The sequence below is a fragment of the Chenopodium quinoa genome, unplaced genomic scaffold, assembly GCF_001683475.1.
Source record: "Chenopodium quinoa cultivar QQ74 unplaced genomic scaffold, ASM168347v1, whole genome shotgun sequence".
Lineage (NCBI taxonomy): Eukaryota > Viridiplantae > Streptophyta > Magnoliopsida > Caryophyllales > Amaranthaceae > Chenopodium > Chenopodium quinoa.
Window position 1 is genome coordinate 369,519 of NW_018744502.1, and position 144,179 is coordinate 513,697.

The following is a 144,179-nucleotide window of genomic DNA, read 5'->3' on the forward strand; positions in this document are numbered from 1 at the left end:
ATCCAAAATCAAGCCCACTATTTTTCCCACCGGTTTTTAAGAACCGGTGGCAAAAGGGGGGTGGCTTTTTCGATTTTTCTACTAATGAAATGATATGCTATTTTTATTTACTACTGAATTGTTCAGTTATATAACATTAAATGTACAATCTTTTTTTCAGTTTCATAGTCTCTTTATTTTATTCTTATATTATAAATGTTCATTTTTATATATTGCAATGTTCATTTACTAAATGAACATTTACTTACACGAAAGTGTAAAAAATAACATGTGCACTTTTTATTGCGTAAACGTTAAACATAATGTATACAAACAATGAAACATTCATATATGGGAATATGAACAAATTTGTACTTTTCATTGCATATACATTAAAAATCTACTAGTAGTAGGGATTTTAAAAAATAATGTTAGAATTATGAATATATATTGTTAAAATTGTGAATATAAATATTATAAGAATGAACATCTGATAGTATGAAAATGAACATTTAATTTTGTAAGAATAAATATCCTATAGCAAGAAAATGTTCATTTTTATTATATTAAATGTTCATTTTCAAAATGAGGGACCACCAAGAATTGGTTGGACTCGGGACCAGCTAAAAATTTACACCATCAACACCACCTTTTGACATCATTGTTGGACCTATACAACCCATTTGGTAAATATCCGCATTCCCATTTTTGGGGAAAAAGATCAAATGTATAGGCCCATATAAGTTAAAAAACAAAAGTCCATAAATTTGCACCCCCATATAATATTAGAACAAGAACAAACATTAAGTTATTGTAAGACATTTAAAGTTACCCTTTTATACTACAAACATTATCATTTTTATAACAAAATTTTTACACTTAAAAAATATTTATTATGTATTAGATTAATCATATATATTAGCTTTCAAAGCATGTATTTTATAGAAACTAGTTTTGTGCCTGGCGATGCTCGGATTGTTGATAAAATTTAGGATAAAACTTTTGAATTGAATGTTAAATACGGGCATATAATTCTTTTAATGATGCAGGATATTTAAACCTACGATATCATATCGCTTATTTATATAATTGTGTATTATTTGTGGTTTTGTATGTAAATAGATATTCATGTTTTTATTAACTTGAAATTATTTTTATTATTGGAGTTAAAATATTTTAACAGAACTGAAAGTATTTTTACCAAACTAAAATTATTTTTACAGTTAAAACTTATTTTTACTGATTATATTGTAAATGGATCTTATATTAAAGTTCTTAAAACGAATTTAATGATGGAAATAAAATCGAGTTATAGGATATTTATTAAAAGTTATAATTAATTTTGTATATATGAAATATAAGAAGTATATCGATAATAAAACTTTATACGATATTTTTATCTTACAATATCTATCCAAAATTCGCCTAGTTAGCATCATATGTGTCACAATAATATTTATTTATCGCCTACATGGCGCAACACTTGGCGAAAAATGGGAATGTCAAGTGTGTTATTTCGTGGCCAAACTTTGTTAGAATCATGTGTCACAATAATATCTATTTTTTGCCTACGTGGTGTGACACTTGGCAAAAAACTAGAATGCCAAGTGTCGCTGTCTCATAACCAGGCTGCGAGACCGGCTTTATATATTAGTGATATAATTACACATTAAAATACAATCAAACTATTAAGTAATTAGCTTTTGATGATTGTAAACTAATGATGATTATCTATCTAACGTGTTTTAAAGTTGTGCATAGAAAGAACAAGTTATGCTTAGAACAAGATACAAGGAACCCAAGCAATGACAAATATATATAAAAGGAACTTGAGTAATATATAATAAGCAAGAGAAGAACAAGAATAATGATGAGTTATGGTTCATAAGCATGATAATGGCTAAGAAACACATGAAGGTAACTATGTAAATAGTTGTTTGCATATGTTAGCTTCATGACGTAATACCCTATCCATAAATGAGTCATATATGTGTAGGAGTATTTACGTAGCTTTAAGTTTAATTAGTTCTCTCACTTGAAGTTTGTTTATGACAAACAAACTTCAATCTAATGTTTCTCTTAAGTGTTTATGTGAAGACATGAACTGACTTAGGTGAAGTCAATGGGTTGGAACATAGAAGACTTCAAGAGGAACAAGAGAGAATGAATGAACCTAAAGCAGGTTCTCCCACGAGAACAAAACGATGAAGGAACCTGAAGGTATTTTCCAACGAGATCCAGAAGGAACTTTCGGCAGGCTTTCCCACGAGGGTCGGAGCATGTTCCCTAGCAGGTACATGAGGTGTTCCCTAACAAGTACACACCAGGAGCTTCCTAACAAAAGCATGACAACAAGCTAAAGAGTGAAGCTTAGACTGCGAAGATGACAACAAGTTCTAGATGAACTTGGTCTGCGAGTTCCAACAAGGAATGAAGAAGAGTGACAACAAGTTCCAGTTAGGAACTTGGCTTGCGGTTCCAGAAGTCGAACGTTGCCCCGAGATCCAGAATACATCATTACTACAAGATTCTAGAACAAGAGTTTCAGAGAAACAACATGAAGCTAAGTCAGTCCTCCTGGTCAAAGTTCTAGTCAGGGTTTGGTTTTTGTTCATCTAGTCAGTTCCAGACAGATCTCGAGTGTCCACCATATTAGTTTTATATCTTTATTCATTTATATGTATTTATAGTTATTCTTTTAGATCTTGTAAAGGGAAAAAGGGTTTTAAGTATTTTGTGTATTGGGGTGTGAGAGTTCATGAGGATTCTCGTTATTATAATTAAGATATTACTAAGTGTGAGCTTCTAGGGTGAGGCCGAGTGAGTAGTGCTTCGGGAGTACTATTGGGGACTTGAATCTGGGATTCAAAAGTCGAGTGAAGAACATTCACATTCTTGGTGAGTTTCGGGTAGGAACTAGGTAACAAATTCTGTCAAGAACTTGTGAAAAAGGTCTTGTTGTAATAGGTTGTAACTAGGAGTGTTTGGCCTATTAAAGTGGATTGGTTTGGCCTGAAATCCCTTGAAGGGTTGAGGATTTACTTCCAGTTAGGCCCTGTATGGTTTCCTCGTAAAATCCACTTTGCATTATTGTCTAAGTTTCTAACAATAATTTGTTTTATATCCAGTGAAAATTAGGCACTAGGAACATATTATATGTTTGCTAACATATAGGTGTTATGCGCCTATAGTTATTCATAATCGAATTGATAGAGATTGCAAGAGAAGACGAAAGAGTCCAACTATAGTATTAAATATCTTGATTAGGAAGAATGCAACTCATAATTATGAAGACTGCATTTCATGATAACCCTCTTTTGATCCGAACATAACATTACAGTGACGGGATTGGGCTGGGCCGATGTGAGGTGGACAACCCCAAATAAGAAGCCCAAAATATAGTATGTTCATCCTTCGTGGTAATCAATCATCAATCAATTACTACGGAGTATATACTAAAAAATATATCAGCAATGATACATGTTATCTCCTTGTATACTTAGTTTTCTATTTTTTATTATTTTTTTTTAAAAAAATTCAATTTAAAAAACAATTCTTTTTACATATATAAGGTAATAATTACGTAAAAAGCAAAAAAATAATATTCTTAACATAATTATGACATACGGACTAATTTTTTTTTTTTAAGAAAGACATATATTATGTATACAACAAGATTATATTTTTAATTGTGTAATATAAGCTACAAACTTAAACAATGGAATGCATATATCAAATCAACAATTGATACTTTTGTTATTTGCTTGAATAATTTATGATTAGAATTTTAATCAATTAATACTCTATGGATACTTCAATAATACGGAGTACTTGCCAGGAACGACACATGTTGATTATTCTTAATGCTATTTTTTTCAACTATTATTGTTGTTGTTTTTCAGCATTCAATTGATATGAATATAGCAAACGAAAGTAAAAAAATTTGATATAGTGTTAATTTGAAAAATAGTTATTTAAAACTACTGTGCATAACATAGAACCTAACCTTCTACAAGTATAAAATACAACTTGATATGTTGTCACTTGTCAAACCTATATGTGAAGGATTCTGAGTTTGAGTCCCGCAAACCAACTTTTCAGCTTTCTATTTGGGCTAAATAAATGGGAAAGTTGGCAAATTCTCACCAAAAATAACACTACTAGAAAATAGGCCATTTTCGACGGAATTTTTCTGTCGAAAACTTTCGTCATAAAAGTATTCGTCGGAAAAGCGACCTTTTCCGACAAAATTAAGGCATCAGAAGAGATTTTTCGGCCCGGAAAAGTCCGTCGAAAAATGCTTAAAAAAAAGCCCCATACCACCCCTAATAGTCCCCCTTACCCATACCACCACCCCATCAGACGCCCAACACCACCCACAACCTAAATCCCTACCCACCACACTAACCAGGCTACCTCACCAAAACTTGTAAACACACTAACCTACCTCACCACCCACCAAAACTCGTAACCCACCTCACCAGTCACCAGAACCCTAACCCAAACCAGATTCCCACCCACCACGACCCCTATCCCAACCCACCAACACCCCCACCCAAACCAGATCCATTCGAAACAACTGGCCTTATCCCACCCTAACCGTTACCTTGAACATAAACCACCCACTACCACCGCAATTCAACCACACATCACCATAAAATTTTGTACAAAATCTCAAAAAACAAAATAAGAGAAAGAGAAAAGAGAACTTACCTTGAATTCCATCAAATCCCCGAAATTGGCTTGAATTTGGATTTTAAAGGTCAAATTCGACCATAAAAACTCTAGATCTAGAGTTTTTAGGGTCGAATTTAACATGAAAAACCTGTAGTTTGTTTTTTAAATCAAAACCATAGAATTCCATGGTTGAATTTCACAAACAATAACGAATTTTTTGAGAAAGAAAGAACAAAGAGAAAGAGAAAGAAGAGAGAAGAAAGGAGGAGAGGCGTGAGAATTGAAAGATGAAAGGAGAAAAAGAAGAGAAGAGGAGCGGTGGTAAGTATGGCGTTTGTGGTGGTTAGATTGAGAAGATGAAAGAAAAGAGAAAAACGAGAGAGATGGAAGAGGAGTGAGATGGAAGAGGAGAGAGAATAAGAGGCCGGATGAGAGAGAAGGGGAAAGAAAGAGAAAAGGAGAAGGGGCAAGACAAGGAGAAAGGGGCGGAATAAGGGGGATGTGTTTTAGGGTTTTATTTCAAAAGCTTTTTTTTTTCTTATATATATATATAAATAGATATATATATATATATATATATATATATATATATATATATATACATATATATATATATATGTATATGTATATATATATATGTATATGTATATGTATATATATATATATGTATATGTATATATATATATATATATATATGTATATGTATATATATATATGTATATGTATATATATATATATATGTATATGTATATGTATATATATATATATATGTATATATATATATATGTATATATATATATATGTATATAAATGTATATGTATATGTATATATATATGTATATAAATATATGTATATAAATATATATACACATATATATATATATATACATATATATATATATACATATATATATATATACATACATATATATATATATATATACATATATATATATATATACATATATATATATATATTCCGATGGAATTATCCGACTAAATAAAAATCCGTCGAAAATTTCGCTTTTTCTGACAGAATAACGTGTTCGTCAAAAACAGCCCGTCGAAAATAGGTAGTTCTCTTGTAGTGTAAATTCAATTATTGGGTTGTTGTCTAGGTTGCACAAGAATGGGTACTGACACGAATACGGGTACAAAACGGATACGGGAAAATGTCTATCTTAAAATAAGCTAAGGGACAAGGGTACATGATGTTAAAATTCATATAATATATTTTAAAAAAAGAATTTGACCATATATTTTGTCATTCTGTCATCTCATAAGATCATACTGTATCATATTAAAAATGAGCTATATATGAAGGCACTCATATTATTTAACAATTACCTTATTTATCTTACTTTACTTGAATTTTCTCATTAAAAAAAAATTAAACAGCCCATATCATAGTAGGATACAGTGCGAGACGTATCCTCATGTGTCCCACGAGTGTCAATGTCTGACACGATATTCGACACAAATATGACAGTTGGATGAGATGTCCATGCATCCTACCTTACTGTGTCCGGACTTGGGAAGTTTCACACAATACCTTAACCAACAAGATTACACATCTCTCCCTAAATAAAAGTCTCACATTTCATCAAACCTTGTGTCTAAATGACATATAAAGTACACTTCACCTTTATGAATTTCTATATTTACCTATAATTAATAAAATCTTACTACATTTATGGAAAATTTAACAAGAATAATCCAACCTTTGCTCCATTCTCTCAAAATAATCCTACCTTTGGATTATTTGGGAATAATCCAACCTTTATTACCCATTTTCTCCTAACAAGCCTTCGTGACCGGTTACCTAGAGATCAGGTAAAATTTTTTATCCTTTTTTTTCGTCTTGTTCTTTCTTCCTTCTACCTCCTTACTAACATCAATGGCTGGATGTAGCCCCAACCATCAACAATGGCTTCCCCTCTCTCTCCTCCTCTCTCTTCAATGCCTTTCCACCTTTAAACACAACAAACCCATCGTCTTCCTTCGATCCCACAATCACAACCAACCCCCTCTCCAACTTCTCCTCCGACCACCATACAATACTGCTACCCACCCCGTCACCGTCCAATTTGGCTGAAAACCACCTCAAAAGCCCAAAACCCCAACCAATTGCAATACTAGTAAAACTCAAACCCCTACAATTTTAAATTTCTTTTATATATACGAAAGTGAAAAAATCCTAAATTGAAATCTGGGTTTATTTTAGAACTATTTGTTGATTTTTTTTATTGATTGATTGAACAAAGTGGGTGATTGCTTCCTGGAGTAGTTTCATTATTGTTGGTGCTGGGAAGTTGATGTTAGTGAATTATGTTGGTTGGTGATGCAAGGAAAAGTGGTTGTGGATCGGTGGTGCAAGGAAGTGTTGTTGGTAGTGGTGGTGCGTGCTCTATGCTCATGGTAATGGTCGGTGCAGGATTTGGCGAAGTGGTGAGGGTGATGTGTTGGTGACTTGATTGTTGGGTGGGGGTTGGTCACAGTCACGGCCGTGGTTGTGGTTGTGGTTGTGGGTGGATTATGTTGGTTGATAATGGTGGGAGTAGTTTTTGTTTTTTCTTTATCTAGGTGGAGGAAATACGGTATGGTGGATGTTAATAGTGACCATGGAAGTGGCGGTGGTGGATGAGGTTAATGGTGGCCATGAAAGGTGATAGAAGATATGGGAACAGGAAGGAGAAAGAAGAAAGGAGTTTTTTTTAATTAACAGAATTAAAAGATTAAAATTAAAAATTTAACCAATACGGAGCTGACACGTGGATAGGCAACCGGTTGGATGGGTAAGGTGACCTGTTAGGGTTGCTAGGAGAAAATGGGTAATAAAGGTTGGATTATTCCCGAATAATCCAAAGGTAGGATTATTTTGAGAGAATGGAGTAAAAGTTGGATTATTCTTGTTAAATTTTCCTAACTTTATTGCCTACAAAATTTAATCATGACCAGTTGACACTAGTACGTACTCTATATCACCTTTAAACAATCTCTCCCTAAATAAAAATCACACATTTATTCAAACCTTGTGTCTAAATGACATATAAAGTACATTTCACCTTTATGAATTTCTATATTTACCTATAATTAACAAAATCTCAATACCTTAACTTTTTATTCCCTACAAAATTCATCATGACTAGTTTTTACTCTGTATTTTATATCACCTTTAAACATCCAAATATAGAGGTGTTAATTCGGATAATCGAATGAAGTTTGGGTAGGATTTTTATCAGTTCAAAATTATCCTTATAACCCGCTTCGGGTCGGATCAGATCACTATCGGGCCGGGTTAATTTCGGGTTAAGATCTATAAAGTCTTGATCAGGTTTGGGTCGGGTCAACTTCAGATCGGTTCATTTTCGGATTGGATCGGGTTCAAAACGGGTTTAATTAGGTTAATCTCGGGTCGGAAGACTTTGGAATGGGTTGGTTTCGATTCGATTGATTTTGGTTCTGCTAAGTTTGGTTTGATTAATAAAGTTGATTCCGTATTCGGTCAATTCTGATTCAGATACTTTTCGTGTTTGGCTGAATTTTTATTTAGTTGACCAAATTAAATATTCAAATAAGTACATTTTTAAAATTAGAGTAATTATTGAGTTTTTTTTTTTTTTTTAAATATATATCTTGTTATTGAGTTGATATCAAGTTATTCATGTGACATTTTCCATATAGTGTCATTAATTGAATCGGTTCTTTGTTGGGTCAATTTGGGTTCAAATTGAGTTCGGGTCATGTCAAGTCAGTTCAGGTTGAGTTCAAGTCGGGTCAAATAGATTTCGGGTTGAGTTCAATTCGGGTTACAAATCGGATTTGAGTGTTGAGTTTCTCGGATCAAATCAGATCGGTTACAGTTCAAAACGGATGGTTTTGTTCAGTTCGGTTTGGTTTTGAAACCTCTATCCAAACATTCCTAAAAAGATGTATGAAAGACAAATGAGAGTTTTATTTGGATACGAATAAAGTACAATTAGAGAAATTTTTCTTATACCATGTAGATACATCATTTGTTCTATAAACAAAGCCACAATTTTCAATTAAATTCAGCCTTGTTCTATTCACCTTAATAAGTTCAATTCAGTAAAAAAAAAAAGTTCGATTTGATAAATATAATATCAGTTTTGTAAAGATTAGTAACTTTAAAGAAGAAATATGATAGAGAATCAGTAAAAATAAGTCCAATGTATTAGAATTAATTCCCAATAATAAGTCATTCGTGTATCATATTTAGAATTCGACAAGACGAGAAATCAAGCAAACGACATGATTAAGCTAAGCCGTAGCTTTGCATTGGCCTAGCCATGAGAAGGCTAGGCTAGCATAGGGCACCAACCGCAATGCATGGTTATGCCTCAAGCCAAGCATGCATGTGCGTGCTAGGCTTGTTGGCCGAGCATGCTTGCGTGGCTAGTGCGCCTGGCTGCACGCAAGCTAGCACCAACACGCCCCAAGTCATCGCTCGGCTAGCAGGGGCCTGGCAGCAGCACCGTGCGTGCTAGCGTGCTAGGCCTCGTAGTCAGCAGCAAGCATAGCAGCAGCTAGGCGCTGCCTAGCATAAGCAACGCATCAGCAGCCCGCATAGCGTGCGTAGCTTGCTGGCTGTGCGTAGACGTATGCGGGTTGGCTGGCAGGCCCGGCCATGGCGAGGCTGCCTTGGCTTCCAAGGCGGGCTGCCAGCCAGCAGTTGTGTGTGGTTGGTTGAGCGTTGATATACACGTTTTATACATAGATTTATCCCGATATTACATCACATTCTTTAGGCTCTTTAGAGCCATTTCTCGCTAACAATCTCTTCTCTAGAGCGTTGATAGGAATACGGAGTTTCTTGGATGAATCGGACGTGTTTTGGATGATTATAGAAGAGGTTGGTGTGTGAAGAAGAAGGTTTCCCCTATGCCCTGTTGACCCTAGCTTGCCGATCCAACAGGGCAATGAAAGATGAGTTTAATACGGAGTAATTGCTGCAGCTCCTACGTGCCCGATCGGGCATGGTCTGCCCGGTGGGACCGGGCACAGAGGAGTAGAAGCCTAGCGTTGAAACAAGAAGGCAACAATCGATTTGGAGAAGCATAGTTGCGTGCCCTATCGGGCACCACCCGCCCGGTGGGACTGGGCGCAAGGGAGAAGAAACAAAACGCAAGTGGAGCAACCCGTATACCATCCGCCCGATCGGGCGGTGCTCGCCCGGTTCGGCCGCGCAAAGGCTTGCGGAATCCGATTTTAATATTTTCGCAATTTTATCTTGTTAAGGGTATAAATACCCCTTGTAATCATCATTAGAATATACCTTTTTAATTCCTTAAGCTCTATTTTTCTCTCTAGAACCCTAGTTTATTTCTTGCAAGTAATTTTAATTATTCATTAGATTTAATTATTGTTCATCAACATTTTGAGTTATTTCAATTGAAGCATCATTGGTATTCATCTCTATTCTTTTCTCTTTCCCCCCTTATTTTTGTTATTGCTTATTTCAATATGTGTGAGTAGTTTTTATATTCCAAGATCTAGGGTAGCCCAATTATGATTGATGCATGAATTGATTCTTTAAATTCTCTAATAACTATTGCAATTGTTTATGCTAAATTGATTGTGATTTTGCCAATACTAGATTAGAGATAATTAGTATTGTTATTATTCCATAGTTCTAATCACAACAAGAGTTGGGTTTTAATGGATTTGTGTAGATCAATTTAGGGTTTGAAATTCATCACGAGAGTAGTTGAATTGATAATTGGGAAGTGAAGTAAAGTGTTTAATGTCTCTAATTTGCATGATTCCATGAGAATAGGTTTGATTGTGGTTAGAGAAGCCATTGATACTCGAGAGAGGTCCTTGATATTGATTAGGGTTTACTTTTCCCCATGTTAATTGGATTTGTATGCTAGGGGTAGAAAGATAATTGCATCGATCGTAATTGTGGTGATACTTGATCTTGATGTTTTAGTTCATTGTTTTATCACATTCTTTAAATTTATTGAGTTCTTTATATATTAGTTAAATATTTCACCATTGATTTTATTCTTGCTTAGTGATTATTTGAGTCTAGATAATTTAGGTGAACCTTAGTCTCTTGGGATTCGATCCTTACTTGCCCGTCTACATAGTAGTGGTCTCATTAGGTTTATTTTTGTTAGGTACGCGACACGCCTATCAAGCGTGTGAGATCTTATGTGTGTGGGTTTTCTTGGGGAGTAAGGTGAGGGTGGTCTCCCCCTTGGGGTCCTCACCTAACCCCTTGCTCACCACTTGACACTTGTCGTTTGTTGATTCATTTGCTTTTAAATTTGAATTTTGAATTAAATTAAATTGAATAAAATGCATTTTCCAACTCTCCCACATTGATGGGAGATTGGAATTCAAGGGTTCCCTTCCCTATATATACCAATCATTTGGCATTGGGAAGGGACACTTGAGTTGTGAACTTTAACGGATCTCCAAGAAGAGAAAACCTTAGTTCAAATAAACTAAATTCTTTTGGTCTAGCCCCGACAAAGCTTCGGGGTAGCGGTCGTTCGGGTCGGGTAGGGTCTCAAGGGTGAGAGCCGTTAGAGGCTTGCGCATTTGTGGAGCTTTACGCTTTCAAGTTCGGGCTCTAAAAGGAGTTAAGCACGCATCAAAGGTATGATGTTCTTTCTCTCTCTCTTTGTTAATTAATTATGTGATTGTTGATTAATATGCATGTTTAGTTACTTTAATTTGTGTGAAGATTTTGGTTGGGTTTCTTTCCGCATAATGTAAGACACTACGAGACCCAACAGCGGTATCGGAGCCGCGCTCATTTAATTATTGTAACTAATAATTAATTAAGGTAATTTAAATGGATTTAAATTTCTGGTTTTGGTTTCTAATTAGATTAGAAGCTCGTTTCAATTAGTTTTAATCTCGTATTTAAGCTAATTTTGGCTCAAGAACCCAAATTTCGACCTAAAAGTAGTGAATTTTGGGTGGAATCGATGTTCTAAATCTGAGGGTTGTCCAGAAGTCAAAATCCACCCAAAAACATGTTTTTCGAGGGGTTTTTCGTTTTTGACGAAATTTTTTAAATCTTTAAATCTTGATTAATTATGGCGTGTTAATCTTAGATTATGTGAATGGTTACACCATTAATCTACCGCAATTATAAGCCTTTTTAAGCATGATTATAAAGTTATAGTAGGTGCTTAATTTGGTTGGCTCATTTTTCTCATAAACCTGCAATTTCACTTTTTTGCAAATTAATTGCTTCAAGTGTGAATGTTTATGGTGAGTTTGTAATTTTAAAGTCCCTAAAAATGTTAAAGATCCAATCTTTAATTGTTTATTTGGTTGGAACTTAACTTTCTAGATTCCATGTTGAACTAATTTTTGATTTAATCATTTTGAGTTGATTAAAGTCTTAAAAGTTCAAAAACTTGTGATTGAAATTTATTAATCTTCATATTGGAAGATGTAAATTTTCAAGTTTACACAAGTTAGTGTTGGAAATTTTCATTGGATGATTGTGGTTATTTTTCCAACCCCTTTAATTTTGTTAAATCTCATTATTAATTTAAGTTTGGTTAAATTAATTGTGAGAATAGCCCACAATTATTTATAGCAACAAGTTGAGCAAAAAATTATTTAAATAATGGTTCTTGAATTAATTTTAGTTTGTGCACTAAAATTGAATTTATTTAAGTTGGACATATTTTATTTTAATTGTTTTGCTCAATATTGGTTCTAAAATTAATTTAGAATTAATTATTTATGTCACACAAAAAATCGGGATAAAATCCCGAGCCACAAGATTGCAAAACGAGGCACAAAACCCCAAGCATCTCTCTCGGCTAGCAGGGTGCTCGCGCAGCCCACATATGGTTGCAGAGGATGCAGGGTGGTGCATCGTTGATGCGCTGCTAGTGCATGTGTGCGAGCAACCTTGGTGCGCTGTTTGGTGCGAGAGTAGTGCTGTTGCGTGGACTCCGGCTTGTGGCTGCTAGGCAGCACACATCTCGCACATGAGCCGGCCTTTGAGGCCCTCACTTATGTGCGCGCAAGCATGCTGGTGTGGCCAGCATAACGCACTTGGTGTGATGCTGTCAGCCACATGCACATGCTGGCGCATCAAGTGGATGTGCGAAGGGAAGTAGCCACGCAAGGCAGCCAGGCCTCGGGCCTAACTAACCGAGCCTTGTGGCTTGGTGCTACGCACTCAAGCATCGAAGGGCTATGCAATATTGCGATTTTTATTGTTTAATTAATTTATTTAATTATTTTTACAAGGTTAGGCCTCAGGTTTTCTAGCACATGCAAAATAATTTGGCAAAATTTTGGTAAACCGACTTAATTAAATTAATTGGATTAATTTTAGGTTGGATGCGGAATTTAGTGGGAGCTTCATTATTTACTTGAGCTAATTTCATTGTGTTTAATCACATAATCGGCTAAAAACTTTTACTAGTTTTAATTAGGCGCGTTAATTGGATTAACCACCTAAGTTAGTTACTAGTTTGGGCGTGTTATGAATTGTTACTTGTTTTACGTTGTAAAATGCATGGGCCATTCACATATAGTGAATGGATGAATGGAATGTATATTCTATCATGGGTTTTGTGAAAATGGCAACTAGTGGGGCTATATTAGGATAGTAAATACGGACTGCGTTTCGTTATGTATTTTTGTAAATCTAAATACGGTCTGCGTACCATTGCGTATTTTTGTACCTTATTATTTAGATTATTCCTAGTCTTATTTCTAGTAGTTGCATAATTGGTGGTGATGTCTCGAAGAGATGACGAGCCAAGAGGATGCAATGAAGACCCTTGAAGACTCAAGGGGTCATGCTAGTTGCCAAATGCATCTTGAATTATGCTTTGTATATATTTTGCTTATATAATTGCAATGTTAGATGCATGTTTAGGATTTCAAATGTTGTGATGATTAGTTTAGTTCACTTAAATCAACCAACATAGAAACCCTAAATCCCAAAGAAAATTGAGTTAAATTTGCCATTCCAAAATGACACTTACGAAACTACTGAGAATAGTAATGGGTTGTGCCAAAGTACATCATTACTACTTTCCTAGGGAAGTAAGGTATATTGGTGGGCTTGCCAAAGCAAGGCATCGCATACACGTTTGTTTTGGTTAGACTTAAAGATATCAGTAAGGAGTCCTTAGATGTTGTGGCAACAGAGATAAAACGTCAAGAAAGCATTAGATAGGATGTTTTATTGAACCAAGAGTAGCTTAGAGCTATTACCAAGAGTGTTAAGACAAGCCAAAGCGTGCTTAATCACTTTTTGATTTTTGGGGTCTTGGAATCGTTTTATTCTCGCCTAAACGGGACAATTTCAAATGTGTGGATAAAACGCTCAATAAGATTGAAAATTTGCATGCATGCTCTAAATTTCAAACTTATTGGTTCATGAATGGTTTTTCATTGCAAATTCTTTCAATTGTAGAATCATGTCTGCAACTAACAACAACAACAACAACTTAATGTGCTCGGAACTCCTCGATAAGTTGGCTTTTAGCCTAAACTTGGCGAACTTCAAGGAATGGGAAGGGGAACTCCGGAAAACTCTTCGGAATTGTTCCATGAAGTACATTCTTGACACTCCCATTCCAAGCTTCTTGTCTAAGGGAATCATGAGTGATGAAGCTCATGTTGCATGGTCTTTCGATTGCAAGAAAGTCTCACGACTAATGCCTAATGGAAGGAAAAGTTCTCCTCCTATTTTCCGGACATGTTCCTCAAAGCACTTGAGGATATATTCAATGTGAGAGTCACCAAATGTCTCAATGGTAACTATGATGGACTTGTGTTTGATGTGACTAGGTTACTCTCAAACATGAAGATAAAGCCACCGGAAGAGGGTTGCCTTGCTAAAGAAAGGTACCAGCTTTGGTCAAGGGTTTACAATACTGAGTCCCATTATGCCCCTCCAAGCTCATATGCTTAGAATGACTAGGCTCTTCAAGCACATGGAGCTTCTCGAAATCCCATTGGAGGATGAGATGGCGGATCATATCTTTCTTGCCTCACTCCACTCGGGCTATGATGCACTTAGGATGCATATAGCTGCGGGAAAAGAGTCACACTCTTTAAGAGATGTGGTGCAGCTACTTTGCCAAGCCAACTCCTATGGAGCAACCAGAAGGCCCTTAAGAGCAAAGAAGAAGGAGTTAAAGAACAAAGAGAAGATGTGATGCTTCTATTGTGGTGCGCAAAGCCACTATAAGAGGGAATACAAGATCTTCCAAAGGGATGAGGAGGAGAGGAATGTTTCATTTACCTCAGGTATCTTTATTTCGATAATGTTTTATATGGTAAGGCATATTTAGAAAATGGTCTTTATGTGCTTTCTCTAGACAAATAAGTTTATAATGTTAATGATACAACCAAAAGATCTATGACCATTGAGTCGAATCAAACCTACTTGTGGCATTATCGTCTTGGCCACATTAACATCAAACGCATCAAGAAACTTCTTCATGAAGGGATTCTCGATTCATTTGACTTAGAGTCGTTCAAAAACTGCGAAGGATGCTTACTAGGCAAGATGATAAAGCAGTCATTCTCCAAGTTGGGAGAAAGGGCTAGTGACTTATTGGGTCTTATACACACGGATGTATGTGGACCAATGAGCACAACCGCAAGAAATGGTTATCGCTATTTTATCACTTTCACGGACGACTTTAGTAGATATGGCTATGTCTACCTAATGTCGCACAAATCTGAATCTTTCGAGAAATTCAAAGAGTTTCAGAGTAAAGTGGAAAATCAGCTTGGCAAGAAAATCAAAGCACTTCGATCGGATTGAGCTGGCGAGTATTTGAGCCATGAATTCGATGATCATCTGAAAGAACACGGAATTCTCTTAGAGTTGACACCTCCCGGAACTCTACAATGAAACGGAGTGTCTGAAAGGAGGAATCGAACCTTGTTAGACATGATCCGATCAATGATGGGTCTTAGCAATCTTCCTATCTCTTTCTGGGGACATGCACTTTTAACTGTGACACTCACTTTGAACCGTGCTCCGTCAAAAGCCGTCGAAAAGACTCTATATGAATTATGGACAAAGAAACCTCCAAGGTTATCTTTTCTCAAGATTTGGGGTTGCGAAGCATATGTCAAAAGATTAATTTCCAACAAACTTCACCTAAAATATGATAAGTGTTTCTTTGTGGGCTATCCTATAGAAACCAAGGGGTATTACTTCTACAACCATCCTGAGAACAAGATATTTGTTGCTCGAGACAGTGTCATCCAACGACTAATGACAAGTGGGAAGAAAATCAAACTTGATGAAGTTTCAGAGGACGGATGAGCAACAAAGTTAATCTGACAAAACTAACAATCAAAGTGTTGTAGAAGCAGTTATTGACATTGGTTAGAGTCAAACCGACAATTTACAAAGTCAAAATGATAATGCAAATGCTCAGCCTATTACCCTGCGTAGGTCGCAAAGGCCAAGATCTCAACCATACAAATATCTCGGTGTTGTCTTAACCGAAGATTAAGACAACCTAGTTGTGGATGGAAATGAGCCTGCGACATACAAGCAAGCTATGACGAGCCCCGACTCTACAAAATCGTAAGAAGCCATGAAATTCGAGATGGACTTCGTGTTTGAAAATCAAGTTTGGGACTTGGTTGATTTGCCCAAAGGTTACACACCTATCGGTTGCAAATGGATTTTCAAATTGAAAACCGACAAAGATTGAAATTTATATGTATACAAAGCTAGATTGGTAGCAAAAGGTTACTGGCAAATTCACGGCGTTGATTGTGATGAAACCTTTTCACCAGTTTCCATGCTTAAGTCCGTCTGGATAATCCTAGCAATTGCCACATATTATGATTATGAGATACGGCAAATAGACGTCAAAATCGCCTTCCTTAATGGGATTTTGGAAGAAACTGTGTACATGACACAGCCGGAAGATTTTGTTGATCCAAACAATGCAGGGTAGGTATGGAAGCTTAAAAAATCCATTTATGGATTAAAGTAGGCAAGCAGAAGTTGGAATATGCGATTCGATGAAGCCATTAGTAAGTTTGGTTTTATCAAGAATCCAGATGAGTCTTGTGTTTACAAGAAAGTCAGTGGGAGTAACATCACATTCCTTGTCTTATATGTCAATGACATATTGCTCATTGAAAACAACATTTCAATCTCGGAGTCTGTAAAGACTTGGCTTGGAAAGTGTTTTTGATGAAAGACTTGGGAGAGGCACAATACATATTAGGAATCAAGATCTATTGAGATAGATCTATAAGGATGATTGGATTGAGCTAAAGTACTTATATTGATAAGGCACTGGCATGATTCAACATGGAGGAAGCCAAAAGAGGCCACCTGCCCATGTCACATGGCATAACTCTCAGCAAGAAACAGTGTCCGAAGACACCTTATGAGCGAGAGAGGATGAATCTGATTCCATATGCTTCGCTTATTGGATCATTCATGTATGCCATGATATAAACTAGGTCGGATGTATTGTATGCCTTAAGCGCTACGAGCCGATACTTATCAGACCTAGGAGAGGCGCATTAGACTGCGGCCAAGATATCTTGAAGTACCTGAAAAGGAACAAGGATAAATTCCTGGTTTATGGTGGGAGTAATGATATGGTTATTGAAGGTTATACCGACGGAAGCTTCCAGACTGACAGAGACGACTTCAAGTCACAATTAGGATATGTGTTATGTCTTAATGGAGGAGCGTTTAGTTACAAGAGTGCTAAGCAAATCACAACTGCAGACTCTACAAGTGAAGTCGAATACTTGGTAGCTTTGGAAGTAGTAAAGGAGGCAGTTTGGATTCGTAAGTTCGTTGGTGAACTTGGTGTCGTCCCCTCAATAAAGGGACCAATATTGAAGGTTATACCGACGCAAGCTTCCAGACTGACAGAGACGACTTTAAGTCACAATTAGGATATGTGTTATGTCTTAATGGAGGAGCGTTTAGTTACAAGAGTGCTAAGCAAATCACAACTGCAGAATCTACAAGTGAAGTCGAATACTTGGTAGCTTTGGAAGCAGTAAAGGAGGCAGTTTGGATTCGTAAGTTCGTTGGTGAACTTGGTGTCGTCCCCACTCCGCAATGCGCATGTGCGTGGCCTAGGCGCCAGCACAATGCTAGCCCACGCTCAGCAGCCCAGCAGCACTACGCACCAGCCAGCAAGGCTGTGCGTGTGTGTGTGCGATGGTCAGGCAGTAGCGCCCAGCAGCCAAGAATGCATATTCGTATGCGGGCGCCTGGGCAAATCCGTGTGCATGTGCGTTGGCTAGGCAGCAGCAGCACTAGGAGCGCCAAGAAGCTAGCAGCATGCATGGCTCGCTAGCAGCACGCATGCGCTCGCTGTGCTGGCTGGTGCGTGCTGGCCATGCTAGTTGCGCACAGCCTGGCAGTGCATGCTGGCCAGGTAGGGTGGCTGCCAGCCCAGCAATGCTTGGAGCCGGTTTGGGAGAGTGGGGACCAATCCTTTGGGCAAAGGCTTGGGGAGCAAGGCAATGGTCGCCCCCTTGCTTTTGGTCCTCACCTAACTCTCTCTCTCCCCTTGACACTTTTTACATAGTGATTGCCTTGATTAATTATTTAATTTAGAATTAAATTAATTATCAATTTTACCCATTCTCCCACATTGGTTGAGGAATGAAATCCAAGGGTTCATTTCCCTATAAATACCAAGTTTTGGCATTAGGGAAAGAACACACTTGAGTGGATTAGTAAAGGAAACTCCATTGTTTAATATATCTTGAAATTCATAAAACTTCAAGTTTATATTTTGTTCGGGCCTCGACTAACCTTCGAGGCTTAGGACAATCGGGTCGGGTTCGAGGGTATGAACCGTTGAAGGCCTTGCATTTGCGAGGTTGAAGTAAGAGCTCTATTAGTGAGCGAAGCACGCGTCTACGGTATAATTCTTTATCCCTTATTCTTTTAATTATGTATTAATTATGTCTTGCATGCTTTAATAACTTTGGTTATCAGGGCGCGTCTTGGGGGGTTTCTTTCCGCGTAGTGAGGGTCACTACGAAATGTAGGGTTTCGTAGTGACCCGACACTACGCGGAAGGAAACCCACCAAGACCCGCCCCTTAATTAAAGCAATTAACAAGCATAATAAACTTAATCAAATAAGATTAAGAACAAGAATTATACCTTTGTTGCGTGCTTCGCTCCCGAAGAGCTCTTACGTCAAAATCCCGAAACTACGAGATCTCCGACGGATCGTACCCTCGACCCGACCCGAGCGTCCTAAGTCTTGAAGGTTAGTCAAGACCCGGACAAAACAAAACTATAAGTTTTACGAATCAAAGGTTTACTCTAATTATAAGAGTTGCCTTTTTAATTCCACTCAAGGTTGTGTGTTTCCCAATACCATGCCTTTGGTATTAATAAGGAAATGCACCCTTGATTTCCAATCTCCCATCAATGTGGGAGAGTTGGTAAAATCAACATTTTATTTAATTCTAAATTAAATAAATAATCAACTTAATCACATCGCGACAAGTGGCATAATCACATGCTTAAGTGGTGGCCAAGGCTAGGAAGGGGGGACCATTTTCCTTGCTCCCCAAGACCTTGATTTGGTCCCCACATCCATGCAAAAAACCGGGTCAAGGAAGGCTAGCTGGCTTCCAGCTAGCGTGCCAGCTAGGGCTGCCAGCTAGCACTACCTTGCTGCCCAGGCTGGCTGGGGTGCTGGGCTGTGCTGGTGTTGTGTGCTGACGCTGGTGCGTGCTAGTGCCATGCGGTGGTGCGTGCTGGCGCTGGTGTTGTGCCTCGCATCTCTCGCTGCATCTCTCGCACCATTGCTAGCATGGCCAACATGCGTGCTGCTAGCGAGCCACGCATGCTGGCCCCTTGCCTTACCAGTCATACGCATCAGCCTCGCACCACTCGGATGCTGCTGCTGCTATGCCTTCCTCGCACACGCACACGCACACAAGGCCTACCATGGTGCTGTGCTTGTGCGAGGGGCCTACGATGGTGCCTAGCACCCAGGCATGCATGCTACGATACAGTGCCATGCGAAGGCACGCATGTGCGCAGGCATGCTTGCTGTGTTGATGCGATAGGATAAGGCACAAGCACACGCACACACGCACTGGCCTAGTCATGCGATGGTGTTGTGCTTGTGCTACGATGATGCGATGGGCTTCCTAGTGCTTGCGATGGTCAGCGACGGTTCCTAGGCATCATGCTAGGGTTGCGATAGCGCCTAGGCATGATGCTAGGGCTGCGATGGTGCACCTAGCACACCTAGTGTGCTTAGGCTTGCGCCTAGCCGTGCTAGGTGCATGCTAGCTTGAACTAGCCTAGCATCCACATGGTTAGACCATTGTGGTGCTATGGCTATACTCGTACTTGTCGCTTGTGATTTTGCGACGCTCGGCCTCGACGCCCTAGGCTTGATATCCGACGTCTGTATTCGTAAAACTCTGTCGACTCATTAAATCCTTTCGGATTAATTCGTCATCTCGGATCGGTGATTCGATTTGGTTCGACCCGAAGGGTTCAATTAAGATTAAGTTGTAATATCAATTGTACCTCGATATTACTGATCGGAAGCGGCCTCCACCTAGGCATTCCGATCCCTTGATCTTATTGAAGAATTAACTCTGTAATAATTCTGAACCCTCTATCGGAAGAATACACTTGTTGGAAGGACACCATTCCTTTCAATCTCCCACTTGTCCTTCCGGACTAGTGTGCATACAGTGTATAGCCCATTTCCTATGTCTCTTAATGTTTCTCCGTGAACTATAAGGTAAGATCAATTCCCATCCTTATTACGTTCTGAAGTGTTTCTCGATCTCCGAGTTCGACTGTCAATAAGCAGATGATTTCTAAAATCCATCTGAGCACGACCATGCATTTTCATAGTCTTGCTCTTCGAGCGGCCTTGTAAACAACAAAACATTTTCCCTATTGTTAATAGGGGGACAATCCTAGTCTTGCATTGTAAGTTCATCTTACTAAGAGGACGTAGTCTCCCGAGTGTTCCCGTTATGATCTCCAGTTACGGCAGACGTTAGGAAACATCAAAGAGTCTAGTACTCAAACAAGAAAACTTCACTATACTCATGGTCGGAGGAAACAGGTTCTGATAGTCATAATGAGAAATGTACTTATGACTATTTGAAATTTCTTAAAGTACTCTCATAGGTCTTATCCAGTACAGTTCCAAACTTTACCTGTGCAAATGATTTATGACTGTCACGTCCTCGCAGCACAAGAAACGGTGCTGTAAATCTTACTACACACTAATCTATGGCGGTCATCAATCGTCCATCTGTTAGATAACCTCGATTAGGGACAATTTTCGATTTAAATATTCAATGTTCACTTAACAGGTGTTTCTTTATCCAAGACATGGTCTTGATACCCTGTTTTGAATATTTTCGTAAATCGAATGGACTCATTATTTAATTCTAAATTACAACTAAATAGTAATGGAGTGAATGATAATTTTGCTCAAAAATTAATTACTCCATAAATGAATGGTTTTAATACAGTGTCTTACATTAAAACTACCAGTTTAATTAAAACACATGTACAGGGAATTTCAAAGCCAGTTTCCAACATGCTTGATTCCCATCGCCTCAATGTGCTTGTTGTGTTTCACCTGAGGCAGCGGTTTAGTCAAGGGATCGGCCAAATTATCATCTGTGCCAATCTTACAAATTCTGATTTCACCTTTGGATTTCCATTCCCTTATCATGTGAAATCGCCTTTGCACGTTTTTGACCTTCTGGTGTTCTCTAGGCTCCCTGGCCTGAGCGATAGCTCCATTGTTATCACAATAAAGGTCTATCGGCCCCTTGATTGAGGGTACAACACCAAGTTCGCTAATGAACTTGCGAATCCAAACAACTTCCTTGGCATCTTCTGAACCGGCCAAATACTCGGCTTCAGTTGTAGAGTCTGCAGTGGTGCTCTGCTTGGCACTATTCCAGCTAAACGCTCCTCCATTCAGACAAAATATGTACCCCAACCGTGACTTGAAGTCGTCTTTGTCAGTCTGGAAGCTAGCGTCGGTGTAACCTTCAACAACCAATTCTTTGTGGCCTCCATACACCAGGAACTTATCCTTGTTCCTTTTCAAGTACTTTAGGATATTCTTGGCTGCAGTCCAATGTGCCTCTCCTGGGTTTGATTGGTATCGGCTCGTTGCACTCAGGGCATACGATACATCTAATCTTATTAGAAGAACATGAACCAGAAAAATAAATTCTTTTAAAATACCTTAATTAAAAAATAATTGCAAAAATTAAAAAGAGTGTGGGTCCAATACCGCTGTAGGGTTTCGTTGTGACCCGACACTACGCGGAAGGAAACCCCCCAAGACCCGCCCCTTAATTAAAGCAATTAACAAGCATAATAAACTTCATCAAATAAGACTAAGAACAAGAATTATACCTTTGTTGCGTGCTTCGCTCCCGAAGAGCTCTTACTTCAAAATCCCGAAACTACGAGATCTCCGACGGATCGTACCCTCGACTCGACCCGAGCTTCCTAAGTCTTAAAGGTTAGTCAAGACCCGGACGAAACAAAACTATGAGTTTTACGAATAAAAGGTTTACTCTAATTATAAGAGTTGCCTTTTTAATTCCACTCAAGGTTGTGTGTTTCCCAATACCATGACTTTGGTATTTATAGGGAAATGCACCCTTGATTTCCAATCTCCCATCAATGTGGGAGAGTTGGTTAAATCAACAATTTATTTAATTCTAAATTAAATAAATAATCAACTTAATCACATTGCGACAAGTGGCACAATCACATGCTTGAGTGATGGCCAAGGCTAGGAGGGGGGGGGACCATTTGCCTTGCTCCCCAAGGCCTTGATTTGGTCCCCACATCCATGCACAAAACCGGGTCAAGGAAGGCTAGCTGGCTGCCAGCTAGCATTGCCTTGCTGCCCAGCACTCCAGCCAGCCGGTGCGTGCTGGTGCAAGGCTGTGCTGGTGCTGTGTGCTGGCGCTGGTGCGTGCTAGTGCCATGCGCTGGTGTGCGCTGGCGCTGGTGCTGTGCCTCGCATCTCTCGCCGCATCTCTCGCACCATTGCTTGCATGGCCAACATGCGTGCTGCTAGCGAGCCACGCATGCTGGCCCCTTGCCTTGCCAGTCACACGCATCAGCCTCGCATCACTCGCATGATGATGCTGCTATGCCTTCCTCGCACACGCACACGCACACAAGGCCTACCATGGTGCTGTGCTTGTGCGAGGGGCCTACGATGGTGCCTAGCACCCAGGTACACATGCTACGATGCAGTGCCATGCGAAGGCACGCATTTGCGCAGGCATGCTTGCTGTGTTGATGCGATAGGATAAGGAAAAAGCACACACACACACGCACTGGCCTAGCCATGCGATTGTGATGTGCTTGTGCTGCGATGATGCGATGGGCTGCCTAGTGCTTGCGATGGTCAGCGATGGTGCCTAGGCATCATGCTAGGGCTGCGATGGTGCGCCTAGCACACCTAGTGTGCTTAGGCTTGCGCCTAGCCATGCTAGGTGCATGCTAGCTCGAACTAGCCTAGCATCCACATAGTTAGACCATTGTGGTGCTACGGCTACACTCGTACTTGTCGCTTGTGATTTTGCAACGCTCGGCCTCGACGCCCTAGGCTCGATATCCGACGTCTGTATTCGTAAAACTCTGTCGACTCATTAAATCCTTTCGGATTAATTCGTCGTTTCGGATCGGTAATTCGATTGGGTTCGACCCGAAGGATTCAGTTAAGATTAAGTTGTAATATCAATTGTACCTCGATATTATTGATCGGAAGCGGCCTCCACCTAGGCATTCCGATCACTTTATCTTACTGAAGAATTAACTCTGTAATAATTTTGAACCCTCTATAGGAAGAATACACTTGTTGGAAGGACAACATTCCTTTTACGAAACTCTACACTGCTATCGGAGCCGCGCTCCTTTTAATTATTGCAATTATTATGTATTAATTAAGGTTTCTTAAAGTGGATTTAATTTCTGGTTTTGCTTTTCTAATTGGATTAGAAGCTCGTTTTAATTAATTTTAAAACTCGTATTCTTATTGTTTTTGGCTGTCGAGCCCAGATTTTGGCTCAAAAATAGTGTTTTTTGGGTGGAATCGACATTATGAATCTGTTTCAACTCTCTTTGAAGGCTGTCCAGAAGCCAAATATCGAACCAAAAACCCAGTTTTTTGAAGGTTTTTTCGTTTTCAACGAAATTTTTTAATCTTTTGTGCCTTCATTAATGCAAGCATGTCAAGGGTAGATTAAATGCATTATTGCACCCCTAATCTACTGCAATTTAGATATCTTTTGAGCATGATTATGGAGTTATAATATGTGCTCAAGTTGATATGTTCCTTTTCACATAAACTTATTTTTCACAATTATGCAAATAAATTGCATCAATTTGTGAATACTTGTTGTGAATGTGTAATTTTAAGTTCCTAGTATGTTAAAGATCTAATCTTTAAATGTTTAATTGATTGGAACTTTAACCCTAAATTCCATGTCGAACTAATTTTGGATTTTTCATATTTGGTTGATTAAAATCCTTGAAGTTCAAATGCTAGTGAGTAAATGTTGATTAATCTTCATATTGGACGATATAATCTTGTTATTTTACACAAGTATAAGTTGAAAATTTTATCATTGGATGATTAATTGGTTAAATTAATTATGGACATAGCTTTTTCAATTTTAAGCATCAAGAAAGACCTAAAAATGTTCCAAAGTAATTTTGGAAAATTAAGCTTGTGCAACGTTAAAATTAAATTTAATTAAGTTGGACTTGTTTTATTTTCATTTTTGCCCTAAATTAATTCTAAAATAAATTTAGATTAATTTTACGTCGCACGTAAATCGGGATTAAAACCCCAAGAAAAATGCACGCAAATCGAGGCGAAAACCCCAAGCGTCACCAAGGCCAGCCGGGCTGCCCAGCAGCCCGCATGTAGGCTGCCTATGGTGCTCACAAGAGGGACCAAGCCATGATGCTGCTGTGCGATGCGTGCGAGGGTTGCTGTTGCGTGATGCTTGTGCTCGGTGCGTGGGCCTTAGGCTGTTGGCGTGCTTGTGCTGCTACTGGGCAGCGAGGCAGCAAGCCCTAGCCAGCCAGCCCACTGATGCCTGCGCAAGCAGGCAACTAGCATGCGTAGCATGTCTAGCGTGCTGCTGGTGCTAGCTAGCAAAGCAGGCTGCGCTAGGCGTGCTTGCTAGCAGCCAGCACCAGACACAACACTAGGCTGCCTAGCAGCCATGGTGCACAGCTCACTAGGATCCAAGTGAGCGGTTTTGGCTTAATTTCGAGCTATGTGTTTTTGCGAATATGTTGTCGTTTTAAAAAAAAATTATGTAATTATTTTAACGAGGTTAGACCTCGATTTTTCCGGCTTTTGTAAAAAAAATTTGATTTTGACAAATTTGGGTTAATCGGCTTAATTAATTGGATTAATTAAGTTGGATGCGGAATTTAGTGGGAGCTTAGCTAATTACGTGAACAAATTGCACTTTAGTAATACGTAATGTATTAAACAACTTTGACTAGTTTTAATTAGGCGCGTTAATCGGATTAACCACCTAAGTTAGTTATTAGTTTTGTTTATTCACTTGTATTATCTCGTAAAATGCATGGGCCATTCACAAATAGTGAATGGGTGAATGAAAGATTGTTTCAAAACAGGTTTTAAGAAAATGGCAACTAGTAGGACCCGACTAGGATAGAAAATACGGACTGCGTTCCCTTATGTATTTATGTAAATCTAAATACGGTCTGCGTACCGTTAAGTATTTTTGTACTTTAGATTAATCTTAGTCGTAGTAGCTATTTATTTTATTTTGGCAAAGATGTCTCAAGAAGGCGTTTTGATGAAGACGGGCCAAGATGAAAGCCCTTGAAGAATCGAAGTTTTCAAGGGGTCATGCTAGTTGCCAAATGCATCTATTTTTATGCTTTATATATATTGTTGTTATATATATATTTGAATGTTAGGTTCATGTCTAGGATTTCAAATGTTGCGGTGATTAGTTAAGTTCACTAAAATCAACCGACATAGAAACCCTAGGTCCCTTAAAATATTGAGCTAAAATTTGTCGTTCCAAGAACAACACTTACCGAACTAATGCGCATATATGATGGGCTACGCCAAAGCGAGGCATCACTACTTCCCTAGGAACGTAAGGTATACTAGGTATACAAGTTGTCTTGGTTAAGCTCGACGATATCAGTAAGGAGTCCTTAGATGTCGTGGCAAAAGAGATAAAATGTCAAGGATGCATTAGATGCGACGTTTTATCAAACCGAAAGTAGCTTAGAGCATCAGCAATTGGATTGCTTACCTTAAAATATCTAGTGTTAAGACAAGCCAAAGCATGCTTAATCACTTTTTGATTTTTGGGATCTCGGAATCATTTTATTCTCACCTAAAAGGGACAACTAATGCGTGGATAAAATGCTCAATAAGATTGAAAATTTGCATGAACGCTTTTAATTTCAAACTTATTGGTTTATGAATGGTTTTTCATTTCAAATTCTTTTAATTGTAGAACAATGTCTGCAAGTAAGTCAAACAACAACCCTATGTGCCCGGGTCTCCCCAATAAGTTGGCTATCAATCTTAACTTGACAAACCTTGAAGAATGGGAAGAGGAACTCAGGAAAACTCTCCGGAGTTGTTCCAAGGAGTATGTTCTGGATACTTCCCTCCCAACCCTCTGTACCAAGAAAGACTTGAGTGACGAAACTTATTGTGCATGGTCCAATGATTGCAAATTAGTGTCACAACTCATGGCTAATTCCATCCCGAAAGAATGGAAAGAAAAATTTCCATTCTCTTTTCCGGACTTATTCCATGGAGGACTAAGGGATGTTGTCGGTGTGAGATTTTCTAAGAGTTTCAACGAAAACAATGATGGACTCTTGTTTGAGGTGACTAGGTCACTTACAGACATGAATGTGAAGCCATCAGATCAAGGTTGTCTTGCTAAAGAGAGGTACCATCTTTGGTCTAAAGTCTGCAACACCAAGTTGAGACCTGGTATGCCCCTCCGACCCCATGTGGCAAGAATGACTAGGCTCTTCAAGCACATGGAACTCCTCGGAATTCCTTTAGAAGATGGAATGGCTGTTCATATTATGCTCACTTCACTCCACTCAGGATATGATGCACTAAGGGCATATATTTCTAAAAGAAAGGAGACACATTCTTTGAAGAGTGTGGTGGAGCTACTTCACCGAGCCAATTTATTTGGGGCAACCAAAAGACCATCAAGGAGGAGGGATTTCAAGAAGGTCAAGGCAAAGATGCAATGCTTCTATTGTGGTGGGCAAGGCCACTACAAGAGAGAATGCAAGCTCTTCCGGGAAGAGGAAGAGAGGAATAGAGCATCTGCCTCAGGTATCTTCCTTAAACACTTGTGAATTAAACTTATCATAGGTATTAGATACCAAGTATGACTTACTTTATGTTGTCTTTTCAGTAACCAAGTGAGAAGCTTATCAAGTGTTGGTGCAAGGACAAGTAGACGACGAAGATGGTTTTTCGGTCGTGCTTGCATGCACTATTTTGTTTATGACATGTAATTAAACTAATCCTAGTTTTCATCATGCTTTTGAACATACTATGATCTATGGTGTTGGACACCTAGTTAATTTTGAATGTAAGACTTTGACAACAGTTGTTTCAAAATTGTCATGCAAATATATGTTCAATGGAAATTGCATGTTTTACATATGATTAGACAAAAGTTGATACCACTACTGAAACTAAGACCACTAAGAGTTCAACTTCATTAACAAACGTTAGTAGATATGGCTATGTCTACCTAACTCCTCAATGGAACGGAGTGTCCGAATGGAGGAATCGAACCTTGTTAGACATGGTTCGATCTATGATAGGTCTTAGTGAACTTCCTATCTCTTTCTGGCGACATGCGCTACAAACTGCGGCTCTAACACTGAACCGAGCTCCATCAAAAGCTGTTAAAAAGACTCCATATGAATTATGGACTAAGAAACCTCCTAGGTTGTCTTTTCTCAAGATTTGGGGATGCGAAGCATATGTCAAACGATTAATTTCGGACAAACTTCACCCCAAATCAGACAAGTGTTTCTTTGTGGGGTATCCAAAAGAAACCAAAGGGTATTACTTATACAATAAATCCGAGAACAAAGTGTTTGTTTCTCGTGATGGTGTCTTTTTGGAGAAGGAACACCTTTCAAAAATGACAAATGGGAGGAAAATCAAACTCGACAAAGTTCGAGAGGACGAGCAACAATGTCAAACTAATAAAACTGACAATCTAAGTGCTTTGGAAGCAGCTGATAAGATTGGTCAGAATCAATCAGACAATGTAAATGCTCAACCCATTACCCTTCGTAGGTCGCAATGGCAAAGATCTCAACCATACAGATACCTTGGTATTGTCTTAACCGATGATCAAGATATCCTAGTTATGGATGGTGATGAGCCAGCGACGTACAAACAAGCTATGACGAGCCCCGACTCTGCTAAATGAAAAGAGGCCATGAAATCCGAGATGGACTCCATGTTTGAAAATCAAGTCTAGGACTTGGTGAATTTTCCCGAGGGTTACACACCCATTGGTTGCAAATGGATCTTCAAATTGAAGACAAACAAGGATGGAAATGTATCAATATACAAAGCTAGACTGGTGGAAAAAGGTTATAGATGAATCCACGAGATTGACTATGATGAAACCTTTTCACCAGTTGCAATGCTAAAGTCTGTCCGGATTATCCTAGCGTTTATTGTATATTACAATTATGAAATATGGCAGATGGATGTCAAAACCGCCTTTCTGAATGGGATTTTGGAAGAAACTGTGTATATGACACAGCCAGAAGGTTTTGTTGATCCAACCAACGCTGGAAAGGTATGCAAGCTTAAGAAGTCCATTTATGGACTGAAGCAGGCAAGCAAAAGTTGGAATTTGCAATTTGATGAAGCCATCAGCAAGTTTGGTTTTATCAAGATTCCAGATGAGTCTTGTGTCTACAAGAAGGTCAGTGAGAGTGACATCGCATTCCCAGTCTTATATGTCGATGACATACTGCTCATTGAAAACAGCACAAAATTACTAGAGTCCGTAAAGGACTAGTTGGGAAAGTGCTTTTCAATGAACGACTTAGGAGAGGCACAGTACATATTGGGCATCAAGATCTATAGGGATAGATCTAAGAGGATGATTGGATTGAGCCAGAGTACTTACATTGATAAAGTACTGGCACGATTCAACATGGAGAATGCCAAAAGAGGGCATCTACCCATGTCCCATGGCGTAACTCTCAGCAAGAAACAATGTCCACAGACACCTGTTGAGCGAGAGAGAATGGATCAAATTACATATGCTTCGCTAATTGGATCGATCATGTATGCCATGATATGTACCAGGCCAGATGTATCGTATGCCTTAAGCGCTATGAGCCGATACCAATCAAACCCAGGAGAGGCGCATTGGACTGCGGCTAAGAATATCCTGAAGTACCTGAAAAGGAACAAGGACAAATTCCTGGTTTATGGTGGCCACAAAGACCTTGTTGTTGAAGGTTACACCAACGCTAGCTTCCAGACTGACAGATACGACTTCAAGTCACAGTCAGGGTACATATTTTGCCTCAATAGAGGAGCATTTAGCTGGAAGAGTGCCAAGCAGAGCAAAACTGCAGACTCTACAACTGAAGCCGAATACTTGGCTGCTTCAGAAGCTGCTAAGGAGGCTGTTTGGATTCGCAAGTTCATCAGTGAAAACTTGGTGTTGTACCCTCTATCAAGGGTCCAATAGATCTCTACTGGGACAACAATGGAGCTATCGCTCAGGCTAGAGAGCCAAGAGAGCACCAGAAGGTCAAACATGTCCAAAGGCGATTTCACATGATAAGGGAATGTAAATCCGAAGGTGAAATCAGAATTTGTAAGATCGAAACGGATGATAATGTAGCCGATCCTTTTACTAAACCTCTGCCTCAAGTGAAACACAACAAGCACGTTGAGGCAATGGGAATCAACCACATTGGTTGGGGAATGAAATCCAAGGGTTCATTTCCCTATAAATACCAAGAATTTGCATTTGGGAAAGAACACACTTGAGTGGAATAGTAAAGGAAACTCCATTGTTGAGTATACCTTGAAATTCGTAAAACTCCAAGTATATATTTTGTCCGGGCCTCGACTAACCTTCGTGGCTTAGGACGATCGGGTCGGGTTCGAGGGTACGAACCGTCAGAGGCCTTGCATTTGCGAGGTTGAAGTAAGAGCTCTATTAGCGAGCGAAGCACGCGTCTAGGGTATAATTCTTTATCCCTTATTCTTTTAATTATGTATTAATTATGTCTTGGATACTTTAATTGCTTTAGTTATCGGGGCAGGTCTTGAAGGGTTTCTTTCTGCGTAGTGAGGGTCACTACGAAACCCTACAAAAAGGCTATACCCTAACAGCGCACTTGTCCGAAAGGACAATTGAGAGATTGAAAGGAATGGTTCCCTTCAAACAAGTGTATTAATCCGATAAAGAGTTCAGAATTATTAGAAAGCTAATTATTCAGTGAGTTCAAGTGATCGGAATGCCTAACTGGAGGCCGCTTCCGATCAGTAATATTAATGCATAATTAATATTACAACTTAATCTGGACTGAACCCTTCGGGTCACACCCAATCGAGTAACCGAATCGAAACGACAAATTAATCCGAAAGATTAGATGAGTCATTAGAGTATTACGAACAAAGACGTCGGATATCGAGCTTAGAGCGTCGAAACCAAGCGTCGTAAGTCGAGTTGAATTTAGAATTCGACGAGATGAGAAATCAAGCAAACGACAAGTTTAAGCTAAGCTATAGCTTTGCATTGGCCTAGCCATGCGAAGGCTAGGCTAACATAGGGCACCAACCGCAATACATGGCTATGCCGCAAGCCAAGCATGCATGTGGGTGCTAGGTTTACTGGCCAAGCATGCTTGCGGGGCCGATGCGCCTGGCCGCACGCAAGCTAGCACTAGCACGCACCAAGGCATCGCTTGGCTAGTAGGGGCCTAGCAGCAGCACCGTGCGCGCTAGCGTGCTGGGGCCTCCCACTCAGCAGCAAGCATAGCAGCAGCTAGCGCCTAGCATAAGAAACGCAGCAACAGTAGGAGCCCGCATAACGTGCGTGGCCTGCTGGCTGTGCGTAGGCATATGCAGGCTGGCTGGTAGGCCCGGCCATGGTGCTAGGCGCCAACGAGGCTGCCTTGGCAGCCAAGGCAGGCTGCTAGTGGTTGAGCGTGTGAGAGCTTGTGTGTGTGTGGGTTTGCTTGGGGAGCAAGGGGAGGGTGGTCTTCCCCTTGTGGTCCTCACCTAACCCCTTACTCACCACTTGACACCTGTCTTTTGTTGATTCATTTGTATTTCAATTTGAATTTTGATTTAATGAAATTGAATAAAATGCATTTTACCAACTCTCCCACATTAATTGGGGATTGGAATTCAAGGGCCCCCTTCCCTATAATTACCAATCATTTGGCATTGGGAAGGGGCACTTAAGTTGTGAACTTTAAGGGATCTCCAAAAAGAGATAATCTTAGTTCTAATACTCTAAGTTCTTTCGGTCTAGCCCCGACTAAGCTTCGGGGTAGGGGTCGTTCGGGTCGAGTTGGGTCTCGAGGGTGAGAGCCGTTTGAGGCTTCCGCATTTGCGGAGCTTTACGCTTTCAAGTTCGAGCTCTAAAAGGAGCGAAGCACGCATGAAGGGTATGATCGTCTTTCTCTCTCACTCTTTGTTAATTAATTATGTGATTGTTTATTAATATGCATGTTTAGTTACTTTAATTTATGTGCAGATTGATTTTGGGAGGGTTTCATTCCACTTAGTGTTAGACACTACGAAATCCAAAACATATCTGGTCAAATTCACATTCAGGTTGAGTTCAAGTTGGTGACACATGAGTTTTGGGTACCGAATTTCATGAGTCAAATTAGGTTGAATACAGTAGAAAATGGATGGTTTTTTCAGGTCAGGATAGTTTTTAACACATCGTCCTCTACACTACAAAGTTAAGTGAGTGTTGTGGAACCTTCGTCAATTTAATTACTCGTCCATAATTATGTCTACTCTTTCCCAGACCCTTCCTAGAGCAATGGTCTCAGCACTAATAGAGAGTTTATTACAACTTTCACTAAAAAAATTACCTTCAATTAGTTTAATACACCGCTTTATTTAAATAAACATTTACACATTATTGAATAACTCTTAATATCTGTCAAAATCAAGTTGTTTTCTTTTTAAATAGTAACAATAATCAGATTTGTAAAATCCTTTTCTAAGCAAAGTAAGGGACAAGGGAACCAGATCTGTTTAACAAGCTCAGCATTTTCCCACAACAATCCAAGATTATTATCTGTCATGTTGGTACCATCTCCTATATATATAAGAAAATTCGAGTTTTATCTCATATTCACATTCATATTCTTCAATTCAAATTCGAGCAATAAGCAAAAATACCAAACAGAAGAAAGAGAAACAGAGAGTGAAGTATAATCATGGTTAGTTTTTCAATGGAATTGAATAAATCCCACCAAATTACATCATTGAGTATACCATCAAAGATAAATCCTATCAACCAAAAAATCGAAAACGAGCTGAATAGGCTTAGTAACAGAGAAGAAGCATCATTATCTGCCTCGGAAAGCATCAGTATTGGTGTGTCCGGGCTGGTGGAGTTGTATGGCTGTATTAACCAAGCCTTGAGCCTTCCAATGACTCAACAAGCTCTCTTACTTCGCCAACATGATAAACATGTTGGCGAGTTGTTAAAGGGGTGCTCGAGTCTACTAAATGTCTGCAGCTCGATCAAGAAGATCGTACTGCAGCAAGGAGTAGTCACTAAAAAGCTTGAAAACTCTCTTACACAAAGAGAAAGCTTAAAAATTGGAAGCGATGTTGCTACATATACTTGTTTGAGGAAAGAAGTCATAAGAAAAGCCAGAGATATTCTTCCGTCATTGAATCTACTTAATTCTGAGGTCCTAGGAGAAGAGGACTGTCAACTTTCAACAGTGATAAAGTCGCTTAGATGTGTTAGCATCATAAATTTATCCGTCTTTCAATCGCTCTTGGTTTTCTTGTCAATTCCGGTGTCTAAGCCAAAAAGGTCACTTGTTTCTAAGATAATGAACAAACGAAGAGGCAAGTGTGACAGTGGGAACGAAATAAACGATGTAGACATGGTGTTGCACGAGTTGGTTTCAGAAAAATCTGTAAACGACGAGAAATTGTGTTTTTCAGTGAAGAAATTGAAGGCGTTGGCGGATGTCATGGAAGGCATTGAATGTGGCTTGGAAAATATTTGCAAGCAGTTGTCTGAAACAAAAGTCAGTCTGATAAACATAGCCTCTTTCTAGCTTAGAAGATACTGTTTTGTTCTTTTATACCTTAACATACACTTTGTATATACTTCTGTATGTTCTATATATTATACGTTAATACGATTAATGAAACAATTTTGAATGTGCTATCTTTTACTACTACTAGACTACTAATCCATTATATTAAAATATAGTAATCTAAAAGAATCTAGAATTATATACTATGAAAATATATATCTTCTAAAAATATCTAGTATGAATTGTACTAAGTAAAAAAATAAAATAAAACTAAATTTAAGCCCATGCATAGCACGGATTTCTATTAATAGTTAAATTTAACATTAATATTCAATTGTAATAACAAAATATTAATGCATAATATTACTATTGTTTTTAATCTTATACAATTAAGATCGTTCACACATATATAAACACGGTATATTTTGTAAATTGTTTGTTTAAATAACAATATAAACCAATTCTTGAAGAAAAATAGAAAGAAAATAAAATATGTGAAACTATATGTATTTGTTAAACCAACTTTGTTTTTCAAATTATGAACACGGTGAAATATAATCTTCTAGGTTCCCATCATCCTTCCCCTCGCAAAATTAACATCCTTGCAAAATTAACAATTATATATGACTTAACTGACTTTTTAATTAAGATCATCGTTCATCGTGTGGGACATTAGATGAGTTTATATAGGATTTAAAAAATACTGAATTTAAAGTGATGATAAAGTTTATTATTAGATATGATAAATTTTGTTAACGTAGAACTTAATGTTTTAGACGAATAAATGATAAACATTTTTTTCTCGCTAAAAAAAGAGAAAGGATGTATTTTTAATTTCAATGATTTCATATGTACATATGTACATATATGTATATATGTCTGTACATATATGTACATATGTACATATATGTATATATATATATATATATATATATATATATATATATATATATGTACATATGTACATGTATATATATATATATTTGTTTTTTGAGAGAAAACTGATTTTTTTTTTTTTTGAAAAACTGATTTTTTTTTAATTGAACGTGATTTTATTTTTTTATTAGTATTTTTTTTATAAAATATTTTATCATAATCACCTGTCATATTTTCATTATTTTTTTATCAAATCCAATTTTTTTAAAATATCAAATGAACGTGAATTTTATTTTTTAAGTTTAATAGTTATTTTTTTACGTACACGAAATAAAATAAATGTTTTCTTTTCTCTTAGATAAAATTTCTGATTTAAAACGATAGTATTTTATTTTTATAATAAATTTAAACCTTTAATTTTAATCTTACGTGGCGCTTTAAAATAAGAATCTTACGTGGCATAATTTTACACGTAACGCTCTAAAAAACTAATCCACATGGCGCTCTAATAATTTTTAAAAAATCAAAATGCTGGGTGGCTCTCTAAAATCTTGGGAAAAAACTCCCCTTTATATATATACTAGTTTTGTGCCCCGAGCGATACCCAGTTTGTTTATTAAATTTTAGGATAAACTTTTTGGTTTGAATGTTAAATACGGTCATATAATCACTTTTGATAATGCAGGATATATATTTAGACATGCGATATCATACTTAAATTAATTTTACCAAACTAAAAGTATTTTTCACGATTAAAACTTATTTTTACTAATTCTCTATTATTGGAAATATATTATAAATGGATCTTATTTTAACAAACTTTTTAAAATGAATTTTATGATGGAAATAGAACCGGGTTATTAGATTTTTATTAAAAGTTATGATTAATTTTCTATATATGAAATATTTTCAAAAATCTATCCAAAATTCGATTATTTAGCATCATATGTATATGTCACAATAATACCTATATGTCCCCTACGTGGCACGACACTTGGTGAAAAAGTGGAATGTCAAGTGTCGCTGTCTCGTAACCTTGCTGCAAGTTCGGCTTTATTTGTTAGTAATGTGATATGATATTAGATTAGTATGTAGAAAATTAGAGAAGTAAATAGAATTATCTAGAGCTAGAAAGAATTATCTAAGAACCGACATTCTATATATATGAAGTCAATCTTTTATTTACATTGCAATCCTTCTCCTTCCAAGTAAGAATCATCATTCACAAATTACTCCTTTAAAACTCACAGCCCACCGGCCAGCACTTCCCCATAATTTATAACACATTATCCTTTTGTTTTTGCGGTATCAATTTAGAGAAAAATTCTATATGTCTATACTTTAATAATAAAATAGATATCTAGAACAACAATGAATAAAATAAAAAAAATTATTACGTAAATAATTTAACAATGACTAAAATAGAACTCCATATGTCGTTTGCAAAAAGATAAATTATTTTTCATATATAACAGTGTTATTCTTCATATTCTTCTTGTTTTTTTATTGAGCTCAGTCTAATTAATTTTTGTGATCTTTTAGACTTATTTACATCCTTGGATTCACAATTATCCCCATGATGGAATTATGATTTCTCTAGTAAATCCAATTAGGGAAATCTAGATATTTCTTTATAAATTCAAAATAAAAAATGGAGCACTTCATTAGTGATGCACATTAACATTTTCACATATTACATTTCTTATAATTACCACCCTCTTTCTACAAATCGACTATTATTTTTTATGTGTGAGTTATAATGAGATTAATTATAATATTCTACTAATCTTCACTATTTGTCTTGCTTTTATTAATTTTTTTTTTTAAGCTATAGTTGGATTTGTACATTTTGGCAGACACAATTTTATCTTTAAATAAAGGCCAGTAAAAATTTTGAAAAAATTAATTTATAAAAGTAGACCTTATGACAAATCTAACAACATATTATAGATCATATTTATATATTATACATTGGTAACAAAATTAAGTCAATTATGACATATAAATAGTGGAAAATTTCAACTCTAGCTTAAAAATAAAATAAAATGTAGGGAGCGCTACTATTTAACCTCTAGATCTTTAATTTGATTTTGTTACACACTCACCAACCCTAACCTGAAGGAATCCTAATTCAATAATTAATCCTTTACTTGACCTGTTACTAACTGCAGGATACTAACTTTAGCAACGTGGTTATGATAACAAATTGACGCTGATAATAAGATACCAAATAAAAATATTAATTTTTTTTTTGGTTATTTTTGTACCAAACCATTATTCTTTCCTCCGTTTTTTTAGTTAACACGTATTCCTTTTTAGGATATTTTTTTTAGTTGACACGTTTTCTTTTGATATAAGTTTTTTACTTTGCATTTACTAGCTACCCCACTTGCTTTATCATTCTTTCTCACTGTCTCTCCTCCTAATTGAAATTTTCTTCACGAGATGGTATTTGGATATATACTACTACTTCGGTTAAATTTAAAAGTTATCTAGTTGGACTATAAATATCACACGATCGAATACCCTATATTATGAGTAACAAAGACTTTGTCGAAGTAGCGAGAGAGAAAGAGTTGCTTATATACAAGTGTAGTGAAAAGATGCACCACATGTGATTGTAGAAAAAAACCTCAAAGAATAAGCAATATAGACCTTTTAATTTTACCATCACACTTTATAATACAAACAAAATGTAATATTCAATAGTGTTGTGAAAACAACACAATACATTTAATTTTCCATATGAACTTATACTATTTTTAGAAATTAGTTTTCCATAAGAAGTTGCATTTTAGAGGAAATGAGAATCTTAGGTTTTTTTATTCTTATTTTTTTATTTTTTTTTAATTGTTAAATTGATTGGCAATGTAAGAATGTGAAATTTTATGTTGCTAACAACTCTAATAGCTTATACGTATTAAAATATTAGTAAAAAAATATATATAAAAAAAGTTTATCAGCACGTTTTTTGTATGACTGGTCACACCATGTGGCTGTCTAATAAACACCAAAACACTGCCAGGTAACCCCTGACCGATTAACCCTTGACCGACCAAGTAACCTCGATCAATTGAGTAGCCCCTAACTGACCGGGTAACCTCTGATCGACCAAGTAATCTCTGATCAATCAAGTAACCTTGACCACATGGTGTGGCCAATCACATTTGAAACTTATTGAAAACTCATATTGTAAAAAATTATAGTAATACCTAGGAAAAATTGATAATTATATTACCACCTAATATTATTGCATTTTAGTAATAACCACCAACAAATTTTTTCAAAATTTAATTTTACCACCAATAATTTTTCAAAACGTCAAATAATACCACCTCTTTGCTGATCTCCTCTATTATGACATTACCCTCTTCAATTTCCCTCTCTTCTCACGATTCTCTCTCTTCTATTCTTCTCTCTCTATCTTCTTTAACCCTCATTATTACTAAGCTCACCCACCAAAAATTGATAGATTCTTCATTGTTTTGTCTTTCTCTCCTCTCTTTCCTTCTAAAACATGGAGTCTTTATCATTGTTCTGATGAAAAAGAGTTGGGAGGTGGGGGGAAGACGAACAATGTAACAACGAAGCACAACTACAACAATGGAGGGGAGGGGGGACCTAGCTTTGGATACTTATTCTAAAATTTAACATGGTACCTCGTTGATTTTTCACATAGAAAATGATACCTTGCAAAACAAAAATTACACAAGTTCCAACCTTAATTTTTTTTTCCTGATTACCAGTAATTCATATAATAAAAATCAATTTTGGAACAAACTAACATCGTAATCAAGTCCCCTAATTGATTTCATAAACCATAATTTTTAATTTAAAACCCCCAAAATTGATTTCATTAACCCTATATTTACACATAACTTTCTCCCAGGTTACATTCACTACACGAAACCAGCAAATTGGCAACGGTTCAAACTCCGCCAAAGGCAACGGTTTTGAACCGTTGGGTATTTGAGGGTTGCCAAATCCAAAAAAAATTGGCAACGGTTCAAAACCGTTGCCAACTCAAGCAATTGGCAATGGTTAACCGTTGCCATTGACCATAGCGCCTTTTTTTTAAAAAAAAAAGTAATTGGCAACGGTTAACCGTTGCCAATTGCTTGAGTTGGCAACGGTTATCTGTTGCCAAAGCCAATGGCGCGCCTTTTTTTTTTTTTAAACATTGGCAACAACCGTTGCCAATGACCTGTATTGTTTTTTTTTTGGCTGCACTAATATTCACCTGTTTTTGTTTTTTTTTTTTGGGCTACACTAATATTGACCTGTTTTTTTTTCTGGCTGCACTAATATTGACCTGTTTTTTTTTTGGCTGCAATACTATTATCATTAATAATAATAATTATTATTATTATTATATTAATAATAATAATAATTATTAATATTATAATAGTAATAATAATAATTATTATTATTAATATTATAATAATAATAATAATTATTATTATTATTGTTATTATTATATGTGATAATAGTAACAATAATTAGTAACATTAATAACAAAACATAAATAATTAATAATAACAATCGCAAGAGATGATATAAATTAGAAAAAATGTTTCATGTATAGTACATAATTAATAAGCTAAGCCTAGGATTGATGAAGAGATGATATACTACAAAAATGTATGACGATATTTACAAATTAAATGTGATGTATGTCGCCAATATCTCCCGAATTACATGGAGTTCCTCGCTCGTGTATGGAAGTCCCGTTTGCCCCTTACAAAACTTAGAATACACAAAACGTGAGTTAGTAGAAGTGAAATAATAATAATTGGGGTTAGTTATAGGTGACTAATGCTTGAGTTTACAAGAAAAGAGCAAGTAAGAGGTTTTGGGACGCAATTTCAACCAAAATGGCTCAAGTAAGGCTTTGGCTATTAGGGTGCCTATTTTCTATATTTCTTGTCTATTGAACTCATAACTAGTTAAAACATGTCATTATCACTTAGTTATAGGTGACTAATGCTTGAGATTACAAGAAAAAAGCAAGTAAGTGGTTTTGGGACGCAATTTCAACCAAAATGCCTCAAGTAAGGCCATTTTGGATACTATGATGCCTATTTTCTACAATTCATGTCTATTGAACTCATAACTAATTAAAACATGTCATTATCACTTAGTTATAGGTGACTAATGCTTGAGATTACAAGAAAAGAGCAAGTAAGGGGTTTTGGGACGCAATTTCAACCAAAATGGCTCAAGTAAGGCCATTTTGGCTACTAGGATGCCTATTTTCTACAATTCATGTCTATTGAACTCATAACTAGTTAAAACATGTCATTATCACTTAGTTATAGGTGACTAATGCTTGAGATTACAAGAAAAGAGAAAATAAGAGGTTTTGGGACGCAATTTCAACCAAAATGGCTCAAGTAAGGCCATTTTGGCTACTATGATGCCTATTTTCTACAATTCTTGTCTATTGAACTCATAACTAGTTAAAACATGTCATTATCACTTAGTTATAGGTTATTAATGCTTTAGATTACAAGAAAAGAGCAAGTAAGAGGTTTTGGGACGCAATTTCAACCAAAATGGCTCAAGTAAGGCCATTTTGGCTACTATGATGCCTATTTTCTACAATTCTTGTTTATTGAACTCATAACTAGTTAAAACATGTCATTATCACTTAGTTATAGGTGACTAATGCTTGAGATTACAAGAAAAAAGCAAGTAAGAGGTTTTGGGATGCAATTTCAACCAGAATGGCTCAAGTAAGGCCATTTTGGCTACTAGGATTCTTATTTTCTACAATTCATGTCTATTGAACTCATAACTAGTTAAAACATGTCATTATCACTTAGTTATAGGTTACTAATGCTTGAGATTACAAGAAAAGAGCAAATAAGAGGTTTTGGGACGCAATTTCAACCAAAATGGCTCAAGTAAGGCCATTTTGGCTACTATGATGCCTATTTTCTATAATTCATATCTATTGAACTCATAAATAGTTAAAACATGTCATTATCACTTAGTTAAATGTGACTAATGCTTGAGATTACAAGAAAAATGCAAGTAAGAGGTTTTGGGACGCAATTTCAACCAAAATGGCATACCTCTTCACGCTGACGTGTGTCTGTACAATGACTCATCACTATGTCATACATGAATCTCATCATGTATAGGCCACAGTCAACTCCGTTTTCCTGTTGTGCGCACTAGAATGAGGAACAAAGCACATGAATCAAAATGCATAGCAAATAAGCAACATCTTAAGCATTGTAAAGTAAGAAAATCACAACATCATGGGTGAATTACCTTGGGTGCTTTCCATGTAGGACCTCGAGGAGATCGAGGATTTATCTTCTTCATGGTACTACAAAAATCAAAGTAATAAGTTCAAATTTGACGTTTATAATCAATACATATGAGTTCAGATATGAAAATGAATAACAAGAAGTGAAACAAACTAGATGCTTACTTTTGCTGTATGGACCTCACGAGGCGCTTTCTTACTTGAGGTAATCGAGCAGAATCAAAGTAGAAGATTGTGTTACTGGAAACACAAATCACAAGTAGGGTCCAATGATAACTACACACGAGACAAACAAATCAATAGTTAGCCTGTTACAACAAATAAACTGGGAAAACAAATGAACTTGACTAGCATAATCAGACGTACTCCTCATAGTATGGGACGAATATAAACTTGTGAAATTGCTTTTTTTAGGTCATTTCAAGCCATAAATATTCATAACTAAGAATCTTAGGTGTAATATAGGAGTTAAATCAAGCATTGAGCTAAAATCACGGAAAATGGGCAAGTTAGAACTCATTTAGGCCATTTCGATCCGTAAATACTGTAAATGAACCTCAAACTTGTGAAATTGCTTTTTTTAGGTCGTTTCAAGCCATAAATATTCATAACTAAGTATCTTAAGTGTAATATAGGAGTTAAATCAAGCATTGAGCTAAAATCACGGAAAATGGGCAAGTTAGAACTCATTTAGGCCATTTCGAGCCGTAAATACTGTAAATGAACCTCAAACTTGTGAAATTGCTTTTTTTAGGTCATTTCAAGCCATAAATATTCATAACTAAGTATCTTAGGTGTAATAAAGGAGTTAAATCAAGCATTGAGCAAAAGTCACGGAAAATGGGCAAGTTAGAATTCATTTAGGCCATTTCGAGCCGTAAATACTGTAAATGAACCTCAAACTTGTGAAATTGCTTTTTTTAGGTCGTTTCAAGCCATAAATATTCATAAATAAGTATCTTAGGTTTAATATAGGAGTTAAATAAAGCATTGAGCTAAAATCACGGAAAATGGGCAAGTTAAAACTCATTTAGGCCATTTCGAGCCGTAAATACTGTAAATGAACCTCAAACTTGTGAAATTGCTTTTTTTAGGTCGTTTCAATCCATAAATATTCATAACTAAGTATCTTAGAGGAGTGAAATCAATCATTGAGCTAAAATCACGGAAAATGGGCAAGTTAGAACTCATTTAGGCCATTTCGAGCCGTAAATACTGTAAATGAACCTCAAACTTGTGAAATTGCTTTTTTTAGGTCGTTTCAAGCCATAAATATTCATAACTAAGTTTCTTAGGTGTAATATAGGACTTAAATCAAGCATTAAGCTAAAATCACGGAAAATGGGCAAGTTAGAGCTCATTTAGGCCATTTCGAGCCGTAAATGAACCTCACACTTGCAAAATTGCTTTTTTAAGGTTGTTTCAAGCATTACATATTCATCACTAAGTATTTTAGGTTCTAGTTAAAAAAAAAAAGAAAAAAAAAAACAAAACGAGTGCAAAAAAAAAAAAAAAAAAACCCGAGCGCGAAGGGCAGCAGTTGCAGGCTGAACAGCTGCTGCTAGCCTGCACAGCTGCTGCTAGCCTGCACAGCTGCTGCAGCCCCTCCGGCAGCCTCTCCTACGTTCTCCGCTTCCCAATGAGAAGGAGAAGGAGAAGGAGAAGGAAAAAGAGAAGTAGAAGAAAGAGAAGGAGGAGGAGGAGAAGGAGAAGGAGAAGGAGAAAGAGAAGGAGAAGGAGAAGAAAGAGAAGGAGGAGAAGGAGTAAGAGAAGGAGGAGGAGAAGGAAGAGGAGAATGAGGAGAATGAGAAGGAAGAGCAAACAACAACAACACATGACATCAACAAAGCATACTGACAACACAACACAGCGAACTTGACCATTTGACGTTACACCTGATATTATCAACCCACTTACACCGGAAAAGAGCAATCGTGAAGTCACAATAATCAAGCTCCCATATTTCTTGAATTCGACCGTAGTATAACAACTCTGCATCAACGGGTGATTTATCCTTAGCACTTGCAAACTCCCTTGATGATGCCACAACCGTTACACCACTGTTTTGGGTCGAGGACGATTTCAAATCTTGACGCTCAGTCCAAAATAAGTACCCATTTATGTCATATCCCTCAAATGAGCGAACATCATCCCTAGGACCATAAGCAAGCCACCTTACTGTAGCTGTGACACTCTCATCCATTCCACCCATCACTCGATCACGAAACCAACTCACAAACTTCTTATTGTGCAACTGCATCAGTGCCCTTTCACCTTTCGACGGAAACTCATCACGCAACTAGCCATGTGCTCGTCTAAATATGGGTGAACATCTGCAACATGGTGCAACACATATAGGTGTGCTTGTAAGAACTTCTCTCGATCAGGTGACATTCGTTTCGACCCGATTGTGCCATGACCATCAAGTCTACCTTCATGTCGAGAAGTAGGAATACCAATAGGTTCAGCAACGGCTACGTAGTCGGCCACAAAATTACCAATCTCCTCGGCCACGGTCCCTTGAATCATACTTCCTTCTGGGTGAGCCCGATTCCTAACTTTATCTTGCAATGTACCCATGTGTCTTTCAAAAGGATATCACCACCTCAAGAACACTGGACCGCACAACTTAATCTCACGCACCAAATGAAGAATCAAATGCACCATTATGTCAAAAAACGAGGGCGGGAAGTACATCTCAAATTTGCACAAAGTCACAACCACATCCGCCTGTAAAGCATCAAGGGTACAAGGATCAAGCACTTTGCTACATATTGTATTGAAAAACGAACAGAGGCTTGTAATAGCTTCCCTCACGTGCTTTGGCAAAATACCACGTATTGCAATTGGTAGAAAAACTTGCATCAGAACATGACAATCATGGGATTTCATACTTGTCAGCTTCAATTCTCCATTTAAGGATACAAATCTTTTCATGTTAGATGCGTACCCTGATGGAACCTTAATGCCATACAGACTTTCACAAAACCTCCGTTTTTCTACCCTTGACAATGTGTAGCAAGCCGGAGGTAAAAAGGCCTTCCTCTCTTTGGCTTTTCCCTCATTTTTCTTCTTCGACGCATCCGCGGCCTTTCCCTTTCCCTTGCTCTTCCCCTTTCCCTTTTTCGAACCCATTTCTTTTTCCTTTTCCTGTTCTTTTCCCTTAATAACCCTTTGCTGAACCCACAATTCTGGACGCACCCCCATCTTTTCCAAATCTAAACGTGCACCCTTTCCGTCCTTTGTCTTGTTTTGAATATTCATCAGCGTTCCCACAAGAGCGTCACACACATTCTTCTCTATATGCATTACATCAAGACAGTGCCTAAGGTCATGTTCTTTCCAGTACGGGAGCAACCAAAAGATTGATTCTTTTTTAAAGAGAGCAACTGATTCCGCCGCCTTTTCAGATTTCCCAAATACTGTTCATACACCCTTGACCCAAGCGTAAACCTCCTCACCAGTCAGTGGCCTAGGAGCAGTCCCCTCCTCCACCGTCCCATCGAAAGCCTTTTTCTGCCGACGGTACGGGTGATCGCGCCTGAGCAGCCTTCTTGTCCTCAAATACACCTGTTTGAAAGAATGATTAAGGCGTGTCTGCTTGGCGTATCATCAATACAAATGGGACATGCCTTTTTCCCTTTATTCTTATACCCAGACAAGTTGCCATATGCAGGAAAATCATTAACGGTCCACATAAGAGCTGCACGCAATGTGAACATCTCATTCTTATGAGCATCAAACACGGAAACCCCATCTTCCCACATCTTTCTCAAATCATCAACCAATGGCGCAAGATACACATCAATGTCGTTTCCAGGTTGCCTTGGCCCCGATATCAAGAGTGAAAGCATTACATATTTCCGTTTCATTCACAACCAAGGAGGCAAATTGTAGATCACTAAAAGTACCGGCCATGTGCTGTGCTGGGTACTAAGAGTGTCAAATGGATTCATCCCGTCCGTGCACAAACCAAGCCTTAAATTTCTGACTTCATCACCAAATTCCCCAAACTTCATATCAAGGTTCTTCCATTGCGGGGAGTCGGCTGGGTGCTTCAGCATTCTGTTTTTCTTTCTTCCCTCTGCATGCCACCTCAAGTTTTTAGCGTCTTTTGGTAAAGAGAACAGACGCTTAAACCTAGGAATTATGAGAAGATACCACAACACCTTAGCAGGAGGTCCCTTCGTACCAGCATTGCAACTATTGGGCTTGTAGCGCGACTTCTTGCATCTTGGACACTCCTCCAATTTTTCATATTCATTTCGGTAAAGAATACAATCATTAGGACATGCATGTATCTTCTTATACTCCAAACCAAATGGACACATGAGCTTCTTAGCGTAATAGTAAGACTTAGGAATTTCATTCCCATCTGGCAACATCTCACTTAACACGCTCAACAAGGAAGTAAAACTACTGTCCGTCCACCCATGCTTCGACTTAATGTTAAAAAGAGTTAGCACGGCTGATAGTTTGGAGTATTTTTTGCACCCAGGATACAAAGGCTTTTTAGAAGCCTCCGATAATGACTCAAACACGTCACCTTCAAAACCACGCATCATCTCATCCACACCTTCATCCTCAACCTCATCCACATGATCATCCTCAAATCCCTCCTCAGCACCATCATCATCAATATGTTCATCATTCTTGTATTCCTCGTCCACACGGATATCATTGCTTCTATCATCATGCACATCATACCCAATAACATCCCCACTGTACTCTTCTTCTTCACCATGCCAAATCCACACATGATATTTAACCCTAAACCCACGACAAACTACATGATCTCTAATGATATCAACACTATTGACCACCTTCACATTATTACAATCAACACAAGGACAATAGAGGCACTCGAAACCCATTCTGCGCTAATAAGATGAAGCCGTCTCGCAGAACTCTTGAACCCCATTAAAGAATTCCAATGTATCACGTCTACCATACATCCATCCACGATCCCTCTCCATTAAGTAAATTGTCTCTAAAAATGGCAACATATTACGAATAATGTATAATTGCTACATCTATTATATATACAAATCAAATTTAAACACACAACATGCATATAACATTCATATACATACACAAATGAATATATGCTTCCAAAGGGTCCTTATCACTCCAACCTAACCCATCCTTGAACGTTTACTCTCACTAGTGAATGTATGTCAACTTTCCAATTTTAAGGAAAATCCGGCAGCATTTCCCCCCAGTTCTCCAAGTACACGACGTAGGTAATTACTTACCCACATATGTACCCAGAGAACATGGTGATCGAGGAAATGGTAAGCCAAGATGTTCCTTAAAATCGAAAAAAGGACATACATTCACCACCTAAGTGAGAGTAAACGTTCAAGAACAGTCCCAACCGGGGACTATTCAAGACTTTCTCCTAATGAGAAAGCCTTGAACGGGTATCTAGGCACATGATGATGCAAACATTTCATATATTTATTGTTGTATTTAGTTAGTCATTATATAATACACAAATCTAATAGCTAGCATGAAAAAACGTTTATTAAAACAATAATAGAGAGAAAGAAATATTTATAGCTTAGAGAAGTTTATAATTCATACCAACACAATGGATGTATTCTTTCTAACTTCCCACTTGAGCTAAATTAATGTGTAGTCTTCAAACTTAACTAGCTTCAACTTGAATTCACATATGAACCTATAAAAACGCAAAAAGAAAAAACAAAACAAAAAACAAATTAAAAGTTAGTAAGTACGTATGAGATATGGATAATAAATACAAATAGGGACATTAGTACATACTTGCATCACTAAAGCATGCATGGAGTGTCAAGTTGCCACAAACGACAAAAATTATTAAATAATGACCCGATACATTACAATTAGACAAACTATTAAAAGCAACAATATTACTCGTATTAACACAAGTCTCACATTTACCACTGAACTAACCACTTGCAAGAACACACTACACCACAACCATACACCAGTCCATCTCATCCCCCGCCTGCCCTGGCCCCCTTGGCCCCTCCCTGCTCTCCTACAATGAACTAGACCCAGCTTGCCCATCGATCCCATGATATTGATGGCAATGCCATTATCTACCAGCTTTATAAAATAATCAAAGGGGCACTCAAGATTTACCGACAGCCACATCTCACTACTGAATTAGACTCTACCACTCTTCCATATTTTATCACCCAAAGTTTAAAACAGCAATGAGGAACCGATTTTGCTCATCTTAATCATCACAAAAGCCTAGGCAGGAGACAAGTTCACCCCAATCACCAATATTACTAGCACTAAACAAATCTGTACACAAGCCTATGTATAAACTATCAGCAATACAAAACAATTAAATTGTATGTCATGAATAATGGGTTTCGAACAACTACTTGAAAGGGCACCATACACCTAATTGCTACATTGTAAAACCTAATTAATACATTGTAAAGCAAATCCACCAAAAAGTCGAAGGAATTCATCAATGGAGGGATATAAGTTAAACCTAATTGCTACTTACCTTAGGTTGAAGACAATGGAGGGAGTTTTTGATGGAGTACGACGCGAATAAGGTCTTCAATGGAGGTGAGAAAGCTCGCAACACTTAGCTTCAATGGAGGAACGACGAAGAGGGGAGCTGAGTTGAATGAAGCAGCGTGCTAACGAGAAGAGAGGAGGGGAAATTGTCTTCAATGGAGGCCACATCAATGGAGGAACAAAGAGGGGACCGAGTTGAATGAAGAAGGAAGAGGGAAAACGCAGTACAATTGAATGAATGAATGAATGAATGAAGACGTTGATGAACAGTGAGAGTAGGGAACAAAACCCGCAATTTTTTTTTAAAATTTGGCAACGGTTAACCGTTGCCAAACCTTTACCTTTTATTTTTATTTTATTATTTTTTTTAAAAACGCAATTGGCAACGGTCGTTGCCAATGTTAATCAAATTTTTTTAAAAAAAAAAAATTGGCAACGGTTAACCGTTGCCAACTCTGATATTTAAAATGGCGCTCAATTAACTTGGCAACGATTTTCATGAACCGTTGCCATAGGGGGGTTGCCTATTTCTTTATTTCTACTAGTGATTATTGTTGTTTGACCTGGATGGAAGAACAATGATGAATCGAAACCCCAATAATTTGACAAAGAGAAGAAATCTTGAAAATTGGAAGTGATGCTGCTACATACACTTCTTTGAGGAAAGAAGTCATAAGAAAATCCAGAGTTATTCATCTTTCACTGAACCTACATAATTCTAAGGTGCTAGGAGAAGAGGATTGTCAACGTATTTGTCTTTCAATCGCTCTTGATTTTCTTGTCAATGCTGGTGACTAAGCCAAAAGGTCACTTATTTCTAAGATAATGAACAAAGGAAAAGGGAAGTGTGACAGTGGAAATGAAATAAACGATGTAGACAAGGTGTTGCACGAGTTGGTTTCAAGAAAATCTGTAAATGACGAGAAATAGTATTTTTCATTGAAGAAATTGAAGGCGTTGGCGGATGTCATGGAAGGAATTGAAAGTAGTTTGGAAAATATTTGCATGCAGTTGTCTGAAAAAAAAAGTCAGTCTGATGAACATAGTCTCTTTCTAGCTTAGAAGATATTGTTATGTTCTTTTATAGTTTTATACCTTATCATACACTAAGTATATTGTAGAGCTGGTCATTTGCGGGTTTAGGCTGGACACGGGCCGGGCCTATGTTATATATGTGTCCAATGGGCTAGATAGATGGAAGCATGTCCCTGAAAACGGGCCTAAAAGCGCTACCCTTACCCGCCCTTACAAAAGGGCGGGTTGCCCATGGGCTAACGGGCTTGTTTACTCTTTTTTTATATTATTTTGTTTGCATATATCTATTTTATTTATGTATAACCTGCTAATTTACAATAGAAAAAAATTCACAACTTTAAAGTAATGCACCCTTCCTATTTCCTGCAAACTTCTGAAAGAAATGTATGACTTGAATGAAAAAAAAAAAAGAATAGTCATAAGTATTGTAGTACTTGTGCACTGCCATAATAAGATTCAACCTTGCAACAACAATCTAGAAATATAAATAGTTTTAAACTTTGGAAATTTTGTCAGAAAAAACCATTTATAACAACTTTTTTGCTGTGAAAAACCTTATAAAAAATTTTTGGCCACTAAAAACCTGATTATAAATTTTTTTTGTTCAAGACGACCTAAGTTCACTTTCCGGCATTGACTAGTCTTTTCCGACATTGACCTCCCATGTGCAGGTCACGTGACCTTAACTTTTACTAATCCCACCCCTTTCTTTCTAATCTCACCCCCTAATTTCCCTATTAACTCTGTCGTTTATAATCCTCCCCCCATTTTGTTCTTATTTCCCTCTTTTCTCCCTTTCAATTTCTCACTTCAATTGGAGATCATTCAAGAGAATCGAACTATTAGTTAATTGCAGTATTAGTGTTTGGCAACTGATTTCGACTAAGGATAGAGTGGTATTGTTCTTTAATTGTTTCCCAGTTGTCAGAGTGCAATCAGTCAAATATGGCTCAAAAATCTCACCGGGTACACAAACTATTCACATAAGTAGAGCGGGGAGACCATCCTAGCCACAAACCAACTCAATTCCAAGCAAATCGGTGAATGGGTTATCCAAAACTCTTTTCGCAAAGCACACATATATGATTGTTATCATAGAAGCATAGGCATGTAAAGGCATATCAACAACACTAGAAAAAAAAGAAACTAACCAAATACTAAAATAAAAATTTGGTGGAGCTAGGTTGGAAGCACGGGCGTGCCTTATTTCGTGGACTTCTTCTTCGTAGAATTTGCTCTTTTCACCTATTTAGATAGAGAAAATAATAAAAAATTAGAACACTAATAACCACATCTAGAATCAAAAATAAAAATAAAAATAGTAATAAAAGAAAAGTAACGGATTGAGAATGGGTTGCCTCTCATTTAGCGCTTGTTTATAAGGTCTTTAGCTCGATCGTAGTGATAGCTCAGCCTGGGTCACCGCACGAAGAAGGAACTCCGCAATGTTGCCCATGGGAATGATTGCCTCCAAGTGACTCCTTCATTTTATTGTTTACCTGCCTTATATTCGAACTCACCTTCATGTGGCCAAACGCATCATCGGGTGGAATTTTGTCCTTGCTTCTCTTGAAATTTCTATCAAATACATACTTATCAAACAACGGGTTAGTAGCATCGATTTTTAAGCAAGTACCACCATCAAATATAGAATTATGTTCATCAAAGAGCTTGAACATGACTTGTTTATCCTGGGCCCTAATGGTCACTTGTCCTTTAGGAACATCTATTAAAGCTTGACTTGTGGCGAGGAATGGACGACCAAATATAATCAGGATCTTACGGTCTTCTTTCATGTCCATAACAACAAAATCAACAGGAAAAACAAGTTCACCAACCTTAACTAATACATCTTCAACCACACCCTTAGGGAGTCTAGAGGTCTTATCAGCCAATTGAAGAGAAATAGGGGAAGGTTTAAGTCCTTGCAAGCCTAAACTCTCATATAATGAATAGGGCATTAAGTTAACACTAGCACCTATATCGCACAAAACCTTGTCGAAAAATTTTTCGTTTATCGTGTAGGGAATAGTGAAACTACCAAGATCATGCAGCTTAGGTGGTAGGTTATCATATAAGAGAGTAGGGCCTTTCTAATTTACTACTTCCGTATCCTCATGTTGATCTTTAATATTCTTCACAAAATTTGCAAATTGAGGCATTTGAATTAAAAGATCGGAAAAGGGAGTAGAAGCGTGTACCTTCTCAAGGGCTTCGCAATATTTCCCAAAATGTCTATCGAGTACGGCTTTTGACAACCTTTGCGGGAAAGGCATTGGTTCCTCATAAGCCGGTGGAGCAACATATTTGGGGCCTTGGACATCTTTGCCCCTTTCATCCTTCCTAGACTCCACACTGCACATCTTCTCACCTATTTGCCTCATAGATGGTTCATCTCTTCTCAAGAAAACTGCATTGCATTGTTCTTTCTGGACCTTTGCTTGGTCATGAAGAGTTGATAGGCGACTCACCTGTTGTGAAAGTTGACTTATTTGGGTTTCCATGAGCTTACTCTGGGCTTGCAATTGTTGGATGGAGTTACCTTGTTGTTGGATAGAGCTACCTTGTTGTTGGATGGCACTATTGGTTGCGGTAATAAAGCTCTCCATCATTAACTCAAGGCTTGATTTTTGGGGAAGTAGTTGCGTTGGTTGTTGGTTCATAGGTGGTCTTTGTTGGAAACCGAGCGGTGAGTTGCAGTTGTCGGGTAAGGATGGTAGTGATGGTAGATTCTGTTGTGCTTGGGTGTTCTTATAAGAGAAGTTGGGATGTTTCCAACCTTCGTTGTAAGAATTGGAGTAGGGATCAAAAGGTTGTTTGGGGTTCGAAGAGTAATAAGCATTGGCTTGTTCAATAGACATCTCACTCATGTTCTGCGGGCAATCCGGTGCGATGTGGCCCTGCACATTGCACAGTTGACAAACCTCCAGTGGGCTAGTAGAAGTTCCAGCTTGGAACTTATCAAACCTGCTTGTTAGTGCCTGCACAGAACTGGTTAACATAGTCAAAGCATCTACATCAAGTTTACCTCCCTTTTTCGCATTATGCCGACCTCCTGGATGGTAGTTATCGTTGGCCGCCATCTTCTCTATGAGCTCCTTTGCCTTAGTTGGGTTCTTTGTCAAGAGAGAACCCCCTGATGCAGCATCAATGTAGATTTGGAACTCATGGGTTAGGCCATTATAGAAGGTTTGAATCAACAGCCACTCTGGGATACCGTGATGAGGGCATTGTCTCTGTAAGCGCTTAAATCTGCTCCATGCTTCATAAAGGGACTCATCATCTAACTGGCTGAAGGTAGATAGTTCGTTTCTTAGCCTTGCAGTCTTTTCCTGTCCCAAGAACTTGACCAGGAAAGCTTTCACTAGCTTGTCCCATGTATCAAATGAGCCAGTGCCTTCATCTCTCAACCATTCTTTCGCCCTATCCCGTAGTGAAAAAGGGAAAAGGCGAAGTCTGATAGCATCATCTGTAACACCATTCATTTTCATAGTATCACATTTCTCCAAGAAACCATCAATATGACTTACTGGGCAATCATGTGGTGTGCGTGCAAATGAATCATTAGATATGAATTGAATGAACTGTGGTTTCAATTCGAAGTGCTGAGCAGTGACAGGTGGCCTGACAATTCTAGAGAGGAGTCCGGTTGTCGTATCAGGAATACCATACTCCAAAAGGGATTTCGTTCCTTGGTCTACCATGTTTCTCCTACGTCGATTTCTTGTTCTCCTTCTTCTTATAGTTGCCTCGATCTTAGAGTCAAATGGTTCAAGATCTTCTGAACCTGAGCGTCGTGTGGGCATGTAACAAGAAAACTAGGGAAAGAGTATCAAAAACACAAGAGAGAATAGTTGAAGCAACGAAATAAGCCTAGCAAAAACAAATCACAAATAATCTAATGAAACCGTTGGTCCCCGGCAACGGCGCCGAAATTTGACAGGCGGTCGGACACCTAGCAAAAATAACCTAACTAATCCTCCTAACTATGTAGTAGGGTAAGTGAAGGTCGATCCCATAGAGACTATGGTTCACCTGAATTATCTAGACTCAAGTTATTACTAAGCAAGAATCAACAATGGTGGAATAAACTAAAGCTAAAGTATGGATAACTAGAACAAATCGAACGAATATGAGAAATCAATAAACCAAAACATCCAAGATCAAGTATCACCACAATTACGATCGATGCAATTATATTTCTACCCCTAACATACGATTCCAATCAAATGTGGACAAGTAAACCCTAATCAATACCAAGGACTGCTCTCGAGTATCAATGGCTTCCCTAACATACAATCAAGCCTATTCTCATGGTATCATGCAAATTAGAGACATTAAACACCTTACTTTACGTCCCAATTATCAACCTAACTATTCTCATGTTGAATCTCAAACCCTAAATTGATCTACCCAATTTCGTTTAAACCAACTCTCGTTGTGATAGAAACAATGGAAAAATAACAATACTAATTATCTCTAATCTAGTATTGGCATAATCACAATCAATTTAGCATAAGAAATTACAAAAGTCATTAGAGAATTTAAAGAATTAATTCATGAATCAATCATAATTGGGCTACCCTAGATCTTGGAATAAAGAAACTACTCACTCATAATGAAATAAACAATAAAAAAAATAATTAAAGAAAACATAATTAAGAAATAAAAGATGAAAACAAAATACCGAATCTTGAATTAAATGGAGAATTAAAAGTAGAAATCTTGAACCTTGAATTACAAAAGCTAAAGCAAAATAATGGAGAGTACTAGGTTTTTAAAAATGTAAAACTAGACTAATAAAAACTTAATGATGAAATAATACAATACTTAGTGTATTTATACTCCTAGAAAGATAATAAAACGCTCAAAAGACTTGGCGCATAATTCTCCCAGGATGCACGGACGTGCCTACAAGAGGCACGGACGTGCCTCATATCGAGTGCTCAAAACCTTGGCTTCTGACTTCCAGGCATGGACGTGCCTGTGCTGGGCACGGACGTGCCTCCCCTGCTCCTTGATAGTGGCAGCAGGCACGGACGTGCCTAGGTGAGGCACGGACGTGCCTCTTGACGAGTGTAATTCTGCAGTCTTGGGCACGGACGTGCCCCTACTAGGCACAGACGTGCCTAATGTCGAAGCTCATAGCTGTGTAAACTAACTTGGAGGCATGTATGTGCCTCTGCTAGGCACGGACGTGCCTCACTCCAAAAGTCCCTAAATAGCTCGTTCTTCAATCAACAAGCCTCATGAAGGTTCGTGGGCCTCGGTTTAGCTTTGTGACTTCGTAAAATATCCAAATTAGCTCCGTTAATCCTGAAATACATCATAAACAACGAAACTACCCATAAAAGCATCGAATCATCGAAACTAAACCAAATTACACCAAAATAGACTAAAACACTCGACTAAGCTAATAAAACCAACTAAAAATAAGCTAACAAATATGCACAAAACACGACTTATCACCAGTTCATCAAATACGTAGGTCAATAAAAATTTAGGGTTTTTTTTTTACCCCTTTTGTAATTGGAGTGTGATTATGCACTAACAAGACCTAACTTTCTCAATTATGGAGCAACCATGGCTCCATTGAAGGATATCAAATGTGAATGTGGATTTCCTGTTGCGAAGAGGACATCTTGGACCCACGACAATCCTGGCAGGAAATTCATTGCTTGCAAGTTTTACAACCATGAAACTGGGCAGAGGGGTTACGACAAATTTGAGTGGGTTGATGAAGGTGTAATTGATTGGCAGAGAGATGTAACCAATATCCTGGTAGTAGAGAAGCACAGACTTTGTATTGATCTTAACATTATGAGAGCAAGGCTGACATGTATTGAGCATGAGAAGGAAAGATTAGCCAAAGAAGTGGAAAAGCTGAACAACAAACTTTGGAGAAGGAACAACGTAGCTGGGTTGTAAAATGGAGATGGGGTTAAGTATGGGTCTATAATTTGTGTGTGTGTTATTGTATCTGTTGTTGTGAGTTTCATATTTGTGAAACTCTTTGGCTAGAATTGGTGAGTTTTTCAGTAAGTTGGTTAGGTAGTTAGTAGTGCTAATTATTTGTACTTTTGAATGTACTTTGAATTATGAGAATATGAAATGAAAGTTGCATTAGAGTTCCTTAAATTGTGTGTGCAAATTGGTATGTTGAAAGTGAATTATAAGCAAAACTAACACAACTTAATATCATAGCAAAATAAGCACTACATTATAAGTGCTAAATAAAGCATTGCCTTAAAAACAAGGACTTAGTTCACAAAAGCACTTAGTTCAACCAAAAAACAAACTTAAACAAATTTATCTAGCAAAATACAGAGTAAGTGGCCTTCAAATCATTGGATTACTACTTTGAGTAGGTTGTTCTTGAGACTGTGTTAGGGATGGATATCTAGTTGCAGATGCTAAAGTCTGTGATGCTTGAACATACTGAGACTGAGTTGTACCTTTATTCTTCCTACATCCAGGCTTTGTTGCAACTGACTTTTTCTGTCTTTGAGCACCATCAGAAGCACCACCCTTCCCCTTTTAGTTGCAGCACTAGCATCACCCTTCCCCTTCTTTGAAGCAGCAGTAGTTGACATACCCCTCCCCTTTCTTTGTGTGCCATCAGAAGCAACAGTAGGAGCTCTTGGTTGAGGAGTTGTGATAACAGCAGCAATAGTTGGAGTAATGGCTGCTGTAATCTCAATTGGTGCAGCTTGAGAACCTGTCTCTTCAGGAAATGCATCAGCATTCCTACCCCTTCCCTTAGGAAATTTTTGCATAATTGAGTTGAAGCATTTGGTCTTGTAATGACCAAGACCACCACATCTTCCATAACTATTTTGCTTCTTTGCCCTTTTAACACTTTTTATTCTTGATCATCACCTGGTTCCTTAACTCTCTTCTTCTTGCTAGGCCTACCAGGTATAACTCTATGTGGAGGGGGCAATGGTTTTGGGTAAGGTGGCAATTCCCATTGGGTCTGTCCAGGCATGGATCTAAAGGCATAGGCATAGGTTTTGGCATAGGTTTGAACATGGTATGCAGGGTGTATGTAGTCTTCATAGTTCAACCTTCTCAGTTGGATGCATGCTAATGCATGCCAACAAGGTATACCCGTAAGAGTCCACCTGACATGTTCTATTCTCTAAATTCACCACAAAAGTGTCATCTTCATGATCAACCTCAAATTCATTTAGGTTAGCTTGATTTATTCTCATAGCACTTGCTTCTTTTAGACCCCTATGCACCATTTTCACTACACTAGGTATTATGACACCCTCAAAATGTTTTAAGCCTCCCTTTACCACAACACCTTTACATAACGTACCTCCTAATCCATTCCATTAATTGAAGAATAGGTTTTGATCTAACCTCTCTTAATACATTGTTAAAACTCTCACAACAATTATTAAGGAGCATACCAGATTTACTTGGAGAAAAAAAAAAAGTGTTGTGCCGGGATTTCAGTTAAGTACTTGAAGGCATCCTTTTTCGATTCCTTGATTGCTGCCATATGTGTGTTGAAATGATGTTGCATTCAATAAGCATACTTAGTTATGTAGGTACTCAAGCACTAAAATTAGCAAATACAGAACATATGTGTATAAAGGTATATAAATTGCAATTGCATACCGTTGTTGATGACCTTGCAGCCTTCTAGAAATGTTATTTGTACACCACCTGGAAATTTGCTCTTAAAGTTGGTCCAAATGTGTCTGCAACAGTATCTTGTGTTTGGATTGGGCATAGTTGTCTCGAATGCATCAATCAAACCCTGAAATTGATATCAAGTAAATATACTGAACATAAATTTGCAAGCCATGAAATACAAATCAACTCAACAACAACTGAATAGAAACTACCTTTTGCCTATCTGACATGTAAGTCAAATCCTCTTTCTCAAGTACCCATGTAATTGAATCTGTAATTCAACCAAGGTCTTCTTTCAACAAACCCAAGAACCAGGTTCAAGTCTTTGAGTTTTTTGTCTCCACTACTGCCCAGGAAACAGGAGAGATGTTATGGTTTCCATCTTTTCCTACTACTGTCAATAAGATACCAGGGTAGGGTCCTCTTAAAAGAGCTCCGTCTACACCTAGGATAGGTTTGCACCCTGCCATGAAACCTTCCTTGCATGCCTGTAAGCATATGTACAACCTCTAAAAAGAGGTGGTGGATTCTCAATCCCTGCACCTTCACCTTTGCTGTAGATCCCGGGTTATACTTTATGATTGTTGCTGCATAATCCAAATCCAGATTTGTTTGAGACTGTATCACGTTAAATGGTACATGGCCCTTGCGGTAATGCAAATCCAAATTGATCATGCATGGTAGATAAGAAATGCAGAAAAAATTTCCCAAAATCATTTAATCAAGAGACTACTATCGACAGTAATGGTCAGCCCATATACAGAAGAAAGGAGAACGGGAGGTAACTACACATGATTGGTTTTTATTTTTATTTAAAGCGATAAGATTTATACATGCTTATATACCAACATACATGACTGATGCTTATACAAATACAAATTAATGAAAGCAGGTTTATAAAAAAAAAGTGATCATCTCATGGACAACCGGTCAATAGTGCCCTACAATGCAGGACTGTTAATGATGTTTAATGCACATATCAATGTAGAATGGTGCAACACTGCAAGAGCAATCAAGTACCTTTTCAAGTATGTGTGTAAAGGACCAGATAGGACAACCATGATCATAATTGATGACCAACAAGATGAGATAAAAACATACCTTGACTGTAGATACATCTCAGCATGTGAAGCTGCATGGAGAATTTTCGAGTTCGAAATTCAAGAAAGAACTCCAGCGGTAATGCGCCTGCCTGTAGACCTAGAAGGAGAACAAGCAATAGTGATAAGAGACAGCAATAGTTTGAGCTTTGTGATAAATAAAGAAGACATTACTGAGACAATGTTGACAGAATGGATGAAAACCAATGACATCGATGAAAAATCAAGGACGTTAACATATGCAGAGTTTCCCACAGAATTTATATGGACAACCACTGAACAAATCGATGAAATTGGGAATAAAATAAAGAAAAAGTCGTGGGCAAGGCGGCAGGAACGTAAATGCATCGGTAGAATTACATATGTTCATCCTACTGCAGGGGAGAGGTACTATCTTCGCCTACTACTCAACATTGTTAAGGGCCCTAAAACCTTTGCGGAAATTAGGAAGATTGATGGACAAGTGTATCCTACATACAAGGAAGCTTGCTACGTTCTGGGCCTACTTAACAACGACAAAGAGTGGCATGATGCTATACAAGAAGCAAATCAGTGGGCAATGCCAGCGCAATTGAGGGAACTTTTCGTCACCCTAATATTGTTCTGCGAAGTAACTGATATATCAACACTATGGGAATGCAGCTTCAACGCCCTCTCAAAAGACATACAGCGGAAAAAGAAAAGGTTGTTCAAACATCCAGAACTCATACTTACAGAGGATCAGATAAAGACAAACACACTACTTGAGATTGATAAGATTCTGGTGAAATTCGGAAAGTGCTTGGCAGATTTCAAAGACCTACCACAACCTGATTTTACAGAAGCAGAAACTATGGAAAACAAGCTTATTGCAGAAGAAAGACTTTACGACATCAAACAACTCCAAGAAGATTGGTCCAAAAGAATAAAGAACTTGAATAAAGAGCAGTTAGATGTTTATGCCAAAGTGGTTCAAGCAGTTAAACAGGACACAAGGGAGATATTTTTCTTATACGGCCATGGAGGGACTGGAAAGACATATTTATACTGCACCATCACAGCAAGGCTTCGGGCAGATCAAAAAGTAGTTTTGAATGTAGCATCATCAGGTAACACAGTATTAGTTCAATTATTTTATAAGCAAATTACATCCCCTCGCTACATACATTTAACTAAGTTTTAAAAACACAAGTATTTCAAAAAAATAAATAAATAAAAAATAAATAAAACTAACATATTTGGAATGACATATTAGGTATTTTGGCATTTCTTCTCCCAGGAGAAGGACAGCTCACAGTCGATTTGAGATAACGATAGTCCTACTAGAAAACTCAACATGTAACATCAAACGCAACACCCAGTTAGCAGAACTCCTCCAACATACATCATTGATTATTTGGGATGAAGCACCAATGGACCACAGATACACATTTGAAGCACTTGATCGCACCATGAGAGATATAGTAGCACACAAAAAACCAGGGACAGAAGCTAAGCTGTTTGGAGGAAAGGTTGTATTACTGGGAGGAGACTTTTGCCAAGTACTACCAATAGTCACAAAGGAGGCAGACAAGATATCGTTCAGGCATCAATAAACAGATCCTACATATGGAATGCGTGCAACGTGTTCATTCGTAAGCAAAGCATGAGGATAGGAGAAGCGGAAGCCAAGACCGAGAGCTACAATAAAAACAAACGCTTCAACGAGTGGCTTTTGGCTATGGGTGATGGAAGACTTGAAACAAAATCTGAGGACCACGAAGTTGAAGGGACTTGGATTGAAATACCAAATGAGTATTTGGCTGACGTTGGGGTATCTGAACTCAATAAGGTAGTGGAAACAACTCACCCAGATTTTGAGCTAAGAAGATCTGACGACAACTATTTAAAAGAAAGGGCTATACCCACTCCCTTAAATGAGACCACAGACACCATAAACGAGTACATGATGAGCCTCTTGCCCATAGAAGAAAGGACCTACAAAAGTTGTGATGAAGTATGCTTATCTTCTACTGAATGTGACCAACAATTCTCAGAATACCTAACTGAATATCTAAACAGCTTAAAATTGCCAAGATTGCCGCACCACGAGCTTAAATTGAAGGTAGGAATGCCGGTCATGCTACTTCGAAATATAAACCCCCCACAAGGGTTGTTTAAGGGTACTAGACTGGTTATAACCCACCTAGGGAAGTTTGTAATTGAAGGAAGGATCATAACGGGGTCAAAACAGGGAAACAAATAACTAATTCCTAGAATTGTGATGACATCTACGGACCCCAAAATACCTTTCATCTTAAAAAGAAGACAATACCCATTAAAGCCTTGCTATGCCATGACAATAAAGAAGTGCCAGGGCCAATCACTCTCATATGTTGGTGTTTACTTGCCAAAGCCCATGTTTAGTCATGGACAACTCTATGTGGCAGCATCAAGAACAACTTCCCCGAGGGTCTAAAGTTCTTCATTGATGATTTAGTTCCCCCGTGTTTAGTCATGGACAACTCTATGTGGCAGCATACAAAAGGCACACAAGAAACATTGTCTACAAGGAAGTATTCTCAAACTTGCCGAGCATGGTAAAGGAAAGCCTCTAAAATCTTTTAAACACATTTGACGTATCATAAGTTTTGTGATTTAGTTCCAACGACTGTTATTTTATTTATTTATTTATTTAGTTTTGTTATAGAATTTTCCAAAACTTTTAACTTTTTACAATGGCGGCAAAAAGTTAAAACCTAAACATTAAGGATCCTCCATGATAAAATATACTCTAATAGAGAGATACAAACCTAATTGCAAATAAACGCAAGGATTTATCTTACAAAGCTTACACTGAGGAATAACGACGGCCCTTTAAAGTGACTGACAATGACCTTCATCAAATCAAGGCTTTCACCTCTAACTTCATTTTTGTACTCTACTGATGGAACCTATGACAATAATTATATTTCAAATTGGAAATTAGACAAAAATAGGATAATAATCTTGACATTGACATATCAGGGATGTCACACATTAGATTGTTGCTTGAAAAAATAGGAGAATAATTCCTTTAGATGAAGTACTTCATGCATGTAACAAAATTAACATCTTTTTCTAAGACAATGAATTTCAATACTTAAACACATAGTACCAATAAAACTAATAATAAAATCTTAATTTTCCCACAAAAATAAAATAAAAACTAATAATGTTAGAAAAATATTTGAAGAACAAGAAGGAACCTGATGAACAGTTCAAATATATGAAACATTAAAGTAATTACATAATATTTAGCCTAAATAAAAATAAAATAAATTTTTTTTAAAAAAAAAAAGAACAGATGCAAACATATCAAAAAAATAAAATGAACAGATTAAACAAAAAATAAAATAAAATAAAATAAAAAAATAAATCGAACTTAAGAAAACGACAGTAGCACCAAGCGCCTTCAATTTCTCAATATAAAATAACCTCACCTTCTTCTTTAGAAACCCCTTTCCTCACAAATGCAGGTGTTTTCTCAACCAAATCTTTTGCCTCCTTCAACCACAATTTAATCACCTTTAACTTCGCCCCTGCATCAAACTACTCTAATCTCACATCAAACATCGCCTTCTCCTTGGTCTGAAATTAGACAAAAATAGGATAACAACCGACAAGTCCAACGGGATTGAGGGAAAAAAGCTCAATTGCGATTCGATCTAATTTTTGGGTTTTTGATTCAGTTGATGTAATAAGAGAGTGAATTGAAAGAGAAATTGATGAAATTAAGCTATTTACTGAACCCATTTTTCAAATATTCAATTTTGGAAATGGAGGATAGCGTGATTGATTTCTTGGTTTGATTTGATTCGGTATAGGAAAAATGAAACAGCTCAAGATGGAAAATGTAAGACCACACCACTATCAGCACTGAGGAGTAAACAAACCCCTCAATCTCTCTCTATCCACTTTCTCACTTTTTCCATCCAATTCCTCTCATGAGAGGTTTTTTTTTACTACACCAATGCTTAAAAAAAAAAAATCTCCTCATCACTTTATCCTCCTCTATATATTATACCCCACCATAATACACATCACCTTTTTTTTTTCTCTTTTTTTTTTAATTATACTACATATGTAATTTTTCAATACAATTAAAAATATATAATATTTTATTTTTATAATTACGTTTTAATTATACTGTAATAATTATTAATAATTTTTTATTTATTTTTTGTAAATTTTTTTATTAATTTTTTATTTATTCAATTATTTACGGTTAAAATTTCTGAATATACCATTTACAATGTAATTTTTTATTTAACGTTTTAATTAGAATATAATAACTAAAGCAAATAATAGCAATTATAGATTCTACGAAAGATGTTTTATTAACTTAAACGATTAATTAGAAGCGCATTTTTGAAATGAACACATAAACGGCAATACAAATACATTGGATAATAAAAAACAGTACGGTTACGAACTTAAAAAAAGCGGTTTGACCTAAACTAATACACGAACACAAGTATTAAAACCTAAAAACGATACGATTACAAACTACAAATTTGCTTATTCGGTCGTGTTATGACGAAAGTTCTGCCATATGTGTTCTACTAAATCTTGTTTGAGAGACGAATGAATTTCTCTATCACGAAGGGCAATCCTCCTTTGAAAGTACGCGTTGAAATCAATGTTGGGTGGCCGCCCGACGTTGAATTCAAATGGCTCGTTGTTATTCACTGTGGCACTTGTGCTCGGTCCTGGCCGTGCTGCTGTACATTATGGTCGATCTTCTTCGTAGTATCGTCTCAAAACATCTGCACGTGTGTAGTTGTATCGTTCATCCTCGACGATCATGTTGTGCATTATTATACAGGCTTTCATAATGTCATAAAGAATATCTTCGTCGTATGCAAGTGCTGGCTGTCGTAGTATAGCAAACATGGCTTGTAAAACTCCGAAAGCCCGTTCAACGCCTTTCCGAACTGCTGCTTGTTGATCAGCAAACAACTTGTCTTTTTGAACTTGAGGATGTGTTATACCTTTTATAAAAGTTGGCCATCTCGGGTAAATCCCATCTGCCAAGTAGTAGGCCAACTCATATTGATGTCCGTTTACCCAAAAAATTATTGGTGGTGCACGACCTTGTAAAACATCATCAAACACCGGTGAACGGTAAAGGACATTAAGATCATTACATGAGACAGACATTCCAAAGAACGCATGCGAAATCCATAAATCCTGATCAGCAACGGCTTCAAGAATGAGGGTTGCAGTTTTGCTACGACCAGCATATTGTGCTTTCCAAGCCGTAGGCAATTCTTCCACTCCCAATGCATGCAATCTATACTACCAATCATGCCTGGAAACCCACACAATTCATTTTGGTGAAGGATTCTCCTTAGATCTTCATTTGTAGGTTGACAAGCGTTAAATCAGTCGCTACAATCTAACTCTTAATCAAACAATACTTATACGAACACCCTATAACCATTATAATGGCAAATAAAGGTTTGGTCCACGAAGAACGGGAGTAACTGCTAATCAATCCTAAAACCTAAGCTAGTTCGAAATCAATGGAAGATGGTGTTCTAAAATACTACTAATAAGATGAAATAATCAATAAACTAAGACACTAGGGAGAACGGGAATCCGCCTAACCATTGGTAGTTAAGCAATAAGGAATCATAGAGACAAACTGGATATGCAAAGACTATAAGTCTGATCAATATCATGTGATAGGAAGACAACGGGCAATACTAAGTTTGGATTTCTCATGCACTTAACATTACTCGATACATAATCAAACCACATTCAATAATGAAATACTCAATTCACAATCTCTTGTTCAAATCAAGAATATCATGCAATCAAATTCAAGATTCTAGGTTAGCTACTCTTATTATAATGAATTAACATGCAATCGCATATAATCAATTTAATCACAATCTGTTTATCAAAATCAACCCTCAATTACATAGATTACCTAGGCCGGGTTTCATCCCGAAACCCTAGCTAGGAGACTACTCACCTATATTCATAATAAAAGAAATAATGAATTCCAAAAGCATAATAGATATAAACATGAATTCTGATTAAGGAATAATAAAGCTTGATTAATAAACAAGAATGAATAATACCAATTGTATTGATGCGAATCAATGACAAAGTTTGGAACTTTGATATCCGATGTCAATGAATAATACAAAGAATCCCAACGAATCTTGCTTCGAATCAATCCGAAAAACTACGATTAACTAGATCAAATCTATGGAATCTCAACTACGGAAGTGCTCTCTATCTCTCTACAAAGTCTCTCTGAAAAATACGTCTCTAATCTATCCCAAAATCTGTCTCACTTAACCCTTACAATCGGGCTATATATATGTGTTTTAAATCGGAAAGTAAATCGCAGGCTGCCCTTCGTAAATCAGCACGGCCGTGCAAACATGGCAGTAGCTGATCCGCAATATCTTCAATTTTGGCACGGCCGTCCTGAATTTGGCACGGCCGTGCTAATGCCTGGCACGGCCGTGCTGAACCTGGAACGGCCGTGCTAATGCCTGGCACGACTGTGCTGAATCTGGCACGGCCGTGCTGATGCATGGAAAATGGCACGGCCGTGCAAGCATAGGCAGGAAGGTTGCAGGCACTTTGGTCTTCATAAAACAGTCACAACTTCGTATCCAGAGCTCCGTTTGAGGCATGCAATATATCGTTGGAAAGCTCTTCAATTATAATTTCCAATGCAATTTGAATCACTCCATTATCATTTGTATATCAAAAGTTATGAGCAAAATAGTGAACAGGTGTCATATTTGTGAACTGTTGTGCCTTGCCTGCTACTTAACTTGCCTTTCAAGGCCTTGAGAACCGCAGCAAAGCCTTAACTTGGTGGACTAGGATCAATAATAGCCTGATTACGCACCAATGGTTCGGGACTCGACATAACTTGGCCAACTATACCTGTTAACACACCAAAAACAGACCGAAGCCCGTGAAGCACGTAATATGAAGGAAACGAGTGTAACAAGGCAATAAACGACCAAAATGGGCCTAAATACATCCAAAATCACCCATTTATATCCCTTAAAGCGCGCCCTAATGTGTGCTTGTTAAAAACCCCCCAAGCTACACTTTTGCTAGTCCTCGAGCAAAATTAAGGGATAAACACACACACAAGATCAAATAAACTATTGTCATTACATATAAGTCAAGTTTAAGCACAGAATAAAGTCAACGGATCCTACTTAGAACAACCATGCATGGAATAAAAACTCACTCAAACAAGCAACGAGACACACAATCCAAGGCATCGTTGATCAAAATGTGAACAAGACCTAAGCCAAGCATAGAGAACAAAGGAATCATGCTTCCCTCTAAGCCCAACCAAAACAGCCACGTCCTCCCATTTTGCTTCAAATCACCACCCTAATTGGCCCCTCGTGATTCCTCGAAGGAACCGGAAAAAGTGATATTTTGAGGAAATAACAAAGGTATCCCGACATCTCAATCACGCATAATCTTTCCATAGGGTTGAAAGGTATCTCCCTCCACCGTTTGAGAACCGAACACCTCTAAAGTCTAAGGGTCTTAAAAGGTTGTAATGTATTGGCAATGGGTAAGGTAGGTGAAAACAATTTAAAATGTGGAGTTAAATCCTAAATGAAGCGCAAGAATCACGATTCTAAAAAACAAAGCTCAAGAGATGCAATTCACATTCCACAATAAACATTGATCACACTCTTACACATCCCAAACTCTCTATGTTATACACACTCAAATCACCTTTTTCAAACTTCAAAGCTTTTAATTATATGTCCTTGCCATTTTCACAATTCGGACGCCTTTTCTCTTTTTTTATTTTGATTTTCTTTTCTTTTTTTTTTCTTCTTTTTTTTCAAAAAAACTTTCATATTACATCTTTACAATTAAGCTCACTTTCAAACTTGCTCAAAGCAAGTTTCGATCATTATTCTTGATTTATACACAATAAGCTCAAACAAACCTTGCGAGGAAAACTCTTCACAACTAAGGGTTGGTAAAACATCGGCCATCGGGTTTGTAACATGGGTAACCAAGAATGGAATTAAAGGCTCAACATGGTTAGCAAGTAAGATGATATAAAAAGAAAATTAATTTGTAACAAAACAAAAGATACAAAAATAAGAAAATGAAAAAGGTGCCCTCTTCCTCCCTTAAAAGTGTCAAGTCGGTCTCGGGAGCTACAAGTCAACACAAAGATCGAAACATGCGTAATCAAGGATCCAAATATGCCACTCAAAAAGAATGATGAAGGCTAGAACAAATAAAACCTCACGGTATTCAAAAACAAAGCAACTACCAATTAAGGGGATCAAATCCACAAATGGGAAGCGACTCCATCTTACCACAATTCAATGGATTAGAGTTTCACATGATAACAAATGTTCTAACCAACTACCTTCGCCTAGACTCGTCTACAATGATCAACAATAGACTCAAACTGTGTATTCATTACTGGCTTAAATAGAAATAGACATTCCACACACATTCATTCACGTTTCAAATCCAAATATGGGCATTATTCCAAAAGTTTTTGCAAATAGGCAAGTTTATCACGATCCAAAAATATAGGAAAAGATTATGAGGCAAATCATATAAACTAGACTACACATCCTCATAACAAAAGCTTTTCCTATATTGCACACATATATACACAACTAAGTAATCTAAACAAGCTAAATGGCTCATAAAGAGGCATGAAAATCACATAATAATCCCAATCGACAAACAAGTGATCAATTGATATCAACATCAATGATCCCAGGTTCTTTAGAACCGATCAAACATCCTCGAACCATTCAACTTCTTCCTAAACTAAACTATCCTAAGCACACAAAAACAAAAAAACTAAAGGAAAAAGGGAAAGATTTCACCGGATGCTTCTTGAAAACACACTAACACAACATGAGATGCGGCGAAGCTCCTAATGCTACCTCCATGAGTCTTGATATCTGCACAGGTTAGATAAAAACAAACCCAAACAAAACAAAAAAAATTCGTTTTTTTTTTATTTTTTTTTAATTTTTTTTTATTATAGGAATATGAAGAAAAACAGGGGAAAATCAACATGGAAACAAACCATTCACCCCCCCAAGATAGTATAGACTTTGTCCTCAATGTCAGGCATCGAGAGACTACCTAGAAGGCAAAAAGGGAAAGAGAAAAGTACCTCATTGACTGGATCTTGGGTTGCCTCCCGGAAGCGCTTCTTTAACGTCATTAGCTTGACGCGACACATGGATTACAGGTTACCCATAATCAATACTTGCCATTGCAGTGGAGATAAGCTCACCATTCTTATTCTTGACAATAGTCACCGCCCCTTTCTTGGGTACTACAAACACAGGGGAAACCCTTCCTTGATGTGTTGGAAGAGGTTTAAGCTTTACCTTTGGTGCTTTATTAGCCTCCTTTGCAGTGGCCACATCTAATGCATCTAGAAATTGCTCCTCCATGTCCCTGTTTTCCTTATTCTCACTCAACTCAAAATCATGATTAGTATAGAATAATTCTTTACGCATATCAGAGACAATGGAATCAACAGTGTCAACCATCATGCAATTATCAGAATTAGAACAAGGATATTTCATAGTTTTATTTAAATCAAAATCTAAAATCTCCTTTCCTACTTTCAATGAAATCTTGGCACCCTTTACATCAATAAGGGCACCTGAAGTAGATAGGAAAGGACGTCCTAGAATTATAGGTATATGAACATCCTCATCCATATCTAGGACCACAAAGTCAACGGGTATGACAAACTTCCCCACCCTTAGGGGAACATCTTCCACCTTACCCTTTGGAAATTTGATCGATCGATCGGCTAATTGAAGGGATATGTTAGTGGGAAGAAGTTCTCCTATATTTAATCAATGATAAATAGAATATGGCATGAGACTAACACTAGCTCCAAGATCACACAAAGAATTATCAATATTCATTTTGTTTATAGCACAAGGGATTGAAAAGCTACTCGGATCTCCTAACTTAGGAGGCATTTTGTTCATTATTATAGCACTACAGTGTTCAGTGAGGTTAACAGTTTCTACCCCCTCACAGTTTCTTCTACCACTCAATATATCTTTTAAAAACCTAGCATAGTTAGGCATTTGCTTAATAGCATCAGTGAATGGTATAGAAAGGTGTACTTCTCTCAAAGTCTCCAAAAACTTCCCGTATTGGGCATCTAGCTTATGTCTCACATGTTTTTGGGGGTAGGGGAGTCTATGTAATAAGTCAGGTTCATTGGTCTGTGCTCCCACCTATTCCTCTGGGACCTCATTAATTTTATCTTTTTCCCCGGTCCTCTTTTCCTCACCTTTGATTACTTTTTCAACGATAGGTGGAGTCTCAGGTTGAATCTCATTAGTTTTTACTTTTTCGTTCCCTATCAGAGGCTTTCCACTTCTAGTTGATACGGCATTTACTGTGTGTTTAGGGTCAATCCCCTGGGGTGGGAGTTTAGAAATACCAACTCCATCTTTTATTGCTCCGGCCAACTGGGAAATTTGGGTTTCCAACATTTTATTGTGAGTCATCACTTTATTAAACTTTTTATCAGTGGTGGACATAAAAGTGTTGAACATTTTAGCCTGGGACTCCATCATTTCCTCCAAGCTAGATCTCTGTGGTGGTCCTTGAGCATAATAATTATCATTTGTAGCTCGGGAACCACGCACATTAGATTGTTGGGGATTTTGATTAAAGTACCCCTTATTATTATTTTAGTTTCCCCTGTTATTAATGTCACTTCCCCCTTGATTGAATTGCCCTTGGGAATTATGATTCATTTGATTACCCTGTTGGTATTGGTTTTGATTTCCAAAACCACCATGTTGATTATAGGGTCCTTGGGGATTTTGGTCCCTTAGGCCCCTATTTCCCCACTGGTTTTGATAATCAAAATCATTACCTCCCTGATTATAATTGTTCCCTCTTTGATTAGGTGGCAAATATCTATTATTGTCATTCTTAGGTCCGTTATCATAAGACATAGCATTGACCTATTCATTATTATATCTATTACCATCATTATTATTAGGATCATATGAGGGATCAAAATTACAAGCATTAGTATAATGATCATAAGACCCACAGTTTTCACAGAAATTACATCCTACAAGCATATTAGAAATGGAAGGATTAGGATTCATACCTCTCCCCTTAGATTGGGAGGGAAGATCTTGCAATGGTACGGAATCGAGCTTGGCTTTAATAGCTGACATCTCCTTCTCGAGGTTCGTAATTTGTGATGTCAGGTTGCTAATGGCATTGAGGTGGTCCACTGAATAGACCGCTCCTCCACTCTTGTTCACAACATCTCGCTCGCCGTCTTGCCAATCCATGTGGTGTCGTACCACATCTTCGATAATATCTATGACCTGCTCTTCAGTTTTGTTCATTATTGGGCCACCTGCTCCCGCATCCAAACTAGTTTTCCCTTGAGGACTTAATCCTCCATAGAATATCTGCAACACCTGGTATGTTGGAATTCCGTGATGCAGACACTCTCTCTGGTACTCCTTGTACCTTTCCCATGCTTCATAGATCGACTTCCCACTCCTTTGCCGAAACCCTTGAATCAAGGCTCTAGCATCGGCCGTCTTCTTTTGAGAATAGAATCTTCCCAAAAATGCTGTCGTGACATCATCCCAAGTGTGTAGAGTATTTGGTTTTACCTCCTTCTCTAACCATTAGAGATCTCTCCCGATGAGTGAAAATGGGAAAAGCTTTAATCTCACGAACTCCTGAGTCACCCCATTAACTTTAATAGTGTTGCAGTACTTCTCAAACTCGTTCAGATGAGCCAAAGGGCTCTCATTCTTGGCACCGCTAAACTGCCTTCGTTCGATAAGGGTGATCATGGCCGGCCGGATCTCGAAGTCATTGGCTTGAGTGGTGGGTGGAGCAATCCCACTTGAAGCTATATATGCCCCGGGAGTTCCCAACTCCTTAAGAGGTCGTGGTGGTGGCTGATTTTCTGTCATTGGAACTGGTTGTGTGCTTGGGCCGGTTTCCTTTCCTTGAGAGTTTGATGATTTCGATCGGGATTTTCGATTTCTTTTCAAAGTCCTTTCGATTTCAGGATCGAAGGGTATTAAATCTTTTTGAATTTTTGTTTTAAGAACTAGACTCAAGAAATCAAAAAGCAATTAACAAACACCGTTCCCCGGCAACGGCGTCATTTTGACAAGCGTTAAATCGGTCTCTACAATCTAACTCTTAATCAAACAATACTTATACGAACACCCTATAACCATTATAATGGCAAATAAAGGTTCGGTCCACGAAGAACGAGAGTAACTGCTAATCAATCCTAAAACCTAAGCTAGTTCGAAATCAATGGAAGATGGTGTTCTAAAATACTACTAATAAGATGAAATAATCAATAAACTAAGACACTAGGGAGAACGGGAATCCGCCTAACAATTGGTAATTAAGCAATAAGGATTCATAGAGACAAACTGGATATGCAAAGACTATAAGTCTGATCAATATCATGTGATAGGAAGACAACGGGCAATACTAAGTTTGGATTTCTCATGCACTTAACATTACTCGATACATAATCAAACCACATTCAATAATGAAATACTCAATTCACAATCTCTTGTTCAAATCAAGAATATCATGCAATCAAATTCAAGATTCTAGGTTAGCTACTCTTATTATAATGAATTAACATGCAATCGCATATAATCAATTTAATCACAATCTGTTTATCAAAATCAACCCTCAATTACATAGATTACCTAGGCCGGGTTTCATCCCGAAACCCTAGCTAGGAGACTACTCACACATATTCATAATAAAAGAAATAATGAATTCCAAAAGCATAATAGATATAAACATGAATTCTGATTAAGGAATAATAAAGCTTGATTAATAAACAAGAATGAATAATACCAATTGTATTGATGCGGATCAATGACAAAGTTTGGAACTTTGATATCCGATGTCAATGAATAATACAAAGAATCCCAACGAATCTTGCTTCGAATCAATCCGAAAAACTACGATTAAGTAGATCAAATCTATGGAATCTCAACTACGGAAGTGCTCTCTATCTCTCTAAAAAGTCTCTCTGAAAAATACGTCTCTAATCTATCCCAAAATCTGTCTCACTTAACCCTTACAATTGGGCTATATATATGTGTTTTAAATCGGAAAGTAAATCGCAGGCTGCCCTTCGTAAATCAGCACGGCCGTGCAAACATGGCAGTAGCTGATCCGCAATATCTTCAATTTTGGCACGGCCGTGCTGAATTTGGCACGGCCGTACTAATGCCTGGCACGGCCGTGCTGAATCTGGCACGGCCGTGCTGATGCATGGAAAATGGCACGGCCGTGCAAGCATAGGCAGGAAGGTTGCAGGCACTTTGGTCTTCTTAAAACAGTCACAACTTCTTATCCAGAGCTCCGTTTGAGGCGTGCAATATCGTTGGAAAGCTCTTCAAGTCTACTTTCCAATGCAATTGGAATCACTCCGTTATCATTTGTATATTGAAAGTTATGAGCAAAATAGTGAACATGTGTCATAATTGTGAACTGTTCTGCCTTGCTTGCTACTTAACTCGCCTTTCAAGGCCTTGAGAACCGCAGCAAAGCCTTAACTTGGTGGACTAGGATCGATAATATCCTGATTACGCACCAATGGTTCGGGACTCGACATAACTTGGTCAACTATACCTGTTAACACATAAAAAACAGACCGAAACCCGTGAAGCACGTAATATAAAGGAAACGAGTGTATCAAGGCAATAAACGACCAAAACGGGCCTAAATACATCCAAAATCACCCATTTATATGCCTTAAAGCGCGCCCTAGTGTGCGCTTGTCATAGGTTTACGTAGATATTCACTTTCAAATTGTGAAATAACCCCCTGATAAAAATGTTGCAATGCATTCCTTGAGGTTGTTTGGCCGATACGTAGATATTCATCCACGACATCGGAGGCTACGCCATACGCTAACATTCTTATTGCAGTGGTGCATTTCTGCAACGGTGATAAACCAAGCTTTCCAGCTGCATTCCGACGTTGTTGGAAGAATTGATCCCCTTCAACCACCTTATTCATAATGTGATAGACAAAGATCTTCGCATACGAAATCTACGGCGGAATTTGTTGTCGTTATACACTGCATTACTCGCAAAATAATCGTTATATAGTTGCACATGCCCTTTTTCTCTTTTCCTATCCCTTTTAGGCTCCGGGGCATTTGCTATATCATTATTAAGCTGGGATTCTTGTGATGAGTGTTGGGGAATTAAAATATGAGGTAGGTGGTTAGCAGCATAATCATCAACTAACCGATCAAATTCAACGTTATTTGAGAAATCAGAAGAACTAGAGCTTGAGGTGGAGGAAATGAAAGACATGTTTTGGTTATGGTTTTATAGTTGGTTTGTTTGGGATTCTTTCCGTTCAGAATAACACATGCATGTATATATAGTGCAAGTGACTATCAATGCATGTGAGTTGCTCTGATTTTTCATGTGAGTAACTCTGAATTAAAATTCATGTATCATTGCAATCTCTGCAATGAAATTGATGTGTCATGCATGTATATAGAGTCCATATGACAGTTCAATGCAATCTCTGCAATGAAATTGATGTGTCATTGCACGCTGAATTGCAATTGAATTATTGATGCATGTGATCTATGACACTTGAACAATTGATTTGACTCTTCAATAATCTATATCATTATCATTACTTGTGTTAAGTTGATATGACTCTTCAACATAAAACTGTGAAGATTTTATTAGGAGTTGTATATTTGTCATTAACCTATACATGTGATTATTATTAAAAAAAAAAAATCAAAAAGTAAATAATTTACTGCATAATTAATGTTATAAAAAACATAATTCATTTCACATTAATGTAAATAAAAAGGAGTACATCTTAACATTAATTAAAATAAAAAGGACTACATTGAACATTAATTAAATAAAACAGTAGCAAACACATTAAGCTGATCATTATTACATGTTCCTTCTACCATAGAGTAGTGCACGTAATTCTTCCTTGTAAGCCTCTTCATCAGGAGTTAGGTCCGGTCCCTTTGCCATTAGATCTTGTAGCATTTCATAGTTGAGCCTTCTCTCTTGAATTTCGACTTGTTTCTGGTGAAGCTCTACTTGTTTTTGCTTCCTTCTTTCCCTTTCCATGTCGATATCCAACTTCTTCAACCGCATTTGTGCCTCAATTTCCCTACTTGCATTATTCTGCTGCATTTGCTCACTAATGTTTGAGACTTCAAAAGCCACTCCTTTTCCCTTATTACGCCTGGACTTTGCCTTTTTAACTCCATCAGGTCGAGGAAGACCCCCAGAACTGAAACCGGTAACGGGAACAACATCTTCATCTTCGGTTCTACACCGCTTTTCACTTCCACTACTGTCATCTTCGAGAGCATCACCGCAAGCTAATCTTTCCTCTCTTGACAACGCCCATCTCAGTTTTGTCCTCCACTTCGGGTCATTTTTAACCATTTCCCAACCATGGTAACAATTAAAATTATGTGGAGTAGGCTTGGAGGAAATATAGAATAACTTACTTGCATTATTAATTCGGTCTGCTTCGTTGTAACCACTTCCAGTTGCCCTTCCAGCTTCGTCATAGCAACTACTCCATTGTATTAAATCAGTTGCCATCCTTCTCCAACGGCTTTCCAAACTCCTCAAGGGTCTTGGCGGTAGGATGTGGGGTTTCTCAGCCTGCGCTTGATCATATGCTGTAGATATTTTTCGCCATAGCGCAGCTGCTTTTTGGTTTGTACCAACAATTGCATCTTCACTGAATGGAAGATACAAACCAATTAGAGCTTCATCCTCCGCAACAGACCACATTCGACTTCCTTTTGTAAGTGGTTGGTTTTGATTCACAGACACTCTTGGAGGAGGTGGAGAGTATTGCGAAGTGTCTGGAATAGTTTCTTCCATTTCATCATCAAATTCAGAATTGCTCCCTTGATAAACAAGAGGTGAATGTGGTGCATAGGTAGTGTTTTCGAAAGGAGTTTGATGAGGTGTTTGTTGTGGTGAATTTTGCAAAGAAGTGTTTCCAAGCCTTTGTAGGAAAAGTTGAAATCGAGGATTAGTGACAAAATCGAGGACTAGTGACAAAATCATCACCCAAATCAGAGAAATGATTAGAAAAATCAGGGTTGTTAGGATCCATAAGATGATAAAGTAGTAAAGTAATAAAGCTTTAAACAATAATTTGTAAGAAATTCAACAATTACTAAAAAAACAATAACTAAATTATATTTTCAGAAAATGAAAACAGCAACAACAGTAGTAGTAGTAGTAGTAGTAGTAGTAGTAGTAGTAGTAGTAGTAGTAGTAGGACCGTAATTAATAATAATAATAAGAAGAAGAATTGAGGATTGGGAAATTAGTGAATATAAGAGATTTTTTGGGTTTTTGAAATTATATCAAAATATATCAAAATGCATCTCTATTTATGGAGGAAAAATTTTTATAGCCATTGGTGAATTTTTTTTTTTTAAATTTTTATAATGGCGATATTACCGTTCTAAATATTATTACCGTTGCAAAAAAGGGGAATTTTCTGATTGGTTGCATTTACTGGCAACGACGCGTGTTGCTTCCCCATAGGCTGACCTGGCGCGTCAGTTGCAAGCAAATTAAATTTTTTTTTGCTGAGATTCCAACCAAAACGTCATCGTTTTGGCCTCAGCAAGCACAAAATGACGGGTTTTGGCTGCAATCTCAGCAATCCACTTTCGCTGGCGTTAGTTTTACGGGGGTCGCACAAGTGCACTGTTCATCCTTATTTCTCCTCATCTCTTGAGTGTTTTTCAATCCCCTCAACCATGAGAGAAATTCCTCTCATTGATGTGGTGTTCGATTTTTTTTTACACCTTAACTTTTACTCGTGAGGGCTTTTTCACTCACTGCTGGGAGTGCTCTAAAAGAGTGGGTTTTTATTTTTTTTTAACCCATACAATTTTTTTTATAACCCCATACAAAAAAAGTCCATGTCCGAAAAATGAAAGTCCAAGATATATCATATTTAATTTTAAGATTAAAAATACGGAGTAATTATTATGGTTTACGAAGTCTGTCTTTTAAACTACTACTATAATTTACCGGCTTTCTATTTGTAACCTACTATTTTGGGGTATTGACGGATAATTAAAGGAAAATATGCCAACTAAAATATATTACGACCACATATAACATATGTCAACTAATAGAATAAAATATTGGAATTTATCATAAGATTAAAACATGTTTTAGGAGTTTTTTTTTTTTTAAATTAAGTAATTTAAATAAACAATAAAAAATACAACCCCAATATATATCATAAACCATTAACAAGTTTCATGGGCTTTCAAATATTACATAATATGATATTAAAAAAAACATAATTAAAAAAAAATCATAATATATGATAATTGTTATTCCTAATATCTAAAATCATGTAAACGTAGTATGAATATATAAAAAAAGAAAAAAACAATTTTAAAAAATTAATTATATAGATAACAATTAAAATAAATGATAAATTTTATACTAAGAAATAGTTAATGTAAAATGACTTTGCCTTCCTTTTAGTTAATGCTTCGTATGATATAGTAATATAGTCCGCATAATTGTTCCATATCAACTTCTCAATTTTATTTGGTAGTTGTTACATATATAATGGGGTTCTTATCCTTTGTCTCCACTTGCATACTAGAATAAAGTAAGTGTCTATAAACAAGGTCGTTCACCTTTTCCAAGTAGTGTCATTAATAATATAGTTAATGTAGCCGTAAAACCGTATCTGTATATAAAAATCATTTATGATAATTAATATCACTAATATCTTAATTACTTAAACGTAGTATGATATACAAAACCAAAAAAAATAAAAATAAAAAATAAATAATGATATGGATAACAATTAGAAAGGATTAGATTACAAAGAATGATAAAATTTATGTAGAGAAGATTTGATTTATTGCATTTCCTTATAAATAGGCCTTAATTTAATTCACAGTACATGCACTGGCAATTAACCACACAATACATAGAAAAATATTAATTGGTTTCTTTTTATATTCAGGACCTAAGCTTCATGGCTTCACAAAGTAAAATTTACAATACCTTCGGGGATGTAATGGTAAACAAAGATACAATTAAGGTTGGAGACGGAAAAAAATTAATCATGTCACCGTCATTCACCGGAGGCATAAGAAACATGTACCAGAATTATAAATAAACAATATATTCGACACATTACATAACTGGGGCTGAAGAGGGGAATAAGATAATCCTGCGAGCATCATTCACAGGATACCCAAGATACATATACCAAAACTACAGAAAAATAATATAGTACTCTACATAGAGGTGTAGAAGAGAGAATTCTATTTGAACCTCACAAATTGTATTTTTTTTTTAATATCATATTAATAAAAAGAAGTTTTTAATTAATTGCAATAGTTTATCAATCATAATAATAATAATGTCTTTTTGTTTATGACTTTATCTGTTTTTTATAATAATAATAATTATTATATAATAAGATACAAATCTTAAATAATAATGATAATAAAAAAAAACAAAGTCGTGCATCGCACGGGCTTCACACCTAGTTAATGAATTTAAAATTAAGTTTAAACCTTTTTTTAAATAGGAAACAAACGATACATTTTATATATAGATTAACGAATAAAGATTCAAGGGAATATAATTTAGATTAACAATTGAAAAAATATTTTATATGTTATGAAATATTGTGTGGATGACCATTAAACTCCTTGTATCATTCCAAAATATTCTAGATATATGGTTTATTCTTATCCAAACAAACCCTAATTATATTGTATGAATATATAGCAGATCAATTCCCTCTCAATCTCTTATGCTTCTCCTTATTTTACAACACATTATCAGCACTAAAGCTCTAAACCTACGGAAAAAAATAATAAAATAAAATTGATAGCCATGAAAAACAATCAATTTAGTATCAAAATTAGTGTTAAAATTAATCTAAGAAAACCCAATTAAAATCCTCAATTTTTCTCCTGTTCCTTCACCCAACACCGCGGCAACACCATCACCATCATCAAAGTTGAAGCAATTTGGTTTTTCCTGAAAGCAGCGCATTTTATATTTCGTAAAATTAATAGTATGTCTATCAATGGCAGGGCAAACTCGAAAAGGGGCGATCCTAGTAGCAACGATGTGGTTGCAGGCATTCAATGAAACAAACTTCGATTTCTCGGCGTATTCGTCGGAGATGAAAGTGACACTCGGAATCTCGTAGGCGCTGAATTACTTGGTGGTTGCGTTGGATTTAGGGAAAGTGTTTGGTTGGTCATCTTGGTAAGCTTCGATGTATTTGCCTTTATGGACTGTTATATATGTTTATTGCTGCTTTCATGGGCTTTCTTGGTTATGGTCTTCGCTCTTCAATGGCTTGTTCTTTGTGACCTTCAAGTCTAGAGGTATACATTAGTATGTTTGTCTATAATATCATAGCAGATTTTATCTTTGGAAAGATCTATAGTTTTCTATTGTCTATAATTTTATCCTAAAATTAAGCAATATCATCCCAACCTAGTCTTTCTTCTTATTCTGTAACCCCGCTAAATATACCTTCACAAAGAAGTGAAGGAACAATAGTCATCTTATTTAAATCAAAATTTTCAAGAAGAAATATAGTGTTATGCTACTGAATATACAGATAATTGATAGTCTTCTTATGAAATTCTCTTATGTTTGTTTGAATTGAAGCCAACCAATGGGATTCGAGAAGGCTTGTAGAAGTCTCTTTTGCCTGTCTTAGAACCAGATAGATTTTGCTAATAATAATAATAATAATAATAATAATAATAATAATAAGTGTAAGTGTGTAACTCATCTTGGTGATTAGTGTGTTAGGAGGAATTCTTCTATGATAGCTTATTTGTCTTTGGCAAGTATATAGTTGACTTGTTGATTTGTAGACTTGGTAGTTTATTTGCTTCGTCTAATACTTCTTGTGTCCTTTCTTAAATCTTGTATAATCATGAACTCTATAATTTGTTATAGTTGATTCAGATGCTTTTTGTTATATCTCTTGATAATCTTCTTGGACAATGGTCTTATTGAGCATGAAGTGTATTATGTGATTATCCTTATTAGTTTGACTCTTAAATATGATTTAGAATTATTATTGGTATAATCCTTAAATAATTATGAATGTTTTGTGTGTGAACATATTTAATATGGGGTAGCAAATCATTCTTGTTGTTTATATGTATATTATGTTATTTACCCAAAAAGTTAGTTGTAATACCTTTTGTGGGTGATGTTATTATGCGCTACAAAATTATTATGCATGACCTTGATATCTCAAGTATGACTGATTTTTCCATTAACATATGACATGTTAATCTTGTGTGCTTAAGTGGTTGCTTTTGTCTCCTAATCTTTATTTTGGCCAATATAGTTAAGTAGATCAACTAAGGTATGTTTTGATTGCAACTTAAAATAATTAAATCACGTCTTATTATTACCTTCTCGTTTTGAAATGTGTGATGGACTGATTAATTTATTTGAATTAAGCTAAGTTAATTTATCTAATTAAGGTGAAAGTTTCATATTGGTAAATATTTGTTTAATTAGTAATATAATTTTATAATCAGCTCAATTTTGTTATATAATTGCATCTACTACATATGGAGTCTTGAAAAACTCAAATTTAGGGGATTTACTTTTATTTCGAATAATATATATACCAAGGGAGTTAGATGTTGAAATGCACATATGAGCAACTGATAATTTAGTGATATCATTACTAATGTAGAAAATATGGCAAAAGCCTAAATAAGTCCATGGCTAATGTCGGGATATTTTACCTTTGAAGACCCTTAAACCCATATGGATTAGAGCAATACAAGAAATATATAGCCTAGCATATTGTTATTACTTCTAAAGCATGTTGTCAACGTGCTTTATCTATCCTTCACAAATGTGGTCTTGAAGATTGTGAGAAAGTTATAAGTTTTAAGCTAAGTATTTCATATTCTCAAACATATGGACTTGAAGTTCCTTAAATATATAGTAAAAAATAATGTTATGAGTTCAAGTAATTAAACATGACATTGTGAACAACTTGCTTGAAAAATGTATTTATTATGCCCATAGTTTTAAGAATTTTCAATATAAAGATTAATGTAATTGGGCAAGAGTTACGAGTAAGAGTTTATAAGAATATTTTTATTATGCTTGATACATGCATTGCTAAAAGAATTGATGCCTTAAAAGGTGGAAGAGATTTAAAGGTTGGATTCATTTCATGCCCCATATGCAAGGATTAGGGGGAGATTTTATGTATTCCATTATTTTATGTAATCCTTGTACATAAATATTAAAATACATTGATGGTTAGTTTGGTATATACATTAACTTCAATATCAACAATTTATTAAATAGAAGTGGCCACATATCAAATAAATATTTAGAAATGATATCATCCTAAAGATGGTTATAAATAAATGTCATTGATCATATACTAGCTGTAAATGCTCCAATTAAAATTTATGCCCCATAAGGACAACATCAATTGTTGATGAACCTATAGCACACCCGAAGCGTGATAAATCAATAGGTTCTAAAGATAATTAAGTATCATCGAAAAGGAAAAGAGTCACTATTGATAATGACAAATTTGAGGAAGTGATAAATCCCATTACATGTCTGGAAGAAATACTTTTAGTAAAATTCATATGTTCCATGATTATATAAACGAGAGTATGAAATGTCCAACAAGATTAACATGTATCAAGATTATAGTCAAAACTCCAGCAGAGTATGAGTAATTATTGAATAAAATATTAGTTGATTGTCTTGCCAATTGTATAAAGAAACACATGTTGGTGCTCTAATATCACATCATATTAATGGCCATGCATAAAACAAGTTTAATGAAGTGATCACTAGTGTTGAAAAACTCACCAGAGTTCAAATCTAGAGAAGTGACTGGATATGATAATTAAATTAGGCCATCCGGGTTTAATAATTACCCGTTTTAGAAAATCAATGTTTCATTTGATTATATCACTAGACGAAAAAGGTAAAAAGGCACCGGTTCAAACCCCCCCCCTTGGCACCGGTTTTCAACCGTTGGGTATTTGAGGAATGCCAAATCCATGAAAATTTGGCACCGGTTAAAAACCGGTGCCAACTAAAGCATTTACCACCGGTTAACCGGTGCTAACTAAAGCATTTAGCACCGGTTAACCGGTGCTAACTACATGATTTGGCACCAGTTAACCGGTGCCAACTACCATGGCGCGAATTTTTTTTTTCAATACTATTGGCACCGGTCCAAAGCAAGAACCGGTGCGAAAAACCACACTTTAGGCACCGCTTCTTGCTTTAAACCGGTGCCAAAAGTCTCAATAAAAATTTTTAAAATAACTTTTGGCACCGGTTCTAGTCCAAACTGGTGCCAAAAAGAAAAAAATATTTTTTTTTTTTGCATTTTTTCACTTAAATTGATATAGAAACTTTTATTTTCAATACTATTGGCACCGGTTCAAAGCAAGAACTGGTGCGAAAAACCCCACTTTAGGCACCGCTTCTTGATTTGAACCGGTGCCAAAAGTCTCAAAAAAAATTTTTAAAAAAACTTTTGGCACCGGTTCTATTCCAAACCGGTGCCAAAAATAAAAAAAAAATAATTTTTTTTTTTGCATTTTTTCACTTAAATTGATATAGAAACATTAACATTATATAAAGTTACATATTTTCATTAAAAAAGGCTGTAATATTACAATTTTCGTCCAAAAAAAAATTAAATAATCTAGACTTATCTCTGAGTACCTTTCTTGCATTTCATTAAATAATCCAGACTTATCTCTGTGTTTCTGCTCTGATGGTTGTGGTTGTGTTTCTGCTCTGATGGATGTGACTGTGTTTCTGCTCTAATGGTTGTGGCTGTTCTGCTTCTATGGATGTGTTTTTGCTCTGTTCAAGCTGGCTAGGTGATTGGTTTTGCTTCTGTTCAGGCTGTCTTGTGCTGGTGGCTGCTCTGCTGGCTGATGTGTTGTTGTGTGTTCAGGCTGACCTGCTGCTCTGCTGTTTGCTGTGCTGCTGTTTCTGTTCTGCTGCGCTGTTGTGCCTCTGTCCTGTTCAGGCTGGCTGGGCATCTGTTAAATACCTTCTTCATCTCCTGCTGGTATTCCAAAATTTTAGGTTCAGTAACAGTCCGGAGTAATTTAACTAGAAAGCCATGCTTCACTGATGAGTTGGTATCTACAAATATTGCGATTTTCTTGTAGTCTATGACATCTTCAAAAGGCAATTCAATATGGTCACTGATTTTAACTGGAATGCACAAGCTTACAATAACATCAAAGAGACGACAAGCGGATGGAGTATCGCCAGCAGGATGCAAGCAGAACCTTGATGTGTGCATTCCTTTTGTAGCTGCACGTCGACTCTCTCTAGACTGTGCACCATGCTTTATAACAACATCGTCTTCATTCTCAAGAATTTCGAAAAGCACATCACGAATCTTTCCATCCTGAAAGCAAGATCAGATGAAACACATAAATTCACAGGGACTAAAAGAACATAAAACCTCATCCCTTCATTGTCCATCCACTCCTGAAAGGGCTGAAACATATATACATCAATAAAAGAATAGGTCACAGCCCTGCTGACTGCTGAGTTGTCTGATACCCAATCAAAATGATTAGCTATCGAATATGCTCAGCTCAACACTCTCCTTCCAACCCTTTTTCATCACTTCATAGGAAAAATCTATGCATACATAGTTAATGATTAAATGATAAAGATTTCTATCATTCTCTCTTTCCATCACATGGACCTTTCCATATCCTCATTATCTCTCTCTACCTCACTGTAATATATTCAAGCCAAGCACAGACAATAACAGATAAATGCAATAGAATAGTAAAATAGAGAAGAAATATTGAGGCTTTAATTAACAGAACAACAATTTACACAATCGATAGGTTTAGCCTATCAAGCTCCATAGAGTATTTAGCTCACAACTCTTCAAATAGTGAAGGATTCACTCCCAAAATCTGCCTACCTTTTCCTTTCCTATCCCTCTCTATTTACACTAAAACTAAGACTAATAACCTGATGATACTAGACTACCCATACCGCCCCTTAAGTTAGTTTATTAAACTCTCAAAGTTCTCCTTATTAATTTGAGCCATACCTCTATGTCGCAAATACTCATTCCATTGCAACACCGTTTTTTATGGAAGCATCATATTGATGCAACTTTTTTTTATTTGCATATGATTTCTCACTATCTCTTTCCTGTCACATGGGTCCCTCCTTTTATTTCTTTCTATCTCTCCTCATCAGGTGAGTTCCTTAAACTCCACACACCCCTTAGATATTGTAATAATAAAGTAATGGAGTTTGAGTTCAGACAGAGTACTAGTTATCAATTTCACTCCTAATGGTTTTAGTATGCTAATGTAGCATCACAAATCATTAAACATTAGGCCATTGGTTCCTAATTCTAACATAGCCCTTCACCAGGAGTGGCAACTTCTCATAGAGCCGTTACACATAAATAATAAAAATTAAAAGAATGAAATACTCTATCTTGTTCTAGAGATGATAAAAATTAAAAGAATGAAATACTTTAAGAAAGGGGACAAAGTGATTATCATTCTTGTATGATTACATCATATAATCATAGGCTTATAGCCTGTATGATGTGTAGCTCCCTTTGTTGCACTAAAACTTCATCATGTAGTCTCTAGTCAAACTCAGTCACTCACCTTAACCCATCATCTCACTTACTTCAACAACAGCACACCTCACAGTGATATTTTGTTGGCAGGAAATGGGCATGGAAGTGATTCTGGGCTCTTGCTTGTAGTTGGGAATAAATACAAAGTATAATTTTATCAGCTGTTTATCGGGGAAAAAGAAAACATACGAATTATAACTTTTTGTAAGTACACTTTTTCCACAAAGTTAATTTCAAATAAGGTCCCTTCTTGACTTACACAACTAAATCAAGAAAAAAATGAAGAAAAGAAAATGACAAGCACTAAGATTCCGTCACTAAATGCACCAAGTTATGCATCAAATGACGACATGTAATTCCTCTAGGCTCCAAGGAAAAAAGAGAACAATGAACAATGAACAATGTCCAATTGTCCAACAATGACACTATTATAAAACAGATCTAACACCTACAAGGCTACAACTATGGCCTACCAAGTAAATTAATATAAGATGTTGCAGGCTAACTTCATCCTAACCCTGAAGATAGAAGGAAAAAGCAAAAACTATAAAAATACTAAGTAAATCCAGTTAGAATAATCGAGCCATCTTCCATAATCGGGTAAGAGAACTACAAGCATCAAAATTCAACAAGCTTACTACACATGACTCATCAAATGTCCTACAGACACAAATTAATCAGCCAGTGAAACTCGTCATAATTCACAATAAATATTGACATGGGTAAGAGAGGTAAAACGGTCCAACTCTAAAGCTCCTGTTTGATCTAAGCAGACATTATGAAGCTAATATGTTATGTGTGTATCAAAAAGATTTGAAAACTACAAAGCTAATCAATCGGATTAACTAAACAACACAGACCAATCTAAGCCATCAATTAAATAAATCCAAATAAGGAATTGTGTTACAAATTAACCATAAGTAAAACAGCAACAAGTCAGGGATGCATCACTGAAGTACACATTAAGTATACTCTAGAAGTCTAAAGCACCAATTAGTCACCTAAAAATAGATAGAACTTAAGCCTTTAAGTAACCTGAATGCAAAAACAATAACACAGAGCTACAACTTATCCCCTAGTAAGCTATCCATAAGACAAATTATTTAGAAGTATTTTGCACATCCTCTATCAACTTTAAGAAAACCATTGAAATTGATAGATGAACTAAATTGCTAGGATAACACTTAGCATCACTGGGATTTGTTGACCCGTAGGCAAAATGCAGCAGAAAAACGAACACGAAAACAAAGGAAACTTTAGCCCAGATCTTTACATCTGGGCAATTCATCAATACGTATCTTCCAACCCATTCATCCAATGCTCAACCTCTTTGATAATTCACTTCAATCCCTCAAATCTACAAATCTAACTAAAATGCAGCAACAACTTTTAATCTGTAAAGTCAAGGTAACACAATAAGCATAAAAACACTGCCTCAACTGTAATAATTTCAGCAAATTAAATTCTAACTTTAACCTGATAAAGCATCAAATTAATACACCTAAATTTATCAATAAATTATCAAATTCAACAACCCCACAAAATTAATTTAGTAATTCTCTAATTTATAAGCACAACAAAGAGCCCAGTAATCACTGAACTTAAATAAAATAACTAATTGAATAGATCTCTAATTCAAATCGGTCACAAAACTAATTCAATAAAAAAACCCCACAAAACTGATCACGACATATCTTCATAATTATCAAAGTAACACTAGAAAAACACAAAATTAACAAGAATTACAAACACCCAGATTAATCATTTCCATCAATTAGCTTCAAGATTATCAAAAATGATATGAATAACAAATAAAATGATATGCATGCTTCAGAAATTGGCCGATAAAAAATGAAATGAAAACCCAGATAAGAGTAATAAACCCTAATATCTTAGAAAACGACAAAAATTGATTGAAATTACAGAAATTAAAAAACCGATAAGTACTTTAATTAGGAGAGTAACATAGAGTGAAAGATCAAGCAAGATGAAGAAACCTCGAGAAAGAAGAAGTGTAGCCTGCTGATATTAGTTTGCCTCTTTGTGTTCAACAACATCAATTTAATCACCACCAACTCCAGCCTCCAATTATTGCAGCATCAGTGTAATTCGAAACCCTAAAAATTAGAGAGAGGTGATTGGATATGAGATTAAGATTTAGAGGTATAACAAGGGCGATAAACCCTAGAAAATGATTGATAGGGTAAAAGGAGGCTAGAGGAGAGAGCACGAAAAGAAAAGGGGAAAGAGAATCTGTGAGCGGTGCATGGTGGTTGCGGTTGCGGCTGTGGCTGCGGCTGAAGGTTTGGTTGAGGTGAGAGAGGAGAGTGTTTAGGGTAAAATTACCCTACGACACGTGGCCCTATAAAGGCTTGCCACATGTCAAGATTGCAACGGTCAGCAAAGGCCTAATCCCTTTGCGACACGTGTCATTGTACTCTAATTGAGGTACAGCTCTCCCTTACTATAAATAGTAAGGGCATACCTCATTAATGGGGATCGAATCATTTTCCACAAACCAACAAAACACAAATCCCCTTGCAAACGCTCTCAAATAGAGAAGCATTTATTGTCTTATTTCCCCATTTAGAAAGAAACTAACTTAATCTTCGGAGGCGGAACACCCTAGCCCCAGCCGGAGTATTCCGTTATTTGTGCAGGTACAAGCCAAGGAAGGAGCATACTAGGAAATTGTAACTCTTCCGTAGGACACGTAAAAAACCCCCAAACATCTGGCGCCGTTTGTGGGGAGAGTACTTTCTATAAAACTTCAGAGCCGGTACTGCCGGGTAAAAGTAGTCAACCTGCTGGTGAGGCTGAGGTCCACTCGGACCAAGATACAGCCGACAATCATGAGATTGAGACTTACACAGCTGCCGATGGTTCTTTCAGAACCAAGCATACTCGTTCCAAAGACAGAAGGGAACGGGCAGAGTAGCAGGCAGGCCCAAACCATCCCACCAGGGGACCGCTTGGGTTAACTCCTACTTCGGATGGGGCCACCCCAATCTCTAGGGATGAACTCATGAACCTGATGATGAGCTTCAAAGGAGAGATCAAAGGCCTTCTGGATAATACAGCCGGCCCCCGTAAGGGTCATGCGGAAGAAAGGCGGCTTGGAAAAAAGACGGCCAGAACAGTAAAGGGTAGGGCATCTACCCCACATCCGAAGTCAAATATGCCAGCTAGGCCCTTTGATTTCTCAAAGATACACACTCCCATAGATGGAGTCAGAAAACCCGTCCAGCACATACAACCGGATGGAACCAAGAAAGTCTATTCTGATGCCCGGACGCTCATTCAAGATAAAAAGACTCAGCGTTCCGAGTCGGCATCAACATCGACCTTTCAAGACAGCTTCAATGCCACATCAGGGAGGCACTCGAGAACAAACAATGACAGTCGGACGAGCGAGGTTTCCGCTCGATCCGGCCCTCATATGATCCAACCGGCATTGCATGGAGCACCATACACGCCTTTAGGATCTCCCTATGCACAGCCAGGTCTTTTTGGGGGACAGCAACAGCCACCTCTCCAGCCTATGGACTGGCAGCTCCGGCAGCTCAACGTTGGGGAACAACCAACGACGTTTTCCAGGGAAATCACCGAGGTGACCCAGCCGGCTAAGATTAAAAATGTGTTGGTAGGTGCCTATGACGGTACCACCAACCCGGAAGATCACCTCATGGCATACACAAACCTGATGTATTTGCAGGGTTTGGATGACGCCTCATGGTTCAGGTGCTTCTCGGCAACGTTGAAGGGGATTGCTCAACGTTGGTTTGGCAACCTCCCAGTCAGATGCATCAATAATTTCAGGACGTTGGCCTACTGGTTCACGTCCAAATTTTCTATGAATATCCCTGCCAAGAAAACAAGACTTGATCTAGGGGCAATCCAGCAGGGAGACAAGGAAGGGCTCCGGTCATATGTCATGCGGTTTAACCTGATGAGGATCCAAATCCACGAATTGTCTGATGACGTTTCCTACACTGATTTCTTTAAAGGCTTAAAAGACGGATCAACTTTTAAGTTTGACTTGGTTAGGAAGAGGGTCTCTACTCTTCACGAGGCGCTTATGAAGGCGGAGGCTTATATTCAAGCAATGGAATTATGTGTGGTGATTGACATGCAGTTGTCTTGTACCGTCAGGGAGGCTCAAAAGTTTACCGGTTGCCTGGCGGCATTGGGGAGATTCCTCAGCCGGTCAGGTGACAAGTGCCTGTATTTCTTTCAAGCAATCAAAAAGAGGTCGAGGTTTGAGTGGGGTGAAGAGGCTGAAGCAACACTTGCATTCTTTGCCAAGATTAGTGAGTCCCCTACCCCAAGAGGCTCTCTACATGTACTTGGCCGTCTCAGATCATTCCTTGAGTGTCGTTCTCCTTGCTGAGAGAGACGGCAACCAGCTCCCGGTCTACTTTATAAGCCACGTCCTCCGGAATGCTGAACTTCGATATCCCATGATTGAAAAATTTGGTCTGGCATTGTTCAAGGCAGTCAATCGGTTGAAACCTTATTTCTTGGCTCATCCAGTTACCGTTTACACTGACCAGCCGCTCAAAAGGCCTATGACCACTTTAGAGTCATCCGGAAGAATGATTAAATGGGCTGTGGAAATTCAAAGTCTAGAAATCACTTTCGAACCCAGGCGGGCAGTGAAGGGTCAGGCGTTTTCCGACTTCATTGTTGAAATGACAAGGCCGATACAGCCAGATAAAACTGATCAAGTTTGGAAAGTTTATGTAGACGGGAGCTCTACGTTGAATGGTTGTGGGGCAGGCGTAATTTGTCATTCTCCAGAGGGGGACAAATACAAATATGCTCTACGATTCAAATTTCAAGCTTCGAATAATGAAGCCGAATACGAGGCCCTGCTAGCCGGTATCCGCATGTGTAAGGCAGCCGGGGCAAGGAAAGTTGACGCCTGTTCAGATTCTCAACTCATCGTTAGCCAGTACAACGGTGACTATGAGGCCACCCATCCGGTGATGATTAAGTATCTTCAGGCGGTCAAAGAGGAGGCTGGGGCATTTGATGAATTCAATCTATATCAAGTACCCAGGTTCGAGAATAATCAGGCGGATGCATTATAAAAACTCGCATCATCCGCCACATGTGATACGCTTAGGTTAGTCTTCTAGGAAGTCATGGAAAAGAAAAGCATTGAGCATGATCCCATTGGAGTTCTAGATTGAAGCTCCACTTGGATGGACCCCATCCGGGATTACTTGGTAGACGGCACTCTACCGGGTGTCTCATCAGAGGCGGCTGCTCTTAAAAGGCGAGCATTAAGCTTCGTAATGCACAAAGGAGAACTCTTCCGGAAGGGTTACCTGCAGCCGCTATTCAAATGTGTTACCCCAGAAAGGGGAAAGGAAATACTAGAAGACCTGCATGCCGGCTTCTGTGGATCACACATGGGCGGGAAGACCCTTTCCAAAAGAGCCAGGTGGCAGGGATACTTTTGGCCCACTCTTGAGGCAGATGCATTAGATCTGGAGAAATGTCATGGAAAGGAATGGTGTCCTTCCAACAAGTGTATTATTCCGATAGAGGGTTCAGAATTATTACAGAGCTAATTCTTCAGTAAGGTCAAGTGATCGGAATGCTTAGGAGGAGGCCGCTTCCGATCAGTAATATCAAGGTACAACTGATATTACAGCTTGATCTTAACAGAACCCTTCGGGTCGAACCCAATCGAATCTCCGACCCGAGACGTCGAATTAATCCGAGAGGATTTAATGTGTCGACAGAGTTTTACGAATACAGACGTCGGAAATCGAGCCTAGGGCGTCGATACCGAGCGTCGCAAAATCACAAGCAACAAGTATGAGCGTAGCCGTAGCTAGGCTAGGCTAGCTCATAGCATGCCTAGGTGCACCATGTGTGTGCTAGGCGCACCATGTGTGTGCTAGGCGCACCATGGTGTGCTAGGCACCATCGCAGCCTAGGCGCAGCCTGGCAGCCCATCGCATGCTAGCATGGGTGCCTAGGTGCCCATGGCAGCTATCGCAAGCCACACAGGCACCAGGCAGCCCATAGCAGCTAGCAAGCATGCTAGCGTGGTGCCTAGGTGCATGTAGTGCCCTATCGCAGCGCACAAGCCTTGCTAGGCACTATCGCAAGGCCTCGAACCACGCACAAGCACCATCGCAATACCAGGGGCATGCGTGTGTGTGCGTGTGTGCCTCGCAGCCTCGCACACTAGCCTCGCACAGCAGCCGCACTGATGCGTGTGGGCTGGTGCGTGTGCGTGCAATGGCTGGCTAGGTGCTAGGCAGCAGCACCACGCATGCATGTGCGTGTGCGTGTGCGCTTGCCTCGCACCAAGCACAAGCAGTGCTAGGCACTGGCTAGTGCGAGTGTGTGCATATGTGTGTGGGCTAGAAATGTGTGGGCTGGCGATGCGTGAGGTGCAGCGATGGACGCGAGCATGTGCGTGGTGCATGGCGCATGGGTGGTGCGTGATGCGAAGCATGTGCGACCAGCCAGTGCGTAGCATGCGAGGCCAGCGCCAGCGATGCCCAGCTAGCACTGGCTGTGCTAGCGATGCGATGCGAGAGGGAGATGCGTGGTGCGATAGGCAGTGCTAGGCTGCCAGCAGCAGCAGCGCCTAGCACTGGCCAGCACCAGCGCCTAGCATGGCCTAGCACCAGGCATGCAAGGCAGCTGGGCAACACCATGCTAGCTGGCTGGGCTGGCCAGCGCCATGCTAGCTTGCGTGCTAGCTGGCAGCAGCCCAACATGCCCATTGAGGTGGCGGTTTAGGTGAAGGGGTGGGGACCAATCTTGGGCAAGGCCTTGAGGAGCAAGGCAATGGTCCCCCCCACCCATTCATGGTCCTCACCTAACCTTCTCTCTTTATTTGACACTTGTTGCATTGTGATTAGTTTTGTTTAATAATTTATTTTAGAAATAAATTAATTAGCAAAAATGCATTCTCCCACATTGGTAGAGGATTAAAAACCAAGGGATCATTTCCCTATAAATACCAAGCTTGGTATTGGGATTTGAAACAACCTTGAGTGGAATTAAAAAGGCAACTCTAGAAAAGAGTAAACCTTTGATTCGTAAAACTCATAGTTATTTTGTCCGGGTCTTGACTAACCTTCAAGACTTAGGACGCTCGAGTCGGGTCGAGGGTACGATCCGTCGGAGATCTCGTCTTTTCGGGATTTTGAAGTTAGAGCTCTTTAGGAGCGAAGCACGCGTCAAAGGTATAATTCTTGTCCTTAATCTTGTTTGAATAAGATTATTATGCTTGTTTAATTGCTTTAATTAAGGGGCCGGTCTTGGTGGGTTTCTTTCCGCGTAGTGTCGGGTCACTACGAAACCCTACAGCGGTATCGGAGCCACGCTCCTTTTAATTTTTGCAATTATTGTTTAATTAAGGTGTTTTAAAGAATTTATTTTTCGGGTTCATGTTCATCTAATTAGATTAGATGCTCATTTTAATTAATTTTTAAAACTCGATTTTATTATCGATTTAGATGTCGAACCCAGATTTTGGCTCATAAATAGTGATTTTTGGGTGGAATCGATATTCTGGAACTGTTTCAGCCCTTCTTGGGTTGTCCAGAAGCCAAATTCGAACCATAAACCCAATCTTTCTGGGGTTTTTCATTTTTCAACGAAAGTTTTAATTCTTTTAAGCCTTGATTAATGCAAGCATTACAATGTTAGATTAAATGCACATTTGCATCACTAATCTACTGGTTTTAAAATATCCTTGAGCATAATAATGGAGTTTTTATTAGTGCTTAAGTTGATATACCAAGTTATCACATAAACTTGTTTTTCACAATTTTGCAAATAAATTGCAATAAGGTGTGAAAACTTGTTGTGATTTTGTATTTTAAGTTCCCAAGTATTGTTAAGGTTCTAATCTTTAAGTGTTTAAATGATTGGAACCCTAACCCTAAATTCCATGTTGAACAAAGTTTGGATTTTTTTCATGTTTTGGTTGATTAAAATCCATTAAGTTCAATTACTTGTGAGTAAAATTTGATTAATCTTCATATTGGAAGATGTAATCTTGGTATTTTACACATGTATGCAAATTGGAAAATTTTATCATTAGATAATTAATTTATTTTTCCAACTCCCTTTTGTCAAATCCATGATTAATTTGCATATTGGCAAGATTAATTTTGGACATTGCTCATTTTATTTTAAGCATAATGTTTGACCTAATTTTGTTCAAAATTGAAATTTTGGATAAATTTAGGCTTGTGCACCAATTAAAATAAAATTTGTTTAAGTTAGACTTAATGGTTGTTTTATTTTATTTTCCCTAAAATTAATTCTAAAATATAATTTGGAATTAATTCATGTCACACGCAAATAGGGATTAAAATCCTGAGTCATGGCACGCAAATCAAGGCAACACACCCAAGTGCCACCAAGGCTAGCCGGGCTGCCTAGCAGCCCACATGTGGCTGCCTGTGGTGCGCACAAGGGCGAGCCTTGAATGCTGCTATGCGCTATGTGCGTGTGGCTGGGAAGCATGGCTGGGGTGCGTGGGGTGGCTGGGCTGGCTTGCGAAGCATGCTGCTGGGCAGCAGGGCAGCAAGCATCAGCCAGCGCACCACGAGCATCATGATGCGCCTGCCTAGCAGGCTAGATGCTCGCAAGCACCAGCGTGCTAGCAGGCATGCGAAGCATGCTTGCAGTCAGCTGGGCTTGAGGCGCTGCTTGCTAGGCACAACAAGCCTCAACCACGCTCCATGGCGCCATGCCATGGCCTGCCTAGCAGCCATGGTGCGCACCCACCAAGGGCTTTGTTGGGTGATTTTACTTAACGTTGAGCTATGATTTTGCGATTTTTCCCGTATAAATAATTTTAATTAATTATTTTAATGAGGCTAAAAACCTCGATTATCGATTTTGCAAAATTTTGACAAATTACGGGTTATGCCGACTTAATTAATCGGATTAATTGAGTACGGATGCGGAATTTAGTGGGAGCTTAATTAAATGCGTTAGCATTTTGCGTTTAGAAATAATGGATTAAACCACTTTGACTAGTTTTAATTAAGCGCGTTAATTGGATTAACGACCTAAGTTAGTTACTAGTTTTGCGTGTTTAATTATGTATTTCGTAAAATTGCATGGGCCGTTCACAAATAGTCAACGGGTGAATGAAAGATTGCTTTCAAAACAGGTTGTTTGAAAATGGCAACTAGTGGGGCCCGACTAGGATAGAAAATACGGACTGCGTTCCGTTATGTATTTTTGTAAATCTAAATACGGTCTGCGAACCGTTAAGTATTTTTGTACTATTTAGATTAATCTTAGTCGTTCTAGCTAGCTTCTTTTATTTCATTTTGGCCAAGAAGTCTCAAGACGGCGTTTCGACGAAGACGAGCCAAGATGAAGACCCATGGAAATTGAAGATTTCAAGGGGTCATGCTAGTTTCCAAATGCATCTATTTTTATGCCTTATATATTGTTATTATATATATGTTTGCTAGATGCATGTCTAGGATTTCTATGATGTTGCGATGATTAGTTAAGTTCACTTAAATCAACCAACATAGAAACCCTAGGTCCCTTAATAATATTGAGCTAAAATTTGCCATTCCAAGAACAATACTTACCGAACTAATGCGCGTACGTGATGGATTACGCCAAAGCGAGGCATCACTACTTCCCTAGTAACGTAAGGTATACTAGGTATACAAGTTGTCTTGGTTAAGCTCAACGATATCAGTAAGGAGTCCTTACATGTCGTGGCAAAAGAGATAAAATGTCAGGAATGCATTAGATGCGACATTTTATCAAACCGAGAGTAGCTTGGAGCTATTAGCAATTGGGTTGCTTACCTTAAGATATTTAATGGTTAAGACAAGCCAAAGCATGCTTGAACATTTCTTGATCTTTGGGATCTCGGAATCATTTTATTCTCGCCCATAAGGGACAATCTTAAAATGCGTGGATAAAATGTTCAATAAGTGTGAATAAGTTCATGAACGCTTTAAATTTCAACTTATTGATGTATGAATGGTTTTTTCACTTCAAATTCTTTCAATTGTAGAAATCATGTCTGCAAGTAACTCGAATAACAACCAAATGTGCCCGAAACTCCCCGATAAGTTAGCTATCAAGCTTAACTTAACAAACCTTGATGAATGGGAAGAAGAACTAAGGAAAACTCTCCGGAGTTGTTCCAAGGAGTATGTTCTGGATACTTCCCTCCCAACTCTCTGTTCCAAGACCCTCTTGAGTGATGAAACTTATTGTGCATGGTCGAAAGATTGCAAATTAGTGTCACAACTCATGGCTAATTCCATCCCGGAAGAATGGAAAGAAAAACTTCCATTCTCCTTCCCAAACTTGTTCCTTGGAGGACTAAGGGATGTTGTCGGTGTGAGATTCTCTAAGAGTTTCAACGACAACAATGATGGACTCTTGTTTGAAGTGACTAGGACACTTACGGACATGAATGTAAAGCCGTCGGATCAAGGTTTTCTTGCGAAAGAGAGGTACCATCTTTGGTCTACGGTCTGCAACACTAAGTTGAGACTGGGTATGCCCCTCCGACCCCATGTGGCAAGAATGACTAAGCTCTTCAAGCACATGGAACTCCTCAGAATTCCACTAGAAGATGGAATAGCTGGTCATATTTTGCTCACTTCACTCCACTCAGGATATGATGCATTAAAGGCATATATTTCCGATTCAAAGGAGACACATTCCTTAAAGAATGTGGTGGAGCTTTTGCACCGGGCCAACTCATTTGGGGCAACCAGAAGATCATCAAGAAGGAAGGATCTCAAGGTTAAGGCTAAGATGCGTTGCTTCTACTGTGGCGGGCAAGGCCACTTCAAGAGAGAATGCAAGCTCTTTCGGGAGGAGGAGTAGAGGAATGGAGCATCCACCTCAGGTATCTTCCTCAACACTTGTGGATTAAGCTTATGATAAGGTATTGGATACCAAGTATGACTCACTTAATGTTGCCTTTCCAGGGACCAAGTGAGAAGCTTATCAAGTGTTGGTGCATGAACAAAAGGCGACGAAGATGGTTTTTTCGGTCGTGCTTGCATGCACTATTTTGTCTATGATATGTAATTAAACTATTTCTAGTTTTCCATGCTTTGAACATATTATGATCCATGGTGTTGGACACCTAGGAATTTCAAATGTAAGACTTTTGACAATAGTTGTTTCAAGTTTGTCTTACAAATTTATGTTCAATTAAATTGCATGTTTTACATATGACAAAAGTTGATACCACTAAACTAAGACCATCGAGTCGAATCAAACCTACTTGTGGCATTGTCGTCTTGGCCACATTAACATCAAACGCATCAAGAAACTTCTTCAAGAAGGTGTTCTTGACTCATTCGACTTAGAGTCATTTGAAAATTGCGAAGGATGCTTATTAGGAAAGATGATCAAACAGCCATCCTCCAAGTTGGGAGAAAGGGCAAGTGACTTATTAGGTCTAATACACACGGATGTATGTGGACCTATGAGCACACCCGCAAGGCAAGGTTACCGATATTTCATCACCTTCACCGACGATTATAGTAGATATGGCTATATCTACTTAATGTCGAATAAATCTGAATCCTTTGAAAAGTTCAAAGAATTTCAGAAAGAGGTTTAAAATCAACTTGACAAGAAAATTAAAGCACTTCGATCGGATCGAGGTGGTGAATATTTGAGCCATGAATTCGACGATCACTTGAAAGAATGTGGCATTCTTTCAGAGTTGACACCTCCTGGAACTCCTCAATGGAACGGAGTGTCCGAACGGAGGAATCGGACCTTGTTAGACATGGTTCGGTCAATGATGGGTCTTAGTGAACTCCCTATCTCGTTCTGGGGACATGCGCTACAAACAGCAGCACTAACACTGAATAGAGCTCCGTCAAAAGCTGTTGAAAAGACTCCATATGAATTATGGACTAAAAAACCTCCTAGGTTGTCTTTTCTCAAGATTTGGGGATGCGAAGCATATGTCAAGCAATTAATTTCGGACAAACTTTACCCCAAATCGGATAAGTGTTTCTTTGTGGGATATCCAAAAGAAACCAAAGGGTATTACTTCTACAATAAATCCGAGAACAAGGTGTTTGTTGCTCGTGATGGTGTCTTTTTGGAGAAGGATCACCTTTCCAAAATGACAAGTGGGAGGAAAATCGAACTTGACGAAGTTCGAGAGGACGAGCAACAATGTCAACCTGACAAAACTGACAATCTAGATACTTTGGAAGCATCTGAGAAGATTGGTCAGAGTCAAACAGACAATGTAAATGCTCAACCGATTACCCTACGTAGGTCGCAACGACAAAGATCTCAACCAGACACATACCTCGGTATTGTCTTAACTGATGATCAGGACATCCTAGTTATGGATGGTGATGAGCCGACGACATACAAGCAAGCTATGACGAGCCCCGACTCTGCAAAATTGCAAGAGGCCATGAAATCCGAGATGGACTCCATGTCTGAAAATCAAGCTTGGGACTTGGTGAATTTTCCCGAGGTTTATACACCCATTGGTTGCAAATGGATCTTCAAAGTGAAGACAGACAAAGATGGAAATGTATTGGTATACAAAGCTAGACTGGTGGCAAAAGGTTATAGACAAGTCCACGGGATTGACTATGATGAAACTTTTTCACCAGTTGCAATGCTAAAATCCGTCCGGATCATCCTAGCGATTGCTGCATATTACGATTATGAAATATGGCAAATGGATGTCAAAACCGCCTTCCCTAATTGGATTTTGGAAGAAACTGTGTATATGACACAACCAGAGGGTTTTGTCGATCCAAGCAACGCGGGAAAGGTTTGCAAGTTGAAAAAGTCCATTTATGGATTAAAGCAAGCCAGGAGGAGTTGGAATCTGCGATTTGATGAAGCCATCAACAAGTTTGGTTTTATCAAGAATCCAGATGAGTCTTGTGTATACAAGAAGGTCAGTGGGAGTGATATTGCATTCCTAGTCCTGTATGTCGATGACATACTCCTCATTGGAAACAGCACAAAATTGTTGGAGTCCGTAAAGGGCTGGTTGGGAAAGTGCTTTTCAATGAAGGACTTAGGAGAGGCATATTACATATTGGGCATCAAGATCTACAAGGATAGATCTAAGAGGATGATTGGATTAAGCCAGAGTACTTACATTGATAAGGTACTAGCTCGAATCAATATGGAAAATGCCAAAAGAGGGCATTTACCCATGTCCCATGGCATAACTCTCAGCAAGAAACAGTTTCCACAGACACCTGTTGAGCGAGAAAGAATGAATCAGATCCCATATGCTTCGCTAATTGGATTGATCATGTATGCCATGATATGTACAAGGCCAGATGTATCGTATGCCCTGAGTGTAACGAGTCGATACCAATCGAACCCAGGAGAGGCGTATTGGACTGCGGCCAAGAATATCATTAAGTACCTGAAAAGGAACAAGGATAAATTCCTGGTGTATGGAGGCCACAAAGAACTGGTTGTTGAAGGTTACACCGATGCTAGCTTCCAAACTGACAGAGACGACTTTAAGTCACAGTCGGGGTATATATTCTGTCTGAACGGAGGAGCCTGCCAAGCAGAGCACCACTGCAGACTCTACAACTGAAGCCGAGTACTTGGCCGCTTCGGAAGCAGCCAAGGAAGCTGTTTAGATTCGCAAGTTCATCAGTGAACTTGGTGTTGTACCCTCAATCAAGGGACCGATAGACCTCTATTGTGATAATAATGGAGCTATCGCTCAGGCCAGGGAGCCGAGAGAACACCAGAAGGTCAAACACGTGCAAAGGCGATTTCACATGATAAGGGAATGGAAATCTGAAGGTGAAATCAGAATTTGTAAGATCGGCACGGATGATAATGTAGCCGATCCTTTGACTAAACCTTTGCCTCAAGTAAAACACAACAAACACGTTGAGGCAATGGGAATCAAGCACATAGGAGATTGGCTTTGATATTCCCTGTACAAGTGTTTTAATTAAACAGGGTTGATTTGATGTAAAACACTGTACTAAAACCATTCATTAATGGAGTAATTAATTTTTATGCAAAATTATCATTCACTCCATTACTATTTAATTGTGGTTTAGAATTAAATAATGAGTCCATTCGATTTACGGAAATATTCAAAATAGGGTATCAAGACCATGTCTTGGATAAAGAAACACCTGTTAAGTGAACATTGAATATTAAATCGAAAAGTATCCCTAATCGAGGTCATCTAACAGATGGACGACTGATGACCGCCATAGATTAGTGTGTAGTATGATTTACAACATCGTTTATTGTGCTGCGAGGACGTGACAGTCATAGATCATTTACATAGGTACAGTTTAGAACTGTACTGGATAAGACCTATGAGAGTACTTTAAGAAAATTTTAATTTTTTCATAAGTACATTTCTCATTATGGCTATCGGAACTTATTTCCTGAGACCATGAGTACTGTGAAGTTTTCTTGTTTGAGTACTAGGCTCTTTGATGTTTCCTAATGTCTGCCGTAACTGGGGATCATAACAGGAACACTCGAGAGTCTATGTCCTCTTAGTAAGAAGAACTTACAATACAAGACTGGGATTGTTCCCCTACTAAAAATAGGGAAAATGTTTTGTTGTTTAAAAGGCCGCTCGAAGAGTGAGACTGTAAAATGCATGGCCATGCTCAGATGGATTTTAGAAATCATCTGCTTTTTGACAGTCGAACTTGGAGATCGAGAAACACTTCTGAACGTAATAAGGATGACAAAGAATCTTACCTTATAGTTCACGAAGAAACATTAAGTGACAAAGGAAATGAGCTATACACAATATGCACACTTGTCTGGAAGGACAAGTGGGAGATTGAAAGGAATGGTGTCCTTCAGTAAGGTCAGGTGATCGGAATGCCTAGGTGGAGGCCGCTTCCGATCATTAATATCAAGGTACAATTGATATTACAACTTGATCTTAACTAAACCCTTCGGGTCGAACCCAATCGAATCTCCGATCCGAGACGTCGAATTAATCCGAGAGGATTTAATGAGTCGACAGAGTTTTACGAATACAGACGTCGGAAATCGAGCCTAGGGCGTCGATACCGAGTGTCGCAAAATCACAAGCAACAAGTATGAACGTAGCCGTAGCTAGGCTAGGCTAGCTCATAGCATGCCTAGGTGCACCATGTGTGTGCTAGGCGCACCCTGGCAGCCCATCGCATGCTAGCATGGGTTCCTAGGTGCGCATGGCAGCTATCGCAAGCCACACAGGCACCAGGCAGCCCATAGCAGCTAGCAAGAACGCTAGCGTGGTGTCTAGGTGCATGTGGTGCCCTATCACAGTGCACATGCCTTGCTAGGCACTATCGCAAGGCCTGGCACCACGCACAAGCACCATCGCAATGCCAGGGGAATGCGTGTGTGTGCGTGTGTGCCTCGCAGCCTCGCACAGCAGCCGCATTGTTGCGTGTGGGCTGGTGCGTGTGCGTGAAATGGCTGGCTAGGTGCTAGGCAGCAGCACCACGCATGCATGTGCGTGTGCGTGTGCGTGTGCGCTTGCCTCGCACCAAGCACAAGCTGTGCTAGGCACTTACTAGTGCGAGTGTGTGCATATGCGTGTGGGCTAGCAATGTGTGGGCTGGCGATGCGTGAGGTGCAGCGATGGACGCGAGCATGTGCGTGGTGCATGGCGCATGGGTGGTGCGTGATGCGAAGCATGTGCGACCAGCCAGTGCGTAGCATGCGAGGCCAGCGCCAGCGATGCCCAGCCAGCAGCAGCAGCGCCTAGCACTGGCCAGCACCAGCGCCTAGCATGGCCTAGCACCAGGCATGCGAGGCAGCTGGGCAGCACCATGCTAGCTGGCTGGGCTGGCCAGCGCCATGCTAGCTGGCGTGCTAGCTGGCAGCAGCCCAGCATGCCCATTGAGGTGGCGGTTTAGGTGAAGGGGTGGGGACCAATCTTGGGCAAGGCCTTGAGGAGCAAGGCAATGGTCCCCCCACCCATTCATGGTCCTCACCTAACCTTATCTCTCTATTTGACACTTGTTGCATTGTGATTAGTTTTGTTTAATAATTTATTTTAGAAATAAATTAATTAGCAAAAATGCATTCTCCCACATTGGTGGAGGATGAAAAACCAAGGGATCATTTCCCTATAAATACCAAGCTTGGTATTGGGATTTGAAACAACCTTGAGTGGAATTAAAAAGGAAACTCTAGAAAAGAGTAAACCTTTGATTCGTAAAACTCATAGTTATTTTGTCCGGGTCTTGACTAACCTTCAAGACTTAGGACGCTCGGGTCGGGTCGAGTGTACGATCGTTAGAGATCTCGTCTTTTCGGGATTTTGAAGTAAGAGCTCTTTAGGAGCGAAGCACGCGTCAAAGGTATAATTCTTGTCCTTAATCTTGTTTGATTAAGATTATTATGCTTGTTTAATTGCTTTAATTAAGGGGCGGGTCTTGGTGGGTTTCCTTCCGCGTAGTGTCGGGTCACTACGAAACCCTAGAGTCATCACCCGGTTCGGTGTACCTATGTCAATGGTCTTTGACAATGGCCCCCAGTTCAAAACGCCTGTCCTAAAGACTTGGCTGCAAGATCAAGGGATTTCCCATTACTTTGCATCCGTTGGCCGTCCTCAAGCAAACGGTCAAGTTGAAGCTTTTAACAAGCTCATCGCAGGCGGCATAAAGAAAAAGATTAAAAATGCAGGCGTTCTTTGACGAGGGCACATCATGGTATCATTACTTCATCCGGCAATGATAGAAGGGCTGATCATGTTAACCGGATGAGTAGTAGAGATTGTAAAAACTTGTAAAAATGCATGAATAAAAACAAAATGCAAATAGTAGAATAGAAAAATCGACTGTGTCGGTTAAATAGATTAAATATTTATAAATAGAAATGTTAACCGGACCCCCGTCCGAGAAAGATACATTCAAAGATACTCGGCTCGCAGGCCGGAAAAGAAGATAGAGAATGTTTATGGTTGTTGCTGTTGAGGTTGTTGTTGTTGTTGAGCTAGCTGTTGCTGAGGCTCCGGCTGCTAAGCGGCATCGACAAGAACTTCGGCCGACTGCTCCACCACCTGCTGATCCTTCGCTTGCGCTTCTTGATTAGCCCCATCCGGCTGAATATCATTGTTGCGCTCAACCCACTCGTCAAAAGCGGGAGGAGGGTCAGCGCCGAGTACCTTTGCCTCGTAAACCTCAGAGGCATACTTGTATCGAAGATTCCAGTATTCGTACTCGAAATCCGGATGGATTAGGTTCTAAGCTAGCTTCATACACTCTTCGCAGTCGGCCTCATTTTCTCCAATCAGGCGGAGTTGTTCCTGTTCCAGCTCTTTCTTATGAGCCGCCTGATTGTTTGCAAGTTCAGTTACCAGTCGGCTGTTGTCCTTTCAGAGATTGACATTTTCCTTATCATCATTCTCCAGGGCTTTAAGGTCAGTTTAAAGATTTTTGACCTAGAGCTCAAGCTCATCAACTCTCTTCAAGGCCGCCTCCCCAGCCTCAGCCGCCTTCTTCAGCAGTTCCTTCTGTTGCAACTTCCGTTGTTCAGTTTCCAAGTCATATGAAATGGCATTGAATTGGCAAACGTCAATAAGATCAGATGCGCGCTTCTGAGCGTCTCTTACCTCCTCCTGCTTCTTGCGAAGAGGGACGCTAAGCCCATCAACTCTCAGCAGCGTCTGCAATATCAGCCGGGAAAAGTGTTAAAAAAGATCAAAAACAAAGTACTTGCATCCGGTAAAAAAGATTATTGCTTAAGCATATGCCATCCGGATTATGTACCTCAGCAAGGGGAGAAGTGATCCGTTCAAGATTGATCGTGTGCACAGCCGACACAGCTTCTCTCTTAGACCGAGTGATGGTCTTGACCATCCTCTTAGCATATTGCTGGTAGTTTGGACGACTGGAGGTTGTATCTGCAAGCATAAAATCATCTGTAAGGTATTAGGCATATGCCTCGCCAATATCCAGGCGGTGTCCAGAAGAATCCCCAGATTGGCTTGCTTGGGTTTTTACCCTCATATGCCCAGGCGGCCAGGGGGGATCAAAGGCAGACGTTTTACCTTTCTCGGACTGTGGGGTCAAAGCCCCCCCAGCCGCCAAAGAACCGGAGCCCGTCTGAGTACGAGCATCCGGTCTTGCTGACTCCACCACCATTTCAAAGTGGGGAGTGAATTGCAGGCTCTTCCCTGCAGTTGTTGGCCTGTCCTTGTCATGCGTATTTTGTTTCTGACCAGCAGCCGAGGCAGGAGCCGCCACCCTAGGCACTTTGGCGGCTGGCTTGGGAATATTCGCAGCCAGTCGTTTTTGCATACTCGCTACAGAGCGAGGTATGACTTGGCTCCCGGCCTGAAAGAAGTCAAAATAGGATGCATCCGGTAAAAACCTTTGTAACAAGGTAAAAGGTACATCCGGCAAAAGAAGAAAAAACTGTAAACAGAAAGATAGTTCAGGAAAGGCTACCCCGGCATTTTTGGCGGCCATCGCCGCCTTATTCTCTTCCAGCTGCTTCTTCCTCAAGAGGATGGCAGAAGTAGCCGGTGTCTTCTCTGGTGGCACCATTCTTTTTGCTTCTTCTGCAAAACAAGGGAAAATATGGTTAGAGATCATACAAAACATACCCATCCGGGAAAGACTTGATCAATCAGTAAACCTACCCTTGTTAAACATAGTGCTTAAGTTACAAAGGGACAAAAAACCCTCATCCTTAAACCAATCCGGATGGGGCACCCAAAATTGGGGAACTATGATATCACCCCCGTCATCTAGGAGGGCGGTTGTCTTCAGAAGACCCTTCTGCATTATTTTGTCCCATGCCTCTCCCGGTACTCTAGGGAGAGCGCATTTCCTTCTAAGCAAGGCCGGATGCTTATTGTATCTACGCAGCCGGCGGTTAAGTTAGGGGGAGGGGGAAGAGACGACGTAAAATTTACTCTTCCAATTACTCCACTTGGACGGCTTGTCCAAAGTCATCATATACTCAGGAAGCGTAGTGAGAGTGTACCATGCATTCCACCCACCCGGCGCTCTACTTAGATAATGCATATGCGCAAACGCTTGCCAGCTTGGCTTAACACCATGCAGCTCGCAGGCGGCTATATATCCAAGAATGTTGACCCATGAATTAGGGGCCAACTGCCATACACCTAAGTCATACCCCTTTAGTATGGCTTTTATGCAGTGATGGAGGGGGAACCAGAGGCCGGCTGTAAAAGCCGCCTCGTAGCAGCCGAAGAAGTTGTCGGCATGGTCCACGTCGTCGGTCCAAACGACGCTTGCCTCCACAGGCGGGACGACCACTTCCCATCCCTCTCCAACCGGCTTCTTCTGTAAAAAGCAGGGAGTGTGGCGTTCAAAGTGACCACATCCCTGGCGGACATGGTCATATCAGTCGGGTCGCCCTTAGCCGGCCATTTGTAGGCCTCTTCTTCAATGGGAGCCGCCTCTTCAGAAGACTCTTCATTAGGGCCAGAGTCGGACTCCCCATTATCAACTGACCCCTCTCCGGATTTTTCACCGGATCCCTCTCCGGTTTCCTCTCCGGATTCCTCAGCGTTGGAACCAGAGTTATCCAAGATATTGTCACCCGATGTACTAGTTGTATTCTTAGAATTTTGCGGAACTTCCTCATTAGGACCCACCTCAGCCGGTACCTCGACTTGTTCTTGATTTATAGGGTCAGCCAAATCAGCGGCTGCATCATCGGACTGGTAGTCAGGGTCGATTGCCATCACTCTGATCCGAGCCATTCTGTCCTGCACATGAACAGAGACGGTCGGATTCGATGTAGGTGAAGGTTGTTCCAAGCACCCCCAGACGACATTCCCAGTCCTAGACTTAGCCGTTCCTGGTGACTAGCTGACCACAGTCGTAGGCTGTGCCGTGTGTGCATTGGTGGAGTCCATATCCTAATACTATGCAACCGGAAATAAAAGAAAGTGACAAGTATAAGATGCAGGCGGTACCTTTGAAATGAGAGTTGAGAGTTGGCTTGAAGTCACCTTAGACGGGGAACTCCGCGAAAATGTTAAAAGCTGGAAAAGACAAAGTAGATACTTAGCCGGTTATTCATTACCTCACCCAAAAAAACCCCCGACGGTGTTCAATGAGGTGGGTCAGAAGTACCCTAGACAGCAGAAGGCCGGATGGGGGTTCTTTACAAACATTTGTAATAACTAGCTAGAATATTGTAAAGCTCTCTATGATACCCCAGACGGTATTCAGTGAGCTGGGTCAGAAGTACCCTAAACGGTATAAAGACCGGATGGGGGGATATGATTTGCATTATTGTAAAACTTAGCTAGATTATTTGTACAGATCACTGAATAATACCCCAGACGGTATTCTGTGAGCTAGGTTAGAAGTACCCCCAAACGGTATAACACCGGATGGGGGGGTTGTGATAGGAATTGACATAGTAAAAAGAATTGGGGCTCTCCATAATACCCCAGACGGCATCAGGAAGGTTGGTTCAAAGATACCCCATCCGGTAAAGATGCCGGATGTAGGTGCTGCACCAGCATCTAGGGTCAACAAATACCTCAAACGGTAAAATACCGGATGGGGATATAGAAGGATCTGTTTCAAAGGCATGTTCAAACAATACCCAGACGGTGAGTCACCGGATGGGGGTGCATTGAACGCATCTTCAAAATTGTAAAGGTTTCGGAAAGTCAAGGATGGTGACCCAGCCGGCCTTGAAACCGGTTGGGGTTTTTTGAAATCATCACTTGCCAAAGCAAATACCCAGACGGTGAGTCACCGGATGGGGGTGCATTGAATGCACCTTAAAAAATTGGAAAGGTCATGAAAAAGATGATGACCCAACCGGATTTAAAACCGGTTGGGGTTTTTGAAATCATTTCGTGGTAAAAGCTCAGAAGTATCCCAGGTGGAGTTTGACCGGATGGGTACTTTGAATGCCTGGTTATTTAAAGGTAATTCTATTTGGGATAGGATCAAAGACCCCCCATACGGTGTTTAACCGGATGGGGGTGTTTAGAATGCATAATCCTTAAAAGTTGAAGACCCCTTAGATGGGGCTATGCCGGCTGAGGGAGAAGGTTCAACTGGGATATGGGTTAAAGGCCCCCCAGGCGGCAGGCAACCCGGATGGGGTGAAACGTTCAAAGTCAAAGGAAAGCTAAAAAGTGGAAAGGAAAGAGCAGCCGGTACCTTTGAGATTGGAGAAATAACACCCAACCGGTCGCCGGATGTGCTTGATTTGAAAATGCCGGATGCAAGGAAACTTGGGAAGTTATGCAGCCGGTATCAGAGCTCTCTCAAAAAAATTTTTGAAAAATTGTGCAAAGTGTGGAGGAGAGAGGGAGTGACTCTCATTTATAGAAGGAGTAGAAGGCAAAACGATGCCTTCTGCCCTAAAAACTTGAAATTTGAAAAAAGGAGGGAAGAAGACGAACCGTCTCCTCCCATGCGCCTGAAACTTGTCACAGGTGACACGTGGACATGCCACGTCACACCTGTGAGGGGCAGATGTTTAGGGTAAAATTACCCTACGACACGTGGCCCTATAAAGGCTTGCCACGTGTCAAGCTTGCAACGGTCAGCAAAAGCCTAATCCCTTTGCGACACGTGTCATTGTACCCTAATTGAGGTACAACTCTCCCCTACTATAAATAGTAAGGGCAGACCTCATTAATGGGGATCAAATCATTTTCCACAAACCAACAAAACACAAATCCCCTTGCAAACGCTCTCAAATAGAGAAGCATATATTGTCTTATTTCCCCATTTAGAAAGAGACAAACTTAATCTTCAGAGGCGGAACACCCCAGCCCCAGCCTGAGTATTCCGTTATTTGTCCGGGTACAGGCCAAGGAAGGAGCATACTAGGAAATTGTAACTCTCCCGTAGGACACGTAAAAAACCCCCAAACAGAGAGCATATGAGGAGAGAGAAGAGAGAGAATGGAAATGGAAAAAGAACAGGAAAGAGAATGAAGAAGCAGAGTAACGCATACCCCGATTTTATTATTTTTCTCTTTTGTCTTTTTTAATTGGCACCGGTTTGAACCGGTGCTAATTACCATAGTTGGCACCAGTTTAAGGCGAACCGGTGCCAAAACCGGATTTTTCAATCCCGCCCATTTTTTTTGGCACCGGTTTTCAAGAACCGGTGCTGAAGGAGGGGTGCCTATTTCATTTTTTCTACTAGTGTGTATATATATATATGTGCAAACGCTATCTCATATTAGATATATGAAATGAATTGAATGGCAAGACATAACATTGAGATTGAGCTATATTTGAATTGTGATTTTTAATAGTTTGTGTTAAAACAAAAGTTCAAGAGATAATATATTGGTTTTTTCTGAATAATTGGTGACCAGAAGTTTACTAGAAAAATTTATATGCTGACAAATATTAGGTGACCAGAAGCGCTCACCGAGTACAAGTTATATGTGGAAATTTTAAGTAACTAGTATCATACTATCAATGTTTCTACTTTCTAGTGATCCCGAAGATCACCACCTAGTGGAATCACAGGAAAGTTTATGTTTGTATAACAATGCTCTTAATTGGGGCTATTGTATGTCAGCACATAAGAAATAGAATAAGAAAATAGACAACTGCATAATTCATAACCCCCCATTTAATATTGATCTCTAGAAGACAACAAAATTTCATTATTCTCCAGAAGAGATATAAATTTGTTGATATATAGGATTATCCTACGAGATGAAATTTGTTGCACATGAAATTATATTCTAAGTTGGTGAAGGATTGCCCCAATATTTGAGATATTTTACCAACTTAGGGGGAAGAATTGAAGTAAGTTGGCAAAATTATAAAATTATATTAGTTGATCCCTCTAATGATACTTTGTAAAGTTACATGCCAACTTTTCTATCAACATATGTTGCACATCTATGATTTGATTTGTATACCGCTATGACCCATCCAGAGGCATAAAGAGATATGTATTTTGATCATAGTGATAATGATATTATGTGCATACATTAAGATAGATCTTGCCAATTTTTCTTTAAATTACTACACCTGAAGTGTAGATTCTATGACCAGTTCCAATATAAATATGTGATATATGGTAAGATAGTGCAGTCGATACTTTTAAAGTATAATAATAGTATATTAATACCATAGTGTGAGAAATACCCTTGATAGGCGGTATAGATATCTGAATTATTATAATAGATGACCCATTATATAAGATAAATTATGATGGTACCAATGAGAAATGTATTCAAATATCATTGTCAAAATAGAATGCAAATTAAAATTGTATCTTGAGGAATTATATGATACCGGTATATGATGTAATCGATATAATATGCATATGTAGAAGGAATAGGCTTGTGAATAAAGGATCAGAAATATATGTCCATTTTGATGTCGACATGAAACTAAGATAATAAATCAAAAGCTTATCATGGACAAGAAGCCCAACGAAATATGAATTCTAATGATCAAAAGTTTATCATGGACTAGCAGTCCAATTAGAAAATGGATTTCTGAAATCCACACTATATAGTGTTTGCATTATTTAGTCTTTAATTTATGTGCATGTTTGAGTTTTAGATTTATGCATTACTCATTGTATGTGTAGGATGTAGTTTGATGCATTACTCATTACATATATATTTTGTTTAATATCTTATCAAGATTTCTATATCTTATATTACACGTATGTATTAGTTTCTATACGATAATTGTGGTATGTGTGAAAGTTCATTAAGGTATAGTAAGGCATATTTGGATATACGACGTATTTAAATACCCAACCCTACAAATTTTGTATCTTGAATATTGTAATCTTATCTCTTGAAAAGTCAATGTCACTACATCATTGATATCTCAACATGAAGTTTGAGTATGTGAGCTTCAACCAGTCTTTATATTCATTGGTGAATTCTCATATAAAACATGAAATGTCTAATTAAAGAATAACATTGTGATATCATTGAGAGAGAATAATATTCTTATGGTCCAGAAGAGCCAAGAGCAAAATATGTAATTAGTTTCTTAATTACATGATATTGGAAAATGAAATATGATGATATCAAGTGTTGCCATGAAATTATATTTGGATAATGTGATCAATATTGATCATTATTTTGTAGTACATATGACCTCCAGAAGAAGGCATACATTTAATTGTTATGACAATTCGAAACAAAAATATCGAATGAAATAGTGGTGAACACTTGTATTACTTCCACAAGGCCGAAGAAATGAAGTCGTTTGAATAAGTTCATGTAAAGATTTGAATATTCAAGTTCAATTTGAAAGGATCAGTTATCAAGAAATGGTGTTCTGCTACATGGGAGAAGTTATCCAACCACATCATGTCAGATTTATTATTGCACTTGAAGATTTCACGTCATGTACTTATCAGGGGGAAAAAAATATGCATTGCACTCTTTTTTCCTTGACCATGGTTTTGTCCCACATTGGGTTTTCCTAGTAAGGTTTTTAATGAGGCAGCATCTTGAGCGTATTACGAAGAATGTTGTACTTTTTATCTTTAATTAGGTTTTTATCCCACAGGGTTTTTCCTATTAAAGTTTTAACGAGGCACGATCTTCGATAATGGACATCCAATGGGGAGTGTTATGAAATATTGTGTGGTTGACCATTATACTCCTTGTATCATTTCGGAATATTTTAGATATAGGGTTTATTCTTATCCAAACAACCCTTATTATATTGTATGTATATATAGCATCATCATATGGAATAAAGATATACAAATCAATTCCCTCTCAATCTCTTATGTTTCTCCTTATTTTACAACATTATATATATTTAAGTAGTAGTTATTATCTCTCTAATCTTTAGGCTGCATGTTCTATTATATTTTTTAAAATCAATCATCTTTTTATTTTTTAAGGAAAAAAAAAACATAAAAGGAAAAAGAAGTTTTGGCAGGAAAATTTTTGTTGTGGACGCGACATGTGTATTTTTGGGATAATGTTGGTGATTACTTTAGTATATAGTATATTGATTGATTTAATTCAAACTCAATAGGCCAATGCTTAAAATGTAAACTTCAGAATTACATAACTCCGACACCCTGTTGTACGTTTAGTGTCCACAAGGCAATTAAAAAAAAGAGAAAAAAAAAATTAGAGTATAGTTAAGAGAAACGTTGGTGGGTATTAGTAAAAGTAAGAGAGAATGGTGATTTTTTTTTTTTTATCATTTGTGAAATAAAAATATGATCGTCAAAATGCTAATGAACAAGAGAAGACAGAAAGTGGGTAGAGAGAGAATGATAAAGCCACTTTTTGTTCATTATTGTTGGTGCTATAAGCCTCAAATACTCCTCAAAGGGCTCTAACCTTAATAAATAAAGGTATAGTCCCAAACAACCCGATCTAAAAAAAAGTTATTTCGATATCTGCTCGTATAGACACAATACTTTAATATGACTCATTTAGTAATAGATCGATCTGATTCGATCTAACCTCATCGAACCTGATCTTAGTAATCAAATTGACACCTCTAGATATAGATTGATTAAATATTCGAATAATGTCAACATTTCGCTGCATCATTAATCAAATACGTGGACACATAATCGATCCTTCAACCAGAGAACGCAGAATCTTCCTCCAATAAATCCTCAAGTCCCCAACAGAATAACCAGGAAACAACCCTACTCGTGTGCATAATTATTTCATAACGACTAAATTATTAGTTGATCATTAATAGAGAAATAATAACACAATATGATACAAACAAAATGTTTGCTTATTATACTAAATAGTGTTGTGGTAATAAAGGGGATACAATTATTTCCTGTTGGAGATATTGTTGAATAGTCTCTTTGGTTGCTTCAAAATAAAAGAACAACGTCCCACATTGGTGAGGTAAATAGGTTTTACCATCTTTATATATTTCATCATTCATGTTTATACTTGAATAACTTATGTGGGCTAGATATAGGTATCCCCTCGCGCGCCGCCGCCCGGTTCGTGTTCGTGACACGTGTGCGGGTGCGGGTGCGGGTGCGGGTGTAGGCCGGATTTTAGACACGATTCTAATTTTTTATGTAAACTTTCGGATAACGGTCACAATATCATCGTTGATATTGTAACCGCTATTACGTGGATTTAGTCAAAGATTTAACCCTTTGACTTACTCCGTAATTATGCCAAACAATTATTTCACTGATTACCTTCCCCAAAATTTCCTCACTGTTTTTCTCATCTCTCTAAAAAATATTCGGGTATTGTATTATTGAGTTTTCAATTCATCCTTACGAAGTACACAGTTTGGATGAAGCCGTGTAACCCTGGGGGTCGATTGCCGTGTGTACGAGTGCGGGGCAAATTCGACTTTAGGGCAGTGATTTCTGTTACGCCACGATAATACTCTTTGCTTTTGAGATAAGTTTTATTTCGTTATTAGCCTTAATTTCCAACATTCTAAAGTCGAATTTTTATTTATATTCATATTATGGCTGATTTCGAAATTCATACTGCTGTGCCGTTGAATTCTTCCATGGTTGATGCTTTTATTCCTGATATGTTTAAGACGGATCCTTTTGACGGAAAAAATCATAAAATGTGGTCCGATAAAATGGAATTTTTCCTTGGTCAAATTGGTGTAGATTATGCTCTTGATATTGATTCTGCCCCTCCGAATTCTGTTAGAGATTTTGCTAAGGATAACAAAACCTGTTGTGGAGTGCTTTTACATTACATGAATCAACCTTTGTTTTTAATCTATAGCAAATATAAGAATGCTAAAGAAATTTGGGATGCTCTGAAATCTAACTATGGAACCGATGATTTTGGGACTAAAAAATATGCTTGTAGCCGTTGGTTAAATTTCCGTATGACTCATGATTAATCCGTGCTTGATGAAGTTCATGAGTATGAAACTTTATGTGCTGACATTATTGTCGAAGGAATGAAAATTTGTGAGACATTTCAGTCAAATTGTCTTCTTGAAAAACTCCTGCCATCTTAGGAATCCTACGTTCATTCCATGAAGCATAAGCAGAAAGATTTCACCCTTCAGGAATTAATTTTTCACATCAAAATCGAGGAACAGAACCGAATTAAGGTGAAATCTAAATCTCGTGATCATTCCTCCTCTTCTGCTAACTTGGTTGAATCTAAGTCTGTAGGAAAAAATAAAGGATTCAAAGGGAAAGGACCTAATCAGGTTCACAGCAAAAGGCTTAACAGGTTTTTGAAAAATAAGGGCAGTGGTACTTTCAATGGAAAGTGCTACAATTTTGGTGAATCTGGTCATACTTCCAGATTTTGTCCTAAGGGACATGGATCGGGTTCGAAAAATAAGGGTAACAATAATAGCTCCAAATCAAATGTTAACCTTACTGAAGATATCATTGATGTAGTTGTCTCTGAAGTTAATTTAGGTAGTAATGTGTCTGAATGGATTGTTGATACAGGAGCAACTCGTCATATTTGCTCTAACAAACAAATTTTTCAGGCTTATGAATAGGTTGGAGATGGTGAATGTGTTTTCATGGGCAACTCAAGTTCTGTGAGTGTCCATGGAAAAGGAAAAGTTATGTTGAAACTTACTTCTGGAAAATTGATTACTTTACAAAATGTTTTACATGTGCCTTATATTCGCAGGAACCTTATTTCTAGATCTTTGCTTAATAAAGCAGGCATTAAGTTAACTTTTAAATCTGATAAACTTGTACTCACTAGAAATGGTGATTTTGTGGGAAAAGGTTTCTGTAATGGGGAGCTTTTTATTCTTGATGTTGATGTTGTCGTTGATAATAATAACTCTGCTGGTTCTGTTTATATTGCTGAGTTTATTTCTTTGTGGCACTCTAGGTTAAGACACGTTAATTTTGCCTCTATTAAGAGGTTAAAACAACATAATTTAATTCCTAACTTTAGTTCTACAGAGTTTGATAAATGTCAAGTATGTGTTAAAGCCAAACACCCAAAGAAACCTTTTAATAAATTTGTTAATAAGTCTTCTTCTCTACTAGAGTTGATTCATACAGACTTAAGTGACTTTAAGAACACAATGAGCCGGAGAGGGAAACATTACTATATCACTTTTGTTGATGATTTTTCTCCTTTTACCAAGGTCTTTTTGTTAAGTACTAAGGATGAGGCTGAAGCTAAGTTTTTAATTTATAAAGCTGAAGTCGAAAATCAATTAGACCTTAAAATAAAAAGGGTAAGATCAGACTGGGGAGGGGAATATGATGGGAATCTCCTTAAGAAGTTTTGTGAAGAAAATGGGATTATTCATGAACTTTCGGCCCCCTATACCCCTGAACAAAATGGAATAGCTGAAAGGAAAAACAAGACTTTAAAGGAAATGATGAATGCTATGCTGATAAGTTCTGGTATGCCTGTTAACATGTGGGGGGAAGCTCTTCTTTCTACTTGTCATGTTTTAAACCGTGTTCCCCATAAAAAACTAGACAAAACTCCTAATGAATTGTGGAAAGGTTACAAGCCTAACCTTAATTATCTCAAAGTGTGGGGGTGTTTGGGGAAAATCGGTTTGCCTATTTTTCAAAAGTCTAAAATTGGTCCTAAAACTGTTGACGGTATTTTTATTGGTTATGCTTCTAACAGTGCTGCTTACAGGTTAATGCTTAAAGATGGTTTTGGATTTGGACCTATAAAGGAATCCAAAGATGTTGAGTTTTTTGAACATATTTTTCCTATGAAAATGCATGATTATCCATCTTTACCTGTTGCATCATCTTCTAGCATTTCTCAACATGACTTTGCATCTTCTAGAGAGCCTGTAGAACCTAGAAAGAGTAAGAGAGCTAGAGTTGAGAAAAGATTTGGTATTGACTTTGTTACAACCTTTCTAGCTGAACAAGTTCTAATAGATGAGGATGTTGTGAATGCTTTTGTACTAGAAGATGACTCTAGGACCTATAAAGAGGCCATGAGTTCCATTGACTCTAGTTTTTGGTTAGAGGCCATAAACAGTGAAATGGAGTCCATTATGAGAAATAACACTTGGATCTTGACTGACCTTCCTAAGGGCTTTAAGCCTTTAAGTAGCAAGTGGGTGTTTAAAAAGAAACTAAAGCCCAATGGTTCAATAGACAAATACAAAGCTAGATTAGTAGGTTGTGGAAACCACCAAAAGAAAGGGCTAGATTTCTTTGATACTTACTCTCCTGTTACTAAAGTTGCCACTATTAGAGTTCTTATAGCTCTTGCATCTATTCATAATCTTGTTGTACATAAAATGGATGTAAAAACTGCTTTTCTTAATGGTGATTTGCAAGAAGAAATATTTATGAGGCAACCTGAAGGATGTGTAGTACCAGGACAGGAAAGTAAGGTGTGCAGGCTAATTAGATCATTATATGGTCTAAAACAGGCACCAAAACAGTGGTATGAAAAGTTTGATCAAACCATTATCTCTAATGGTTTTCAAGTAAACGACTCTGATGCGTGTGTTTATTCAAAATCTGATGAGTATGGTTGTGTTATAATATGTCTATATGTGGATGATATGCTTATTTTTGGATCCAACATAGATATAGTTAATGCAACAAAAACTTTCTTAAGCTATTGATTTGACATGAAAGACTTAGGAGAAGCTGATGTAATACTTGGCATAAAAATTACTAGGACTTCAAATGGGTTGTGTCTAAATCAATCACACTACATTGAGAAAATTTTGAAGAAATTTAATCAATTTGAGTGTTCACTTGTCAAAACCCCATATGATCCTACTATACATTTGAAAAAGAACAAAGGTAACAGTGTTTCTCAAGAGGAATATGCCAAGATTATCGGAAGTGTCATGTTTTTAATGAACTATACGAGACCTGATATAGCATATGCAATTAGTAGATTAAGTAGATACACCCATAATGCTAATCGTGAGCATTGGGGTGCTTTAATTAGATTATTGAAATATTTGAAAGGGACAATCAATTGGGGTCTACATTACCAAAGGACACCTCGTGTCTTAGAAGGGTACTGTGACGCGAATTAGGTGACTGATAATGATGAAATTCAATCTACTAGTGGATATGTCTTTACTCTTGCAAGTGGTGCTATATCATGGAAATCTTCTAAGCAAACTTATATTGCTAAATCTACAATGGAATATGAATTTATTGCTTTAGAACTTGCAAGGCAAGAAACTGAGTGGCTAAGAGGGCTACTTGCAGACATTCCATTGTGGGGGAAACCTACTCCATCAGTCTCCATGCAGTGTGACTGTCAAGCTGCCATAGGTGTTGCAAAGAACCTATCCTACAATGGGAAAAGGAGACACATTCGCATGAGACATAGAATAGTTAGAGATCTGATCAGAAATAATGTGATATCACTTAAGTTTGTAAAATCTGAGAGGAATATTCCATATCCTCTTACCAAAGGCCTTTTTAGAAAAATGCTGGAAACAACACAAGGAATGGGTTTAAAGCCTATTGAGGAGTGATTTGTGATGGACACCCAACTTAGTTTTTTCTAAATTCAAAAGGGTCAGACGAAGTCACAAATAACTCGAGTTACATACTACTACCATTCCAAATTAATAAAGTGTTGTAGTATTTTTCTTCAATTTTGGTTCAAGGATGAGCTTTAGCTCTTATTAAGTTCATAGCCTTTAAGGTGGTTTGTGATGAGACAAACTTGATGAACTTACCTATGTGAATGTGGGGAATTTTTCCTACTCCTATGAGGTCATTTAGGCTTGTGATCTCTAAAGCATTCATGAAAACCCAGGAAATTGTGATGGACAAATCATTTGTTATTTGCGAGAACTTAATTAATTTTGAGATAAAGTCAAGTGTGCAAGTGTATTCATACAAACCCCATTTAAGGTTCAAGGTTTTCCCACCTTAAATGGATGTAGGATATACTTGTAAACACTGGGTGTCAATTCAAGTCCACAAGACATTGATGCCTGAGAGACTTACATCTCCAATGCCCAATTGTCATCCTGCACTCATTTCATCTTCTTTTCTTTTGAATCATGTGGAGGATTGTTGGAGATATTGTTGAATAGTCTCTTTGTTTGCTTCAAAATAAAAGAACAAAGTCCCACATTGGTGAGGTAAAGAGATTTTACCTTCTTTATATATTTCAGCACTCATGTTTATACTTGAGTAACTTATGTGGCCTAGATATGGGTATCCCCTCGCGCGCCGCCGCCCGACCAATTCGTGTTCATGACACGTGCACGGGTGTGGGTGTGGGCCAGATTTTACACATGATTCTAATTTTTTATGTAAACTTTCGGATGACGGTCACAATATCATCGTTTATATTGTAACCGTTATTATGTGGATTCAATCAAAGATTTAACCCTTGATTTATTCCGTAATTATGCCAATCAATTATTTGACTGATTACCTTCTCCAAAATTATCTCTTCATTTTACCGTTTTCTTTGACTAATTACCGAGATTTTCTCCCTTGATTATTCGGCTCTTCTCAGTTTAAATACCGGACTCTTTCACTCTTCAAGGACACAGAAAAAATCGGACTTCCTCACTTTTTTTCTCATCTCTCTCAAAAAATATTCAAAACACTATTAAGGCATTGTATTATTGAGTTCTCAATTCATCCTTACGAAGTACACAGTTCGGATGAAGTCGTGTAACCCTGGGGGTTGATTGTCGTGAGTCCATGTGTACGAGTGCGGGGCAAATTCGACTTTAGGGCAGTGATTTCTGTCACGCCACGACAATACTCTTTGCTTTTGAGATAAGTTGTATTTCGTGATTAGCCTTAATTTCCAACATTTCCACTCAGTAAAAGTCTTCGAATTATCAAAATTTACGAATTCTAAACAAAGGGGACGATAAATATATGATACAAACAAAATGTTTGCTTATTATACTGAATAGTGTTGTGGTAACAACACAATATGTATAATTTTCCATAGGAATTGCATTATTTTATGGGAATTAATTTTCTGTAAGAAGTTGCATTTTAGGGGAATTAATTTCTCTAATGATATTATTGTTTTTCCTACTCCAAGACCAGAGGTTGAGCTCCCACTTAGGAACTTGATTATGTTCCGTTTCAGTAACACTTATCAAACTTCGGCAATTACTTTTATTCTCAATTTAAGACTGCAAAAGCTAAACGAAAAAAAAAAAAACATTCAAATTATAGTACATAACAATAACATATTGTTATAATCAAACATATTAAAAGCGTTATTATATTCAATCGGAATTGGGTATAGCTAGCTAGCTAGCTTACAAATTAATCATAATTTCTTTGAATTGACAGTTAAATTGGGACAAAAAATTGTTAGAATTAAATTGCATATACAGAGTGTATGTGAAGTTAGGGACAACATATTTGTTGCATTCTAATATCTAGAATGATAGTATGTTCATGAGTGACAATTTTGTATTCGTTAACTGTGTGCACATCTTCTCTAAATCATTCTGTATTCCCTCCACGACACCTACCAACACCGTCGATTTTCCTAGTGCATAACACAACTTTTGATCGTTTGCATCTTTTGTCGAAACCAATTGATGCAGCACATTATCAACATCATTTATCTCATTTCCGCTCTCATACTTCCACTTCCCCTTGTTCATCAACTTCGAAACCAGAGTCTTTTTTGGCTTAGACACGGGCACTGACAAGAATAAAAGAATTGACTCGAACACAGACAAGTTTATGATGCTAACACATCTTAGAGATTTTATCACTGTTGATCGATGACAATCTTCATCTCCGAGGACTTCAGCATTGAGTTGATTTAATGACATAAGTATGTCTTTCGCTTTACCTATTACCTCCTTCCTCAAGGAGTTGTAATTAGCTATATTGCTTCGTATTCTTAAGATATCTTCCTTTTCTGTAAGTGAAGATTCAAGACTTTTGGTGATTTCGACTTGTTGGAATACAACTTCCTTGATTGAGCTGCAAACATTAAGAAGGCTAGAGCATCCCTTGAACAATTCGGCAACATGTTTCTCATGTTGGCGAAGTGACAGAGTTTGTTGAGTCATTGGAAGACTCAAGGCTTGGTTGATACAACCATACAACTTCTCTAGCCCTGATACACCAATGATGATGCTTTCCGAGGCTGATGTTGATGCTTCTTCTTTTGATCTAAGCCTTTTTAGCTCTTGCTCGATTCTGTGGTTGATCGGATTTAGCCTTGAAGGTAAGCTAAGTGATCTTATTTTGTGAGATGAGCTCATTTCTGTTGAAAAACTAGCCATAGTTGTAATGTTACTAATGTATTTTTCTTACTTGGTTCCTTTACTAGGATTGTATGTTGCTTTTAGTTTGAGAGGATGTCTATAAACTCATAAATGTGTTGATTTATATAGACACGATCACACGAGTCGGAACCAACATGACAGATACTCTTCTAGGACAATCAATGGGAAGTTGCAAGGATAATTGATCCAGTTCCCCTGTCTCTAGCTAATTATACTTAAGAAAAGTACAAACAATAATTATTGTTCTAATTAGAAAGAAAAGAGTTTATATTATGAATTTATGATTATTGGTGATGGGCTTTACAGCCTGGTGCACCCCATAAGAGAGCATGCAATAATTAAAAGTATTTAATTAGTCTATTGTAACTCTAGTATTATGGGCTCAAGGAAGGATCTTGGAATGAGAGATTGTGCAAAATTATCCACACGAGTGGGTTGTCTTTTTGTCATCTTATGAAGGAAAGTTCAACGATTTGCTATTGAAAATTTGAAATCTTGTCTAAGGATATCTATGATGACACCCTGTAGATGCACGTACTATCAATTGTATTGATTGAAATTGTTTATTAACTAAAAATAGTATTAAAATTCAACATTATTCATAATCGTAAGTATGTTATAAGTGTTATGAATTTTGGGTAAGGCTAGGTGTACTCAAAATGTGGGTCAAGTTGACATGTGAGAGATTTTGTACTAATAAGAAAATTCTTCTTATCTAAAATAAATAAATAAATCTGACTTTAATTTTTTAGGTCTATTTAGTTTAGCTAGAACACTTCTATTTTGGAGCATCAACTTAGCCATGATTCCTTCAGTGGATGAGTTAAAATTTGCAGTGTTCAAAATTGGGGCTTTGAAAGCTCCTGGATGAGATGGTTTCCATGCCTTATTCTTCCAAAGGCACTGGGAGACCATCAATCCCGATCTCCTTACCCAAATCTCTTCCATCTTTTCTCAAAAACAGATTCCTCAAACTATTATCACTTTGATTCCAAAACTACTATCACTTTGATTCCAAAAGTGAGTTCCCCTTTAACTATAAAGCAATTCAGGCCTATAAGTTTGTGCACCATCACCTATAAGGTTGTCACCAAAATCTTGGTCAATAGACTAAGACCCCTTCTCAACTCCATGATCTCTCCAAATCAGAATAGCTTTCCCCCAGGAAGAGGGAAAAAGGTGAACTATATTGTAGCCTCTGAAATTCTCCACTCTATGAAAATCAAAAAAGGAGCCAAAGGTTTCTTTGCCATCAAGATTGATTTAGAAAAAGTTTGACTCTCTGGAGTGGGATTTCATCCTTAAAGCTCTCTGCCACCATGGCTTTGATGAGGACACAAGACAACTTATCATGAGTTGTGTATCCTTTACCTCTTCTCCTGTCATGTTCAATGGTAACCCTACATCTTTCTTCAATGCTTCAAGGGGAATCAGACAGGGAGATGCAATATCCCCTTACTTATTTATCCTTTGTATGGAATTATTCTCAGAGATGATTGCTGCTACATGCTCTTCTGGGAGTTGGGACCCCTTCTTCATTCCTAGATCTTCCCTCTCTATTTCTCATCTACTATTTGCTGATGACATCCTGTTACTTGGGGTTGCAACCCCTCAAAATGTTGCACATATTATGCAAATATTGGATGACTTTCACTCTCTTTCTGGGTTGAAGATGAATCCTGCTAAAAGCAAGCTCTATTTCTCCAAACATACAAAACCTAATATCATTTCCCGAATTTCCTCAACTTTTAGGGTTCAACAGACCCCTAATCTTGGAACTTAATTGGGTTTTCCTCTCTGTGACAGAAGGCCTTCCAAGGCTACTCTCTCACACATCATTCAAAAGGTTCAAGGGAGACTTAGCCAATGGAAGGCTAAGTATTTATCCAAGGCTGGAAGGACTGTTTTGATTAACTCAACCCTTAACTCCATCCCCCTCTACTCTATGCAATGTCTTGCTCTGCAGAAATCTATTCTAAAAGCCTTGGACTCCTATGTAAGAAACTTCTCCTGGCGCTCTAATTTAAACTACAAGAAACTTCCTATGGTGGCTTAGCAGAAAATTTGTGCTCCCAAAGATCTTGGGGGTTTGGGTATTAGAAATAATGTCATTATCAACTTTGTCTCTATGGCTAAGCTATGCTGGAAAATACATTCATATGATAATCTTGCTTCCAAGGTCATCTTTCATAAATATGTGGCCAATAGAGAAACCCCTAAAAAGTTCAATCAAGGATCTCATATCTGGCAAGATATGGGAAAAGGGTGGAACTTATTTAATGAGACAACTGCTTGGGTGGTGGGCATGAACTCTAAGCTGTCTTTCTGGTTTGATTCATGGTGATCTCTAGGTATTCTTAGGCATCTTGTTCAAGGTCCTCTCTCCCCCTCTAAGGAGGGCTTGTGTGTAGGACAGGTGGCCAATCAGGGAAAGTGGGACTTCTTTGTCATCTCCTTCCAACTCCCTCAATCAATTGTAAAAGTAATATGCTCAGTGAAAATTTTTCACTATTCCCAAGATTAGCTCATTTGTGCTAATGTAAGTGGAGAATCCTTCCAAGCTACTACCCTTTACAGAAAGATCTAGCTAGCCTAAAACCCCTTGGCCACCCAAAATGAATTCTAGGATGTAATTTGGAATACCTAAATCGCTCCAAAAATCAAAACTTTTTTTTGGCAAGCTTGTCATAGTGCTATACCCACAAGAGAAGCCATCCATATCAGAGGCCTGCCTTCCCCCCTATTTGCCCTCTTTGTCAGACAGTTAATGAATCAGCTTATCATGTTTTATGACATTGCACCAAAGCTTTAGAGGTCTGGAATTCCCTTGATCATCCTCCATGGGATGATGGACTTCAAATCATGGAATGGATATCTCTCAATCTTTCATTCCCCCTAACCACTAGTGATACCCCATGGCTAGTTGTTTTTACCTTCTCCTTCTAGACTATATGGAAGAGAAGGAACTCCTGGGTCTTTAACCAGAAAAATACTTCCCTAAATGATGCCTTAAGATCTGTCATGTGGCTTGCTGTAGAGTTCTTCTATGCTCAACATTTTTCTTTACCCCAAAACCCTTTAGGAAAACTAACCCATCCCTACCAAATCACTCAATTCCTAGTCAGAGTAGATGCATTCTTTAATTCCAACTCTCTTGAAGTGGGAATAGCTGCTATATGCTACACTTCTTCTCAAGAGTGGAAAGGGGGTTTCATAATGAAATCCACTATGGAGGATGCCAATTCAGCTGAATTTTTAGCTTTCATTATGAGTTTAGCTTGGATTAAACAGAGAGGATAGGAGGATGTCACTATCATTACTAATTTTAGGATTGTTGTCAATGGTATTGGTGATAAAATCAGGGACAAATATTTTAACTTGTCTACTGTCTGCAGGGAGTTCATATCAGAGGGGAGGGTGAAAAGTATTCAGTGTCTCCCAAGAGAGGCAGTCCAGCAGGCCCATCTCATGGCACACCAAGCTGATCTGGTGCCTGGAGGAAATGATGTGTTGTGGAATCTAGGTGTAAGCCCATTCTCTGATTGTAATAGCACTAGAATGAGTAGTATTATCAACTTACTATTTGAACCATTTATGTTTTCATTTAATTTTAATGCCCTCCTTGTGCCATGTGACTTTAAATGTAATGTACTACCTAACCTCCTTCATGAGGACTAAGCAATTGATTTGCACCTCTTTAACCAAAAAAAAAAAAGAATACTTCTATTTTCTCTAATGCTTTAGAATACTCCCTCTATATCTAAATAGTTGCAACACTTCTATTTTTTTTATTTTTTTATTTTGTTTTTATTTAGGTCTATTAGTATTAGCTAGAACTAAAGATGGATCTTAGCCGTGCTAGGCCCACGTGCTTTAGGATTAGTTAGGCCTGGTCCATGGCTTGGCCCACGAGTTTCGTGCCGGGCCGAAGTTTTCAAAAGGTTGGCCCTTGCATAACCCTCGCCAACGTGCCATCGTGCCGGGCTTGCGTGCCTAAGCAAAATTGCAATGATTTTAGCATGCTTTGTCGTGCCGTGTCTTATCGTCCTTCTCCCAAATAAAGGTGGCCCAGGCACGACCCACACGCACAATACCGTGTCGTGTCGTGCTTTTTTCGTGCCTATGTCGTGCCGTGTTTTTTTTCGTGATGGGCCGTGCCGAGCTTCTGGCCAGCCCGGCCCAGTGCCATCTTTAGCTAGAATACTTGAAAATTATACAATTTTTGTCTACATCCCGATGTAGGTAGAGCTACCTACACCCCACTCCTTCATAATAAAGTCATCTTTTTGTTTTTTTTTTAGTTTTGAGTCACCTATAAAATGTTCATTTTTGTCATTGTAAATGTTCAATTATGTATTATCAAATGTTCAATTATGTTAATACGACGTAAAATACTCAAATTATTATATTTTTTTATATGTTATTTTTTTTTATTAAATATTCTTGTTATTTTTATAAAAGATTTTGTTTGAAAAAAAAAATTCTTTCAATATTATAAAAAAAATTAATTCAATTACAACTATAATATTATTCTAAAATTATTACATACCAATAGTTTTTTAGGCATAAAATGGAACATTTTTAGCTTCTCAAATATACAACATATACTTAGTTTAATATAATAAACGTCTAGTATCGTGGAGTTATCCTTCATGTTACACCCATAATCCAATATTTTTGCACATTTTCTTTGAATGTATAATCCCGACACCATTATATATTTATCACGTTCAAAGCCTCCTTATTAAATAATTCTTTAAAAAAGACATCAACATTTAAAAAAAACAAATAGTAATAATCAAGAACACACTATGAACAAAAATAAACATTTAAAGATATGGTAATGAACATTAGTACAAATAAAAATGAACATATAGTTTAAGAGAAAAATCGTCTTCCAATACAAAAATATACAAGCCGTTTTAAAATTAATATTAATATTAAAAAAAAAATTCAATGTGATAATGAATGTAGTTAAATATAAACTAACAAAAATATATATATATATATATATATATATATATATATATATTACACACACACACATATAACATCTATTATTATGTTAATGATCATAAATAAATGTTTAGACAAAAAATCAATCAATGCGACGTTTAAATTATAAGATGATATTTGAAACTAAAAAATGAGCATAATTAATTTTTTTTTTTCTTAAATTTTTATTAACTAATTGTTACATATACTTCAGATCATTATTAAAAACGAACATCTAGTATCTTAAATTGAATATTAAATATATATTGATATAAACGAATTTTTATTTATTTGTGCACTTATGTACACTAACATGTTTGAATTAGTCTTAAATAAATTTAATTAGGTCATTGTATATAATTTACAAATGAGCATTACATAAATATGTAAATATACATATATCAAAGCAAGGATGAACATTATGTAATAATATTTGAATAAACGTCTATCAATAAAAATAATTTACATATATGTAGTATTAATATCCAATTGAAACTCATGAGCATTCCTTAATATAAGAATGAAATAAACGTGCATTAAAATCCAAGTGAACATTTTTCAATATGAGAATGTACATATATAACAATCCAAACGAACATGTATCAAAATTCAAATTATCATCAATTAGTATGTGAATGAACATATATATACATAATGAGCAATTATCAATATGAGAATGGATAAACATGAAAAATAATTTTCCATTATTAGTCATAATAATCATAAGAACTAGAACAAATCATACACAATTTTCAAAATTTTAGCCAACAATTTATTAATAACATAAAATCACGTTATGAATTAATTTAACACAAAATTTGAACATATCAAACATTAACATAATTCAACTATAGTTATAAGAATCACATACTTCCAAAAAAAAGTATAATTAAGAAGTCACAACTCTTACTCAAAGTCTTTAGTTCTAGAGAGAATATTTGATGAAAGTAACAATAATATGAACATTTATCAGAAATTTAATGCTCGTCGATTGGTATAAGAATGACTATTTACTAATACGCTAATGAACATCTATCAAAACGAAAGTGAACATTTTTAAAAAAATTATTTTTTAGAGTAAACTAAATTTACATCTCAAAAATCTGGCAAAATAGATCAAAGTATCTATAATATTGGGATAGTAAACCCCTCTGTTTTCCAATTTTATGTCTAATAATTTTATAACATAACAACACACCATAAACTAATTCAACACAAGAGTACATCAAACATTGATATAATTCAACCAATATATTAAGATTTTCTTCTAAGATTTGACAATTAATTTGGGGAAAAATCAAGTAATCAAATCATCGTTTAAAAATTATATCAAATTGTGGAAATGAATACGAAAGAAAGAAATTAATATGATGAATGTTTACATCAATAATGAAGCTCTGGTAAGAGGTGACATGAATAAATGATGATTAAACTTTTATGATGAAAAATATGAAGGTTTTTAGAGAGAGAAAATTTGAATACGAAGGTTTTTGGAGAGAGAAAATGGAGATCATGAATTTTTTTGGAGAGGAAAATGAAGGATGAATGTTTTTGGAGAGAAAAATCATAGAATCAAGCTTATTAGAAGATAACAATGGTGATATATACAAGTGTATAATCTTTTTGTTTTTTTTTTTTTTGAGACTTTATTTGGGAGGGGGGTAAATAGGTCGGGGTGGGGGTGTAGGTATATTTACCTACAGTAGGGTGTAGGCATTAGTAATTCTCAAAATTACAATATAAGTCAAAAAAAAACTTTTCTCTTTTGCACCATCAACTATCAAAAAGTTAATTTCAAAATGCCCTTTTAAGAAAAAGTTCGTATACATTTACAATCTTGACTTTAGTTGAAACAAAAAACACAAATTCTTATGTGTGGCTAGCCACATAGTGTGACTACCTCACATATAAGGCAATTAATTAAGTAATAGGGGGTTACGATGATGAGCAAATGAGGTTACCTTGACGTATGTGGGTTACTTAAATGAAAAAAAAGGGGTTACTCTCTTACATAAGTGGAATTATTCTTTCAATTTTTTTTTTTTTTTAAAAAATAAGAGTTACTCGAATGAACAAATGGGGTTACTTATTTCTAAATTAGTTGATATTACTCATATATTGAATTGGAGTTACTTTAATTGATAAAATGAGGTTACACTTATGAATAAATAGGGTTATATATATATATATATATATATATATATATATATATATATATATATATATATATATATATATATATATAACAAACAAAAAATTCAATTAATTTCCATCAATAACTATATACTAAAGGCGAAACCAAGGATGACACTCTGGTCAAAAATTTCCCACTATTTTAACTTTCCTTTTTATTTTTTTTTTTTATTTATTTTGTCAAATCTTCATGAAAATTAATTTATAGGCTATAATATTTAACCTTTGTTTGGCAATTATACGAAATATATTCTATATGCATTCCATGAGAATATTTTAACTGTACATATCTTTCATATATTTCCACAAAAAAGACAAACATATACTTTGTATAAGATAATATATTAAGAGAACGTACTATCATTCTACATCTTATTTTTTTTCTTTGAAAAGTTTTTTTGCTCTTACCGAAATTGACACTAGCTTTTTTGGGTAGTAATCATAAATTTTCTTTTATTTGTTTAAATGTTTAATGATCAATAACTTTTGACATTAATATACATATAAAATTCAAGTTAATTTTTCTTTTTGAAACGAAATTCAAGTATTTGTTTCAATTAAAAATATACATTTTTTTATTTTGAAAATTATTATTAAATTAACATAGTAATTTAGGTGAAGTAAAATCGTGCGTTATACGGGACTTAAGCAAGTTGTTCTATAATGTCTAGCAAATTTGTAATAAGATACACATGTGTTCGACAGCAAATTTCTTTCAAGGAAAGAAAACATCAAAATTTTCAAAGAGTAAAGCTTACAAAACACAATGTTACAACATGCACGAGCAATTGTGCTTCCTAAAACCACACAGGCGGCCAACAGGCGAAATGTGTCTGCTTTCAATTTTGAAACAAATTCACTCAAACTCGTGTGTATAATCTTACGCTTTTTTGTGTGAATTTTCCTAGATCTTTCCTTAAGTAATATTTTTAGTTCCAAAAGGTACGGTATATAACTTCTACAAGTAGTTGACTTTTTTTTTTTTTTTGTTTGTTTTTTTTTGGTGACAAAGAACACTAACAAAGAAACAACAAAACGACTCCACAAACTAAAACAACCAACAAAGGAAATGACCATCACGAGTGTTTCGGGGTTTTTTGATGTCCTGCGGGAGAGTTACAATTCCGGGACTGGTACTCCTACGCCTGTACCTGCAAAACAACGGAGACTCCGGGTGGTGGGAGCTCCGCCTCCGACTATCAAGTTAGTACTTGTAGGTGGAGTAAAAAGTGCGGAAAAAAAAGGTTGGATATCTGGTTCCTCTTGGGGAGGAGTGATCAGTGTGTTTTGGTTCTCTAGGTGAGATCATTCCCCTCTTTAATGGAGGCTAATGACCTGTTTATATAGCCTCAAAGTACGCGCCCAACACTAGGTTTTCTGGGAAAACCTAGGACTAATTGGGCTTGCCTCGGGAATTGGGCCTGTGATGGCCGTTTTCCAGGTTGGCGGATAATGGGCCACTTGGCATGGCCTGATTAGTCCATGTTGGACCTCTTTGGGTGACAAGTGGCAGACACTGATTGGCCCACGTGGTGGACACGTGGCAGGTCCGGATTGGTCCATTTGTCATGGGTAATTTTACCCTAAACATTTGCCCCTCGGAAGGAGTAATTTCTCTTTCCAGGAGGGATTAGTCCTTTCGAAAGTTAGACAGATGGACTTGATTAACTTAGAAAATTTTTGATACCTTGGGCGGTATGACATTTTCAAAGTTAATCAATCATAATAATGATTGCCGCCGAACTAGACAGATGCCGATTCTTTGCCCCACCATGCAAATAGCCCCAAATCAGGTGGACTGTCAACTATTGCACAAGGGGTAAGAGTTTAGCATTATCCGGCCGTTGACCTCTTTTGATTCAATATACTAAGTTTGGTACTTAGTTTATTTCGTTGGGGGATGGCTGGTCGTCTGCTTTGGTGGCTGCATAGAAGCAGAAGTCAGACGGGACGTCCAACCGAAGTAGTTACGCCTGTTGGGTTACAGATGACAGCTTTAAGTATAGCCAACCTAGTGAGAATAGTGGTCGAGTACCTCTGTTTGCCAAAAAACAAGCGGACCCCTCATACCTTTAAGGTTCCGTACTGGGTTGGTTGAGTGACTTATGAGATAAACCTTAGGGTTCCCTGGTCTCCGTAACTTGGGTATGAGTAGTAGAAGAATCAGGCAGCTTAGGCCGGCTGACCCTCTTTATTCGCCAAGTTTTACTTGGCTATTAACTTAAGCTGCGCTAAAATGTTTTGGCATGGTTCCACAATATTTGATGAATTTCACCAAGTTTGATGGGGACAGGCCGTCTGTTTCTGTGAACGGGACACCTGGCCAGAGTAGCTATGCCTGGGCGGTAGCTATGCCTGGGCGGTAGCTTCTGTCAGATCTAGTAGGAATAGTGGTCGAGAGCCCTTATTTGCCAAAAAAACAGGCGGACCTCTCATACCTTTTAGGTTTCATACTAAGGAGGGCGACTTGTTAACCTTGCGGTTAGTCAATCACTGCCTATTTTGTTTGAGTAGTAGGAAAACCAGGCGGCGGAGGCCGGATAGTCCTCTTGATTCGCCAAGTTTTGTTTGGCTACTAACTCAAAGGTTGTTAACCTAACAGGAGTAGTGGTTGAGAGCCCCTGTTTGCTAAAAACAGGCGGACGAATCATACCTTTTAGGCTCCATACTAAGTTTGAGAGAGTGACTATGAGTTAACATGGGAGTTACTCAGTCTCCGTCACACTCTAGCTTGAGTAGTAGAGGTACCAGGCGGCGGAGGCCGGCTGATCCCCTTGATTCGCCAATGTTTGTTGGCTATTAACCCAAGGAGTGGTAATCTAGTAGGAATAGTGGTTTGAGTGCCCCTATTTTCCAAAAAACAGGCGGTCTACTCAAACCTTTTGGGTTCCATACCAAGTTTGAGGAAGTGACTATGAGTTAACGTTGGTGTTACTCAGTCGCCGTCACTCCTGCTTGAGTAGTAGAGGTACCAGGCGGTGGAGGCCGACTGGACCCCTTGATTCGCCAATGCTTGTTGGCTATTAAATCAAGAGGTACCCCCTCCATTTAACCCAAGTAATACAGGCGGTCATCCGACTCAGATGTCAATTGCTACCACTGGTTTGGTTAGTGAGAGTTATCCTTCTCTAAAAAACGGCTACGTGGTTGCCCTTCGGTACAGTCGTATAGGTGCCGTGTAATTAGTTTATAGAGCAATGTTCCACCCAAAAGGGAGCTGCTCTCTGCGACGAATTTCATCCGGAGGGATGCCGCCGGACGCCTGCTATGATGTTGGGACATGTCGTATTATTTTAAAGATTGGATTAGTGGGCTTGGCGCCTGGATTGATAATTCGGCTTGTGGACTTGGTTAGTTCTTGGTGAATGTAGGTGCTAAGTAAGAGGAGGGTAGCCACCTGTTTAGGCACAGGGTCGGCCAGGCCCTGATCATTTTTTAGCTAAGTATAGGAGGGTGGCCGTCTGTTTTGGAACCAGTTGGCTATCTTCTATGGAGAGTAGCCGACTGTATGTCTAGATGACATGCCCCTCTAGTGAGAGTAAAATAATCAAAGCAGAGAGTAGCCAACTATAGAGGTACCGCGACATGCCCCTCTGATGAAATTGTAAAATACTCAATGGAGATTAGCCGATTGTAAAGGTTCAGGCGGCATGCCCCTCTGATGATAGAGTAAAATACTCAATGGAGAGTAGCCAACTATAAAGGTACAGGCGGCATGCCCCTCTGATGATAGAGTAAAATACTCAATGGAGAGTAGCCGACTGTAAAGGTACAGGCGGCATGCCCCTGTTTGATGTTGGGATGGATGATGTTGGGACGCCTCCTTCTTTGATTGATGATTCTAATTTCTTCGATTGGGGACAGGTGGTCGTGCTAAACTTGTTTTTATGTGATTTGCGATCTTGCTGTTCGGCCCACACATTTGCCGCCGGTCTTTAGCCCCTTAATGAAATTAATGAGGGTCGACTGCTTTCATAGCTACGAGACTTCGTTGTATAGGGGGCCGACTACTATTCATGCCGCCTCTCTTGCTTGATAAACTGTCACACAAATAAGTGGAGGACGGTCTTCAGTAAGGTGTCGCCTAAACAGAAGGGAGACGGTCTTCAATAGGGTGCCGCCTAAAGAGCCGGTCTTACTAACCTTAGGCAATATTTTTTGAGGGGACCTTATACTTTTGTCTTATTCTCATGCATGAGAATGACAATTTTCCATACTGTTAGGCAGCTTTTCCCTTTCCTTTTTTTTTTTTTCAATCATAATTGATTAGGGGATTTTGCTCCCACTAATTGGAATGCGCCACGTGGGCCAATCAGGTCCTGCCAAGTGTCCCCCAATTGGAACCGTCAGGGTTTGCCGCGTGGCACACGCCTATTCGTCCACCCTGGACCTATTATGTCATGACACGTGGCATCCTCCATGCCTAATGGAGAAACCGGCCACCTAGGCCCAACTTTCAAGGGAAGCCCAATCAGCCCAAGGTTAACCTAAACCTAGGATTGGCACGTTTCCCAAGGTTATAAATACCTCCCTTAATCCTCATTAAGGGGGATTACGCACATTAAACACTCTCACCTAGAGAGACCCAATCACTTTCATTTTCGCATTAATTACTCCTTAATCAAGTACTAACTTGACCGTCGGAGGCGGATCTCCAATCATCCGGAGCATACGTTTGTTTTGCAGGTACAGGCGTCCGGTTCCAGTCTCGGAATTGTAACTCTCCCGCAGGACATCCGAAAACTCCGAAACATTTTGGCGCCGTCTGTGGGGAGAGTACTTCTGAGATGGCATCCATGTCTGTACCGACTCCTGAAGAGAGGCGTCCCCTAGACGACCCTGAAGTTCAGTCGGACCACGATACTGAGAATGAATTTGAAGTTGAAGCTCACACAGCTTCAGACGGGACCCTTAGGGCCCGACGCACCCGTCATACCGAAAGGAGGGAACGGGAACATTTTCAAACTAGACCCAGTGATCCAGCCGGCGCACCGCCTGTTCAGCAGCAGCCGGCTGATGGGTCTGCTCCCATTACAAGAAACGAACTCATGACCTTCATGAGGGGCTTCAAGGGAGAGATTCAAGAGTTGCTCAATAAGAAGCCTGCTCTGGCCAAGGAGCAGTCGGCTAAGAAACCTTCCACTTCAGGGAAGAGGAAGCCAATTCAAGGGCGAGAGGCGACCCCTCATCCTAACTCTAGGAAGTGGGAGCCGCCTGCCCTTGATTTCACAAAGTACCGTTTTCCTACTCCAGGAAAGAGGAAACCTGTTCGTCATATTCAGGCGGACGGGTCGAAGAAAACATACACAGATGCTCGGTTATTGCTATAACAGAAGAAGAATGACCGATTGTCAGAGTCGGCCTCTACTTCAAACTTCCAAGACAGTTTGCGCAATACCTCGATGAGGCATACTCAGTCGCATCATGAGAGTCAGTCAGGCGGTACCTCCCGTCAGTCCGGCTTTCATAGTGACCAGGCGGTACCAAACTTACCATTTGTACCGCAACAACAATATTTTTTGCAGCCACCTCTGTTTGGTGGGCATGCAGCAAAGAATGTCCAACGTATGGACTGGCAGCTACGGTTGCTTAGACTTGGGGAACAGCCGTCGGCTTTCACCAAGGAAATTGCTGAAGCCGCTCAGCCGGCCAAAGTGAAAAATGTATTAGTAGGCGCCTATGACGGCACTACTAACCCAGAAGACCATTTGATGGCATTCACCAACCTGATGTACCTTCAAGGGTTGGATGATCCCACTTGGTGCAAGTGTTTCCCAACGACTCTCAAAGGAATCGCACAAAAATGGTTTGGCAACCTGCCGACTGGTTGTGTGAATAACTTCAGGACGCTTGCTTACTTATTCACCTCCAACTTTTCCATGAACATACCTGCGAAGAAGACGACCCTTGATTTAGGAACGATTCAGCAGGGCGAGAAGGAGGGGCTTCGTTCTTACATCAGGCAGTTTAACCTGATGAGAATACAGATTCAAGGGTTACCGGATGAGGTAGCCTATACTGACTTTTTCAGAGGCCTAAAAGACGGATAGACATTCAAATTTGATTTGGTCCGAAAGAGGGTGGCGACTCTTTGACAAGGGTTATCTCGGTCGCTACAATCTAACTCTCAATCAAACAATACTTATACGAACACCCTATAACCAAGTACAATGGCAAATAAAGGTTCGGTCCACGAGGAACGAGAGTAATTGCAAATCAATCTTAAACCTAAGCTAGTTCGAAATCAATGGAAAATGGTGTTCTAAAATACTACTAATAAGATGGAATAAATCAATAAACTAAGACACTAGGGAAAACGGGAATTCACCAAACCATCGGTAACTACGCAACAAGGAATTACAGAGACAAACGGGATATGCAAAGACTATATGTCTGATCAATATCATGTGATAGGAAGACAACGGGCAATACTAAGCTTGGATTTCTCATGCACTTAACATTACTCGATACATAATCAAACCACATTCAATAATGAAATACTCAATTCACAATCTCTTGTTCAAATCAAGGATATCATGCAATCAAATTCAAGATTCTAGGTTAGCTACTCCTATTATAATGAATTAACATGCAATCGCATATAATCAATTTAATCACCATCCGTTTATCAAAATCAATCCTCAATTATATAGATTACCTAGGCCGGGTTTCATCCCGAAACCCTAGCTAGGAGACTACTCACACATATTCATAATCAAAGCAATAATGAATTCCAAAAGCATAATAGATATAAACATGAATTCTGATTAAGGAATAATAAAGCTTGATTAATAAACAAGAATGAATAATACCAATTGTATTGATGCGAATCAATGGAAAAGTTCAGAACTTTGATATCCGTCGTCAAGAATAATACAAAGAATCTTCGCAAATCTTGCTTCAAATCAATCCAAGAAAACTAAATCTCTAGGAAATTCTCTAAGAAAACTAATGAATCTCTAATACTAAGAACGTTCTCCAATAACTCTCTACAAAGGCTCTCAAAACTATCTCTAAAACTCTCCTCGGAATCCTCTTAAAGTTGGGTCTTATATACGTCTTCTAATGCGGAGAAGTCAAGCGCGCAGTTAACCCTGGATCAGCACGGCCGTGCTGTATTTGGCACGGTCGTGCTAGCTTGTCAGTAAGTAAACCGGGTTTCTTCTTCAAATTGGCACGACCGTGCAGCTTCCTGGCACGGCCGTGCTAAAAATGACACGGCCGTGCTGAATATGCTCTAGCACGGGGCTCATACTGAAGCTGACACGGGCACGGGCAACATCTGGCACGGCCGTGCTAATGGCCTGTACGGCCATGCTGGTGCGTGGATACTGACACGGCCGTGCTATAGGCTTGCACGACCGTGCTGCCTTGCCTGGGGTTGCTTGCTTATAGGCCAGCACGGGTGTGCCTATGGTAACACGGCCGTGCTGCCTGTGCTATGTAATCAATGCACGGCACTTGAACTTCCTTAACTCCTCGGACTCCGGTCAAGGCTAGCTCGGTTACGCATCAAGGGCTCGGGATCCGATTAAACTCGGTTGATATTACCTGAAAACACATCAAAAACAAACCGAAAACCCGTGAAGCACGTAATATGGGGTACGTAAGCATAACAAGGTAATAATCGGCCAAAGCGGCCCCAAATACATCCAAAATCATCCTAAAATATGCTCTAAAGCGCGCCCTAAAGTACGCTTGTCAAAACCCCCCAAGCTACACTTTTGCTAGTCCTCGAGCAAAAACCAAGGGAAACACACACAAGATCAAATAAACTATGCCATTGCGAACAAATCAAATTAAGCACGGAATGAAATCAATGGATCCTACTTAGAACAACCATGCACGGAAGGAAAACTCACTCAAACAAGCAACGAGACACACAATCCAAGATATCGTTGATCAAAATGCGAATAAGACCTAAACCAAGCATAGAGAACAAAGAAATCATGCTTCCCTCTAAACCCGACCAAACCGGCCACGTCCTCCCCTTTTGCTTCAAATCACCACCCTAATTGGCCCCTCGTGATTCCTCAAAGGAACCGGAAGAAGTGATGTTTTGAGGAAATAACAAAGGTATCCCGACATCTCGATTACGCATAATCTTTCCATAGGGTTGAAAGGTATCTCCCTCCACCGTTTGAGAACCGAACACCTCTAAAGTCTAAGGGTCTTAAAAGGGTTGTAATGTATTGGCAATGGGTAAGGTAGGTGAAAACAATTTAAAGAAGTGGGGTTAATTCCTAAATGAAGCGCAAGAATCACAATTCTCAAAAACAATAGTTCAAAAGATGTAATTCACTTTCCACAATCTCATTGATTCACATTCTTACACATCCCAAATTATCCATATAATACACACTCAAATGACCTCTTTCAAACTTCAAAACTTTATTTATGTGTCCTTGCCTTTTTCACAATTCGGACGGCTTTTCTCTTCTTCTTTTTTTTTCTTTTTTTTTATTGATGGCAAAATGACTTTCACATTACATATTTACAATTAGGCTCACTTTCACACCTGCTCAAACCAACTATCAAACTTTATTTCTTGATTAGTAAACAATAAGCTCAACAAACCTATCTAGGTAAACGCTTCACAACTAAGGGTTGGTAAAACATTGGCCATCGGGTTTGTAACACGGTTAACCAAGAATGGAATTAAAGCTCAACATGGTTAGCAAGTAAGATGATGTAAAAAGAAAATCAATTTGTAACAAAACAAAAGGAACAAAATAAGAAAAATGAAAAAGGTGCCCTCTTCCTCCCTTAAAAGTGTCAAGTCGGTCTCGGGAGCTACTAGTCAACACAAAGATCGAAAAATGCGTAATCAAGGATCCAAATATGCCACTCAACAAGAATGATGAAGGCTAGAACAAATAAACCTCACGGGATCTAACAAATAAAGCAACTACCAATCAAGGGGGTCAAATCCACAACCGGGAAGCGACTCCATCTTACCACAGCCCAAAGGCATAGAGTTTCACATGACAAAAGTGTTCTATTTCTACCCTTCGCCTAGACTCGTCCACATTGATCAACAATAGACTTGAACTGTGTATTCATCACTGGCTTAAGTGGAAATAGACATTCCATACACATTCATTCACATTTCGAATCCAACATGAACAATATTCCAAAATTTTGCAATTAGACAAGTTTATTATGATCCAAAAACATAGGAAAAGACTACGAGGCATATCATATAAGCTAAACCACACATCCTCATAGCAGAAGCTTTTCCTACCTAACACAAACATATGTACAACTAAGCCAACTGAATAAGTTGAAAGGCACATAACGAGGCATAAAAATCACATAAAATCCCAATCGACAAACAAGTGATCGAATGATATCAACATCAACGATCCCAGGTTCCTTAGAACCGATCAAACATCCTCGAACCATTCAACTTCTTCCTAAACTAAACTATCCTAAGCACACAAAAAAAAGAAAATATCTCACCAAATTTGCTTCCCGGGAGCTCCAATTAACGGCCATAGCATCGTTCTTCAAACTCGTGCCGCGTCTCGAATGTTCCCAATCTGCAAAAAGGAAAGACATACTAGCAAACAAGTTAAGGTTAGTCTAGGAAAGCAGTAAATCTTTTTATTTTTTTATTTTTATTTTTTATTTTTTTTCTATTTTTTATTTTTTTTTTATTTTTTTGTTTTAGAATGAATACAAGTAAGACCCCCCCTAAGCTAGAATCAAACATTGTCCTCAATGTTTATACATCAAGGACTTACAATAGTAAGGAGAGGGAGGTAACTAAAGGGAAAGGGAAAGGGATCACGAGCTAGGCCCGCCCGGGCCATAAGAGAAACGGGAGGCCATATCATCAACACTCCTCTTCAGGTCTCTGAAGGCGGAGGTCATATCCTCGTTCGACCGGCGCAAATCCGCTACCTCGAGCTTCAAATCTTCCATTCCTTGGCGGAGCCAGGCGAAGTCTTGCGCCGGGATCTGCTGGGCCGCATCCGGGCCACCTTCCTCGTCATCATCATCATCATCAGCATCGTCACCTCCTTGGCCCCCGTGGGCCTGCTCATCCCCCTGGTGAGGCTGGGGATTGCGGTCTACATACTCCGTGCCTCCGTCCTCGTGCCAGGCGAAGTCGGGGTCGAAGATCCAGTTGTCTTTGTTGTAAACCACCGTCCTCTCCGGATCGGGCAAGTAGGCGTATGGCTTGCCTGCTACGAGCCACAAATAGCAATCCGGCTGGGATGTCCCTTCAAGCCACTGCATGGCTCTCAAGGTGCGCATATCAAGCCTCGTAGTGCCTGGGATAGCTTGCAATTCAGAAAAATCAATCCCATTATATTGCGCAAGAATGGTAATCATGCCACCGATAGTAATATCACCCCTACCCCGGGCTACACCGTCGAGGTGGTCTAGTAACCACGCTCCCATGTCTAGACGCCCGTCCCCACGGGTGAGGTGCCAAATAAACTGTAACTCCCTAATGGAGACTACACCCGAACTATCTCCTCTAGCAAAGATAGTAGAGGAGAAGGTCCTGTGGGACAACCGAAAGGCGGGATTGACGATGGAAGTCGCCTTATCCCTACGGGGATCTCTATCCATTTTCCCCGTGATTTGCCGCCAAAACAACCCGGAGTTGTAGTGTTTTGAGTGGCCATCCTTAGGACCATATTTCAGGTCGGATGTCCACCCAAAGGCGGCATTAACTTGGGCCACCGACATTTGAATGGTGCCCGAGTTCATTAGTTGAAAGGACAAGTACCGGGGTGAGTTATTCTCATCCCGATGCACGTACAAAGAAGACAAAAATTCGAGGGTAAGCCTCTTGTATGTGAGAGCATGCATGGTAAGGAAAGAATCAAAGTTGGTAAATGAAAATAATTGAACCATGTCGCTTTCGATCCCTAGAGCCCTAGCGGCTAAAGGGTCGTAGAACTTGGTAGGCCGGATCGGTCGGTGGGATAATCCTACAAATTTGTCCAAAAAGGACGGGTTATTAAAAACAATACCCATGGTGTCCACCGTGGGTGGAACCATGGATGAGGATGCATCGTCCCGACCCGGTCTCCCTAGTCAATGTCTTTGTTCTAGGCATGTTTGATTCAAGAAATTAAGCACAATATACCAATTAACAAGCAAGAAACTATCCTAGCATGCAATGTACTACCCTAACACTACTAGTTCACCCAAACTTGCAACAATAAAGCACAATTCAACAACAAATATTCAATAAAACGAATGAAATTGGACAAAAATTGCGAAAATCAATGAGTTTAAGAACGAATTCACCGAGGACTCCACAAAGTGGAGTTGTGGCGAGCTCAAAGAGGGCCGAATTTTGCGTCCAATCACTTGAAAAATGCTCCAATGCAAGGAGGGTGCCGAGATCTTGAAAGAAGAATATGGGGTATTAAGGTTTGATTTGAGGAATTGAGGGAGGAGGTTGGGGGTTTGGGTTAGTTTAGAGAGAAAAAGGGTAGGAGAGTTGGAGAAGAATGAGAGAGTGTGAGTGAAATCGTGTTTAAAAAACACGAAAAACTATCCGGAACCCGCGCTGCACGGCCGTGCTATAACTGGTACGGCCGTGCTGAGGTTTGGCACGGCCGTGTTAGCTTGGCAGGCTTTTTGCAAAATTGAATTTCAGATGGCACGACCGTGCTATAACTGGCACGGCCGTGCTGAGGTTTGGCATGGCCGTGCCGAATTTGGCACGGCCGTGTTGGCTTGGCAGGCTTTTTGCGAAATTGAATTTCAGATATCACGACCGTGTTAAAATTAGCACGGCCGTGCTAGTACTTGACACGGCCGTGCTGAAAATGGCACGGCCGTGCTAGAATGTCAGTGGGCTTTTGAGGTTTGGCACGGCCGTGCAGAATTTGGCACGACCGTGCTGTCTGATGGCACGGCCGTGCTATTTGCTGCAGTCTGCAGGTTTTCTTTTCCTTCAAGGCACTCATCACTCTCTTCATTCCGACTTCTAACCAATCTTCTACCTGCACAAAAACACACAAGAGCACACAAAACTTACACAAATTAGGAGCTAAACCAACTACAAAACAAAAGAAACTACTCTAGTAAAAGCAAGAAAATCGGGTTGCCTCCCGGAAGCGCTAAGTTTAACGTCGATAGCTTGACGTGGTCACATTCAACTGTTGTGACCGCATTCGAACACATCTATCACACCAACATGGGCTCCCTCATAGTATGTCTTCAACCTTTGCCCATTAACCACGAAGGATTGCAACCCACTAGAATCATAAAGCTCAACCGCACCGGAAGGGAAAACATCTTTGACAGTGAATGGACCCCTCCATCTTGACATCAACTTACCGGGGAAGAGCTTCATCCTAGAGTTATATAAGAGGACTTTGTCACCAACATTGAACACCTTCCGCTCTATTTTCCGGTCATGGAACTCCTTAGATCGGGACTTGTATAGGTTCGCACTGTCATATGCGTCCATCCGAAGCTCCTCCAATTCATGAAGGTCCAACATCCGTTGCTCTCCCGCGCTTGCTAGATCAAAATTTATCTTCTTGATAGCCCATTGAGCGCGGTGCTCTAGTTCGACCGGGAGGTGACATGCTTTCCCGTAGATCAAGCGGTATGGGGTGGTGCCTATTGGGTCTTGAAAGCAGTCCGGTATGCCCAAAGTGCATCATCAAGCTTATCGGACCAATCTTTCCTATTCTTCGCCACTGTCTTCTCAAGGATGGACTTTATCTGTCGATTGGAGACTTCCGCTTGCCCACTAGATTGAGGGTGATAGGTTGTCCCGAACCTTTGATGTACTCCATTCTTTCGAAGCATCCTTTGAAAGGCCCCATGCACAAAGTGTGACCCGTTGTCACTTATAACCGCCCTAGGAACCCCGAACCTTGGAAATATAATCTTCTTGAAGAGTTTCACCACCACCTTGTGATCATTTGTAGGGGAGGCAATTGCTTCCACCCACTTAGACACGTAATCCACAACCACAAGTATGTATTGGTTCCCACGGGAGGAAGGGAAGGGTCCCATAAAGTCAATGCCCCACACATCAAAGATCTCAAGTTCAAGTATGGGTTTTTGAGGCATTTCATTCTTCTTGGAAATGTTTCCACTCCATTGGCAAGCATCGCAAGTCTTCACAAATGCCCACGCGTCCCTAAAGATATGGGGCCACCATAGCCCACATTGCAAAACCTTTTGGGCTGTCTTATTAGCCCCCATGTGACCTTCGCAAGGGTCGGAGTGGCACATTTTCAGCACACTATGAACTTCTTCCTCCGGAACGCACCTTCTTAGGAGACCATCTACACCTCTCTTGAACAAAATTGGATCATCCCATATGTAATGCCTTGCATCTCTCCTAATCTTCTTCCGTTGGTTCTTGGAGTAATCGGGGGGAAACTCCTCACAAGCCAAGTAGTTTACCAAATCCGCAAACCGTGGTAGAATCTTCTCCTTGAGGAGGTATAAAACATCATCCTTCAACTCATCACAAATGGGCAGCCCATCATCTTCTTTTTGCTCCCTCTCCATGCGCGAAAGGTGATCCGCAACCACATTCTCGGCTTCCTTCTTGTCCCGGATCTCCACATGAAATTGTTGTAAAGAGAGGACCCATCGGAGGAGGCGTGGTTTGGATTCCTTCTTCGAAATTAGGTACTTGATGGCAGCATGGTCGGTATAAACAATTGTTTTGGAACCAATGAGGTAGTCCCAAAATTTCTCAAATGCATGAACAATGGCTAGGAACTCTTTCTCTGTAGTGGTGTAGTTCCTTTTTGCTTCATTTAAGGTCTTGGACATGTAATAGATCACGTGAACCCTCTTCTCAACTCGTTGCCCAAGAACACCTCCAATAGCCGTATTACTAGCATCGCACATCAACTCAAAAGGTAGATCCCACCGTGGTCCTTGCACAATCGGTGCCGAAATCAAAGCTTTCTTAAGTGTGTTAAAAGCTTGTAGGCACTCTTTGTCGAACATGAAGTCGACTTCCTTTTGCAATAAGGTAGTCAAAGGCTTGGCTATAAGAGAGAAATCTTTTATGAATCGCCGGTAGAACCCCGCATGCCCTAGGAATTGTCTTACCCCTTTTGCATTGACCGGTGGTGGTAGCTTTGCTATAACTTCAACCTTTGCTTTGTCCACCTCTATGCCTGCATTTGAGATCTTGTGACCGAGGACAATACCTTCTTCAACCATGAAGTGACACTTCTCCCAGTTCAGGACTAAATTCACTCTCTCACACCGTTGTAGGCACTTCCCCAAGTTCACTAGGCAATCATCAAAGGAGGCTCCCCCAACAGAAAAATCGTCCATGAAAACCTCCATCTCGGCCTCCAACATGTCCCCAAAAATGCTCATCATACACCGTTGAAAGGTGCCCGGTGCATTGCAAAGTCCAAAAGGCATTCTCCTGTAGGCAAAAGTACCATATGGACAAGTAAAAGTCGTCTTCTCTTGGTCATCCGGGTTTATAGGTATTTGGAAAAACCCCGAATAACCGTCAAGAAAGAAATAATACTTGTGCCTAGTTAGTATTTCGAGCATTTGATCAATAAAAGGGAGGGGAAAATGGTCCTTTTTGGTAGATGCGTTTAGACGTCTATAGTCTATGCACATCCGCCAGCCGGTAACCGTTCTAGTTGAGATGAGCTCACCATTCTCATTCTCAACTACAGTCATTCCCCCCTTCTTAGGGACAACATGCACAGGGGAAACCCATCTAGAGCTTGAAATGGGGAAGATGATACCTGCATCAAGAAGTTTGGTGATCTCTTTCTTCACCACCTCCCCATTTGAGGATTGAGTTTCCTCTGCCTCTCAATAGAAGGCCTCGCACCATCCTCGAGAGTTATGTGATGCATACATATAGCGGGGCTAATACCCTTGAGGTTATCAATGGTATAGCCTATGGCACTTTGATGCTCTCTCAATACATCACACAACTTCCGAGTTTGATCCGCATCTAAAGAAGAATTCACAATGACAGGATAAGTTGAATCAGGGCCAAGAAATTCGTACCTTAGATGTAATGGTAGAGGTTTCAATTCTACCTTAGGGCCTCGTTTACCTCTTTTGTGGTGGCCTTAGCAAGTGCATACATGGGTGTAATTTCCTTGAAACCGTTATCACCATCATCTTCCTCTAGCATTTGCTCCTCTATGTACCTTCTCTCATCGGTATCACTTGGCTCAAGATCATGGTTAGTAGAAAGCAATAGTGTATGCATACTAGAGACAATCGAATCAATAGTGTCAATCATCATGCAGTTTTCGGAAGTAGACAAAGGATATTGCATGCTTTTGTTCAGATCAAATTCAAGGACCTCCTCTCCTACCTTTAAAGAAATCTTGGCACTCTTCACATCAATGAGAGCACTAGAGGTAGCTAGGAAAGGTTGCCCAAGAATAATAGGTATATGATTATCTTCATCCATTTCCAAAACTACAAAATCCACAGGTATCACAAATTTCCCAACTCGTAGGGGAACATCTTCTACCTTACCCTTAGGAAATTTGATCGAACGATCAGCTAACTGTAGGGTAATGTTGGTAGGAAGAAGTTCTCCTACCCCTAATCTTTGATATACAGAATATGGCATAATACTAACACTAGCCCCAAGATCACATAATGCATTATCAATTTTCATTTTATTAATAGCACAAGGGATCGAGAAATTTCCTAGGTCTCCCAATTTGGGAGGCATCTTGTTCATGATGATTGCACTACAATTCGCGGTGAGGTTAACAGTTTCCACCCCATCACAATTCCTCCTGCCACTCAAAATATCTTTCAAAAACCTAGCATAGTTAGGCATTTGTTTTATAGCGTCGGTGAATGGTATGGAAAGGTGAATTTGCTTCAAAGTATCTAAAAACTTACCGAATTGAACATCCAACTTATGTCTCACAAACTTATGGGGGTAAGGAAGTTTTTGCAATAGATTGGGTTCTTTGACTTGTGTAACTTCCTTTTCATTTAAGACCTCTACAGTTTTATCATTCTCTCCGGTCCTCTCCTCCTCACTCTCTACAACAGTATCAGTGGTAGGTGTAGTCACAGATTGACTCCTAGGGGGTACTACTTCATCGCTCCCCCTCAATGTCTTTTCACTCCTAGTGGTGATAGCATTTACAGAGTTTATAGGGTCAATACCTTGAGGTGGGAGTTTTGACACTCCAACCCCATCCTTTATAGCACTAGCCAACTGAGAAATCTGGGTTTCAAGCATTTTATTATGTGTCATCACTTCATTAAACTTTTTGTCACTGGTGGCCATGAAAGTGTTGAACATTTTGGTCTGTGCTTCCATCATCTCCTCCAAACTAGTCCTTTGCGATGGTCCTTGAGCATTGTAGTTGTCATTAGAGGCTCGGGAGCCACGCGCATTAGACTGTTGGGGATTTTGATTTTAGAAGTTGTTCCTGTTACCATTGTTATTCCAATTTCCCCTGTTATTAGCATTCATGTTCTGATTGTATTGCCCTTGATTACCTGCATTTTGTTGGTAATTATTCTGATTACCAAAATTACCATGTTGATTATAAGACCCTTGGGGATTTTGGTCCCTTTGGTTCCTGTTTCCCCACTGGTTTTGTTGTTGGTAGTCAGAATTATTCCCCTGTTGATTATAATTGTTCCCTCTTTGATTAGGTGGCAAATATCTGTTATTGTCATTCCTAGTTCTATTATCATAAGACAAGGCATTGACTTGTTCATTATCACACTCATTACCATCATTATAGTTAGATTGAAATTGGGAATCTACGTTGCAGGCAGAGGTATCATGGTCATAAGACCCACAGTTTTCACAGAATATACATCCAGCAGGCATATTATTAGAGTTAGAGTGCATACCTGCTCCCTTAGAATGGGATGGAAGATTTTGATGCGGTAGAGCATCGAGCTTCTCTTTGATAATTGACATTTCCTTACCTAGATTTGCAATTTGCGATGTCAAATTCCCGATTGCATTAAGGTGGTCTACCGAATAGACCGCTCCTCCACTCTTGCTCATGGCCTCTCGCTCTCCATCTTGCCAATCCATGTGGTGTCGTACCACATCTTCTATGATATCAATGACTTCTTCTTCGGTTTTGTTCATAATGGGGCCACCTGCTCCCGCATCCAAACTGGTCTTCCCTTGAGGACTCAATCCTCCATAGAAAATCTGTAAAACTAGATATGTTGGGATTCCGTGGTGTGGGCACTCTCTTTGATACTCCTTGTACCTTTCCCATGCTTCGTAGATTGACTCCCCACTCCTTTGCCGAAATCCCTGGATCAAAGATCTAGCATTGGCCGTCTTCTTTTGGGAATAAAATCTTCCCAAGAATGCTGTCGTGACATCATCCCAAGTGTGTAGAGAGTTCGGCTTCACCTCCTTCTCTAACCATTCGAGAGCTCTCCCAATAAGTGAAAAGGGGAAAAGCTTCAATCTCACGAACTCTTGATTCACCCCATTAACCTTGATGGTATTGCAGTACTTCTCAAATTCGTTCAAATGAGCCAAAGGGCTCTCATGCTTGGCACCACTAAACTGCCTTCTCTCGATGAGGGTGATCATAGCCGGCCGGATCTCAAAATCATTGGCCTCAGTAGTGGGTGGAGCAATCCCACTTGAAGCTCTATACGCCCCAGGAGTTCCCAACTCCTTAAGGGGTCGTGGTGCTGGCCGATTGGGTTGGCGCGGTATGTCTGCCATTGGAACCTGTTGTGTGTTGTGTTCCTTTCCTTGAGAGTTTGATGACGTCAATCGAGATTTACGATTGCTCTTCAAAGTTCTTTCGATTTCTGGATCGAAGGGTATTAATTCTCTCTGTTTAGACCTGCACATACACACTAACCAAACCAATTAAATAGCAGGGCTACAAGTGTAGCCAAAAGGGAAAAATCTTTTTGTGCTTTTTTATGATGAACTAGACTCAAGAAATCAAAAAGCAATTAACAAACACCGTTCCCCGGCAACGGCGCCATTTTGACAAGGGTTATCTCGGTCGCTACAATCTAACTCTCAATCAAACAATACTTATACGAACACCCTATAACCAAGTACAATGGAAAATAAAGGTTCGGTCCACGAGGAACGAGAGTAATTGCAAATCAATCTTAAACCTAAGCTAGTTCGAAATCAATGGAAAATGGTGTTCTAAAATACTACTAATAAGATGGAATAAATCAATAAACTAAGACACTAGGGAGAACGGGAATTCACCAAACCATCGGTAACTACGCAACAAGGAATCACAGAGACAAACGGGATATGCAAAGACTATATGTCTGATCAATATCATGTGATAGGAAGACAACAGGCAATACTAAGCTTGGATTTCTCATGCACTTAACATTACTCGATACATAATCAAACCACATTCAATAATGAAATACTCAATTCACAATCTCTTGTTCAAATCAAGGATATCATGCAATCAAATTCAAGATTCTAGGTTAGCTACTCCTATTATAATGAATTAACATGCAATCGCATATAATCAATTTAATCACCATCCGTTTATCAAAATCAATCCTCAATTACATAGATTACCTAGGCCGGGTTTCATCCCGAAACCCTAGCTAGGAGACTACTCACACATATTCATAATCAAAGCAATAATGAATTCCAAAAGCATAATAGATATAAACATGAATTCTGATTAAGGAATAATAAAGCTTGATTAATAAACAAGAATGAATAATACCAGTTGTATTGATGCGAATCAATGGAAAAGTTCAGAACTTTGATATCTGTCGTCAAGAATAATACAAAGAATCTTCGCAAATCTTGCTTCAAATCAATCCAAGAAAACTAAATCTCTAGGAAATTCTCTAAGAAAACTAATGAATCTCTAATACTAAGAACGTTCTCCAATAACTCTCTACAAAGGCTCTCAAAACTATCTCTAAAACTCTCCTCGGAATCCTCTTAAAGTTGGGTCTTATATACGTCTTCTAATGCGGAGAAGTCAAGCGCGCAGTTAACCCTGGATCAGCACGGCCGTGCTGTATTTGGCACGGCCGTGCTAGCTTGTCAGTAAGTAAACCGGGTTTCTTCTTCAAATTGGCACGACCGTGCAGCTTCCTGGCACGGCCGTGCTAAAAATGACACGGCCGTGCTGAATATGCTCTAGCACGGGGCTCATAATGAAGCTGACACGGGCACGGGCAACATCTGGCACGGCCGTGCTAATGGCCTGCACGGCCGTGCTGGTGCGTGCATACTGACACGGCCGTGCTATAGTCTTGCACGGTCGTGCTGCCTTGCCTGGGGTTGCTTGCTTATAGGCCAGCACGGGTGTGCCTATGGTAACACGGCCGTGCTGCCTGTGCTATGTAATCAATGCACGACACTTGAACTTCCTTAACTCCTCGGACTCCGGTCAAGGCTAGCTCGGTTACGCATCAAGGGCTCGGGATCCGATTAAACTCGGTTGATATTACCTGAAAACACATCAAAAACAAACCGAAAACCCGTGAAGCACGTAATATGGGGAACTTAAGCATAACAAGGTAATAATCGGCCAAAGCGGCCCCAAATACATCCAAAATCATCCTAAAATATGCTCTAAAGCGCGCCCTAAAGTGCGCTTGTCACTCTTCAAGAGGCCTTGATTGAAGCAGAAGCCTATATACAGGCGACTGATCTTTGTAGTACAAAATAGTCGGACGGGAAAAGGTTCAAGAAAAGAGAAGGACGACAGAAATAGTCGTCAAACAAAGATGAGAAGAAGAGAAAAGAGGTCTGGGCGGCTGATTCCTCTAAACAGCCGGCCCAGAAAAAGAAGAAAGAATTCAAACCATACTCCCCAAATTATGCGTTTAGCAAGGATAGCCAAGCTATCCTAAAGGAAATCAAGGGACAGATCTCAATAGAGAAGCCGGTCCCCATGAAGGGTTCTGCAAGCAATCGGAACCAAGAAAAATTCTGTGATTATCGTGAAGATGTTGGTCATCACACAAACGAATGCATCAGTCTCATGCGGTATCTGGACCGCCTGGCTGAGCAAGGCGATCTTGACTCTTATGTCAAGAAATCTACGAGGAACACTTCCTCGAAAAAGCAGTCGGCCAAAAACAGTCAACAGGCCGACAGCTCCGATACAGATGATGCAGTCGTCTACACCATTGCAAGCGGCTTCTCAGGAGGCGGCCCCACTATTAGGGGCAACAAAGACAATATCAGACGACTAGACGTAAATTCCATTCACCAAGAACGACCCTCCAAATATTCATTTCCTGAGATTATCATCACTGAAGAAGATCTAGGAGGGGTAAGGGGGCCGCATGACGACCCTATCGTTATTGAGTGTAAAGTTGCCAACTAGAGAGTTGGCCGAATCCTTATAGATACTGGAAGCTCCTCAGATCTTATCAGTAGCAAATGTCTGTCAAAATTAAAATATCAGACTGATTGCATACATCCGGCACCCCACCCTTTAGTAGGGTTTGGAGGAGGAGTCGTCCACCCAGTGGGACGAGTGGATTTACCCATCCGCCTGGGTGAAAAAGGGGAAGGACGACACATGGTAGTCCGGTTCCTGGTAGTAGAAGAACTCTCGGCCTACAATATGATTCTGGGACGACCAACCCTGAATAATTCCAAGGCTGTTATAATCCTATCTCTTATGTTGCTCAAGTTTGAGAGGGATAATGGAACAGTCGGGTCCCTAAGGGGAGATCAGAGGATGGCCCGAGAGTGCTATCTCTCGGATATCAAGCCCACTGTTATGGCCGCTGGGTCGAGTGGTGGAAAAACAGACCTTGACAATGTCAAGGAGAGTGCGCCTGTTCAAGAAGCAGGCGGCTAGAAGAGAAAGGCATCCCAGACAGGGGCCGCAAGAAAAGACAGAAAATAGCAATCATTGGCAGAGGAGCGGTCGGATGAATTCCGCCCTCAGCCGGCTGGTGAGCATACGGACTTGATCTTAGATGACTCGCGTCCTGACAGAACAGTCAAAGTTGGGACGACTGCTCTGAGAGTCCTGGGTGACAACTTTCACAAACTATTGAAAGAATACAAGGACATCTTTGCATTCGAAGCCCATGAAATACCAGGCATCAGTCCTTATCTGGCGATACATAAACTGGCCGTGGATCCGAAAAAGAAGCCGGTAAGGCAGAAGAAGCGGAACCATGGCGAAGAAAGAAGTCAGGCGGCAGCCGCCAAAGTTAAAAAATTACTTGATGCAGGGTTCATTCGGCAATGTTACTTCCCAGACTGGGTTGCAAATGTGGTGCTTGTTAAAAAGCCGAATGGCACCTGGCGAATGTGTGTAGACTACACAGACTTAAACAAGGCGTGCCCCAAAGACAGTTACCCTTTGCCTAAAATTGATAACCTGGTCAACTCAACAGTCGGTCATGCTTTGATGAGCTTTATGGACGCCTACTCTGGTTTCCATCAAATTCCTTTATAGAAGAAAGATCAGGAGAAGTGGCCTTCGTCACTGATCAAGGGTTATACTGTTACACGGTCATGCCGTTTGGTCTTAAGAATGCCCCGACCACCTTCCAGCGAATGATAAACACTGTGTTCTTTGATCAGATTGGGAGAAATGTCGAGGCATACATTGATGATATGATTGTCAAGTCTAAGCTTCAGAAAGATCATCTGTCGGACCTCCGAGAAACTTTTGCCACACTCAGGCGGTACCATGTCATGCTCAATCCCAAGAAATGTGTCTTTGGAGTTGATTTTGGGAAATTTCTCGGATTCCTTATCAATCAGAGAGGAATAGAGGAGAACCCTGAGAAGGTGCAGGCGGTCATCGACATGCAGTCGCCTCGTACCGTTTGAGAGGTTCAGAAGTTAACAGGTTGTTTGGCGGCCTTGGGAAGATTTCTAAGCCGTTCAGGCGACAAATGCTTATACTTCTTCCAGGCCATTAAAAAGAAGGCAAGGTTTGAATGGGGGCCGGATGCTGAGGCGGCCTTCCAGAAATTGAAAGTTCACCTGCATTCTTTGCCGAGGTTGGTCAGCCCTTTGCCCAAAGAAGTACTCTACATGTACCTGGCCGTCTCTTATCATGCATTAAGCGCTGTTCTTCTTGCTGAAAGAGACGGATGTCAGCTCCCGGTCTACTTTGTCAGTCATGTACTAAAAAATGTCGAGTTGAGGTATCCCTTAGTGGAGAAATTTGGTCTTGCACTCTTTATGGAAGTTAAAAAATTGAAGCCCTACTTTTTGGCACATGCAGTCGTCGTGTATACAGATCAACCTATCAAGCGGCCACTGACCACCATGGAGTCGTCAGACCGGATGATCAAATGGGCCATAGAAATACAGAGCCTTGAAGTTACTTTCGAGCCTAGAAAAGCAATGAAGGGGCAAGCCTTTGCTGACTTTATTGTTGAGATGACTCGTCCCCCTGATTCTCGAGATCCAGACCAAGTCTGGAAGGTATATGTGGATGGAAGTTCTACTTCAAATGGTTGTGGAGCAGGCGTCATATGTCAGTCGCCAGAAGGCGACAAGTACGAATATGCTCTACGCTTCAGTTTTCAGGCTTCAAACAATGAGGCAGAATATGAAGCTTTACTAGCCGGAATCCGCATGTGCAAGGCGGCAGGGGCACGAAAGGTAAACGCCTTTTCCGATTCACAATTGATAGTGAGTCAGTATAATGGCGAATACGAAGCAACCCATCCGGCCATGATC

The 144,179-nt window shown here is 38.7% G+C and overlaps 4 protein-coding genes and 1 long non-coding RNA gene across 5 annotated transcripts; 2 read left to right on the forward strand and 3 right to left on the reverse strand.

The window, feature by feature from the left end:
* Positions 1–32,172: 32,172 nt before the first annotated feature.
* Positions 32,173–33,033, forward strand: LOC110698137. The gene has a single exon (XM_021875546.1). The coding sequence runs from the start codon at positions 32,173–32,175 to the stop codon at positions 33,031–33,033; it is 861 nt and encodes a 286-aa protein (XP_021731238.1).
* Positions 33,034–49,821: 16,788 nt separating this feature from the next.
* LOC110698138 lies at positions 49,822–51,432 on the reverse strand. Its single transcript, XM_021875548.1, has one exon. The coding sequence runs from the start codon at positions 51,430–51,432 to the stop codon at positions 49,822–49,824; it is 1,611 nt and encodes a 536-aa protein (XP_021731240.1).
* Positions 51,433–52,381: 949 nt separating this feature from the next.
* On the reverse strand, positions 52,382–55,958 carry LOC110698174. Its single transcript, XR_002506673.1, has 3 exons — positions 55,588–55,958; positions 55,358–55,499; positions 52,382–55,231 (listed from the first exon to the last, which is right to left on the reverse strand). It is a non-coding gene; the product is annotated as an uncharacterized LOC110698174 (long non-coding RNA).
* Positions 55,959–58,099: 2,141 nt separating this feature from the next.
* On the forward strand, positions 58,100–58,699 carry LOC110698139. Its single transcript, XM_021875549.1, has one exon. It carries the CDS (start codon positions 58,100–58,102, stop codon positions 58,697–58,699), a length of 600 nt encoding a protein of 199 aa, XP_021731241.1.
* A 54,795-nt stretch (positions 58,700–113,494) lies between these two features.
* LOC110698140 lies at positions 113,495–114,358 on the reverse strand. The gene has a single exon (XM_021875550.1). The coding sequence runs from the start codon at positions 114,356–114,358 to the stop codon at positions 113,495–113,497; it is 864 nt and encodes a 287-aa protein (XP_021731242.1).
* Positions 114,359–144,179: the final 29,821 nt, after the last annotated feature.

What these genes read in the sequence shown, in the direction of transcription:
- LOC110698138 (XM_021875548.1), bottom strand. Translation starts at nt 51,432, where the DNA reads ATGGTAGACCAAGGAACGAAATCCCTTTTGGAGTATGGTATTCCTGAT.
- LOC110698137 (XM_021875546.1), top strand. Translation starts at nt 32,173, where the DNA reads ATGGTTAGTTTTTCAATGGAATTGAATAAATCCCACCAAATTACATCA.
- LOC110698139 (XM_021875549.1), top strand. Translation starts at nt 58,100, where the DNA reads ATGAGGATAGGAGAAGCGGAAGCCAAGACCGAGAGCTACAATAAAAAC.
- LOC110698140 (XM_021875550.1), bottom strand. Translation starts at nt 114,358, where the DNA reads ATGGCTAGTTTTTCAACAGAAATGAGCTCATCTCACAAAATAAGATCA.